At 57.5% G+C, this 134,729-nt stretch overlaps 9 protein-coding genes across 13 annotated transcripts in view; 4 read left to right on the top strand and 5 right to left on the bottom strand.

Moving 5' to 3' along the window:
• DCTN4 (dynactin subunit 4) overlaps positions 1–8,582 on the bottom strand; it is a 10,349-nt gene extending 1,767 nt beyond the window's left edge. Inside the window, exons 1-11 of one of the 2 annotated variants that reach the window (XM_032196777.1) lie at positions 8,423–8,582; positions 7,613–7,683; positions 7,064–7,242; positions 6,118–6,161; positions 5,244–5,351; positions 4,629–4,649; positions 3,633–3,706; positions 3,424–3,536; positions 2,004–2,113; positions 935–1,008; positions 468–522 (exon numbers count right to left, since the gene is read on the bottom strand). In XM_032196777.1, coding sequence (XP_032052668.1) covers positions 468–522; positions 935–1,008; positions 2,004–2,113; positions 3,424–3,536; positions 3,633–3,706; positions 4,629–4,649; positions 5,244–5,351; positions 6,118–6,161; positions 7,064–7,242; positions 7,613–7,683; positions 8,423–8,557 — 984 coding nt within the window. In that variant the 5' untranslated portion in view covers positions 8,558–8,582. The remainder of the gene's footprint in view (positions 1–467; positions 523–934; positions 1,009–2,003; positions 2,114–3,423; positions 3,537–3,632; positions 3,707–4,628; positions 4,650–5,243; positions 5,352–6,117; positions 6,162–7,063; positions 7,243–7,612; positions 7,684–8,422) is intronic. The other variant, XM_032196778.1, reaches the window with a different exon arrangement.
• Positions 8,583–10,382: 1,800 nt separating this feature from the next.
• Positions 10,383–12,287, top strand: SMIM3 (small integral membrane protein 3). Its single transcript, XM_032196950.1, has 2 exons — positions 10,383–10,437; positions 11,329–12,287. Exon 2 carries the CDS (start codon positions 11,477–11,479, stop codon positions 11,645–11,647), a length of 171 nt encoding a protein of 56 aa, XP_032052841.1. The 5' UTR covers positions 10,383–10,437; positions 11,329–11,476; the 3' UTR covers positions 11,648–12,287.
• Positions 12,288–16,824: 4,537 nt separating this feature from the next.
• On the top strand, positions 16,825–18,970 carry GPX3 (glutathione peroxidase 3). The gene is made up of 5 exons (XM_032196803.1): positions 16,825–17,034; positions 17,676–17,829; positions 17,944–18,061; positions 18,148–18,247; positions 18,346–18,970. Exons 1-5 carry the CDS (start codon positions 16,948–16,950, stop codon positions 18,550–18,552), a joined length of 666 nt encoding a protein of 221 aa, XP_032052694.1. The 5' UTR covers positions 16,825–16,947; the 3' UTR covers positions 18,553–18,970.
• A 149-nt stretch (positions 18,971–19,119) lies between these two features.
• Positions 19,120–29,503, bottom strand: TNIP1 (TNFAIP3 interacting protein 1). 2 transcript variants are annotated; one of them, XM_032196801.1, is made up of 18 exons: positions 29,387–29,503; positions 25,960–26,130; positions 25,395–25,517; positions 25,186–25,265; positions 25,012–25,080; positions 23,713–23,904; positions 23,377–23,471; positions 23,217–23,298; positions 22,935–23,027; positions 22,763–22,828; positions 22,487–22,618; positions 22,284–22,412; positions 21,839–21,961; positions 21,539–21,664; positions 21,056–21,136; positions 20,750–20,944; positions 20,501–20,591; positions 19,120–20,116 (listed from the first exon to the last, which is right to left on the bottom strand). In XM_032196801.1, exons 2-18 carry the CDS (start codon positions 26,090–26,092, stop codon positions 20,091–20,093), a joined length of 1,836 nt encoding a protein of 611 aa, XP_032052692.1. In that variant the 5' UTR covers positions 26,093–26,130; positions 29,387–29,503; the 3' UTR covers positions 19,120–20,090. The 2 variants fall into 2 exon arrangements, with proteins under 2 accessions (XP_032052692.1, XP_032052693.1); XM_032196802.1 differs by having other exon boundaries at positions 22,935–23,024.
• Positions 29,504–35,181: 5,678 nt separating this feature from the next.
• On the bottom strand, positions 35,182–47,244 carry ANXA6 (annexin A6). Of its 3 annotated transcripts, none has more exons than XM_032196898.1 (26): positions 47,093–47,244; positions 44,716–44,776; positions 42,907–42,991; positions 42,615–42,709; positions 42,332–42,445; positions 42,158–42,248; positions 41,978–42,057; positions 41,845–41,901; positions 41,609–41,702; positions 41,269–41,364; positions 41,109–41,167; positions 40,772–40,894; positions 40,509–40,567; positions 40,217–40,295; positions 39,471–39,552; positions 39,224–39,318; positions 38,720–38,833; positions 38,383–38,473; positions 38,184–38,263; positions 37,999–38,052; positions 37,199–37,216; positions 36,690–36,786; positions 36,330–36,425; positions 36,060–36,118; positions 35,653–35,775; positions 35,182–35,534 (listed from the first exon to the last, which is right to left on the bottom strand). In XM_032196898.1, exons 2-26 carry the CDS (start codon positions 44,731–44,733, stop codon positions 35,475–35,477), a joined length of 2,019 nt encoding a protein of 672 aa, XP_032052789.1. In that variant the 5' UTR covers positions 44,734–44,776; positions 47,093–47,244; the 3' UTR covers positions 35,182–35,474. The 3 variants fall into 3 exon arrangements, with proteins under 3 accessions (XP_032052789.1, XP_032052790.1, XP_032052791.1); XM_032196899.1 differs by having other exon boundaries at positions 47,124–47,244; XM_032196900.1 differs by lacking the exon at positions 37,199–37,216.
• A 3,522-nt stretch (positions 47,245–50,766) lies between these two features.
• Positions 50,767–56,799, bottom strand: CCDC69 (coiled-coil domain containing 69). Its single transcript, XM_032197193.1, has 9 exons — positions 56,752–56,799; positions 53,070–53,133; positions 52,583–52,746; positions 52,377–52,464; positions 52,168–52,241; positions 51,905–52,006; positions 51,419–51,538; positions 51,062–51,159; positions 50,767–50,935 (listed from the first exon to the last, which is right to left on the bottom strand). Exons 1-9 carry the CDS (start codon positions 56,797–56,799, stop codon positions 50,767–50,769), a joined length of 927 nt encoding a protein of 308 aa, XP_032053084.1.
• Positions 56,800–61,227: 4,428 nt separating this feature from the next.
• Positions 61,228–65,021, top strand: GM2A (GM2 ganglioside activator). The gene is made up of 4 exons (XM_032197178.1): positions 61,228–61,552; positions 63,565–63,717; positions 64,396–64,578; positions 64,670–65,021. The coding sequence occupies exons 1-4, from the start codon at positions 61,433–61,435 to the stop codon at positions 64,823–64,825; spliced, it is 612 nt and encodes a 203-aa protein (XP_032053069.1). The 5' UTR covers positions 61,228–61,432; the 3' UTR covers positions 64,826–65,021.
• Positions 65,022–66,704: 1,683 nt separating this feature from the next.
• Positions 66,705–83,468, top strand: LOC116494757 (proton-coupled amino acid transporter 1-like). Its single transcript, XM_032196820.1, has 11 exons — positions 66,705–66,739; positions 69,429–69,576; positions 70,028–70,118; positions 70,398–70,486; positions 70,700–70,795; positions 71,066–71,150; positions 72,182–72,400; positions 72,578–72,676; positions 73,962–74,128; positions 78,318–78,487; positions 82,324–83,468. The coding sequence occupies exons 2-11, from the start codon at positions 69,434–69,436 to the stop codon at positions 82,587–82,589; spliced, it is 1,425 nt and encodes a 474-aa protein (XP_032052711.1). The 5' UTR covers positions 66,705–66,739; positions 69,429–69,433; the 3' UTR covers positions 82,590–83,468.
• A 2,247-nt stretch (positions 83,469–85,715) lies between these two features.
• Positions 85,716–127,911, bottom strand: FAT2 (FAT atypical cadherin 2). The gene is made up of 23 exons (XM_032196984.1): positions 124,647–127,911; positions 123,930–124,244; positions 117,502–117,563; positions 116,338–116,649; positions 115,538–115,748; positions 113,048–113,187; positions 111,326–111,601; positions 110,693–110,903; positions 105,647–109,699; positions 103,621–103,817; positions 102,183–102,336; positions 101,525–101,758; positions 100,341–100,730; positions 98,423–98,637; positions 97,648–97,785; positions 96,877–97,020; positions 96,571–96,768; positions 94,694–95,501; positions 93,891–94,036; positions 91,177–91,618; positions 88,626–88,779; positions 87,080–87,672; positions 85,716–86,254 (listed from the first exon to the last, which is right to left on the bottom strand). Exons 1-23 carry the CDS (start codon positions 127,909–127,911, stop codon positions 85,716–85,718), a joined length of 13,197 nt encoding a protein of 4,398 aa, XP_032052875.1.
• Positions 127,912–134,729: the final 6,818 nt, after the last annotated feature.

Below are 134,729 nucleotides of genomic sequence, written 5' to 3'. Positions count from 1 at the left end.
ATCCCAGGTCAAGAAGTAATTATTCTAAAAGTCACCTTTACTGTGAGGACCTCCACGTCCTGTGACTGATTAACACCTTCAAAATTGTCTCAGGTACTCAAAGGAATGAAAGCAAAGAGCCCCGTTCTGTACGAAAGGTGGCAATGTCACACAGCACTCTTTTTAATAGCAGAAATGCATGTCTTTGGACTCTAGCCCAGATAGCAACCCCACACCTTTTATTCACCAGATATAATCATGTACTTGCAATGCCAGACATCACAGCACACTGTGATCTACTCATGCAGAGTGACAAGTACACGCAGCATTATTCTGACCACTCCCTTAAACCCTGTGCCCTCTCTGCAAGAAGCGGAGCCTTCAGGAAACATTCATCACACCGTGCAAGCTCCCAAAAAGATCCCCCGTGCACACCTCTCAGCTGTGACTCACCATAAAATGTTTCTGGAAAAAAAAAAAGCACTGACCTTCATGTAGCGCAGGTTGGGAATGGACATGATCCTCACTTCAGGGATATAGTTCCTGCAAGGAGAACAAAGGAAATGGGCACAAGGAACTGTGCAGCTGTCTGCAACCTAATACGTAGTCACAGGCATCCAGCAAGACATGTTCTACACTACAAGAGTTTAGCTTACATCAAACAGATAAATAAAGTGCCCTTTTGCTATATAAGGCTAATCCTTTTAACTCCTGCTGTGACATGGGGCTGGAACAGCTCACCACCCCTTCTTTCAAACTGAAGTTTTCAGCAGATTATGAAGCAATCTTACTGAAAATTTACCCATAAAATACAAAAGGCGATTACATCATTGTAAGAAATGACACAATCAATCATAAAGGAGGTCAAATCAAAAGCACAAAAGAAATGGAAATACAAGGCTTTAACTAAGCGTTGGTAGGCAGTTGTTACCCCCGGCCCCTGCATCTTACTTACACAGCAACCAGCTGGATCTTGAACTTGATAGATGTTGGATTGAACTCTGGTTTGCTCAGGTTATGCTCACATTTCTAGAAGCAAAGACATTTTAGTAAACACCAGAAAACAGCGTGCAGTCACAAACTGATGAATCAGAGCTGCAGGCACAGTGCCACCAGCCACAGCACTACCCCTCTAGCACAGCGCACGTAACAGCTAACGTGGGGTGCACGCAGTCAGACCGGTGTCAAGTTATTGATATTTTTGAAAACGTCATTCCAGCAAAGCTACTGCAATCTCAGAAACACAGGATTCAGAACCAGGATGAAAAATACTCAGACACTGAATGCAGCAGGAAGAAGGCACAAGTAACTGCAGCCCTTTGACTTATACTCCAACATCCATTGAATAGCCAACAGCTGCAACCCAAAACTGATCTGCTCACAGACTACTCTTCCAGTACAGGCCCAGCCTGACATTATTTCTGAGAAAATAATCTGCATTTGCAAAGCATTTTGCATCTTAAATACTTACAAGAATACTGCTCTATTAGCCTGGGAACTAGATCAATATCCCCGTTTCACTGAGAAAGCAAGCAGCTTTCTGAAGATGATGTAGCAAGCCAAAGGCAGAACTTGGATTTAATTCTTACTTGTCTTTACTTTGCAGCTCTCTGCTTTTCCACTCTTTCTGCCTTCATTCCAGGGGCAACTTCAGCACTCTATGGTGCCTATCACTAATATGTTGTTTACTGACTTGATTTTTGTCTTTAATAATAGCAGAATTTTGTAATGCCAACTGTACTGGCTGCTTTCTGTAAGTCCTCTGCTAGGCACAGTGCACAGACACTTCTGCAAATTCACCTTTGTGTGTCTTTGACAGTGTGGCTACCCCTTCACATTCGTAGTCACATCAGAGATGTGACAGTTTCCCTTGTAACTGATAACAGCACCGAGAGAACGTTCTAGAGAACTTACAACAACAAGAAGCATTTGAGCAGCTTCTTCTAAAGAGAAATACAGAGCCCATTTCCCCGCAGCCCAATTCCTGTGAGCCTACAAGTGCTGTTTTGTATTTAGCCACCTACCCGACAGCGCAGCGAGCGTTTGATCAGGAGATGCTTGTGACGTGGGTAGAGCTGGGAAGCACAGATCGGCTGGAAATCGGGCTGCAGCAAACGCTGATGCAGGGTTGTCACTGGGTGCACAACAGAAAACAAACCAAGTTTAAGTCTTACCCAGGCACTGGAACTCAAGCTAGACTGTAAATATGCGCTGTGCTAACTGCAAGCGTGCAGTGCGCTGTGCAGAATTTAATTTCACCTGCACCCACTAATTCAGAAGCCACTGGTAAGTGTCACTGTTCCTAGCAGTGAATGAACACAAGGGTAAGAGGGGTAAAAAGGGCTGCCCTGACTGGGCATGGTAACATTTGTACAATACAAGTGCCAAGCCAGGAGGAACAAGAAACTGTGATCTGTTTTTGAAGCTCAGCTGAGATGGCAAGAGTATTTTATTGACATCTAGAAAACAAACCATGCTTTTGCAAAGGGCAAATCAGATTTCATAGCTTTGTTACTGCCACAGCGGGGCACTGCACAAGTCGATCATCCAGCTTCTCCGTAAGGAGTTTGCATAATTCAGACTCACGCAGAGAATTAGTGACTGCATAATTCCTAAGGCAAGGAACCACAGTGGCCAAACTCCCCGTGGGTTTCTCCCCCAAAACAGGCTCCTGGTGAATACCCCAGTGCCTAACAGGCCGTGAGCCACCTGGCAGCCCCCCTGCCAGGGAACCACTGTGAGTTGTCTTCTCCACCAGCATCGTATTTTCACAACTCTGATGGAGTCTTACCACAAAGATGCTCTGCCCCGTTCCAAAAAGCCCTCATGAACTGATGTTGGTGGACTTTGTGGTCCCACAGAACTACTAAGGACATCTGACCTGCTTAAAGCCACCTCAGCAGGAAGTCCACATCGCTTCCTGTACCCGCTGTTTTATCCCATTTGCTCCCCAGTTTTCTGGGCCAATTTACAATATTTGCTGATTAAATCACGAGCCAGCTAAAGCGTCCGCAAGCTGTTCCAAGCTGATGTCAAAATAATGCACAATTGTTACTGAACAGGCCAATTAAAGTGCCAACTCCCCAGCAGCACAACCACTTCCTTATTTCCTGCTACTATTTGAAAAAGAATGTCAGCCCTTTCCTCCATCCAAATCTTGACATTTCGCATGCAGAGGAACCAAGACCAAAAAAAAAGAGGAAACAATAGTAAAGAGGCCTGCTGGTTTTGGCTCTGAGCTTTTCACATATAATACAAAGCTGAGCTGCAATCAAAATTACCATTTAAAAGGTCAAAAAAAAAAAAAATCAAAATCACACAATTTCAATAACAATGTAAAAATTACTAAAGCCTCAGAGCACTAGGAACTCTACTGGCACGTCTCCAAGCACTGCCCATGTCATAAAAGGGAACGGCAGAAGTGCCAGGACATTAAGGCATTACCCTCTGTCAGGTTGATTGGTCTGGTGTAGTAATCCTCAGGAAGAGGTTCCACTTCTTCCACTGCATCAGCTGGCTCAATCTTGATCTCCTTTTGGTCTTCGCCTTCTTTCAGACTGACGCAAAATAAGGGAAAATGTGGTCAGAGAGAACACCTCCTCCCCTACACCTCCTGTCCTTCCCCCAGAGATAACCCCAGCCCAGGAACTCACGAGAGTCCAGCGAGAGCACTGATCGGGGCGCCGGGCCTCTGGCGTTGAAGCCTGGTTCCCAGGCCGTATTTGTCCTACAGGGAAAAAGGTGCTGTCAGAAAAAAGCTTCTGTCCTGCTTCCTGGCAGGACAAAAAGACCTCCTGCAAACTCACCCTTTAAAACTGCATGACAAGCATAGGGAAACAAGCAAATTAAAGCAAAAAGGGAAAGGTATTCAAGGTCTCTCAAGATTATTTTTCCTGCTCAAGCTGTTAGTAAGGAGAAAACAATTACCACTACGCTGCAGACTGGAAGAGGCAGGTGTGTGTGTACTGCTTATAAAATTGTTTCTTCCCTTAACCACCAGCCTGCACTACTGACGTGTTCTCTGTACTGAACAAGTAGTGCAGAATGAGAGTTCAACTGCCTAAGAACTGGGTAAACACGATTATGTGTCCATCTGAGACGCTCTGCAGCACTCCTAGAAGCAGCTGGAGCGTTCAGCTTCCTCTGAGCCTTGCAGCTCTAACTTAGTTACTCTGACTCTCTCGCAAGGCACCACGGCTCGGCAGGAAAAGCTGAGCTACCCCCCAGCTTCCTACAGCTGAGAAACACACAAGACGTTAGGAAGCAATCTTCCTTCCGGGCAGAGCTGAAAATCCAATTCTCACCAAATGAGAAATGTGAGCGTCTGCCCTGGTGATTCTTCAAGGATCAGGAGACTGATGTCAGCGCCGTTTCCCCCCGGCAGTTAAGATGTCTGTGTCTTGGCCAGGCTTTGTGAAGGAATGCTTTTAAATCACATGCTACTTACCCAAAGGCACTGCCTGCTTCTAAGCTACTAAGCAGTACTTTTTGTACCACGTTCCCCTCTAACTAGCTAGCCCTTGGGTGCCTTTGTTCTAGGCACATCCAAGTCAGAGGCCCTGAGGACAGGTGACGAGCAGGACACGTTACTGCCCTTCAGTTGGTACCGGGAGAGCTTTAACACCAGCAGAAACCGGGAAGAGACTTACCACTACGTGTATAGTGTGTTGCTGTGGAGAGCCCCCAAAATAGCAGCAGGTAGCAACGGAGACAAAAAATGCAGCCATAAGACACAAGCAAGGGCACAGAGCAGGCACAGTTAATTGAGAAGTAGCAAGCGTACGCAGTCACCTAGCTGAACAAAGTAAGCATTTACCTGGCAGGTACAATAAACAAGTTATTCAGGCCACAATCGAGTGTTAAAGTTCAGTTCAGTTGAGATTTCACGCAGCAAAGCGCAGGATAATTCTGATCTGTTACCGAGCAGTGGTATGAAACTATCCTGAGAGCTACCACTGGTATCATGAGTGCAGTTGTGCTGCATTTCACTGCTGGATAACGTGTTCCTTCAGATGGCAGCTACAAACCCTTCTGGCGCTATCAGAGAGGACTATCAGAGAGTGAGGCAAGGCAATACACAACGCGTGCAAAACTGCTCGTCCCCAAGGAAACCCAAGTGCCCTAGCGCATTTTCTTCATGTTCTCAGTTAGGAACAAATAAAAAAGCAGAGCAGCCCTATCATGCTACCACTCGTCTAAGTTTCCAAGCTGCTGCTGCTGCACATCGCTTCTCCTGCACTGGCAGCACGGTGCTCACAGCTCACCGAGAAGGCCAGCGGCATGTAGTTTCGGCGTCGCACCAGCTTCTTGCGGTCCCGCTCGATCTTCTCCTTCTGAGCCAGCTGCTGGTAGTACTCCACCAGCTTGTTAATCTGCAGGGGCGAGGAGGAACAGATACACAGTGAAAGGAGAACAAACGCCAGACCAGCTGCAGGAGCCGGCGTCACAGTATTTGTGTCTTAATTCTGTGTCTTAGTAGATTGCGTTAGTGCTGCAATCAGCATCTCCCCACCCAGAGGCTGATTTATGTTCAGTGCAGAGCCCTGACTGGTGGCAAGGAAAGGTCACAGAGGTGCAGTTCTGTTTTCCAGATCCTGTAAGCACTGCTGATCAGAAAATAAGTTCTGTTCACATGAAGAAAGCCCACCAAGCACGCTGCATGGTAGTAACTGGACATAAGCCCCTTTTAGATTCAAGCCTTTTCTTCTTCCAGAGCAATGTGCAAGTTTTTAAACTTGATTGCAGTAAGAGTTTTAAATGGAGACCAGTACAGCAAAATCTGATGTGCTCTGTCACAGGTTAGCAGCACTCTCCCTTAGCAGCCTTCCCCACGTTTCCCCAGTTCCCCAAGACATTCAGACACAACATGCCCACTAGTTTCATTTTATCAGTGCTGCTAGACGTGATCTTTGCAACCAAGTTTCTTCTGAACTTGGATTTCACACCGTGGCATCCAAGGAAGAGCCTCTCAGAGGCCTCCCTTCCACTGAGTTCAGTCAAGATAGAGATCATGAGCTGGACCTGGCAGCTGAAGAATTATACAGGTGCAGAAAAAGCGATCGAGAGGGCTCAGCACCTCTAACAGCTCTTTCTACCTGATGCCACCTCAGCCTAAGCACGGCCTTCTCCTTCACTCACCCTCTGCGTGTGTGGATTCTCTGGTTCCTGCCAGCCGCCACTAGCTGCATGAGAAAGAGAAAGAACAAACTCCTCAGGAGAAGGTTTCTCGATTCTACACAGAAATCACCAACACTCGAACTGCATTGGTCCTAGTCATGAAACATGGCTTGCCCTATGCTCACTACGCTTATCATTACAAATCTTCAAGCTCATACCTGCATAACTATCTACCTCTGAAAGCTTTTCCCAGGCAGGTTTGGGTGGAAGTCACTTGCCCAGCTTTTATACTGTGTTTTTAAGCAACTGCTGTTTGACAGATGCTCAGCACAGCACCCAGCAGCATGCAATTAAGTTTACAAGAACACTCTCATTTCTAGCTGCCTGTGTCCCCGCATCTTCAGCTTCAAGTCTACAGTCACAGAACACCAGAAATCAAAGAGGACCTGCTTGGTCTACTCAGCCTCGCTCCTGGAGCCAGACAGACGCTTTCTGCATGCCTTACACATCAAGAAATAGATAAAAGCTTTGTTCCAGTACTGTCATTAATAGAAAAAAAACAAGTGCAAAGACTAGCACCTCTGAAATAAGCCTGAGTAAACAAAAAGTGACAGAAAATAAACTAGGTTTCTATGCTGTTAGACTGAGCAACTTCAAAGACTCTGAAGGCGAACGAGCAAGCTCTCCAGAAGGGGCAGAGCCCACCGACTGTCAGAGCCCTGTGTTTTACAGCTTCCTCATGAGGCAGGTAACACGAGCCTGGCAGCAGGCCAGATGTTACACGCACTCAGCTCTGCAGCCAAGACTTCAGAGACAAATCATTTTCCTGTGAATTCCCCAACTGTGACTCAAAACCTAGGCAAACATTACACCCACCATCCAGCCAGAAACCACCTTTGATTATCTTTTAACTTCCGAAAGACGCCGGACTCCTGCTGTTAGCCTCGTGCCTTTGCCTGTCACTTACCAACAGACTTATCTGCCATGCCCACATCCCGGGAAGTCCAGCGGCAAAACCCGCAGGCCAGGTAATAGGCTTTCTTCATCGTAGTTTTGGCCGGGTCATCGGGGAGCGGAGCAGGAATACTGGTGGCCCGGGTAGAAAGGGTGTGCATGCAGCAGGGGCAGTCAAAGCAGTTGGCACACCTGGAAAAGAGGAAAGCCTACGTGTGAGAGTGAGCTGACAAGGCCCAAACGCAGCCCACAGGCACAGGAGAATGCTTTCAACGAGCAAATCATGATTAAAATAATAAATGTTCCTATCTAATGCAGCAGCACTAGAGGAATGGAGGAGTTTAGGGTCAATGGCAGCAATGAGAAATGTTTGGGTGATAGAAAGAACGCTTCTCTTTGTGGTTTGAGAGCAGGTCACCAAAAAAAGGATGACACCAAGGGTACGTGGCACATCGTGGGAAGGCACTTTGTCCCCTAACGGATTAAGATGTAGTGAGTGATGTGATTTCTGAGGAGAGCTTCAGGTACACGTGGCCGAGGGAAGCGGAGGACCCACCCTTACCTGTTCTTCTTCAGCTTGGCTTCGGCCGAGGGCATGTTTTCCAGGCAGCTGGGGCAGTAGTGCGAGTCCACCTGCGGAACAGCACAGGGACGGGCCCAGGTGCCCCGTGAGGCTCCGGGTTCGGGGATATTTGTGGGGTTTGGCTCAGATCAGCCCCTCCCAGCCCAAACTGACCCCACTGCCCTCAGCCCAAGGTGCTGTTTAATTAATCCCTATGTGCGGAGGCTCCTCAAAGCGAGGGGCTCAAACCAGACGTGCAGGGCCTGCTGCGGGCCCTCCTCAGCCCCCGGGGCTGCCCGTGGGGGCTCCGTGAGGCGCTTCCCGCTTATTTGTGCCGTTATTGTGTCAGGAGGCTGCAGTAAACCACTTTTTTCTTTATTTTTCACAATTGTCGGGTCCTTGGTCACCCACCAGGCCAAACCGTACACACTCCCCAAGCGCCTCACCCCTGCCCCAGGGTCATTTAATTATAATTAATTAACACTGTGGCAATTAGCCAAGAGCAGGCGACGAGGCCGCCCCCCCTCTCGCCCTCCCCCCGCCCTGTCACCCCCCGCCTCCCCTCACACACTAACCCCTCACAACTCCCGCCCCCCCCGCCCGCCTCCACCAATCCCAGCCCTCCCCGCGCAGACTGACACCAGCGCTCAGCCAATCCACCGCCGGCTCCCTCCCACTCCCACACCCACCGCTCCCCGCTCTGCGCCCGCCCCCCGAGCCGCTCCGCCAGCCAATAGCGGGGCGCGATGAGAAAGAGCGACGGGCGAGGCGGCCAATGGGAGGGCAGCGGCGCGGCCGGGCCGGCGTTACCTCGTGCGAGACGCACTCGAGGGAGCGGAGCTCGCTGCAGTAGCGGCAGAAGTACAGCTGCGGCAGCGGCGCCCGCAGCTCCTTCTCGCCGCGCACCAGGTACAGCACCCGCTCCGACTGCAGCAGCGACGCCATCTTGCCGGGGGAGGTGCGGCCGCCGCCGCCGCCGCGCGCGCGCCGCGCCGCCGCGCTGACGTCACCGCGCGCGCGCGCGGGAGGGAGGGGACACGTCATCGCCCCGCCTCCGCCCATGCCCCGCCCCTGCTGGGGGGGTGGAGGCCACGTGACCAGAGGGGTTAACCCCTGCGGTGCCGCGGGGGAGCGGGGGGGGTGTGTGCAAGGCTGTGCGGTGTGCAAGGGGCTGTGCGCGGGGTTATGCAGTGTGCAGGGGTTTGTGCAAGGGGCTGTGCAATGCACAATGATTTATGCAAGAGTCTGTGCAGCGTGCAAGGGGCTGTGCACGGAGTTATGCAGCGTGCAAGGGTTTGTGCAAGGGGCTGTGCAGTGTGCAAGGGGCTGTGCACGCGTTTATGCAGTGTGCAAGGGTTTATGCAAGGCTCTGTGCAATGCACAATGAGTTAGGCAAGGGTTTGTGCAGTGTCCAATGGTTTATGCAAGAGTTCGTGCAGTGTGCAAGGGTCTGCACAGATTTATGCAATATGCAAGGGTTTATGCAAGGCTCTGTGCAGCGTGCAAGGGTCTGTGCAAGGGTATATGCAGTGTGCAATGGTCTGTGCATGGATTTATGCAATGTGCAAGGGTTTATGCATGGCTCTGTGCAGCGTGCAGTGGCCGTGCATCACCTGCGTGCCCCCTGCAGCGTTGCAGTGGCCGTGCAGTGCTGTCAGGCATGCGCCTGCCCATGCAGGACGTGGTGGCACAGGGCACACCCTGGTAGCAGGGTCCCCACCTGCCCTGTGGGTGCTGTGGGGCGCAGCAGTGTCCAAACCAAACCAAACCAAACCAAGCGACCCAGCAGCAGCCCCATGCTGTGGGATCCACCAAAAACCCCTCAGCTCTCGGTGCTGTGCCCCGCAGAGCGCTCAGAGGGCACGAGGTGCATCAGGACTCGGATCCGGGAAATGCCACCGAGGCTTCCCGTGGGTGTCCTGCAGCGTGTGCCCCCCCCAGCCCCGTCCCCAGCCCCTGTCTCTGCGTGCAGCTCCGGAGGGAAGCCGCGAGGCTTCCTCTGCGTGCTGATAACCCCCGGCAGCGTCATCTGACGGCAGCAGCCAGCCCCGGGCCAGGCTCCGTGCCCTCCTGCCCCACTGCCGAGCGCTCTCGTGGGCCTCTCCTGCTGCTGGTACTGTGTCTGGCCCCACAACTGTCCCCGTGTCTGTCCCTACGTCTGTCCTTGTGTCTAGCCTTGTGTTTGTCGCCACACCTGTCCCCATACCTGTCCCTACGTCTGTCCCCATATCTGTTCTTGTGTCTGTCCCTCTGTCTAGCCTTGTGTTTGTCCCCATATCTGTCCCCGTGTGTCTCCCCATACCTGTCCCCACATCTGTCCCTGTGTCTGTCCTCACACCTGTCCCTACATCTGTCCCCATATCTATCCTGTCTGTCCCCATACCTGTCCCCACGTCTGTTCCTGTGTCCCCACATCTATCCCTGTGTCTGTCCCTGTGTCTGTCCCTGTGTCTGTCCCTATATCTGTCCCTCTGTCTATCCTTGTGTCTGTCCCCGTATCTGTCCCCGTGTCTCTCCCCACACCCGTCCCCATACCTGTCCCCACGTCTGTCCCCGTCTCTGTCCCCCTATCCATCCCCACACCCCCCGTGCCCGTTCCCGACCCCAGCCCCTTGTTCCCCCCCCGGTGTCCCGGTTTCCCCCGGCCCCCCCCGGTCTCCCCGTGCTCCCCCTTCCCCTCCTCTCCTCGCAGCCCTGCCCTCCCTCGCCCGGCCCCATCCCTTCCCCTTCCCTTCCCCTCCCCGCCCCGTCCCTCCCCCTGCAGCCTCCCCGGGACCGGGTTTTGGGATCGGGGCAGGACGGGACGCGATCGCTCCCCGCCGCCGGTGAGGGTCGGGCACCGGGGGGGGGGCTTCGGGGATCGGCCCCACGGGGTCTCGGGGCTGCCCGGGGCTGCTGGCCCCAGCCCCAAAACGCGTGGCCCCCCGGGCACCCCCGGCACGGAGAGGGAGGGTCCGGGGGGTTTCTCCCTGTCTGTGGAGGGGGGAAGCACCCCAAGGGGGTCGGGGTGGGATGGGATGGGATGGATGGTGCTGGGGCTGGGATGGGATGGATGGGGCTGGGATGGGTGCTGGGACTGGGATGGGTGCTGGGATGGTGCTGGGATGGGGTGGATGGGGCTGAGATGGATGGTACTGGGATAGGATGGATGGGTGCTGGGGCTGGGATGGGTATTGGGATGGGTGCTGGGGCTGAGATGGATGGGTGCTGGCATGGGGTGGATGGGGTCTGTTGCTTGGATGGGTGCTGGGGAGGGTGCTGGGGCTGGGCTGGGTGATGATGGTACTGGGATGGGTGCTGGTGGTGGTACTGGTGGTACTGGTGGTGCTGGGGCTGTGATGGCCGGGTGCTGGTGCTGGGAGCACAGCCCCACGTGTGCTTTGCACCCTGAGACCACCCCGATGCCCTCTGTGCCCTTATTCCATTAACGAGCCCTGCTAATTAAGCCACGGGCTGTGTGACTCAGCGGGGAGCTGCGGGAGGGGCCGGGAGGTGTGGGGGCGCCGTGCTGGGGGGGTTGGGACCTCTTGGGGTGCCCAAAGCAGCCGCTGCCCCCCGGGAACCTGCACTCCCCCCCCAGAGCCTGGGCACCCCGCTGTGGGGCTGGGGCAGTGCCTGGGGGGAGCGGTGGGACGCCGCCTGCCTTCATCAGCTCCTCTAATTACAGCAGCAATTAGCAGGGAACTTTTTTTTCTTTCTTTTTGGCTTTCATCCAGCCGCATCGGAGCGCGCCATAAATCCTCCCTCAGCCTTCCCAGAGGAGCTTTGGCCGAGGCTTTGCGCTCTCCGAGGAGCCCAGGCTGGAGGCGATCTCCCCGGGGTGCTGAGCGCCCTGCGGCTCGGGGAGCCCCCCCTTCTTGCAGGATGGACCTCCCGGACCCCACCGCCCTCCCCAAGCACATCCTGGACATCTGGGTCATCGTCCTGATCATCCTGGCCACCGTCCTCGTCATGACGGCCCTGGTGCTCTGCCCGGCCACCGCCGTCATCATCTATCGGGTGCGGACTCACCCCACGCGCAACAGCATCGTGTGAGCCCGGGCTGGGCACGAGGAGATGGGGCAGGAGCCGGGCTGAAGGCACCGAGCCCCCCGGGAGCAGCAGGGAGCCCGTGGCCCCGGAGCTGGGGGGCTGTGGGGACGGGGAGGTGACGCCTGGATGGACGCAGCTTGGTCCCGCGGTGCCGAGCTCGCCTTTGCTGGTGACCCCGGCCCCTCGCAGCTGTGTTATTTCCCCATCGGGACCCTCCCAGGCATCAGCAGCTGGGCAGCAACGGCCCTAAATGCCCGGTAAAGCTGCTCCCTCCTGGGTGACCCCACTCTGGGGGTGCTTGGAAAAGAAGCGTGGAAGCAGGAGGAGGGATGCGGCTTCTGGTTGCGCATCCAGAAACTCTGCTAAAGAGTCGGTGAAGGAGCCCGTCCCTGCTGCAGGGCAGAGCAGCAGCTGGCAGCAGCTTTTCCACGTCCCAGCTATCGGCTGAAACCACAGGAGAACTCCATGGGGCGCATGGGTCCTGCGCATCTCGCGGGGTTGAGGAGCGTGGGCAGCCCGTGCCCGTGTGCCCCTCACCTGCCCCGCTCCCTGTGGCGCAGACAGCAAAGGGGGCTCCTGCCCAGGCACTGAGAAGGGCTGAAAATCTCTTGGACTGCCAGAAAATAAACAGGACTTCGCTCTGCACGTGCGTCCTGCAGCTCCGTGCAGGCTGCGCTTGGTGTCAGGGCGCACGGCGGGGCCCCCTGCCTCCTGCAGCACGAATCCTCAGCAGGGGCTGCCGGTGCCCGGGGGCTTCCTGGCGGTGCTGAGCACATTGTGGGGCCGGGGCCACGTTTCTCAGGCGTGGGCGAGCTGCGTCACTGCCCCCACAGCCACCCCGGCTCGCCCGGAGCCCTGCACGTGGCAGGAGCCCCGCGGCACCCGGCGTCCCGGTGACTCAACGCCAGAGGGGCCGTGAGCAATGGGGTGAATCAGGCTGGGATGTGGGAAAGGCGGCGGTGGGAAGCGGGTTAAACCCTGTTCGCACCGCTGAGGAGTCGGCCCCTTGGGTGCTGAAGGCTGGAAATGGGGCTGGGGGGCGGGGGGAAGGAGCCCGGTGTGGGGATGGGGACCCTGGGGAGCGAGGACGGCCACCCTGGAGCTGTGGGATGTGGCTGTGCCGGGTAGGGACACCCCCATATTCCTCACCCAGCCTGGAAATGCGTTTTTACTCAGCTCTCCCCTCCGGAGCCGCAGCCCTGGAGGTTCCACCCGGAGTTATTTGTCCTCCACCCGGCTCTGTCTGTCCTTTGTTCCTCCCTTCGCCCTCCCTCGCTGGCACACGCGGTGCCGGCAGCTGGAGGCGATTACACCGGGTCCGAGCAGCCCCTGCTCTGCTCCCCCCCTTGCTCCCCGTCCCCCCCGGGCTGCCGGCAGCCTCGGCAGCCCCCAGGGAAATCCGCAGCGGCGGTGGCACCGGCGCAGCTTCCAGGAATCGGCGCCGCGAGAGGAAGAGGCAAAACCACGCGCCAGGCTGTGGGCGGCGAGGGAAGCCTGGCCGGGGGCGAAACACTGCCGAGGAAAAGCCTGAGCTGCTCCCCCAGCCCTTCCCGGGGCCGTTTCCAGCTCCCCGAACCTCGTTTTCTCCTGGGGTGTGTGCGTGAGGTCGCCTGTTGTGGTGGGAGTTTTCTGGGAAGCACGGCAGAGGTTTCCAGGAAAGGCAGTGAAAAGGAGGCTTTGTTAGGGGCAAGGAGGCAAGAAGCCACTCGGAACAAAACAAGAGGCAACGGAGGGGAGGGCGAGGGGGAGCCGAGACATTTTTAAGGCATGACAAGTGGGGGGATTGGACTGGGGCTGCTGCACGCTTGGAAATTCCTCCTCCCGAGAGCCAGCAAGAGAAGCAAATCCTCGCGGGGCCCTCGCTTGGAGCAGCGCCCGAGGTGTTGGGCAGCCTTTGCCCAGCGTTTTGCAGGAGAAAAAAGCCTCCTGCTGCCCAAAGGGAGCCGGGGGCTCACGATGTGTGCACCCGGGGGGGGTCAGGGCAGGTGCTGGAGCGTGCCGGGGGGAGGCAGCCGGCCCCAGGGACGCGGAGGCTGCTTGCGGCGAGGCGCTGACGCAGGATGTTATTTTTCAGCTCGCTTCCGAGCGGTGACGAGAGCCGCCAGGAGCACAGCGGCAGCCGCATCGCCTGCACGGCTCCTGCGTAACGCTGCCCAGCCGCGCCGAGGAGGTGGGGGCTCCTCGGGAGGGTCGCGGGGGGCTCCGGCGGCAGCCCCCCTGTGCTAGCTCCGGCTTCTGAGCCTGTCCCCGCAGGTCCCAGGGAAGGGGACGGGGTTTGTGCAGCCCTAAGAGGTTTGGTCATGTGTTTCCAGAGGAGAGCAGGAGCTGACCCCAAACATCTTGGCCATGGGGGCAGAGGTGGTGTTGCCTGCAGCAGCTGCTGGCACAGGGCCCACACCAAAGCCCTAAAGGGAGGCTCACGGGCTCCCAAACCACCCTCTGAGCTCCTGGCTGCAGTGGAATAAACAGCGGAGTCCTCGCAGCCCGTGGGCTCCTCCTTTCTCCACTTTGGGAAAGAACAAATCCCAGCCGGGGGCATGGCCGGGGACTCCTCTGGCCGGAGGGAGATGGGGAGCACCCAGTGGCCACCCTCATCCCCTCCCCTGCCTGGCCGGGCCTCTCTCCCATCAGAGCTTGTTTTGCTTTTCCTTCCCGTTGCACACCTAGAACAAAAGTTCAGAGGTTGCCCCGGGCCTGACGCTGTGCCAGTGCCACGCGCCGGCTCCCGGGCTGTGGCCAGGGCGCACGGGGGGACCCCTGGTGCTATGGAGAAGGGACAAGCACCGCCAGGGGACACGGGTTTGGATGTGATCGGCTGAAAAGCACCTGGTGCTGTGCTGCGCACCCGAGCGATGAGGGGCAGGATGCTGCTGGCCCCCGGGGAGGCGGTGACGGGGGCTGGAAGTGCTGCTGGCCCCCAGCCTCAGCCCCCTGCCAAACAGCTGCAGCAGGCGGGGGCTGGCTCCAGCCCGGCTCCGGAGGAAAAACATCCGAGGAGGGAGGTTCACGCGTGGTCAGCCCCTTATTTTAGTTTGGTTTTGGAAAAAAAAAAAAAGCAGTTCAGGAGCGGGTCAGCCCTCCCGTGCGCGTGGAGGCGATTGGGGATGTGTGGAGGGGCTGTGGCTGGGTGCAGCCCTCCTCCCGGCCCCAAATCCCTGGGAACGACAGAAAGCTACCAAAGCCCCACAGGGGCAATTAGGGCAAGGAACAGGAGTGGGAGGCTCTTCCCATGATGGGAAATAGCGGGGAGCCCCGAGCAGCTCCGTGTGCCCAGGGTGTGCAGCCCCGCCGGCTGCGGGACGTGAGCGACGTGCCGGCCCCGAGCTGCAGCCCCTCCGTCCCAAACACCCCCCAAGCCCAGGAGGTGGGAGGGGAGGGTCGAGCCTGCTTGCTCTGGCTCTTGCAGCCTCTCCGGTTTTGGCAAGGAGCCGCCTCACACCGCCCACGGCCACGTCTGCGAGGGGTGAGCGGCGCATCCCGAGCACCCCCTGCCACAGGAGCACGGCGCTCGGGGCTCTGAGCTCCCCATGCGGGGGCTGAGCGCTGTGGAGGATTTCATCTCCCACCCTGCAGCCCGCTGCCCGAGCCAGGAATCTCCAGCCGGGGGTGGAGAGGTCAAAAAGGCACTTTTATTTTTTGCTGTTGTTTGTGTGGAGTTGAAGGACCGCCCCGCAGCGCTCCGGGACAGGCTCTAGGGAAGGGCTGAGCCACTAAGCCTTGGGGAAATGCCACCCAAATGACAGAGGGACCCGCAGCAACTGCCCCACGGCCCGGCTGTGGGGTCCCCTCCACCCAGAGGCACCGCTCCTTAGTGCAGGGAGGAGACCCTGCCCTGGCTGTCCCCACCACGGGCATGCCCCGTCCCTTCTGTCCCTAGAAAAGACCGGAGGTTCAGTGCTCTGCAGCCCCATTTCCCCGATTTATTGAGCAATCCCAGCTGCTTCCCAGCAGCAGCGTGTCCCTGCCTGCCGCATTTCCCCCTGCTGGCCCCGAGCAGCCCCCAGGGCCGCTCACCCCAGCACGGTGAGCGTCCCCGCTGCTCCCTCCTGCACCAGCATCGGCCCCCAAACCCCAAACCGCTGCCGGTGGGTGCCAAGCGCAGCCCCCCAGGGTGCCCCTTCCCACATCCCAGCTCCTCCGTGCACCCACCCCCTGCCCAGCTCTGTGGGTTTGCAGCCAGCCTGTCCCAGCACGTCCCGTTCCTGCCCTCCCCGTGGGACGGGGATCGCTCCCAGCCTCCCCCAAAGCTGTGGCCTTGCTGCCCTTCCCGGGAGGCTGCTCTTGACAAAGCCTTGGCAGGGCTGGCCCTGCTTTCTAGCAAAGACAAACTCCCACGCCGGTGCTGGCAGCGGGGTGTTTGGGGTCCCCCGGGGCTCCCCCACTGCCACCCTTTGCCCCGGGCTGGTCACCCCCTGACCGCAGCCTCCCCCCAGCTCCTCTCTGACTGGTCAATCCTCCCATTAAATTATTTTAAAGGGCTTAAGGGAATTTACACCTCACCGCGGATATTTCCTTGGAGCCGGCCCAGGATAAATGTTTGCATTCCCCGGTTAGGCAAGCAGGGCCCTGGAAATTCCTGTCCCTGGGGACAATGAGGGCTAAGGGACCGCCGTGCCCTGCCCCCGGCTGCTGAGCACAGCATCGCTCGGGGGGCAAAGCCCCCCCAAACCCGGGGTGGCTTTGGGGAAGAGCAGGAAAGCCCCATTTGCTCTGGCTGCAGGCGTGAAGCTCGATGGATGCTTCTGCACCCCTGAGCAGCACGGCCACGGGGGGAGAGGGCACTGGAGCTGGGGGGGACCCCACAGACCCCTGCCCAGGCTCCCGAGGGATGCTGACAGAGGGATGTGATGGGGTTGGTGGTGCTCAGCTCCCAGCTCCCAGCCCAGTGACCCCAGACCCCGTCCCCAGCCCGGTGCCCACTCCGCACGGTGCCCCCCACCCAGCACCCCCTCCCTTTCCACCCCGCAGCGCGTTGCCCCCACAAAACCCAAACCCCACGCCCCACAAATACCACCTTGGCCCCGCCACCTCCCCCATACCAAAAAAAATAAACCCCAAACTCCTTAAAAAATCGCCCCCCCCGAGGGCGGGGGCGCTTTGCGCAGCGGCCGCCCCAGGGCGCACACGGTTAACGCGCGGCCCCGTCCCTCCCGGCGGCGATTGGCTCCGCGGGGCGGCCCCGCCGCTATTTCCCCGTCGCCACCGGGCTGGGAACGGGCAGAAGGCGACGAGGCTGAGCCCCTCCGTGCCGTTTTATCGGGGGGTGCCCGCCACCACCCCCCCCCCCGCAGCCGCCCCCAGCCATGGGGAGCTGGTGCCGGGGAGCTTGGATTTTGTCCCTCGTCTTGGCCGGGTTCGTCCAGCCGGGGCAGAGCCAGGAGAAGGAGAAGGTATGGGGTGGGGGGCGGCCCCCCCCGGCACGGGGGACCGCGGGGATGGTGGTGTGGGGTCGCGGGAAGCAGCGGGGGGGAAGCCTCGTGTGCGCCCGGGGTGCGGAGCGGAGCAGGATCCGGCCGCACGGAGGCTGAGCCCCCCCCAGCAGAGCCCCCCCCTCCCCGTGACTCTGCGTCCTGCCAGCTCCCAAAATAGCCCCCGGGTGCCACTTTGGGTGCCCTGGGATCGCGAGGTGCCCCCCCCCGGTTTAACCCCTGCTGCTCCACCCTTGCACTTCTCCTTGGGGACCCCATCCTGCCCCGCTCCGCCCGGTGCCCAGTGCCCGGTGCCAGCCCTTTTGGGGCTGTTTTCCTCCAGGCGCTGGCACAATGGGGCTGCTGGCTGGCCTCTCGCCTGGCTGAGAGATCCCGGCTGGAAAAAAAAAAAACAAAAAACCATCCCTGCCGAGCCCTGACCCCGCTGCGTGAGCGTGCACCTCTTTGCACACGCGTGTGTGCGTAAAGCTGCCCGGCTCACTGCCGCCACCTGGGCGCACCGCAGCCAGGGGTGGCAGGAGAGGTGAGGGTGACAGCCACCGGCCCCGTCCCGTGGGTTCGGGTGGCTCTGGGACACCCCCACCCCGCTCCCTGTCCCGCAGGTGAAATGCTATGACTCGGTGCGGGGCACCATCTACGACTACGGGGCCCTGACCATCGACGGGGACGAGTACGTCCCCTTCAGGAAGTACGCGGGGAAGATGGTGCTCTTCGTCAACGTGGCCACCTACTGAGGGCTCACCCTGCAGTACCTGGGTAAGGAGGGGACAGCTCGGGGCCTTGGGGACCTGGGGAAGGGGGGACGCTGCCCCCCCAGCTGCAGGATCCTGGCTCCCGGCCCCACTAACCCAGCCCTGTCTGTGCGCGCAGAACTGAATGCACTACAAAATGAGCTGGGGCCCTACGGGCTCGTGGTCCTGGGCTTCCCCTCCAACCAATTCGGGAAGCAGGAGCCTGGCCAGAACTCCGAGATCCTCCCGGCGCTGAAGTGAGTACCGCGGGGGTTGCTGAGGAGGTTTTTGGGAGCCCCCCCTGCGGGTGAGGTGTGGGTCACCCCCTGCTGTCCCCCTGCAGGTACGTCCGGCCAGGAGGCGGCTTCGTCCCCAACTTCCAGCTCTTCCAGAAAGGGGATGTGAACGGGGCCAAGGAGCAGAAGGTCTACAGCTTCCTGAAGGTGGGTGCCGTGCCAAAGGGGGAGGCCAGCACCCAGCGTGCTTTGTTTTTTGGGGAGGGGGACACACGAGGCACTGACCTGTCGCCCCAACCTTGCAGAACTCCTGCCCACCGGTGGCGGAGGAGTTCGGGAACCCCAAGAACCTCTTCTGGGAGCCCCTGCGGAACCACGACATCAAGTGGAACTTCGAGAAGTTCCTGGTGGGCCCCGACGGCGTGCCCGTCATGCGCTGGTACCACCGCGCCAACATCGCCACCGTGAAGAACGACATCATCGCCTACATGCGGCAGCAGCGGGGGCAGTAGGGCCGGGGAGGAGGGGGTCACCCCAAAATGCCCTCTCTCCCCCCCCAAAGACCCAACCCCACGCTGCATCCCCGTCCCTCTCCCCGAGGACCAGTCCCCACCGCCTCCTTCCCACCTCCACCCCTGCTGGTGACCCCCCCCCAAGCCAGCAGCTCGGCCACCAGCTCACCCCAAAGCTCAGCGGGCGCTGGGGTCACCCCCCCGGGGGCAGAAGTCCGCATCTCCATGAAGGCCTGGCCCTAAAGCCCTTGCTGTGGGGCGGGCCGGGCCTGATCCTGCCCGGGCGCGGAGCAGCTCTTCAGTGCATTCAGGCTGCCCGCGGTGCCGCGCAGGGACGCGCTCCTCTCCCAGCCCGGGGGGCCGGACCCCGTGTTCCCCCCCTCTTAGAAATGCCAAATAAAGGCTCTGCAAACGCGCAGCCCTGCTTCTGCGACAGGATTGGGGGGCACCGAGGTGGGGACAGAGAGGGGACACAGGCGTCACCTACCTCGGCTATGGGGCAGGGGACAAGCCGAGGATAGGGGACAGCATTTCCAGGCAGGGATGACAACTGCAGCCACCCCCGGCTGGAAAACCTCCCGGTGTTTATTCCGCCTTACAGCAATCACGGATTTATCAGCCTGGCTCCAGAGCCCCTGGCTGTGCCAGGCTGGGGCCAGGGCAGAGCGAGGGGAGCACTGATCAGGTTTCAGTCCAGAGCAAAGAAGGGAAAAACCACGGGCAAAAACAGGCAGGAGGAGCGCTGCTGCGAGCTGTAAGCAGCACCCAGGTCCTGGAGCAAAGCATGCCCCGGCTGCACGGCTCCTGCTGGCTCGCACGTGACAGTGACGCTTGCAGGCTGGGTTTTATTTTTTCCCCCCTCCAGACTTGTTTTCCTGGAGCGAGCTCGAGTTGGAGCAGCTGGCCCCGGCCGCAGAGCCGCAGGGAGCGGGGGGACGCAGGGGACAGGGGGCTGAGCAGGCAGAGCAGGCGCTCAGATAAATAAATACGGGGTTGCTTGTGCAGCGATTCGGTTCCTGTTTTGCTCTGGCCACGTGGCTACATGGGAACAAATCTGGAAAAACAGTCTAGACAACTCCCACCTCGAGCATTTACACCGAGGCTCTTCCGGAGAAAGCTTTTCTTTCAGGAAGAAAACAAAAGAGATTCAGCTTAGCTTCGGTCCTTAAATAAATACGACGACACCAACCACCCTCGGCCCGGCTGTTCGCCTGCGGGTGCGGGCTCTCCCTGCGCCGGGAGGGGACCCGCTGGGGGAGATGCTCCTCATGGGGAGGAGGCGAAGCTCCTGGACCATGGGAAGCCCCTGGGCAGCGCCAGCTCCTCTTCCCGAAGACGTGGCCCCGCTCGCCCAGCTGGGCACACGGCCGTGCCACCCGCGGGCCCTCCGGCGGCGCCGTGCTCTCCTCGCGGGGCTCTCCAGCTCCGCGCAGGGCGAAGGGCCGGAGGAAGGTCCTAGCTCTATGTACACGGGCACACACACACATCCTACTTCCTTCTGCTGCTAGCCTGTGGCACGGCGACGGCGCTCCTGGGCGTTACGGCAATCCGGGGCCTGCCTGTTCTGAGAAAGGAGAGACACCAGCACGGCCTCAGCACTGCTCCTCGTCCCAGAGCGAGACGCGGTGGCCGAGGGGCAGGAGTGCAGGGCCCCAGCCCACAGCCGTTCCCACCCAGTGCCATAAACCCCAAGGATGCTCGGGGTGCAGCACCCGCAGACATTTCCAGCACTGCTACCAGCCCCTCGTGGCTGGGGGGCTTTAGGGAAGGGGATGAGCAGGGGGACGGAACGGGGACTGACCCCGCTGCCAGGCTGGGCGCTGCACGCAGCAGCTTCGCTGCCCATCTCCTCAAATCAGTGGGGGCTGAGGGGAAAGCACTGCCTGGAAACCCATCCCATGCCTCCCCAGCAGGTGTGCTGCCCCTGGGGCTGCAGAAGGAGCCTTACCCAAATCCTTGGGGACCGGTTTCACCCCAGGCACGGCCGGGGCGTTCTGGCTCCGGGACATGGCGCAGGGCGGGCGCCAGGGGTATTCTGGCTGCAAGAGCAGATGGAAACAGAACCGGTGAGTGACCAGGCACCTACAGCACGAGGCTGCACTCCACGCAGCCCAAAAAACCCCAAACCCTGAACCCTAAACCCGCTCGCCCAGGGGACTTTGTGCTCCCCGTTGTGCCACCGCGGGTAGGTGCTCACCGGGGGGAAATGGTGGAAGTTCTGTCCCGGCGCGTGCTCGCCCGGCATTGCCGGCGGGTATCGGATCTGCTGCCACTCGTCGAAGCCGTGGTAGACGGGGTGAGGCACGGGGGGGCTGTACTGGTACTGGTACATGGGGCAGGCGGGGCCCAGCGGCCCCGGCAGCGGCTCGGGGTGCAGCCGCTCTCCAGAAGCCTGCGAGGAGCCGGGGGAGATGCTGAGAGCCCGAGGGCAGCCCACCCACGCCAAGCACCGTCCTCCAGCCCCCCCTGCCCGAGGCTAGGAGGGGTTCTTCCCTCGACCCACCTGTTTGTGCTGCTTCAGCATCTTCTTCAGCTTCTCCTTCTCCTCCTTCTCCCTCTGGCAGTCGTCCTTGGAGGCCCGAAGCTGGGGGCAAGGGGACAGCTTAGTGCAGAGCCCACCTGGATGCTTGGTGCCCCACAGGACTGCCTGCATCAGTGTCCCCAAACCAGACCTCCAGGAGAAGAGCAGGAGGGAGATATTTGGGAGGAGACAGCCCCAGAGCCCTCCCCATGGGCACAACCACGTCAGGCTGACTGGATAGCTGCTGACACCTTTCAGAGACACCTTCCTGCGCCAGGCTCAACGGGTGCATTGTGTCACCCGTCCAAGCAAACTTCAGCCTGCCCAATCCAGCTCTGGCAAGGACAAGTGGCAGCAAAACCACCTCTCTGCCCCCTCCGTCCCTCCTCAGCTCCTGCTCTGAGGTGGGCACGGTGACCTCCGTGCTGACGGGGACTTGCCCCCGCAGGACCCGGTGCTGCTCACCTGGTTGTTGGAGACCACCAGCTGCTTCTGCAGCTTCTCCAGCTGCTGCTTCAGCTCCTCCTTCTCCTCGTTCATCCTCTCCCTGTCGCTCCGCTCCCTCTGAAAGTCCTCCTCAAAAATCTTCACCTGGTGGAAAGCAGGGCTGGGTGGGTGCCTGGCTCTCCCTGAGGTGGGCACCGCTGCTGCGTTATCATTCCCTGAGCTCATCAGCTGCACCAAGCCCCTGGCACGCGTGTCCAGCAAAGGACTGGAGGATGCTGAGCTCCCCAGCACCACCGTGCCCCCTTGTTCCTGTCCTACCTGCTGCTTGAGCAGCTCGTTCTGGGTCAGCAGCTCCTGCTGCGGCACCTTCCCGGCCGGCTCCAGGGTGGCAGCGAAGATGGGCGGTGGGGAGGCTTGGACGTTCAGGGCCTCCTCTAGTGCCTGGCGAGGAAGAGGAGGGACACGGAGGGTGTCAGAGTGGGTGACATCTCTGGGGGGCTGTGGGAAGGGGGTAGAGCTGGGAAAGGGCGTGAAGGACCACAGATATCCCCACTCTGGGGAGCCCAGAGGGATGGGGTGGGCATCGCCTGATGCTGCCACCCCCCAGGAAGAGGGTGAGCACGGGGCAGGGGGCTTCTTCCATGGCTCCTGGGCAAGGAGCTGGGCTGGAAGGGGCTGAACACGATCAGCTTTGGATGTGAGGGAGGAGAAGAGGCTGGGCAGCACAGAAGCCATTTTGCAGGGGCCGTGCCCCGTCCCTCACCTTGTTCAGCCTCTGGATCTCCTTCTCCTGGTACTCCCTCTGCCTGGTGACCGGCGCCAGCTGCTCCTGCAGGAACCGCATCCTCTGCTGCAGGTCCCGCACCTCCATGGCCAGCCTGTCCTTCTCCGCCTGCAGGGGTTGGGGTCAGTCAGGGGAGGGGGACGGGGCCAGCAGCCTCGCAGCACCTGACCCCGTGGACTCGCCTCCTCCGTTTCAATGCGGGATTTGGCCAGGAGCAGCTTGCGGTCGAAATCTCTCTGCTTCTGCTCGCGCTCTGCCTCCATCTCGGTCAGCGCCCGCCGAGCCTCGGCCAGCTCCTGGTGCACGTCTGTCATCTGCCAGCAGGGAACGGGGACATTGGGGCCACCTGGAGCTCAGCAAGGCACAGCCCCGAGCCCCTTCCCCACGCGGGGTCTCCTCCGAGCACCCTCTGTGCCCAGCAGAGGGGTGCGCCCTGAGGACACAGCCCCAAGCCCTACCTTCTGCTCGTATTTCTGCTTCATGGCTCGGAAGTGCTGGTCCCACTGCTTGTTCACCTCCAGCAGCTGCGGGCAGAGAGTCCCGGCTGAGCAGGGGCCCAGCACGCAATCCCACAGCCCAAAGCCACCCCGATCCTCCGTGCTGCTGCCTCCCTCCCAGCCCCATCCTCACCTCCCTGCGCTGGTGCTCCAGGATCTTCACCTTCTTCTCCTTGGCCTCGAGATCTCCTCTGCCCAGCGTCTTCTCCGCTCCTGCCCCGCTCTGCTGTGGGTGCACACACGGGGTTTTTGCAAGCCTTTTTCCTTCCCACAGCCACCCCTTCCCTAAAGACCCTGAGAAGGTGCTCCAGTCGTACTGGGAGAGAACCCAGATGAGGTGGGGGATATCTGCCTGGGTGTCAGCTGGCTCCCTGCTCCCTCCCCAGCCCCTCCGAGGACAACGCTGCCCCCGTACCTGCTGCTGCTCGGCAGCTTCCCTCTTGGCACTTTCCTGGTTGCTCAGCGTCACCATCCTCCGCAGCTCCTGGTTCTCACACCTGCAGGCGGAGACCCCCGGGTCAGCGGGGAGAAACCCCCCGGGGCGACCCCATCCTCTCGCTGCCGGCCACCCTCACCTGAGCTTCTCCAGGGCCTGGTTCCTCTGCTCCAGGTCCCTCTCCAGCTTGGTTCGCAGCTCCTTGTTCTCAGTGTGCAGCGTCTCACACAGCGTCTGCGGGGCGAACACCAGCAGCGTGAGGACCCCCCCGGCACCATTGCACACAAACACCCTCCTTTTACCAAAGCTGACGGCCCCAAGACCCTCCCTGGGTGTGCACCAAACCCCTGCCACAAGAACCTCCTTCATTCCCAGCTGTAGGGGGGTGCCCACCTCACAGAGCTGCTACAAAACGAGTCTGGTTAAATAAAAAGGGAAAAAAAAACAAAACCCCAAATGGGCAGGGTTGACTCACCTGCAGGAACGACGTCCTCTGCTCGTTCTTGTGCACCTTGGAGGCCAGGCGCTTGAGCTCGGAGGCCATGTAGCCCATGCGCACGAAGACCTGGTCCTTGCTGGCCTCCTGGGTGCAGCCGCTCAGCGTGCTCTCCAGCTGCTGCAGCTGGGGCAGCAGGTTGGCGTCCTCGGTGGGCAGCGGCTCCAGGTCCTGGGCAGGGAAGGGGATGAATTGGGGTCAGAGGGGTTCAGGGAGCAGCGCGGAGCCCCCCTGTTGGGCACTTCTGTCTCTGGTTGTGTCTCTGCCCCGCTCCTGGCTGCTTGCTCACACATCCCCTCCCTCTGATGGCATCCGTGCCTGCGGGCAGTGCTGCCCTCGCTGCGCCCCAAAGACACCTGCCCTAAACCTACAGGCTGTGCTCCTCTGACCCCACACTTCTTCACCACCCACGAAGGAAGCGAGGAGCAGAGGGCAGCACTGCAAGCGTTCAGGCCGTGGCAACACCCAGGTTCCTGCCAAGGACAGAGGCACTGCAGCAGCCCTCAGCGCACTAATAAAATTGCGTTGGCTTCATAAAGGTTTGATGCCCAACCCCTGCAGCCCCACACAGTGTGCGGGACATTTATCAGAGGCTGGGGGAGCTCGGGTCAGGCACACCCTCAAGCGTCACGGCACACCCCTCCCTACGCACAAACCTTTAGGGTGTCCCTAAAGGGCTCGTCCTCCTTGCCCGAGGCTGCTGAACTCCTGCATGCCTGGGAGAGCTGTGGCAGCACTGGCACAACACGGCCCAGCCCTGGCTGCCTCCCAGCCGGGGACACGCTGGCACACCTTTGCCCGCAGCGCTCCCAGCCCTGCTGACTCACCGGCCGCCCTCGGGAACTCCCTGGGCATCCCCAGCGGCCCCTCCTGCCCCAGTGCCCCATACCTGGGGTAACAGCCCCGAAACTGCCACGGGAGGGGGTGCAGCACAGCGGGGACACCACCCACTTGGTCCTTTATCACCCCACGGGTGTGTGCCGGGTGTCCAACGAGCCCCCAGCCTGGCACAGGGTGTCCCCTAATATTTGTCCCCTTGGTGCTGCCATGGGGGCTGCGATGGCTGGAGTCAGGGCACCCCCAGCAGCTCACCAGGCCATCACGGCCCTTCCCGTCCCTGCCACACCATTTTCCCCAGATGGCAGGGGCATGGATGCCTTTCCCCCAGCCCCCTGCACATGGTGGGACGGAGCGAGGTGTGGGGAGCACAGCCCCGGGGCTGTGCAGCTCCCCCTGCCCACGACCGGCCTGGTCCCAGCCCCAGCCCCACTCACTCACCGCTCTCCCGCTGTCCTGGGGGAATCCCTGCGCTTCCACAGCCACGATCTCAAACTCCGATGAGGAGCCCTGCAACAGGAGGCAGCCAGGTCAGGTCTGACACGGAGCGGCAGCCCCCGGACAGAGCATCTCCCCGCCGTGCATCCCCCAGCAGCTCTGGCTTTCAGCACTCACACTCGGAGATTTCCGCGCTTCTGCCTCCGGCTGGGCGCTGCCTGGGGCGGCCAGGGTGGAGCTGGGCTTGGGGCCGGCGGCTGTGAGAGGGGAGAAGAGAAATCCGTGAGTGCTTTGGGATGCAGAGAGCAGGGACTGTGAGCTCAGGCATGGATGCAGCTTCCCCTTTTCTGTCCCGTCCCTGCTGCCATCTCCCAAATTCCCCCTACCTCCGCTTCCCACCAGCTCCTCCAAGGCGGACGAGCCCATCAGCATTTGGTTGTCCTTCACGAGCTCCTCTGCCTTCTGCCGCAGCTTGGACGCCTCCACCTGGGACTCCTCCAGCAGCTCTCCTGGGGGGGCAGCAGTAGGACGCTCACCCGCTGCTCACCCCCCTTCCCCAGGGACCCGCGCTGCCGCAGCCCCGGCCATGAGCCCCAAGGGCTCACGAGGGAGGTGGAAATTCGGCTGCAGAAGCAGGACTCGAAAGCGGAAGCTGGGTCATGACACCGAAAGCAAAACCCGGGGTGGGGGAAGGCGGCCGAGGAGGAGAAAGGGGGTGGCACCGCTGGGCTGGGGCGTTCCAGCACCGGCACGTCCCGGCTGTTGGAGCCCCGCATCCCGCTGCAAAGCGCCCCAGGAGCTCAGCAAAGGTCCCAGCCCCTCTGCAAGCTCTGGTGTTAAAGCCCTGGCTCTGGGCACCCTTTTTAAACAGCCAGGGAAGGGGCGCAGGCTGCGAGGCTGGGGCTGCCCGGCAGCCAAACCTTGCCCGCCAGCAGTTCCCGACAGAGTTACCGATGCACTTTATCCCCTGCATCTTCTCCTTCAGCCGGGCGTTCTCCTCCATCAGCCGCTCGAAAGCCGCGGATCCATTCTCCTCCGTGCCCCCGCCGGGGTCGTAGATGCGGTAGGGGCCTCTCCCTTCCATGCCTGCCAGTCAGCCGCCCACCTCCCGGCCGGGCATCCCTGCGGGGACGAGCACGGCGTCACCTCTCCGCACCCCACGGGTCCCTGGTCCCCACCACGGCGAGCACGGAGGGCACCAGGTGAAGGAATTTCGCCCCGAGGGCTCTGCTCATTCTGACCCCATGTAGGTGAACGTGCCGGGCTGAGTCACGGCCACGAGAGCCGTCACGAGAGTGGGCATCACCAGCGGTCCCCGGGGAGGTGGCAGCCACCCGCATCCCCCTGGGGACGGAGGCCCTGAGGTTTTGGGGCATCCCCACGGCCGGGAGGACTCTCCTTTTCATTCAGGAGGCTCTGGGAAGGATCTGGGGCCAGGCTTGTGTTTTCTTGCTGAATGCTTTTTCCTCCCGAGTGTGAAAGGGACGGAGTCTTAAACCGAAGTCACAATTTCCTCCTGCGCAGCAGGGCAAACAAACACTGCGCCGAACCAACACACCCAGCCTGCCAACATCCTACTGGAAAGCCCCTCAGACCAAGAGTTCTGCAAATATTTCTCACCAAAAACAGAGCGGAGAGGGAAAAAAGAGGAAAATAACAACAAACCACCAGACGCTTCCACTCTGCTCCCCAGCACTGCACGCGTTGCAAATGAAAACAACAGAGGGCACGGGGCGAGGAGCAGCCTGCGAGCTCCGTGGGCTGAGCCTCCAGCAGCCAGGACACGCCGTGCCCTCGGCTTTAGACAAAGAAACCAGGTCCCCACGGAACAGGTTCCTGAAACTGGGTGCCCAGAGATGACCAGGTCAGTGCCGGGAGCACGGCACGAGGGAGGGGAACCCCCGCAGGCAGCGCGCTGTTTGCTGGTGTGGGTGTCCCAGTTAAACTCCTTGCTTCGTGGGAGCAGGTTCCCACTCCCGGGGGTGGTGAAGCTGCTGCTGATCACAGCCCCGCTTGCCAAAACAGTTCCCTGGTGCCCGTTTGTGCCAGTGCCAGGGGTGGCTCGGCACCCAGGAGGGCGATGGGGACACGGGGCAGACCCCACAGAGCTCCCCGAGTGCCCGTCCCAAAGCTTGGGAATGGGAAGGGCTCCAGGGGGGCTGTTTTGGAAGGGAAAGCCCAGCCCCGAAACCGTCTCGACCTCAGGCTCGTGCCCGTGCCAGGCGCAATCTGGGCCGATGGCCCAGGCGGGCTGGCAAACCTGGGGACTTCCCGGCTGACAGCCGCCACCTGGCAGCACCTACAGCAATTAACACCCGCCTCCTCGGGAGGTAATTAAGCACAGCATCAGCAGGAGCCTGCCCTGGGAACGGCACCTCCTGGCCTCGGCAGAGGCACGGTTGCTCGCCGGCAGGACTGTGCTGGGGGCCGCAGCTCACACGGGGGGCTCGTCACCCCCAAAAGGGGGGCGCGTGGCAGCGGGGGGACAGTGGCTTCTCGGCTGCAGCCCCCGGCAGGCCGAGGGAGGGCTATTTCTGGAGGAGGAGAGCAGCTGGCAGGAAGCTGAGGAAGAAGCAGGGCAGTTTCTGTGCCGCCAGCTCCCGGGGCCAGCGGGCAGCTGAAGTGGCACCGCAGTGGCACCGCGGTGACACCGCAGCCTTGTGAAACGTCCCCGTCCCCTGCCCAGGGATGCACACGGGTGAGGAGGGGGTCATGGAATGTGACAGCGGGACACACGGGGTGCTCAGGGAGGTGGCAGCACGTCCACCGCAGGGTGGACCACGACCAGACTGGATGAAACCAAAAAAAAGGCTCCAGGCTCTGCTAATTCCCAATTCTTGTGGTTTTATCACTTCCCTCGGGGAGAGAAATCTGCGAATTATCCCCCCATGAGACAGAATTCAGCAGCGAGCAAGGCGCAGGCAGCACGGAGCACTGTGGCAGCACGAGCTTGGCTGGGGGGCACAGGGTCGAGGGGCAGCCCAATTTCTGCACGGAAGCCCTAGGACAGAGCTGTCACCTCAGGGACAGGCACACGGACCAGGTCACAGCTCCCAGGCCTGCTCTCAGAGTTCCCTTTTTCTCTTAAAGGGCTGGGAGTGCCGAAATGTGCGACTTGCAACAAAAACCTCCCATTTCACCAAAAACGGGGGAGGAGAGAGAACAACAGAGAGGCGTGCCGGCACTCCCCAGCCCCACGCCTGCCGGGTTTCGGGTGGGCTGGCTGGGTTTTTTCTTCTGATTAAAACCACTCGGGTCCTCCCGGTGACTCCTCGCCGGTCACGAGATGCTCCCGGAGGAGGGAGGCAGAAAACCCTTCGGTGGCAGCACCGGGAGAGGCTGCGAGACGCCGCGGTCACCGCCGGCAGCTCGGTGTTTGCTGCCCGTGGGCGGGTGCCGGGTGGAAGACGCGGGGCCGCCGGCCCTTTAGGTAGTAAATTTTCACGACAGCTCAGCAGGAGGAGAGAATGACAGAGCGAGTGGGCAGCGGAGACTCCCAGGAGGAGCTGAAAACAGCCTGGCATTTAAATAGCCGGGGAGCAGAGCCGTGGGACGCTGCGAGGTCCCCACCTGACACAGAACCTGTCCCCTCTGCCATGTCCCTGTGCTCGGGAGGGGGCACGAGGCTGGCGGAGCTCCCCCCGTGATGCAGAGCGGGGTTTTCCTCGCCCCGGCGCACCCTGTTCCTGGGAAGCCTCCTCCCCAGCAGGAATGCTTGGGAGGAAAGTAAACCCTGCACGCTTACAGCATCACCCCGCACGGCACGGCCACCCGTCCTCAGCATCCCTCAGAGCCCAGCTGCACGCCGTGGGGGTGTTTTTATCTGCATATTTTGCTGGAAAGCAGCAAAACGCCGCGGCTCCAAGCCTCTTATCCCCTCCAGCTCCACGGCCAGACATCCCTTGGGTTAAAACCCTCTGGTGCCGTGCTCAGGAGGGCTGGCAGGGGACACAGGAGCCCCTCTGCTTCTCTTATCGCCTGCTTGGCCGTGCCACGGTGCCTCACCGGAGCCTCTGGAGTTTGCCCCCGGTGCTCCACGTCCTTCCTCACCGCCCGGGAGGTGGCAAATAAAAACCTGGCCTTGGGGACAGGCAGCAGCACCCTGACAGCCCGGCCAAGGGGATGGAGGCGCCGCAGAGCCTCCCGAGCCACACCGAGCCCCCGGGGCCACACCGAGCCCTCGGTAGGGACCCCAAACGGTGACCCCAAGCCCGGGAGCAGCCCTCAGGGCTCGGGGAAGGCCGGGCTATGGGACCCCAAGGGAAGGGAGGAGCGGGCCCCGTGCCCCGGGGGGGGGGCGGCGGGCAGAGCCCTCGGGCCTAGTGGCCGGGAGGGCCCTACGGGGGGCAACGGCGGCACGGCCGCGGGGCGAGCCCACCTGCTGCCGGTTCTGGACCCGCTCCCGGTGCCGTTCCCGGTCCCGGTCCCTATTCTGGACCCGCTCCCGGCGCTGCTCCCGGTCCTGGTCCTGCTCCCGGTCCCGGTCCTGCTCCCGGTCCCGTCCCGGTGCCGGTCCCGGTCCCCTCAGCCCAGCCGGAAGCGGGGCGGAAGCGCTATCCCCGCCCCCCCGGGAATTTCCCAGCTTGACCGACAGGCGCCGCAGCCAATCGGAGAGGGGTACGAGCTATAAAAGGGGGCGGGTTGTGGCGGCGCAGGGCAGTGCGCGCTGTAATGGCGGCCGGGGCGGTGCTGGGGGGCGGGGGGCTGTGTGAACCCTCGCTCTTTTTTTTTAAAATAAAATTATTATTATTATTTTCGTGAGGTGGGCAGTAGGCTCGCGGCTGTCGGTTTCCTCCCCCGGCTTACAGCCACACAAAATGGCCGGGCCCCTCCTGGTGGGAAGCCCCCTCTGAGTCCCCGCTGTGGTGGGTTGGGGTCCTGAGGGGGGAGAGCTGATGTGAGGGGAAAAATGGGAAAAAAAGGGTAAAAAAAAAAAAGGGGGTTCTGTGGAAACCCTGGGCTGTCTGGTCAGAGTGTGTGCTGGAGGACCAACAGAGCTTTCCTCATAAGCAGCTGGGGCAGGGAGAATTCCCCGCTGGCTCTAATTACAGGTGGCTCTAATTACAGGGGAGCAATTACCACCTCCAGCTGCAGTGCCCGTGCCCAGCAATCCTCTCTCGGTGCCGGTGATCGCGGCTTTGTGGGCAGCAGGAATGGGCCAGAGGAGCAGGAGCCATGGGGAATGCCTTCAGGCTCCTGCAGGGCTCTGGAGCTCGCTCCGATGCTAGCTGCCTGCCTCACCTGCCCCTATTTTACCACAAGGGTATTCAAAAATAAAAATAATAAAGTGGAGAAGCCCCATACTAAGCATACTAAGCCAGTACCCTCACATTGCTTCCTTTCTGTATACAGTTGTGCTCTCCGAGGTGGCCTTCGTGGGGCTCGTGCTGTCTCCAGCTGTCCCAGCCCTATTCTTTGCTCGCTTCCATTGTTACTCACTAATTTGAGGTCTTGGGCTGCTGTCTGGGTTATAAAGCTTTTTAAAACACAAATTCCTTTCCCTGTGTGTTTTTCCATCTGAGCAGGACGTCGCCCTTGAAGCCCTGCTGGGGTTTGAGGCAGCTGGGCAGGTGCTGGCACCCCGAGGTGCTGGTCGGGGTGCTGGTGCCGTGGGGACGGGGCTGCGCTCCTCAGCCAGGCACCCCTGAACAGGCAACATCTCCCCAATTCTTCCCCAAATCACATATTTTACCTCAGAGGCCCAATCTTGTTCTGCAAACCCTCAGAAAACCCGCCTTCAGAGCTAAACGCAACCCCACGCGCCCAGAAAGCATCCCGTTGATACCACATTTCCCTCGAGCAAAAAAAAAGAGCCGAACCCAGTCCTGTTCCTCCAGGGGCAGGAGGGGTGACCTGGAGAGCTGATCTGCAGAGCTTTGGGGCTGGGGGCCGAAAAACTTCTTGCGATCCCCCCTTCCCCATCCCGTTGCCCACCGAACGAAGCTGCGTGCTACTCACCCGGCCGGGCACAGAAGGGCTCGGGGAAGGGGACAGGAGCCCACGAGCCCTTTGGTGCAGGCACCCTCCGGCTGCGATCCCCGACTGCAGGAGCCCGGCCCAGCTGAGTTTACTTTTAGGCATGGAGAAGGGGAATTCCCCATGATGGAGGCCCCAGACAGCCTCTGCGTGGTTTTGATAGGCAGCCAGGCAGCGCTTAAAGGGCTCTCCCGTGCCATTCCTCCCAATCCGAGGGGTGCGAGGGCTTAGTCAGCCAGCGCAGGCAGGGAGGGGGCTGCCGGGGAGGCTGTGATTCACCAAGGGACTGCTGGAGGAGCGGCTTGCATCACTCGGGTTGCCTTTGAGCAGCTGCAGGTTTGCAAACGCTGGGTGCTTATCCCCAGGGAACCTGCTGCAGCTTGCAAGAGGCGCTGTCGTTGTCCCCCATGTGTTTCTGTCCCCTTTTTGGCCATCTGAAATAGGAGGATGCTCCGTGGGGCAGCAGGGAGGAGCTGTGCCTGCTGGTGAAGGCAGGCTGGTGTGCCAGACACAAGGACTGTGCACTGAGGTGCTCACAACTAAAGCTGGAGCTGGAATAAACACCCCAGGCTGAAATGTTTGTCTGAGAGAGGCTGAACCCAGCTGCTGAGCTCCTCACCCGTGGTCCCGAGTTACTCCTGAAAGCCCAGGGGAGCTGACATCTCCACCGGGGATGTGCCAGACACACTCCTCCTGCAATAGGGCCAGGAGGACGGGGGACCCTGCTCTGCCCCCTCAAACAGCTCTCCACTTTACCCAGCTGCTCTGCGTTCCTGGGTCACCCCCAGGCTGGCTGGGACAAATTTCCCCATGAGCGGGGCCGGCTGACAGCAGAGCTTTCTCGTCCCATCGCTTCTTCCTCATTCCCCCGGTCCCTCGGTGCTCACGGGGCTCACCTGATGCCGGCCGTGATTCACGGGCGAGCAGGAGCAGCTCTGGGGATGAGCTCACAGCTGCTGCTTTTACACACCAGGGTTTTTTTTGGGGGCAGCCTCAGCCTGGTGCACGTGAGGGCACCGTCATTGCTGCTGGTTCCTGCGGGGCCAGCCCGTGCTGCGGCGGGGTGAGAGCACGGGCAGCCTGTGGGAGCAATCCTCCTGCCCTCTGCTCGTTTTAGGGTTACGTTCCCTTTGGGTTCGCCCTCCTCAGCGAGCAGCAGCCCGCAGCACCCAAGAAATCCTGCCCTAAATGCCACCAGGCGAGCTGAGTGCATTCACCCCGTGGAGACGATGGGATCGGGCATCCCGGGTGGCCGTGCCGGGGGCTGCCGGATCTCTGTGGGGCCCCGGGACCCCTTCTGGGTTAGATCTGCCTGGGACCCTTATGGGTTTAGGTCCTCACGAGGGTGCCCGTGGGCAGCAGCGGTGGGGTTTTGCTGGGGGCTGCTGCTGACACCGCACTGACCCGCCGCATCCCGGTACCCTGCCGGGGGAAGGAAAGCAGAAGGACGACGATGACGCTGCAAGAGCCCGGGGAGGAAGCTCCGGCCGCAGCAGGGGATTTCCAGAAGGCTGTGATCTGCTGCCTATGCAAATCAGCAACTCCAATTAAGCTGGGGGGACTGGGAGGGCGAGGGGGAGAGGTGCTGGGGCGGTGGGCTGCCGGGAGGGCGAGGGGTGGGCGAGAGGTTGGTGGAGGGATGGCACAGGGAGATGTCAGGGAGGGATCCTGCTCCTCCGGGCCTCCTGCAGCCCCCTGCCTTCTTCAGGGCTGCCCTGTGGCTTCTCGTGGATGTGGGGATGTCCCAAGGCTGCTGTCACCTGCCTCGTTTCGCCCTCTTTTTGGATGCAGCAGCTTGTGGACACCCCCAGAGCTTCCAGGAGCCAGGCCCCAGGAGCGCTCCAAGATCATTTGGCGTGCTTTAAGCTTCCGATGATTCGGAATCCCAACGTCGTGCTTCAACAGAGGGGATTTTCCCCTCTCCCTCTCTGCCCAGGCCGTGTCTCATCCCCTTGCAATCGCTCGGCCGCTTCCCAGCCTCAGCTCGCCGTGGGGAGCACCCACCGCCGAGCAGCACGCAGATGTGCAGGCAGCACCGCTTCCTCCTCCTCCGTCCCGGGAAGAAAAAAAGCTGGAGGAATAACTCTCAGGACTCGAGGGGTTTCCCCCTTGCGGTACACGGGGAGCACGGTGGGTGAAAATCGGGAGCATCTCGCTGGGATGGCAGCGTCCGTGTGCCTGCCCCTCGCAGGTACGGTACCAAAGAGGATCTGGAGCTGACTCAGAGGCGAGGATCTGACCCTCTGCACACACAACGAGGGCTCGTGGGGTTTTTCGGATGTCGCAACCGGTGCAACCTAGCCTTGGCCGTGCCTGGAAGCCAGCCCCTGCCCGCAGCAATGCTGGGCAGTGCAGGGCTGCAGGCCCCTGGCCCTGACATTTTGTCCTCTTGTTCCCGTTTTGCCATTCGCCATGGGCTGGATCCCACGGGTGGAAAGATGTTCCTGCAGTGCAACACGGGTCTTTTTCTTTTTTTCCTGCAGAGCTGGGGTGCTGCAGGGCTGAAGCTGCCTCGTCTGAAGGCTCTGTGACCTGCCCCGTGTGGAGGCTTGTCGTGGGCAAAACAGTCCCAGATTGGGAAATTTGTACTCGATTAAAGATTTTGCCAGTTAGTACACATTTCTAGTCAGCAGTCTGTGCATGAAACAACACACAAGCATTGAGCATTCTGCCCTCCCTCGTCGCAGTTCCCCTTGCTCCAGGTTCCACTCGATCCATCCCAAACGCTGTTTCTGGGCACTTGCAGCAATTAAAACCTCGCTGGCTGTCCTCTGCCCCAGCTGCAACAGCAGCTGCTGGAGGGCGCAGGAAGCGAGACGGAGGGGTTTGGGCAGCAGGGCTTGCCAGGAGAGCTCTTCCAGGGCAGGGAGTTCCTCGGAGGAGGAAATCCCATCTCGCTCTCCCTCCCTGTCCCCAAACACGCCGTGACTCTGCTATCTCGCTGGCCTTGCGGTGAGCGGCAGCGGGTGCCAGGGGAATTCCTGGTGTGGAGGGAGTGGGGTGCCCGGGTCAGCCGGGCTTCTGGGGAGGGGGCTGGCGGGGATATGGCCCTCAGGGGGGTGCTGGGGCTTCAAGAGGCTGTGAGCGATGGAATCACCCATCACGGGTTTATGGCATGGCCAGGAAGGGGCTTTAGGGGCTGCCCAGGGCCAGCACAGCTCCCAGTGCGCAGCCTGGATGGGACCAGCTCTGCTCCCCCTGGTTCTTCTCCATCAGGATTGCACCGTTACGGTGCTGTGCCTCAGGAAGAGCTGGGCAGATGAGGATCAGGGTCATATCCTCCCTTCAAAGCACCCTCGTGCTCTGCTCGCAGCCCTTGCGGCAGCTCCCCACCAAAACATGAGCTGCTGAGGGGTGGGTAACCTCCACCCACAGCGAACATCGAGGAGCCCAAACCCCTACCAGAGGGCGAAAAAGCCTCTTTGGGGTTATTCACCCCCGAGAAAAGCGTGTTTGTGGCACGATGTTTTACAGGAAGGCACCAAGGGCAGGCTGAGCGCAGCCACCCCACGCCGAGGCCTTTTGGCTGCTGTGGTTTGTGCACGCTGCTGCCTCCCGACCCCAGCGGGGTTTGAGGTGCTGGAGCAGCGCTGTTCCTATTCCCCGTGCCCCTTTGCTATTTTGGAAGGCGAACCTCTACTCAGCGGGCTGTTTTTTTTTTTTTTGAGGAAAACGCGGGTATTGAAGGCTTTTTGTTCGGGCTTGGAAACAATTGAAAGCGCTGGAATTTCCCGCTTTTGGAAATTCCAGTTCTTTCCTCCGGGAGCCGGGGGAAGCGCAAACACAAACTGGCTGGGGGTGTAGCCTCTGTGGCATGTGTGTGCGCTCCGGCTGCCTCCGTGGCAACTTGAAAGCACAGGAAACCGTCTGCGAGGGCGAGTGGGTGCCATCGAGTCTGATTTCTATCTCTGGTTTATAACAAGCCTCATCCGCACGAGAGCCCAGCCCCTGACCGCAGCCTGCAGGGGAGCAGCACGAAACCTGCCAGGGGCTTTCAGAGGCACGGCCTGGAGCTCTCGGGGACAGCCCTAGGCACGTTTCCAACCCCTGTGCCTGGCCTGGTGCTGCTCGGGGGGTCTCAGGGGGTTTTGGGGAGCCTGGACCCCCTCCCCAGCTCTGCCTGCAGCAGCACGGAGCCGCAGGGACCCCGCACCGGCCGCATCCCAACCAACCATAGGGGCTGCTCTCACCCCCCGCTCAGCGACAGTAAGGTTTTATTCACCAGACCGAAAACCGTCTTGCCCCCGCGGGTAAATATTCCTGGGTTAAGTGGCACGTTTGGGTACGAATTACTCTGCACCGAGACAGACAGACGGTGACCCCCCCTCCCCGAGGCTCCCCTCCCTCCCTGCGATATGGTGCTGCTCCAAGTGAGGGGGGCTCACAGGGGTCCCCAGCGACCCCCCCAAGCCCCCGAAGCTGCAGTGAGGCCCAGGCGGTGGCTGTGTGCGTGCTGCTGGCTCAGAAGAAGTCGGGGCTGGCGCGGCCCCCTAGTCCTCCCCGCCGCACAGGGCCAGCAGAGCCATGCGGTAGTCGCCGGAGGTGTCCTTCTGCGGGGGGCAGAGAGGGCTCAGCACCACCACCTCTGGTCCTGGAGCCCCTGCCCAGGGCTCGGGGTCCAGGCTGGAGATGGTGCCGAGCCCGAGAGGGGTGTCCCTGTGCCCTCACCTCGATCATATGGTGCAGGGATTTGTCGAACAGGTCCACGAACTCGGCGCGGATGTTGAGCAGGTCGATCTCGCTCCGGGAGATCATGATGCGGGTCAGGGTCCTCTCATCCGTGCCGGCACCCTGCGGAGAGGAGCTCGAGAAAATAACCCCAAAAAACACAGTCCAGGACCCTCGTGGCTCCTCCAGCACAGCCCAAGCCAGAGCTGTCCCCTTGGAGACGTGCTGCTGGCACAGCACGAGCTGCCCCGTCCCACATTTATCCAGAAAAATGATGTGGAATCGCTCTGAGCTCAGCCCTGCTCCCCGGGGACAGCGAGAGGCCAAGCCCTATTGCTGCTGGGGGGTTAACCCAGAGCCCCAGGGGCCCTACAGCCCCCTCCCTCTGCATGAGAGCCCCCACACACCTTCATGGACTTGTAGAGCTTGTCGGCGAAGAAGGCCGGCTTGTTCTTCACGCTGCGCACTGCAACACACAGCGGGGACAGGATGGGCTCGGGGCACCCATGGGACACGTCCCAGCTGGGAGCTGCGCCCCTGCTTGGTACAGGGGCATGGGCACGGCCCCAATAAACGCCCCAACCCCATTCCATGCTGGTCCCAAAGAAGCAGGAACGTGTGGGGATGTGCTTGGCAGGGGCAGGCGAGGGGGCTGCTGCCCCGTGCCCGTCACTGACCGATGGCCACGAAGGCGTCCCTCACGTCCCCTGACATCTGCTTCTTGATGGCGTGCTCCACGTCGTGGTTGGTCATTTTGATGAACTCCTGAAACACTACGGGGGAAAAAAGAGGGGGGGATAAAAGGGGGGGTCACCGCCGAGCCGCTCGTCCCAGCCCCAACGCTCCCAGGGCACCCGAGCCCCAGCCGTGGAGGTTTTTGGACCACGCGGGTGTGGGTGACCTCAACCAGCCTCCCCAAACGTAGGGTTGTGCCTTGTCCTCCTGCCACCTTGCCCCCATCATCCAGGGGGACACGGGGTGTCACCTGTGGGGACACCCAGCCCAGGACCCGGGGGTGCTGAGCGCGGTGACCCTACCTCTGCGGAGCTGGGGGTAGCTGCGGGTGCAGAGGATGCTGAGGAAGCGGGTCTCCAGGGAGTCACTGGAGTCGTTGCTGGAGACGTCGGCGAGTTTCTGGGAGAGGAATTGACAGTGAGGAGGGGGGACAAGGGGATGGGTGTAGGGGACAGGGGAAGGGACGCCAGGCGGCTCCTCCCGGGACAGCGAGTCCTGAATGGGGTGGGTGGCCTCCTACGGGCAGGGAAAGTGCTTTTTGGGGGAGCTAAATGGCATTTTCTGTGCATGGATGTGAAGGTGTGAAGCTGCACCACCACGCTATCTGGGAGAAGAGACAGTGTGCTCCGGGTTTTATGGGAGAAAAAATCAAAATCCTTTTTTATTTTCCCCATCCTCATGCACAGACCCTGCAGCCCCGAGCGTGGCCGGAGGAGCTGGGTGTTGGGGCTGCTCCCCAGCCCCAGCCCCGCACCCAGGGACCGCAGCATCCCCCCCCCAGCCATGCGCAAGGCAAAGGGCAGGCACTCACCAGGGTCTCAGCAACAACCTGGTGGAGAGAGAGAGAGAGACAGGAAGACAACAGGGTCAGAAGGTGCTGCACAACCCTTATCCTCCCCTGACAAAGTGGGGGAATTCTAGCCAAAACCTCTAAAATGACCTCTCCCAGGGGTCAGCCTGATCTGTCCCAGCACCGCTGGCTGTCGGGAGGGGGGTTTGGCCATGCAAAGCGAGCCCCACACCCTTGGGGCTTGGGTACCAGCCCGATGCTCCTCGGGGAGCATCCTTGTGTGACCCCAGCACCGCGGCCAACGGGGCCCTATGGGAACGCTGCCCGGGGCAGGGCTGGCTGAAAACAACCCCCAGCTGCTTCCCACCAGCCTGCCCGGAGTGGCTTTGCCAGGAAAAGACCAGCTGGGGCTGGGACAGCTCGCTGCCCGCCTGGCTCGTCCCCGTGTGCGTGTCGTTCCTGGCTCTCTCTTTCTCTGCAGCGCGCGGGCAGCCAAGCACCGCTCCCTCTGCCGGCAGCCGAAACCAAAGCTGAGCCAGGCAATGGGCCCAGCACTCCTGGTGCCTCAGTGCCTTCCAGTCCTGGCCCACTCAGCCCAGGATGTGAGTTTTTTTTTGGGTTGAAGTGCAAAGCAGCCGGAGCTGCGGGGTTATCCCATGCACCGCACGGACATGGGTGCCTCCTGCAGGCCAGCCCAGGGCTGCCTCCGGAGCTGAAGTCCCAGATTTTAGCACCGTGTGCTGCCCCGGGGATGCAATACGCTCGGGGTTCGGGGCGCAAAATATAATAATAAATAATAAGTAATTAAAAAAGCTCCTTACCTTGGCATCTTCGTGTGCCTGGGTGAGGTTCTCCGGCCCCTCATCGCGGTTGCCCTGTGGTTGGATACAGAAATCACGGAGAGGACATTTGGGAGGTGCCCCCCACCAAGTGCCCCCATGCTCTGCCTTCTCCAAACCGTGTCTCCCAAGCCCCCTTCGCAGCATGCAGGGGCCCATCCCCGTACCAGAGCCAGGGAGACAAGAATCCTCTTGAAATGGCCCGAGGTGTCGGAGCTCAGGTCGTCCTCCAGGCGCTTGTGGTAGGCTGTGGACAGGGGGGGAAAGCTGAGAACTGCACCCCGGCTGCGGATCCACCGCCCACCAGACCACGGGATGGGTTTGAGGATGCCCCTCGGTGCCCCCCGTGCTCCCCCCGTGCCGTACCCTGCTGGTACGCCTCGTTGATAGCCGCGATCTCCTGGTTGTTCCTCGTGGCCATGATCTCGATGAGGACGCTCTCATCCGTGCCGGCCCCCTGCAAGAGAGCGGGGTGGGATGGAGAGGTGGGATGTGGGATGTGGGGTGCCAGGGCTGTGTGGGACACCACGGCATCACCCCGCTGGTGCCCCCCCAAGGATGAGCTGCTCCAACCCCAGTGCCACAGCGTGCCAAAAGCCTGCAGCATCCAGCCAACATCGCCCCTACCCCGCTTTTGCCATGGATGGTGTAAAACCGCTCAATTTGGGCAGGCTGGAGCCGCCCGCATCGCTCCCGCGGTTACCTCCACAGCCTTCCTGAGCTGCTTGGCGTCGTACTGCGCCGGCGTCAGCATGAGCCCCAGGATCAGCTTGGCCAAGCTGCCCGACAGCTCCGATTTCAGGTCCGCCATCAGGTCCTGCAAAGGCATTTGGGTGTTTCACAGCCCCGATCCTTCGCAGGGACGGAGCGAGGTGACAGCAGGGAGAACAGCATGGATAAAGCAGGGAGGGGGGAGGCTTCTGGGGAGACCTCGGGGCTGCTTAAGGTCACATTCGGGGGGGTTTGGGGACATGCTGGCTCTGGAGGCCTCCAGGATGGGGAAAACAAAGGGGAAGGGATGTTCCCTGGGGCTGCTGGTGCACCCCGAGTGGGAGGCAGCTCGGAAAACCTCATTCTGCCACGGGGGAGTCATTATGGGGCACAGCAGGGCCGCCCACCACGTCCCCAGCAGGATTTCTTTCAGCAAGGGAAGGAAGTTGGAGGAGGAAGGACGCGGACGGTGGGGTGGGAGCGGGGCCAGCAGTACCCTGCCGTAGTGAGCCTTGTAAGCCTTAATGATCTGCTGCCTCTGGGCGTTGCTCCTCTTCGTCACCACGTCGATGATGGCCCCTTCATCCGTGCCTGCAAGGACAGCAGCGAGAGCTGCAGCCCCGAGGCCACAACCGGGCACACCGCCACCCACCCACAGCTCCTCATCCCCCTGCGTGAATTTTCTGCCCCAATCCGTCGGGGAGCATCTCCCCGTGGTGCCAGCAGAAGGGGCTGCTGCTTACCCAGACCCTTCATCGCCTTCCTCAGCACCTGCGCGTCGCCGTCGTCGTTGAAGCTGGCGGCGGGCTGCACGGTGCCTTGGAGCTGCGGGGCACAGAGGGGTCGGGGGCTGCCCCGAGACAGCGGGGTGGCAGCAGGGGGGGGGGGACGCATGCGGGGACGGTGCCGCCCGGGGAGGCGATGCGCAAGCGGGTGGTGAGGTTAGTGCGAGCACCTGGGGCTGGGGGAGGACGTCCCCGCCACCCGGGCGGCCCCTCCATCCGAGGGCACGCCGCAGCCAGGCGGGCAGAGGGTGGGGAGGAGGCTGCAGGCGGTCCCCGGAGTCCCGCAGCGCTGCTCGGTGCCGTGCCCGTGCTGAGGCACCTCGGGGAGAGCTGGGTGCAGCAGCTGAGAGCCAGGAGAGGGCGCGGAAAGGGTTCCAGCTTTGTGTCTGCGCCCTCCTGCGCTACCCTGCCGTGGGGTGGGTGCCCGGGGCGCATGCGGGACCCGCTGCCACAGCGAGAGAGGCTTCAGAAAGAGGAGTTAGTGGAGCCCGCAGTGGTGCAGAGGCCGGGCAGCCTCCGAGGCTTACGCCACGCCGACCTCATGCCCGAGGAACCGAAGAGCCAGAAGTGCGGAGAGAGAAGGCGCAGAGCGAGAGGCAGGGAGCGGGGTGGCCGTGCCCCGCGGCGCAGAGGAGCGGCCGGGTCCCAAAAGCTGGCAGCAGCGAGAGGAGGGGGGGGCTCAGGGGTGGTCTGGGGGTGCTGACCTTGACTTTGGCCAACGCGCTGAGCTCCCACATCTGGTAGGCCACCTGCGCCGCCTCGGGGAAGAACTCACCCGCGGCACTGCAAGGGGAGGGCAAGGGGGGACGGGCGGTGAGCTGAGCCCCGCGGAGAGGTCGCCCCATCCCCCAGAAAGCCTGGCCAAAAAGGGTTTTGCACCCGCTGGGTGCTGGGCACGGGGGGACCGACCACGGCACCAGCTCTGCCAGGATCCGGCCCGGAGGTTTGTGCCGTGGGGACAAGGAGGGGTGCACAGGGGGTGACAGGAGGTCTTACTCATCGTCCCCTCCGCACAGCTTCAGCAGCGCCTTCTTGTACTCCCCGGAGGTGTCCTCCTGGAAAGGAGCAAGAGTGAGAAGGGTGCGTGGCAGGGACGTGCCATGGGCATGGGATGGTGCCATGGGTACGGGATGGTGCTGTGGGGAGGGCACGGGGAGAAAGGGGCTCCCCCAGATGCCTCCTCCCAGCTGGACCCCCAGCACCGGGGTTGGGGAGGGGGCTCAGTGTGGGGAGGGAGGCCGGGAAGCCCCAGGCCTCACCTTGATCATGTTGTAGAGAGACTTCTCGTACTTGGTCCTGAACACCTCCCGGATGTCCAGCATGTCGATCTCGCTGCGGGACACCATGATGCGGATCAGCGTGTTGTCCCTCGTGCCCAGCCCCTGCACGGGAGGAGCCCCCACGTCAAGCCCCAGAACAGCAAACCCATGGTCCTGCCTGCAAGGGGGCTTGGGGAGGGTGCTCGGATTTGGGGTGCTATCGGATCTGCCCCTCAGCCCTGGGTCTGAATGAGGAAGAGCAGAGAGCCCAGGACACGCAGGTCCCGTGCACAGCGTGGCGAGGGGAGCTCTCCTGGGGCTGGGACGAGGCACCCACCTTCATGGCCTTGTAGAGCCTCTCGGCAAAGTACTCCGCCGTGCTCCTGATGCACTTCACTGCAGGGGAAACGGGCAAAGTGAGGGGAGGGACCCCAGCACCCCTGCCCACTGCCCAGCACAGCCCAACGACAGCACATCTGCCCCCTGTGCCAACGTACCCACTGCCAGCATCAGCTTTTCGAAGTCTCCAGAGAGCTCTCCCTTGATGCTCCTCTCGATGGGCTTCCCCGAAATCTTCAGGTACTCGTTAAAGACTGCGGGAGGGGAGCAGACAAAGCCTCTGAGCCCTTTGGGGATGGCCAGCAGCGGGGCCAGCATCCCCTTGGGGCACACGGGCAGGGTGTCCCGGTGGCTTGGGTGTCCCCACCTCTCAGCCCAGCCCCACGAGCCCTCGTGGGGCACTCAGGGCACCCCAGCAGTTGGCAGAGGAGCCCAGGGGACCAGGCGGGTGGCCTTGGCAGGGGAAGGTGCCCGAGCCCTGCAGGAGGAGGCGCTCACCCATGCGGAGGTGCTGCTTGCTCCGCCGGCCCAGGATGTAGATGAACTGCGCCTCGTCCGTGCCCCACTTCAGCTCGCCGGCCTCCAGCAGGTCCTGGTGGGATGGAGAGGGATGGAGAGGGGTGTAGAGGACCCAAATCAGGGCTCTGCTCGCACAGGGCTCTGCCCCACTGCCCGCCAAAGCTCCGGGTCCATCCAGCCCCATCCCAGCCCGGATGGCACCCGCGAAGCCTCACCTTGGCATCCTGCTCCACCAGGTCCTCGCTCACCACGTCGTCCTCCTCCCTGGCGCCCTGCGGGACAGCCACGGGCTCAGCCCTGCTGGACTCGGTCCCCCATCACCAGCAGGGTCCGGACAGACGGACATACCTGCAGCAGAACCACCAGCATCTTCTTGAAGTGCCCCGACGTGTCTCCGACGATGTCGGCCTCCAGGTCTCTCTCGTAGGCTGGTGGAAGAGGAAAAAGGTCAGGGCTCGGGGAGCTGGATCCCATTAACTCTGCCCCCCAGGGGACACGGGGCAGCCCCTGCCCTTCCCCAGCCCTCACCGTCCTTGTAGGCGGCCACCAGGTCGTGGATCTCCTGGTTGGTGCGGGAGGCGAGGATCTCGATCAGGCACTTCTCGTCCGTGCCGAGGCCCTGCGGGCAGAGACGCAGCCCGGTGAGCTGCGGGATGGGACGGGGATCCCCAGAAGGGTCCCGGGGGGCCGCCCTGCCCTTACCCCGATGGCATCTTTAATCTCCTTGGCATCACTGTAGGCTGGGGGCCGCATCAGGCTGACGATCAGCCGCTCGAACTTGCCCGTCAGCTCGTACTTGAGGTCGGCGATGAGGTCCTGGAGGAGGAGGAGGAGGATGAAGAGGAGGATGAGGATGAGGATGAAGGGGCTGGGACCCCTTTAGCTCCGCAGCAGGGGAGCATCTCCCAGCGGGGCCACGGCTCGTGGGTGGCAGCCCCTGCAGCTCGCTTTTGGGGCATGGATTTGGGACGGTCCCTGCCGTTACCTTCCCGTAGAGGGACTTGTAGGCCTGGCAGATCTCCACGCGCTGCTTGTTGCTCCGGGACGTGATGAGGTCGAGGATGGCCTCCTTGTCACTGCCTGCGGGAGACAGACGGCTGGGTGCTGCCTTCGGCCCCACAGCTGGCTCTCACCCCCCTCTGGGCTCAGCATCACGGTCCTGCCGTGCCCAAAACCGCTCCCGGCTGGGGCAGGAGGAGAAGCAGAGCCAAGGGGCAGCACAGGGAGGAAGAGGAGGGGGAGCCAGGGGGCCTGGCACGCTGCTAAGCCATCCGTACCCAATCCCTTCATGGCATTGTACAGCGCCTCTGCGTCCTGGCTGGCATCAAAACCCGGGAACTCCTTCACCGAGCCCCTGTAGACCTGGGGAGAGGAGGCGAGGAGATGCAGGGGGACGGAGCAGAAGGGTTGGAGGAGGCAGAGCTCAGCCTCGGGCACAAGAGGGGGACCCCAGGGAGAGGCCCTGAAGGCAGGGACTGGGGCCAGCCCCCTGCAATGCAGCCACGAGGAATTAGAGGCGTCGGATTCAAAGCAAAGGAGGGGAAGTCGTTCCTCCGCCACCCGCGGCGAGCAAGGAAACCCTCAGGACGATGAGGAGGAGCAGGCTCCACATGGGGTCTGGGCAGTGAGACAAATCTACAAATCCTCAAGAGCTGCTAAACAGAAAGCCCCGAGAAGCAGCAGAGCTGCAAACAGCCCGCCTGAGCGCCGGGTGAGCACAGCACCAGACCCCGCACGAGACCAGCACCGTCCCTGGCTGGAAGCAGATGTGAAACCACCCGCGGGGGCTCAGCAGAAGGAACCAGACACGGCCCTGCTGGACCTCGGCGTGGGGACAGCCGAGCAGAAACCCCCCCACTGGGAATTCCCGCAGGGGGACAGGACAGGGGCCGGCGTCCCCGACCCAGGGGGTGCCTCCGGGAATGAACCCGAGGGAGCCCCAGCACATCACATCGCAGGCAGGGCCTGGAGGAAAACAGGAGCAGCCCGCCTGTGTTTTTCTGGCTCTATTTTCCAGGCTCCTTGCCCTCCCGGGAGGTGCTGCCAGCGCTGCTGTCCCCCGTGGCGGGTGCCAGGCCAGCTGTCCTTGGGGAGGAGGCGTGCAGGCCCGGGGACGGATTGTGTTGCAGGTTTACTGGAGGGCTGCATTTAGCCCCGCTTCCTGTCAGCCCTTCCCACACCTCCCCTGCTCAGCCTGAGCCGGGCGTTGATAAGGATTTGCAAGGCAAGTGATAAAGATTTGCAAGGCAAAGGAGGCGCCCGGAGGCAATAAGGAAGGGACGAGGGTGGCCGGGGGGTGCTGGGGTCTCCCGGGGGGAGCAGGGCTGCAGCCCTGCCCGGTGAGCAGCCGGGGGTGAGGGAAACTGAGGCAGGAGCTGAGCGCTGAGCATCACCCCCTGCACCCGTGGGAACGGGTCCAGGAGGTGCAGAAGCATTACGCAGCAGGGCAGCAGCACCCCGAGGTTGCGCCCTCCCCACGCCTCCGTCCCTTCCACCCCTTCCATCCCCCTGCTGCAGCGGCTCGGGGGCCCCCCACGTCCCCTCCTCCAGCCTCTGACTCATCCCAGCCTGTCTGGGACCTCGCAGCTAAAAATAATCCCGGCTGGGGCCGAGCAGGCGGAGGCAAAATTCCCGGCGTGGCTCCGCTCCCACCCCGCAGCACGGCTCCGAGGGCTCGGGACCCCCCCGGGGGTCCTCGGTTTCCCCACCTAGAGGCCTCCGTCCCCTCATCAGCCGGGGGGGAGCCGTGGTTAATTGCACCCGGGGTGATAACCGTGGGTTTTCTCAAGGGAACGGGGAGCTGGTGACAGCTGCCCAGCCGCGGCTTCCCTCCCACGGCGGGATGGGGACACCTGCTTGGGCAGCTGCTGCCTCGCTCAGCCCCAAACCTGGAGGGGGGAGAAACCCCCCAGGCTGGAGGGCTTGCAGCAGGCTGGGACACGAACGGGGTTTGTCCCCAGCTGAAGCCCAAATCCCAGCGCAATGTCCGTCCTCCTCCCCGTCCCACAGCCCCGTTTCTCTCTCCCATCCCGCCGTGGCCCCAAAGGGATTTTTTTGCTGCCCCCACCGGCCTTCCCCGTCCGTACCTTTCCTTTGGGTGCCATGGCTTGTGGGGCCGGGGATCACAGGGCCGAGGGCACGGAGGAGCTGCAGGAGGGAGGAGAAAAGCAGATGTGAGCAAAACGACCCCTCAGCACCCTGGGCACCTCCACCCCTGGGATGGGGCTCCCCAAATGTGAGCTGCATTGAGACCCGAGCTGCTTCTGGCACCAGGCAGCGAGTCAGGGACCCCACGGGCTGGGCACAGCAGAGACGTGCCCCCACACAGCTTCCTGCCAGCTGGGGGATGACAAACCGGGAGGGGAAGAAAGCGCTGAATAAGTGGAAATGGGCCGAGCATCCTCCGCAGGGACCGTGCTGCAGCGCTGACCTCGCTGCACGCCACCGCGCTCCCCTGGCTCCTGGGGTCCCACCCCGCAGCCCCCCAAATCCTGGGGTCATCCTGGCTCCAGATACCACTGGGGAAAGCCCTCCGGGGCTGGGTAGCACCCGCTGGCGTTGCCTGGGTTTCCACACACCAAATGAAGGCTGCCGGCAGCCCAACGAGCAGAGCCGAGCCCAGGAAACGCAGCTCGGTTTCTCGGGTAACCCGCGGCTTGTTTTCTACAAGCGGTGCCGTTTATAGCCGCCGGCCACCTCCGTGCGTCCCCACCCCCGGGGAGAAAGTCCCCAGGCAGCAGGGTTTGCTCGGAGAAAGCCGACGGAAAGAGAGAAACAGCTGGAAAATGGAGGGTGGCTGGGAACCAGTCCCCGAACGTCATCCGAGCCGCTCAGCGCCTCCGGCCTCGAGTGCCGTCCCCCTTCCAGCTCCAGCCAGCGCCCGGCCTCCCTCCTCGACACGTTGCAAGGAAGCACCAGGCGCAGCAAGGCCTCTCCGGGAGGATTTTCGGCTGGGGAGCAAGCAGGGGAAAGCACCAGAGCTTCCCCAGCTTCACCCCGTGCGAGAGCCGGGACCGGGGGGCACCCGAGGCGGGCGAGCCGGTGCCGCGGGGCACCCCCTGCCCCGCACGTTTCTGCGGGCGTCTGGCTGAGCGCAGGAAGTTTTGCAGAAGACCAGAGCTGCCCCCACCTCCCCGCTGTCCTTCCCTTTTCGGCTGGGGAAGCCGTGCACCTCGGCTGTCCTTCCGTGGTGGTTGGGGCTCGGCGAGCCCCCCGCGTGCCCAGCAGGGCTGCAGTGCGCCGTGCGGCTGGGGGGGTGCCAGGGGGCTCAGCCCCACCCTTTCGTGCCCCTGTGCTGCTGCAGCCACGAGAACCAGAGATCCTAATCTGCAAACGATGCAGATTCTCGTGAGCTTTACCCCTCTGCATCACGGAGAAAGCCCTGCAGTGCAGCCCCCCTGCCTTTTTTCCCCTTGATGCTGCATGCAGCAGTGGGGCTGAGCCCTCCCGGCTCATCTCAGCAGCGGTGGAGGATCCCCTGCCACACCCAGCCCCTGCAGCGCCCCTGTCCCCTGCTCCTGACGCTGCTGCGGGGGCTCCCCCTGTGGCTGGCACCCACAGGGACCCAGGGAGTGGCCCTGGTTGCATCTGTGTCCCCCTGAACAAAAAGCCCTGAAGGATGCACGCCCCACCCGCGGCACTCCCCGCTTCCCAGCTGCTCTCAGCCCTTTGCAGAGCGAGCAGCCTTTACCCCAAACCTCTTTTTTTTTTTTTTTTCCCCCAAACCCTGTTTTCTCCCCCCAACAGCTTGCAGCCCGCTGCAGCTGGCCGGATCCTGCCGTACCCCCCACCCCAGTGGCCCCACTAGGGCTTGGGGTTGGGGGATCCCATCCCGGGAGCCCGGCACCAATTTGGCACGGCCGCACCGCTAGCGCAATGGAGGCCGTGGCACGCCCAGCACCCCCCTCGGCCAGCCCGTGGGGCAGAAACGGGGCTCTGCAGGGCCAAAAGCAGCTGCCCCCATCCTCCCCCCGAGGCAAGGCAGCTCCCCGACATCCCCTGCCCCACCCCAGCGCCAAAAAGTCCCCTGTGCTTTTAGCACCTTGGTGGCGGTGCACGGTGCCTTTCCCCGAGCAGAACTTCAGTGGGGACAGAAATTGGGCTGCTTCACCTCAGGGAGGGCAGCTCCAGCTCGGTGACGGGCACTGCTGCGAGTGCTGCAGCTCTGGGAGCAGACAAAGCCGCATCCCCGGCCGGCCGGGACACACCCATGGGCCCCAAACCCGCAGCAGCGCCCCCAAATCCTCTTTCCGCAGCACAGCCCCAGGCTTTGATTAAAAATAAATGATTTTTTAAATAATAAAAATATTATAAAAGGTGGTTGGGTGCCCACCCGCTCCACATCCACCTCTCGGAGGGACCCTCCGCTGGCGTTGCGCGCCCCCACCCAAGGCTGCCCCCCTTCCTGCCTCCCCTCTCCCCCAAATGCGGTCGCTTTGCCCCCCAGCCGAGCCCCTTGCACACCTCAGCCCCTTGCACACCGCTGCACACTCACGAGTGCTTCCAAGGCCTGCGGGGTGGGGCAGGGGGACCAGCCGCCCGCTGCACGCTCCTGGCGCTCCCGTGGCCGTGCGCTCGCCCTTGCCGTGCGGCTGCTTCCTCCCCTCGGCACAACGTCACCGAGAAGCCTCCAGTCCCCGCCTGCCGCGGGCCCCCGGGGTCAGAGCCGTGCTCCCACCCTCGCCGAGCCAACCGCCAGGCCAACCCCGTCCCCCTGATTTTGGGTGCCCAGGGTGCGGGGGGATGGGGGGACGAGACCCCCGCCGGTGCGCACCGGGGGCTGCGTGCCAAGCGCGGGGACACGCAGGGCGCAGGGTGACACCGGGATTGCATTTCAGCTGCGGAAATGTCATCGCCCCCATTTTCCTGGCTAATGCTGGGGGATGGGGGCACCGCTACCTGGTCCCGCTGCCAGACAGCTCCAGCACTCACCCCCTTTCCCTGGGGGAGCATCCGTCCCCGCCGCCCCCTGAAAACGCCGAGGGAGGCTTTGCCCCCCTCCAGGACCCTCTCAGGGGGCAGGTGCTGAGCAAGGAGCACCCACGGGGCTGGAGCTGGATGCTGCAGGGAGCTGGGGAGAGGTGCTCAGTGCACCCCAGCTCCGGGGGTGCCAATTTCTCCAAATTTCCCTCCCGTGCCGCAGACACAGAGATCAGACCTTGCAGCAGAGCTGCGGGTGCGGATGCAGGGCAAGCAGCTCCGCGCTGCTCCTGGCAGCCCCGGCTCCCTCCCACCTTCCCCAGCCAGCACCGAGGCTGCAGCAGGACCAGGGGAGCTGGCGGGGCACCTCCAGGCTCTGATGTCCCTGCAGTGACCCCAGCAGGAGCATTGTAAAGCTGGGATCCCCCCAAAACGCATGGGGCAGCAGCTGCTGGCTCTCAGCCCAGCCCCTTTGGCTCCTGCTGCCTGCAGCAACATCGCAGGGGGCTGCAGGGCAGCTGCACTGCTCAGCCCGGCTTGGGAGGGGGATCCTGGGCTGCAGGGCCCCCCGGTGCAGCGTGACACCCCCCAGGGCTGTGCTGGACCCTGCTGGAGGCACCCAGCCCGGGCTGGGGTGGCGTTGGTGGCCGGAGACCTCGCTCATGTGAGGCTGCGTGGGTGACAGGCACGGCTTTGTGCGCCCTGCCACGCAGGACAACAGCCCCGCTCTGCTCCTGGCGCTGCTGCCCACAGGGCGTGCTGGGGACGTGTTGCAGACAACACCCAAAATAAACCTAAATTGCTTTTATTTTTCACCCCCAAAACGCAATCTTTTAACCTCTTTTCTGTGCCCAGGCTTGGTACCCCTCTCCCCAAACACCAGGGCACAGCCAGGTCGTGCCATACCACCCCATAGCAGCCCCCATTAGCACATCCCTGCCTAGGGGCTGTGCTGGGGCCCGAGGGCACTGATATAACTTACTGATCCTGAACAGCCTCATCTGAGCCCCCACCCACAGATTTAAGCCCAGCCCCAGGCCTCCTCCTGTTTTTTGGGGGGCTGTGCCCTACCTGATGAGGTTGGGGTCACCTCTGGTGACCCTATCAAGGAGCTGCCAGCTCTTGCTGTGCTGTGCTACGCCCTGGCTGTGTTTCTGCTTCTTTTTGCTTGCTTTTCCCCCAAATCTGCTCCACAAATTGGGCTGGGGGCTCCTGGTGCAGGGAAAGGAGGCTGTAGGGAGGGTGTTCCTCCTTCCACCTGCGCCAGCAGCCTGGGAGCATTAATTAACCCCCTTCTAATGATGCCCTGAGGCTATTAGCGGTGGGTGCGTGTGTGCACGATCTGGAAGGTGCTGTGGGAAAGATATTTCTGCGTAAATTCCCTTTGTGCTGTGCAGGGGTGGTCAGCAGAGGGCAGGGGAGGGCCAGGAGGCTCCAAAGGGGGTTAAGCAGGAGGGCCAGCAGGGATGCTGCTGGGGCTGGTGCTCCTTCCCCTCTGGTGTGCAGCTGGAGAGGTTTGCCTAAAGCACCGCCAGGGTAAGCAGCCTGTCTTGCCAGGAAAATCCTAATAATTTAGGTGATTTTGATATGTTTTGGGTTATTTTTTATCATGGTAAAATGTTCCTGGTGGGATTTGTGGTGTGCTGCGGAGCTGTCCCCGTCCCCTGGGGATCCCTAACACAGTGGGGACTGCACGGGTGCTGCTGGGTTTCCAGCTGGGTTCCTGGCCCTGTAAAATCCCACACGATGGGGCTTGAAGGGGCTGAGGGCTCCTGCTCCCCGTGCTGGCTAGAATGAAAAGCCAAACCTCGGGGATGGAGAGGGGGCGAGCTGCATGGGGAAGGGGCTGTGTGGGGTCAGGCTGTGCTGTCAGCTTCGGGTCAGCCAGACCCCTGCTGCATCCCATTTAATAAAGCATGGCTGGAGGCGTCTGACAGCTCAGGGGGTTTTCCATGGGGGCTGTGAGGGTTTGGTTTCTTCCCCCTGCATCCCGCAGGCTGGATAACGGGCTCCTATCTACGCCCAAACCAGAGCAGGTCCTGAGACAAGAGCTCTCCTTACCCTTGGGCAGCCTTTATGGGGGTTTGCCGCCCCCCTCCCAGCACCTCCTGCCCAGGTGTACCCAAAACCAAACCCCCCAGGGCTGAGTGGAGCAGCGGGGACGCAGGGCGGGCACACGGGGGTTGGTTCTGCCTTCCTGGCTGCCTCCTTCCCCTGATAAGATCGGCACAAAGGACGGAAACGCCTGCTGAGATGCTGAGGTGCCTGCTGGGGGTGGGGGCACCCAACCCAAAGAAATGGGGGAAGGAGACAGAAAAGGGGGCCCAGCAGTGGGGGGGCTTCCTATGGGGCCGCAGCTCCCACCCTACCCATGGAACACGGGGTCCTGCCGCGCGATGCTGCCCGAAACACCAAAACCTCCCCAAAAAACCACCACCAACGCTGGATTCTTGAGGCTGCTGCTTCTCGTAGACTTGTAATCCTTCCAGCCCGTAGCACGTGGGCCCCGTGCGTGCACACACACACACACACACACACAAACACGCACAGACACACGCACCTCGGCTACGCAGCCCCCCGGGAAGGGCCCCTCTTCCCAGGGGAAAGTGCTCGCGTGCATCCAGCCCGGGTCCCTCCCGCGTGCCGCGACCCCGCAGAGGGGTTTTCCCCCATGGGGGAGGACGGGGAGGGCTCGGCTTTGGCGTGGCGGTGAGCGGGGACGTGCCCGAGCCGTGGGAGCCACCCCCGGGGGGCTGTGGGATGGAGCTGGAGGGGGCGGCGGGGAGAGGAGGGCGAGGTGGGAGCCCTGCCCCGTGGATGGGGGCAGCTCTGGGTGCCCTGGGCACGGCACCCCCTGTGCCTGCCCCACCTCCAGCACCGATGCTGGGTGTGCTCAGAGCCAAGCGTGGGGTTGGATCCAGCCCAGTGTTTGTCCATGTGCCCTGGGCGGCCCCTTTTGTCCCCAAAAAGCTCCACGGCCTTACACCGGAGGAAGGGCTGCCGGCACGGCACGGTGCGGGGCCCCCCCCGCAGCACAGGGAGGGCGCAGGCTGGGGAAAGGCAGGTGGGGGCATCCCATGAAGCGCTCCGTCGCCCCGTGCAGGGGGACACCGCGGGGACACGGCCACCCCGAGGGCCAGCCCCGGGGGCGCAGGGGCTCGTGACAGCATCTCCGGGCTCCAAACCCAGCGGAGAGCCCGGCCAGCCCGTCCTGGGTGCTACGTGGCGATGAGGGGCACGTCTCCGGCGGCGATGGGGAAGGGGGAGCCGTCCCCCCCGTTGAGCACTCGGTACAGCAGCTCCTCCTTCTCGCGGCGAGCCTGCTCCCGCAGCTGCGCCTCCTTCTCCAGCGCCCCGCGGGCGGCCAGCAGCTCCTCTGAGAGCTGCCTGCGGGCAAACAGCGGCGCTGCCGCACGCACGGCCCCGCTGCCGCCGGCTCTGCCCGGGCTCTGGGCACCGGGCTCGGCCGAGGAGCCGCTGGGCACGCGGGGTGAGCCCTTGGGGAGCACCTACCTCGTCATCACCAGGTGGTTCTGCGTGCGCGCCTGCAGGTCCTCGTTCTCCTGCTGCAGGGTTTTCAGCTTCTCCTCCAGCAGCAGGTTCCTCTCCGCCTGCAAGGGGAGCGCGGGGGTGAGGAGGGGGCTGGAAGTGCCCCCGGCCAGCTCCTCGTTGCCTCCGAGCCCCCCAATGCCCCATCCATTGGGGAACCATCTCGATGGCAGCGTGCTGGCTTTGCCTGCTGCGCCCACGTCCCCTCCACACTGCAAGGGAGGAACCAGGCTCCACCTCAGCTGCAATTTCGGGATGATATTCAGGTGTGGAGGGGAGACGGAGAGAGCAAAACCTGTCCGCACCCCTCTGTGAACCCACCACGGTCTCCAGGTTCAGCAGCTTCTTGTCCAGGCCGTGGATGTGCTCGTTCTTCATCTCGATGACGAAGTGCAGGCTCTCCAGCTCCTGCTCCCAGAACGGGCTGGGGCTCCCATGCTCCTGGGGGGGATGAAGAGGGGTCAGCAGCCACAGCAGGGCGGGCACACGGGGCCACCACATCCCCGCCTTGGCTCAGCTGGCCATGGCCCGGGATGGGTTTGGACCCCCGGTGCACCAGGCTTTGCCCATGGTTGTGCTCAGGAGACCCAAACAGCCCCCACACCTCCCAGGGATGGGGTTTTACTCATCCTTTTGGCTATCCCATGCCCCCTCCCCTGGCTCCAGCCCATGCACCCCCTGTCTGGGTCCATCAGAGAAGCTCAGGGCCGACCCCTGGGCCAGGACGCTTCCCAAACACTAAGATCTGTGCCCTCTGCTGTGACCCCAGGCAGCCCGCAGAGCCACCGGTCCCACGCTTCCCCGCACCTCGATGTGCTTCTTGTAGTCTCTGCTCAGCAGCGATTCCTCCACCCGCTTCATCCTCTCCTGGAAGGACTTCAGCTGCGCCCTCAGCGCCTCCACCGTCTCCTGGCAGCCGGGGGAAGAAGCGGGACAGGGGGTGTCCGGGTTTCCTGCCCGAGCAGGGGCACCCCGATAGCCCCAAGGTTGTGTGAGGCTGGGCACGGTCTCTGTGGCACTCCGAGGACCTTGCAGTGATCCTAAAACCATGGGGATTCCTCCCTGGGTACCTGTAAGGCCTCCTGGGACCTGTGGTGCGTCTCCGCCAGCAGCAGCTTCTCCTGCTCGTGCGCTCTCCGGAGCTCTGCGGGGGGACACGTGCCGAGTGTCACCGCCACGAGGACACGCACAGCGAGCCCGGCCCGAGCCCCGTGGTGCCGTGGTGCCGGTGGTGGCCCCCCCGTGTGTGTCCCACGGCCCCCCAGGGGCCGGCACGCACCTTGCAGGGTCTCCTCGTGCTCTCTCCGCAGGGCGTCGAACCGCTCCGAGAGCTGCTCCTTCAGCTCCACGGCTTTTCCCTTTTCCACCTGGCGGATGACAGACCCCGAGTGTCCCACGGGGCAGGAGGGACGCCAGGTACGTGCCCTGCATGTCCCCGCTGGCTGAGCGTTCCCCGCCCCGCCGGCAGCCCTATTCCTGACCCACCTGGGTGCCGACACCTCGAGGTCCCTCGGCCTCCGTGCCTGGGGCTCCTCGCAGCCTCTCCTCCTCCTCCTCACGCCCCTGCAGCAGTCGTGCAGCCTCCGTGCCCTGCCCGTCCCGCAGCGCTGCCTTCTCCTGCCCAGCTCCATGCCGTGGGCCAGCACTGGCTGCAACGCAAACGGGGCTGAAACGGGGCCGGCCGCGTCCTGCTCACCACTGCGCTGCTTCGGGGTCCTCTCTGCTCTTCCACCAGACAAAATCCTCCCTCCCACCCTGTCGGTGCAAATTAGTGCTAATTGGGGTGGTGTTGGCAGGCTGTGAGTGCGCCCCGTGGTGACCCAGCTGCCCCCGATGACGGGTGCCATCGGGGTGCCGTCAGCTCTTCCCTCCCTTATCTGTGCCCAAGCTGGAGCCATCGCCCCTGGGCACAGGATTGCTTTTGGGCATCGTGTGGAGCCCGGGCACTGGGGGACACACGTTTCCTTCTCACCGTTCTCAGTCTTCAAGGCTGTGAGCTCCTGGGAAGCCGGTTCCTGCTGGGCTTTCAGCTGTCTCTGGCAGAGAAAGACAAGGTGCCGATGCAAAATGTGAGCACCTTTGGGCAGGAGAGAGCAGGCTGCTGCCTTTCTGCCCTCCTCCTGCCCCATCCCTGCTGTCCTGGGACGCTCGGAGGAGCAGAGCCAGGAGATTGATGTGCTTTTATCTGCTGCTGACAGGGAGAAGCACAGCTCGCCGGCTCTCTGCCTCCCCACGTGGGGTGAACCCAGCCCCGGTGCCATCCCCGCGGATTTGGGCAGGGGTGCGGGCTGCTCCCCGGCCCCTGGGGCAGCAACCCTTAAACACACTGACCCTAACCACCCCCCCATCCCAGCGGGCAGCCCGTGGAGCCCAGGATCCCAGATACAAACCAGATCAGGGCGCCGGGCTCGGGCGCAAAGAGAGGCGCAGCGGCGAGGCGCGCTGCCTCTCCTCCCCCTCGCGAAGCCGCGGGGAAGCGCGGCTGCCAGACAGAGCAGGGGAACTCCGAGCCTGTGCGAAGCTGCAGCTCTGTCTGCCCTTCTATGGAGCTGGTGGACGCGGCGCCGAGCCCGGCCCAGGCGGCGGGGCGAGGAGGTGCGGGGAGGTCGGGGTGCGCGGCGCTCCTGCTCCGGTAATAGCGGTGCGGTGGTGCGGTGGTGCACCATTTACACATGTGGTTAGGGTGCAAATGTCACGGCCGTGTGCGTGGTGTCCCGGTGGCTGCGGGGCCTCTGAGGTGCTGATGTGCATCCCTCTATGATTTAATGCACCCTGTGTCCCGTGCCGGGGTTTGGGGTTTGGCAGGGGGTGGAGGGATGAGAGCATGGGGACACCGCAGGGACCTCAGAAGCCCCCTCAGGAACCTCAGAAGCCCCCTCAGGGCCTTCACCAAGCAAAGGCTGTGCAGGAGGACTGTCCTCCCACACCCCCTGAAGGGTTTTTGGATGACCTGGGAGCAGGATGCAGGTGCCTCCTGCAGGAGCAGCCCCCAAAGACCCGCGCCTGCCCAAACCGCCACAGAGGTGATGCGCAGGAACAGGGAGCCCTGGGCACCCCCAGCTCTGCACAGACAACGTCCCCAGCATGGATCTGGGGCATTTTTCCCCTTTTCCCATGCCCTACATCCAGCAGGATGGAGCCTCGGAGCCCTCCACAGCTCAAGAGGTTTGATTTCAGGCAACTGCATCAAGCTCAGAAACTGAGCGAGAGGTGTGCCAGCACCGAGAGGTGGATCTGAATGCTTTCTGGAGGGCTACAGGTCACGGCACCCTTCCTACCTCTAGGAACACACTGTTTTGGGGTCGGTTCACCAGGATTTCTACCCGAACCCCGGTCACCTCGAGGCGTGGGGACTGCACCACGGGGCTGTGGAGGCTCCGGGCAGCTGCGGGTCAGCCGCGGCCTCTGCTTCAGCTTTTCGTGCGAGGTGGCTCCCTGCACTGTATTTTTCTTCCCCTTTTCCTGTTATACACGCACGTTAGGCAATCAGACTCTGCAACCTTACCGACAACAAATGAAATCACAAAGAGGCAGGAAACGGGCATTTAAATCCCGAACAGGGCCCTGGGGTGGAGGTTTGGCTTTGTGGCCGTGGTGCAGAGCGGGGGCAGGATTTGGGCGACGTCCCCACAGCCTCCTGGGGACCCCGCAGATGCCTGGAGCTGCCCAGCTCTGTGGGATCTGCCTTCCTCTCCTTGCTTCTGCCCCGTGCCCTGCCAGGGCTGTGTGACAGGCTGGCTGTCACCTCCGCACACAACCCCTTGCGCCGCCGACAGCCCCGAGCTCTGCGTTCGGGCTTTCTCTCCCTGTCTCCAAAACAACCACCCCCCGGCCCTGGAAAGCGCCCAAACCCCAACCCCAAACTTTCTCCAGGCCGAAATGCAAGCGGCGACCGTGCCCGGAGAGAGCCAGGAGGGGAAGGGGCCCCTGAGAACAGGCCCTGGCCGCAGCACCTGTGCCCACGCCGCCTTATCGCTGCCGGCGATGCCGGTGCCGGGGAGGACGCGGCTGCCAAGCTGCCTCCCCCGGGGCTCCTGCTCTGCCGGCCGCCCACCGCAGCCGGCCCCGCACCCACTCCTCAAGGTCACCTCCACCGTGTGATGTCTGCGCCCCCACCACGTCCCCACGGTCCTCCAGGACCCTCCTGGGCTTTTTGGGGTCCCCGCTCCCCAAGCAGCCCCGAGGGACGTGCTCCACGGGCAGGGGGAGGTCGCGCACCCCGCGTGTCGGGCACCAAAGCACGGGCAGCGGCGGCTCCGTGCCCTTCTTTACCCTTTTTGGCCACAAAGGGGGTTTTTGGTGCTGCTTTCGGAATGAATTGCAGCTCAGTCACAGCAGCAGGGCCGTTGTGCGGGGTGCGAAGGGCGGCAAAGAGCACGGCGGGGCCCAGCAGAGAGCTGAGAGCGGGGGAGCGCAGGAAGGGAGGCGCCTGCAGATTGCCTTCAAATTTCCGCATTTCGGTCAACGTGCGGCTCGCAGCACCTGGGGCCTCCGGGCTGTTATTCCTCCCTGCCCCGTGCCCCCTTCTTGCAAGCTCTCCGAGTCTCAAAGCGGCCCAGAAGCGTCTGATCTCATGACACAGAGGAGGAGGGCGGATTTTTTTCCATGATACAGAGAAGCAGCCGAGCTGGCTGTAAATAAAGACACTTGCTGCTGGCTGCGGGTGTGTGTAAGCTCCGAGCCCGCTCCCCCAGCAGCGGGTCGGGTTTGGGCCCCGTGTTCCTGCTGCCCCCCGAGCAGGGGGCTCCCCGTGCAGGGGGCACGCCAGCACCATGGGGCTCCTCTGACTTTCTTCCTTCCCCTCCATCCTCCCGCCACCACAGCCCATGAGAGTGGTGTGTGCAGCACATCCGACCTCACAAACAACCCTGAGGCCAACGGGGTCACGGCAAAAAATAATAGTAATTAGGTGTGGGTAATTCCTGGGGTTTAACCTGCAGGAGCCCTCTGTGGTGCAGAGCGATGCCGGGCACTCCAGGGGTTCCCCTGGCACACGGGGGGGGGCATGGCAAAGGGGGAGAGCCAGCTTTTGGGGTGGGGGGGATGCTGTGGGGACAGCAGAGGTCTGTCTGGGGGGACCCATCCCCATCCTACACGGGACAAGCCTTTCCAAGGGGCACTGCCACCCCGCGTGCCTCACCGCCTTCAGGACGGCTTCCACGTGCCACAGGGGCTCTCCCGGAGGGGTGCAGCAGGGCAGGTGGCTGCTCCCCCCGCCGTGCCCGGTGCCCCCGCACCACACCGGGGGGCTCCCACACAGCGGGGGGACAGCTCTGCTGCTCGGCTCCGCTCTGCTCCACTTTGGGCAGGGGGCAGGACCCGAAGTGGGGAGCCCCCTGCGAAACACCGGTGCCAAAGAAGCGCAAGCGGGGCTCCACGCGCACCCCGACCCCACGCAAAACCCCGACCCCATGAAAAACCCGGACCCCACGCTACACCCTGACCCCACGTCAAGATGCAGCTCCACCAAAACCCCGACCCCACGCGAAATCGGGACCCCACTCAAAACCCCGACCCCACTCAAAACCCGGACCCCAAGCAAAGCCGGGACCCCAAGCAAAGCCAGCCCCCAAGCAAACCCTAACCCCACGCCCCCCCTGTCCCACCCCAGCCCGTCCCCACGCCGGACACCCCCCGGCTCCCCACATCCCTACCTTGCCACCAGCAGGACAGCAGCGCAGGGCGCTGCCGGTGCAGCCCATGGAGCCCCCGGCCGGAGCCGCTCAGCCTCGGGGCGCGGGGCGCTGCATCCCCACCCCCCTCCCGACCCCCCCCCAGCCAACGGCTTCCTCCGGGGCTGTCCCAGCAGAGAAAGAAAAGAAAAAAAAATAATAAAAAAGAACAAAAATCCCCGAGGCTGCTCGCAGGCAGCGCCGGGAGAGGGTGCTCTGCGCTCCCCCCGCCCCGCTCCGCTGCCTGCCCGCCCCCGGGGCTGGCCCTGGGGGCGCATCTCTGGGATGCTCCGAGAGGAGAGGGGGGCCCCGCAGCGGGGGGGGGTGTCCCTGTGAGCCCCCCACCCTGGAATAAAGGGCTGAGGGGTGAAGGCAGCGCCCGCGCCGGGTTTTGGTGTCATCCCGTCAAGTTTTGGGTCGTGGGAGGGGGGGTTTGGGGAGGTGCTGGGTTTTTGGGGAGGTGGCTGGTGGTGGATGTGCTGGAGAGAAGGGGGTTTGGGGTTGTACGTGTGGAATGGGGGAGCCCCTCCTGAGCACCCCGAAGTGCTCCAAATGCTGGGTCTGGAGCCAGGGTGCCCTTTTCTGGGTGGAAATCCTGTGATTTGGAGAAGGGTCCTGAGCAGGGAGGGAAGCACATGAGAGCGTCCTGCCTAAAAACTGGGGGCAAAGAAGGCAGGTTCCTCCACGTGCTTGGGTTGTGATGATTTTTTTTAATTTTTTTTAAACGCTATAAAATAACAAACATTTCTAAAAGAAAACACATCCTGACCTTAAAAAAAAAAAAAAAAAAAAAAAAAAAAAGAACACAACTTTGCCACCCAGCACTGCCGTAAAAAGTGTTTCAACCTGGTCACAAGGCTGTGCCCCTATGGAAACACCGCCAGAATTTGTCAACAAGTTTCTATTCTGACATTTTCCAAATTTCCCCTGGGAGAAGTCCAAGCAGCCCGCGGCTGGGCGGGTGGCAGGGTGCCACCGGGGAGGTGCCGAGGTGTCACCCGCGGCTCGGAGGTGGTGCTGCTGCCCCGAGCTGCTGGGGTGACACCGGGCTGGGGCCGGGGACACCCCCACTTCCCAGGGGACTTGTGCAATGCTTTTGGGATGGGAGGGTGGGGACTGGTGGGACCGGCTGGCTGCGTCCTCTCGGGTAGGTGCTGCGGAACCTGGGAGCAGTGCCGTGAGTCACGGCGGCTTCCTGGCACCGGTCGGAACCACGGCGAGCATCGCTGCTCTTATCTCCCCAAAGCCTCCTTCCACAGCTTGCCAGGCTGAGCAGATCCTTTACGGGATAAAAAGGGCTGCAGGGAGCTGCTCTCCACCTCGCCGGGGTTAATTCAAAACCCGGAGCCAGATTTCGGAGGCTGAAGGCACAGAGCGCGGGCAAGCGCAGCAGCGCACGCATATTTTGGGGCTGAACTCACGCTGCTGGTGCCGTGGCTGCAGCGAAACAACTGCGTGCACAGCTGAGGAGAGCCCGGCTGCCAGCACGTCTGGCTGGGGTGCAGATCTCCAGCGGTGCGCACGCGTGCCCGTGGTGATTCGGGGTCACAGTGGGGTGCAGATATGGGGTGCACCGAGACGCCCCGCAAAGCCTGGCTCCGGATTCCTCTGGTTCACCCCCAGCACTGCCTGCTGCCTGTGCTGCCCCCCAAATCTCCTGTTTTAGCTTGATTTTACCCATTTCTCCAGGCTTTCCTGTGTGGGCTGCGCAGGATGCGCCCCGCTGGAGAGATTTCCCCTACCGGCCCGCTGATGTGCTTCTCTCTGCCCCAGTGCATCGATAATCTGCTCCCTTTGCAGGGTGGTGGTTAAACAGACGGAAACTTGACTGCCCAGCTGCTTCCCAGCAGAGCAGGGGCTCTCCATGGGGTGAGGACCAGGACGTGACCATGTGGCTTCTCCCCCTGTCCCTAGAAAGTGCTGCCGGGCAGCGTGGGGTGCTGGGCACACACGGGCTGGTGTCTGCAAACCACACTGGAGATGCAGGGGAGCGTGGCAGAGGGGATTTCTGCCTGTGCAGACAGGAAAGCAGAAGCAGCGCATGGCCAACCCATCCGGGGTGGCTTCGGCTTGTTTTGAAGTTTGCCTCGATGCCTTCTTGCTGAGAAATGTTTGGGACTCCCATTAAGCGCCCCCCAGGCTGTGCCACCAGTGTCCCCCTGCCCCTGCCTGGGGGGTGATGTGCCAGCTCCCCCAAACCCTGTGGTGTGGGGAAAGAGCAGGGTGCAAATCGGAGCCGTTCTCAGCCTGGATGGCAGTGCCGGGGGGTGAGAGCTGCTGCCAGGTGGGAAGGACGCAGAGGATTTTGCAGGGGGAATTGGGGTTGTGCTGGCCCCACCAGCTTTGCCCCATCCCAGGGGTGGCCGGGGACCTCTGCCAGGATTTTGGAGGTGGCAGGGACGCTGCGATGTCCCTGGGTTCCCAGGAATGGCAGCGACTGGAGACACCCCAAGGGTTTTGCCTGGAAAAGCGATCCCGGGAGGGAAGGTTTATCTCGTGCTCTGCTGAATTGCTGTTGGTAGGGTGGCAGCTGACCCAATACAGAGTTAATTTGTACCGATGGTGCTTCAAAGTGTTTGCCCAAGCTGATGGATAAGAGAAGCATTTGTGCGAGCTGTTCGAGTGTCTCTCTCCCTCCAGCTGCAGCTGGTGAGGACTGGGCAGGACGGGGTGGTAGCAGGGGGGGTTGGTGCCAGCATGGGGGGGTCCCTCATGGGGCTGGACCCCTGAACCTTCTGGGTGTCCCATGCGCACGGGTACCTGCTGTGATCATTTAATGTCTTTTTCCCCTCTCCTGCCCATTTTTTTTTTCTCCAGAAACCAACACTTCTGGAAAAAAATGAAGGAAAAGGAGGAAGGAAAGAAGGGAAAAAACAGATTTAGCGGCCAGGAGCAGGCACAGGGGGATGGAGCGAGGGGCTCGGTGGTTGCAGCCTTTGGCCCCCTTTTTATTTGCTCTTGGATTGCTTTTGTAAAGGAGAGGCGAAGTCGCTAGCCTTGCCACTTATCTCCACGGCTGCTTTCCTTCTATGCAAATCAAAGGCGTTGAGCCAGAGCCGCCGAGACCTCGTGACTTGGGCGCAGCTCGGGTGGGGGAGCTCGGGGAGCTGTGTGAGACGGGAAGGATCTCGTGGGTGCTGGGGCCAAAAAAGCCTCCTGGGCTCCTTCGGTGTCCTCCATACGTGGAGGACGAGTGGTGATTCCCAGGCAGTCCTGTCTCTGCGATCTTCCAGACAGAAAGAGATGGTTCCCTGCCACCACAGCGCGTTCCAGACCCGTACACTCAATTCTCAGTTTTATTTTAAAATTTAAATTTAAATGCAAATTTTAAATTTAAATTTTAATCTTTATTTTTTATTTAATTTTATTTTTTACACTGAAAAAAGCCATGCGGACAGGACGGGGATGGAGGAGGGAAGCCCTCACCCACGCTGGTGGCGAAGGGCACGGTGCCGGGTGCCTGCGCCTCTCCCCACGCATCTCCATCGCCGTTCTCCAGGCCCCCACCACGAAACAAATCCCGGGGAAAACTTTCCTCCCTGCTCCCGGGGAGGAGGAGGGCCTGCAGGAATGGGGGCTATTTATTCCTCGCCCTTAAGCCCCGGCAGGGGGATCAGGGGTGCAGTTGTCGCCGGGGGCAGTGCCCGTCCCATCCCCTGCCCGCTGCCGCGTCCTTCTGCGTGCTCCCGGCCGGCCGTGCTGCTAAATAAGGATGAAAAGCTAAAAATAGAGCTCCGGCAGGGCTGGAGGAGCTAGGACACCCTTCCCAGGGCTGGGAACCATACGGGGAGCTTGGCCAGCATCTGCACGCGAGGGGAGGAAAGTCTGAGTCCAGCCCCATTTGTGTTCCCCCTGGGGACTGGTGGGGAACGACCCCAAACTGGGGCTGGGCAGGGGTGCCCAAATGGGGGAGGACAGGACCGGGGGGGTGTTAAATGGTGAAATGGGGGTGGGTGGTGGGCAGCGGGGTGCTGGAGCAAACTGGGATCCCCCACCCTGCTGCAGCACGCGCGGCATGGAGCTGGGTCTCAGGTTGCTCCAGCTGCTGGGTGTCCTTGTGCCGAGCGAGGGGGGGCACGGGGCTGCTTGTGCCTGGCCGGGGGGGGCACGTGCAGCCCCTGTGCGTGCTTGTAGATGTCTCAGCCAGCCCGAGCGGGGCTGGAGATGAGGGGTGGGAGATGGGGAGATGTTCTGGCCGACGCTGGGTGCTGTGGGTGCCCAGGGTACGGTGTGGGCACCTCGGTGTCCCTGCTCTGGCAGCGCCCCCCCCCCGTGCTGGTGCAGGGCGAGCCGTGGGTGCTTGGGAAGGCAGCGCTTCCCGTCCTGCAACCCTGCAGCTCCAGTCCCGTGCTTTGAGAGAGAGAAAAAAAAATCAAAGAAAGAAAAAAAAAAAAAAAAAAAAGGAGGATGGGAAAGCCTGCGAGCATGCACAAGTGGAGGGAGGGGAATCGGGAGCTGGGCTGGGCGTGCAGCTAGCAGGGTGCAGCCCCGGCGCACAGCGCGTCCTGGTTTCCCCGGCCTCCCCGCTGCCAGCCCAGGCCCTGCGAGCTGCAGCAAAGCTCCCGGCGCCCTGTGGCCAGCCCTCGCCTCTCGCATCTCCCTCCCGGGCTCGTGTCCCCGATTTCGGAGCAGCTGCCTTGAGGCGAGCGGAGCCGCCGTGGCCATGCCGGCAGCGGGGCTGGTGCTGGCGCTCTGCGCCCTGCTGCAGCTGTGCCCGGCCGCGCTGGGGGGCTTGCGGCCGCAGCTCCTGGTGGAGAGGAGCGGCTCCAGGAGGCTGAGCAAGGTGAGAGAACTCCCCAGCCTTCCTCCCCGCTCCCCCGGCTGCAGGGAAGGGGGGTCCAGGGGGTTTGGGGGGGCTTTGTGGGGGGCGGTGCGGTCGGTCAGGAGGGCTCTCAGCACGCCGCGGGGTTTTGCAAGAGAGCAAATATGTTTTCTGCTCCTGCCCGAACGCCCCGTGCAATGCCCGGGGTCACCGAGCAGGGCTGGGGGTGAGGAGGGACCCCACGATCCTCACCGCAGCTTTTTGGGCATGGCTGCGGACTGGAGGTCAGGATCTCCCCATCTCTGAGCAGCCAGGGATTTGGGTTTGGACAAATCCCTCGGGAAGGAGAAGCCTGGTGGCCTCTTTTCAGCCGGCTGGGTGCTCGGCGCAGCCTCCCGGCAGCCCGGGCGTTATTCCTGCCCTCCGTGCGCTCTCCCACGCAGCGCCAGGCAGCAGGATCCACCCTCGCCGATTGAAACACAGAGAGAAGACTCCCTGGCAGCTCTGGGGGACCTCCGCATGACTTTCACGTGCTGTGGAAGGAAATCTTTTATTTTTTTGTTTGTTTGTTTCCAATGAATCCGATGTTGCCTGGGGAGGGGGCAGCCGGGCATGACGGCCGGACAGGGCTCCGCGAAGGGGCAGGGGGCGCACGGCCGCACGCACCCACGCTCCAGCTTCCCCTCCTCCTCACCTCTGTGCCCTCAGCCCCACGGGCACGGGGCTGCAGGGGCTCCGAGCTCTTGCAAAAGCCCAGGACGTGCTGCCCGTGCCCTGGCTTGCCCTGCGCCCAGCTGGGGCTGTTCCCCGCGTGGGCAGCGCCGCCGCCGGGGCGGGCACCGGGGCGCGCAGCCGCCGCCGCTCGCAGGGCAGCTCCAGCCAAACCTGCTCGTGCTGCACGGCCCCGGCATCCTCCCGCCTGAGATTTCGGGTTTTCTCTCTGTGGTTTGAAGCACCCCGCCTGCTCTGGCTGCTTCCACCTGCTCGCCCGGTCCCGGAGGCAGAGGCTGCCCGAGGGCTGGTGGATGCGAGGTGGCGCCGAGGGATCGTTCTGCTCCACGCTGTGGTTTGGGAGCAAAATGTGCTGCCAGCCCTCGCTGCTGGCTTTGCCAACTGGTGGAACATGAGGGAAACATCAGAGGGCTGAGCCTGGCCGTCCCCGTGAGCCCAGGGTGCTGAGCAGGGCGAGGAGGAGCAGCCCCAGAGCATTGAGGTTTCCCGGTGGGCACGACCCCATTCCCCTCTCCCAAACCCACAGCAAACGGTGCAGGACACACAGAGGATGTCCCCCCATCCGTGTGACATCCCCTGCGTGCGCCTGGCATCCCCCACACGTGGGTTTCCCTCATCCCACCAGAGCAAACTGCTTGCCAGGCTCCTCCAGACTCTTCCCCAGCCCAGGTCCCCCAGCTGGCTCGGCGCCCACCCCGCGAGGTGTCTGGAGGAGTGGAAAGGAGCAGGGAGGCTGATGAGTCAGGCTCGCCTGCCTCTCCCGAGCACCAGGGACTGGGGAAATATTCCACCTCGTTTGAAGTGCAAAGCGAGAGCCGATTTCCCAGGGCAAGGCTGGGAGCTGCCCCAGCCCCAGCGCCGTCTGTGCACCGAGCGGCTCCGGCCACCGCCAGCCCACACGGCCAGCCCGCTTCCTCTCACCTTCCCTTTCCCAACCTTTGCTCTGCGGTGCTGAAACCGGTGTGAAAAATGATTTTCAGCTCGTTTGCAGGCCAGGCATTTCGAGGCTGAGCTGGCTGGCGTGGAGACGGCAGCCTGGGAACAGGGGTTTGGGGAAAATGCACAGGGAATGGGGGGTTGGAATTGCTTTCTGATGGGGAGATCCTGAAATGCCCCGAGGCTCGTGGGGTTGGGGGTCTGAGAGAGGAGGAGGAGGGAGGGTTTGGCTTTACGGGGGGGCTGAAGGTCATTTTCTGCCTGTCTGTGAGCAGGCGTGTTGGGGGACCAGCCCTGGGGAAGCCCCCTGCAGACCCAGGGCAAGGCAGAGCCGGGATCTGACTCTTCTCCCCCCGGTGCCACAGGTCGGAGGCTTCTCCTGGGAGAACTGCGGTGAGGGGAAGGATCCCGTCGTGCTCCAGAGCCTCTCCGTGGCGCCCGACCCCATCAGCATCCCGGGGAACCTGCGCATCAGCGCGGCCGTGAACGGCAACAAGGCCTTGGCCTCCCCTCTGAAGGTGGGTGCTGGCACGAGGGCGGACAGGGAGCCTCATGAAACCACCAGGAGCCAGAAAATGCCCCAAAATGAGCCGTCCTTTTTGGGGACCGGGCACGGAGCGGTGCTGGGCTGAACATCCCCAGGTGGATGAGCAGCCTGGGCTGCGTCCCATGTCCTGGGGATGTACCAACGGGGGAGAAAACAAAGCGCAAAGTGCCCTGGGTGTTCCCAGCCTTGCAGCGCTTATTTCACAGCAGCCAGACCCGGCTGCTCCATCCTGGGACGTGCCCCGGCCAGCCTGGCCGAGCTGCAGCACTTTTTGGGGATTTTGGGGGATGAGACCCAACAGATCCGTGGTGGCTTGCTGCCCAAGGTGACCACGGTGCCTGCCGGGGCAGGGGGCCAGCAGGGTGCTGTGTCCTCGCCCAGCCAGGTGGGTCGGGGCAGCAGGGTTTGGGGAAGCAGCGGGCGCACGCAGAGCTCGGTGCCGAGGGGTGAGGTTGAGCCTGGAGGAAGGGAAACCTGTGGGGGGAGAGGAACCGAAAGCAGAAGGGGGAAGGAGGGAGGAAGCCAAGGAGGTGAGGGCTTGTGCTGGACACGTAGACGTCCCAAAGGGTTTCTGGAGTGAGAGGTGGCTGGGGAGGGGGCGCTGGGTGCCCGTGCTGGTCGCACCGGTGCCAAACACCTCTTCTTCCAGACGGTGCTGGTGGTGGAGAAGGCTCTGGGCGACCTCTGGATCCAGCTGCCCTGCATCGACCAGCTGGGCAGCTGCACCTACGACGACATCTGCACCATCCTCGACACCCTCATCCCGCCCGGCACCCCCTGCCCGGAGCCGCTGCTCACCTACGGCATCCCCTGCCACTGCCCCTTCAAAGCGGTACGGCCCCCAGCCTGCCCATGGGTGGTCTCAGGGAGGGTGACGGGGGGCTCGGGGGGGGGCCGTGCTGACACATCTTCCCTCTCTGCAGGGCTCCTACTCCCTGCCAGCCAGCGATTTCGCCCTGCCCGACGTCGAGCTGCCCTCCTTCATGACCAACGGCAACTACCGCGTGCGGGCGGTCGTCAGCAGCAAGGGAGAGGAGCTGGCCTGCGTCAAGCTGGGCTTCTCCCTGCAGTCCCAGTGAGGGGCTGGGGGTCCCAGTGAGGGCCGTCCCTCCTCCCCCCGTCGCCTTTTTCCCCTCGTCTCATCTCATCCCGTCCAGTTGCATCTCATTCAGCTCACCCCGTCCGACCTCTCCCACCCCACCCCACCTCCGTCCCTGCCTCTGTCTGCACCCCCCCCCAGCGCCGTGTCCCTCCCGGTGGTCCCAAACTAACATCTGAAGCAGGAGAAGAGATTTGGGCGAGCTCAGGGGCTTTCCCCAGCCCTGTCCCTGCAGGGGGAGTGACACCGCTGCCAGGAGGAGACCCCCCCCCTCACCCCTGCCCCATTTCCCCCTCTCATGCTAAGCACAGGAGGTCCCCTCGTGGCTGTCCCTCTGTCCCCAACCCCACCACCCGTGTCCCCAGCCCAGAACAGGGTGGCTTTGGAGCCTCCCCCCAGCCTGTTGGTGGGGCTTGGGGGTAGCTACTTTTTTACCTGCTTGCCCCCTTTTTTTAAACTTTTCTTAATCTCACCAGGGGAATTTTAGAGAAAACAAAACAAAAGAAAACAAAACCAACGAACAAGCAAACAAACAAACATTCCAGGGAAAAGCAATATTTCTTGAAGCAGCCCAAGGAAAGGAGGGAGCACGTGGGGAGCGCCGGGGGCAGGCTGGAGGGATGCAGGGCGAGCTGTGGTGGCTGTCCCCACCTCTGGCCGGAGCACAGACGGGGCAATTTCACAGAAGTGTCCCCAGAGCAGCTGCAGGAGACCTGTCCCCAGCACGGCAGCTCAGGTCTGCCCTTGGAGCATCCCCATGGTGTGCGTGGGACCAGCTCGGGGACATGAGGTCCTTGTAGGGACACCTCCCCATGCGCCTGCAATGATCACAAAAGGGGGGAGAGCCCCCAAACCTCAGCCAGACACAAGGCACCAGGCGGCTCGTGCTGCTCCCAGCAGCCAGGGGAGGTGGCCGGCCACGGGCCACAATTGCTCAGGGTGGGACGTGGCTGTGACACGGCCAAGGCCAAGGCCAAGTCCCGGTCATCTCATTTCGCCCCTGGGACCAAGCCGAGGCAGGATGCTGCACCCAGTGTGGGATGAACTGGGGCCACACCGCCAAGCCCAGCAGCCTGGTCACATCTGGGGGCCCTTCAGCTGCAGCCTGGGGGTTGGCTAGTGGTGTAGGCACTGGGCTTAGCGGGCAGCATCCATCCTGCTGCAACTGCACTGCCCTACAAACACCTCCTGACCCCGTTCTGACACCGGCCACATCCCCACAGCCCAGAGGTGCCGGTGACCCCCTCACCCCCATCTGTGACCCCCCACCTCGCTGACATTCCGTGCCTGCTGCCGGTCCCCCACGCACTTTAACGCCTTAACCCCGGTACGGCTGCCTGGGCAGAGCCTGCAGGAGGTGCCTCAGCACCCCGCCGTGCTCCCACCTCCTCCCGGTGCCCTGACCTCGCCCCGCAGCACCACTAACACCCCCCCTCCGCTCCCTGCTCCCTGCTCCCCCCCCGCCGGGCGGGTGCCGGGCCCTTAATAAACGTTTGTAGGAGGACGCGGGGCTGCAGCCTGGTGGCGCTGGGGGGGGCTGGGGGCGGGCCGGGAGCTGCTGCCCCCTCCGGGCTGCGATCGGCGCTGCGGGGCCGCCGCCACCGCGTGGCCCCGGTTCCCGCCAGGTTTTCCCGCGGTTCCGCCGCCAGGGCGCGCCACCGCGCCAGGCCACGCCCACCGCCACGCCCACCGCCACGCCCACCCCGCCGTCCCGCGGCCACGCCCGCTTGCCCTCACTTCGTGGCCACGCCCCTCGGCTTCGCTGCCTCCCCGTGCGCAGGCGCCGGCGGAGGGCTCGGCCGGGCGGCGCGGTCAGCTGAGCGGGGTGTCACGTGACCGCGCGGCCCAGGGAGCGCGCCCGGCCGGGGCCGCTGCGGCGGGGGGCGGCGGCGAGGTGCGGGGTATGGGGGGTGTATGGGGTATAGGGGGGGTGTGGGCGGTATGGGGGGGTATAGGGGGTGTGTGGGGTATAGGGGATGTGTGGGGTGCATGGGGTATATAGGATATACGGGGTATATGAGGGGTATGGGGTATATAGGATATATGGGGTATAGGGGGTATAGGGGGTGTATAGGGTATTGGGGGGTGTATAGAGGGTGTGTGGGGTATAGCGGGTGTGTGGGGGTTGTGGGGTACATGGGGGATGGAGTACATAGGGTATACGTGGGGTATAGGGGGTGTATGGGATGTGTGGGGTGTATGGGGTATAGGGGATGTATAGGGGGTGTATAGGGTGTGTGTGTGGGGTACAGGGGGTATATAGGGTGTGTGGGGTATAGGGGGTGTATAGGGTATATGGGGTGTGTGGGGTACGTGGAGGACAGGGGGTACGTGGGGTATATGGGGTGTAAAGGGGTATATAGGGGGTGTATATATGGGATGCGTGGGGTGTATGGGGTACGTGATATTCCTGTGGTATGTGGGGTGTGGGGGGGCACCCTGCGGGGCAGTTCTAGGGGACAGGGGTGCTGGCAGCCTGTGGGGTGCTCGGTGGTGTGGTGTGGGGGGTGTATGGGGTGCATGGGGTGTGTGGGCTGCATGGGATGCCGTGCATAGGGTGCGTGAAGTTTGTGGGGCACATGGGTTGTGATGTATGGGGTGCAAGTCCAGAACCCCATTGTGTCCCGTCGCGATGTGCTGCAGGCAGCAGCGCGCCAAACACCTTGGCTGGGACGTGCTGAGCTCCGTTTCATCCCATTTAGCCAAGGCTTTTCCCGGTGGCTGCGTGTCCTGCATGGGGCGGGGGCCAGCGGGGACCAGGAGCAGGGCTGCTCATGTAGGGGAACACGCGTGAAGGCGGCTGGGATTTGGGGTTGTGGTGGTGCCCCGCTCCCTGTAGGGGCTGCGTTTGGCTGCCTCGTGCCCGGCGGTGTCCGGGGCTGCTCGGCGGAGCCCTGCCCGATGACAAACGGGTTCCTCGCTTGTGTAAACTTCGCCGTGGCTCCGGGCACCGTGACGTGGCCGGGCGGGGGTGATTTATGGGTTTTGTGTCCTGCCCTCGGCTTGGGAGCATGGCTGGCCCCGGCTCCGCGGCTGCCCTCACACCGCTGCCGGTGCTGCAGGAGGGGAACCTCTCCGGGGCAGCGTGGCCGGCTGGGATGTGGAGCAAAACGTGGGGATGGCGTTGGGTAAATGCCCTCGGTCCCCGTTTCCCCGCTGTCGGGGCTGCCTGCGGCTCCGGGCTCCTTCCCTCGCGTGACCCCGGGGGTGCGTGCGGAGCCGCCCCGCAGGAAGCAGAGCCCGGCTGCGGAGCCTCTGCCGCTTCCGCTGGGGGGGGGACGGGGCAGGCAGGGCTCGTCCCGTTTGGGGACCCTTTGGGTGGCCCCGGTGGCACCCTGCGGAGGTGCTGAGTCTGCAGGGCAGGAGGCTGGCCCTGCTGCGGCACGTGCTCACCCGTCGCAGTCACCTTCTGCCTGGGGACGAGCGGTGCCCGAGCATCCCCGGAGCATCCTCCTGAGCCCCGGGAGGGGAAGGAAGAAGAAAAATCCTACAGGAGGAGGCAGGAGCAGAGGCAGGAGGGAGGTCGGGAGGCCTCGGGGAAGCTGGGCTGGCTGTGGGAGGTGGCAGGGAGCGGTGGCTCTGCGGGGACAGCGCTCGGTGTCTGCGTCGGGTGAGCTGCAGCGACGGCCAGCAGCTGTGGGATTGTTTCTTTTAGGAGATTTTTGTCTTTGCCCTGCCTGAAGGATGAGGTGGGGGCTGCGCTCAGGGCTCTCCTGCAGCCCCGTCCTCCTCTGACTCCGTGGGTTACTGCGGGGGGGAGCGGAGCCGGGTTCCCCGGTGGCGCTCGGTTTCCTGGCGGGCATTGTGCAAACGCAGGAGGAGGTTTCAGCCGAAAGCGGGTGCTGCCCTGGGGCTCCCGCTGTCCTCTCCGGGCTCGCCGCTGGCTTTGCTCTTCCCTCGGACGTTTTCTGGTGCCTTAAGAGGAAGCGAGCGCTGGGTTTGGAGCGGGCTGTGCAAGGTCAGCAGGAGCTCCTTGGGGTGCGTGCCGGAGTTGAAGCAACCCGTGGCTCGTCAGCTGAAGCCGAGGGGCAGGAGCTTTGTCAGGGGGGTTTGAAGGAGTTTGTGGGGCTTGAAGGACTTTGTGGGGCTTGTAGGGGCTGGCTTTGGGCTGGAGTGAGCGTGCTGGGCTGCACTGGGCAGCCCCCTGGTCCCGTGGGCACTTCCATGGCTCTGAAACCTTTGGGGGGAGCGCCGTGCTGCCTGCATGGGGACTGTGCCCCAGCCTGATGGGGCACAATCAAATTTTCAACCTTTAACTATCAAAAAACCTAAAAAAGCATGTTAGGAAACCTCTTTTCCTGGCCGGAGCGAGGGACACCCACACGGGTGTGCCCGAAACGGGGACACCAGCCTGGAGGAAGAGCCGTGGAGGAGGGGGGGGAACGTGCCCTGGGTCCTTGACCTCGGGGCACGGCGGCTGGCTGATTGCTGGGGCGGGCAGCCTGCCCTATAAAAGCCCTGCGGGAGCGCTGCCTCCAGCAGAAGCAGCTTGTCCCTCCCTACCATGGCCGATGCCAAGGAGCCCGGGCTGGGGGCGGTGGAGCTGGGCTCCCCCGGTGTCCCTGACACGTCTCCGTCCCCAGGGACCATGTCCACGCGGCGCCTGCGCAGCGAGGACTACAACGACTACAGCTCCACGGACGTCACGCCCGAGGGGAGCCCCCCCGGGGGCATCAATGGCTTCGCGCACCCCGAGTCCTACCAGCGCTTCGGGGAGACCAACGGCACCACGTGAGGGACCCCTCCTGCCCCGCCGGGGCTTTGTTTGGCACTGGGGGGTGGAGGGGGACAAGCGGTGGCTCCGTGCTGCGGTGCCGGGGGGTGGTGGCGTGGGGGGGATCCTTCGGGGTGGCGGGGGCTGCTGGCATGGGGCAGGCAGCTGCCTGGTGTGGTTTGGTTCCCTGGTGATGCCGGGCTTGCTGCTGGTGGGATTTCATGCGTTGGGTTTTGCCTGGGAGCTGGTTCTGTAGATATCCACCCAAAAGCTGTTGGTGAGCTAAAAGAGTGAAGTCTTCACCTCCAGTCCGTCCCAGTTCCTGCTGGGTTTGGTCTATAGGGTCTGGACCTCGTGCGTGTTTGCCCCAGCATCACGGAGCAGCATTTGGCCCCGGGGCAGCACCGAGGGCTGCGTCTGGGTGCGTGCTTCTGCCCCGGGGTGACCTCAGCATCTCCCCTCCCTCAGGTGGTACCAGACCCTGATCCACCTCCTGAAGGGGAACATCGGCACGGGGCTGCTGGGGCTGCCCCTGGCTCTGAAGAATGCCGGCATCCTGGTAAGGCAGCTCGCAGCCTCTGAGCCCTCTTGGTGCGCTCCCGGGGCCCTGGGAGCACAGCACACACCTCACAATCCCCCTCAGCCGTTGCTCTGTGCTGTGGGGCCATGGGATTTTACCCTCTGTGGGGTTTCTCCTGGTGGTTCTGCCCGTGGGGAGATCAGGGGGTGCTCTGGTTCCTCCTGCCTGGGTGCCAGGCGCTGTCTGCACCCCAAACCCCGTCCTGCAGCTCTGTCCCCGGCCGTCAGAGTGCAGCCTTCCCCCTCTGTTCCCCCGCAGCTGGGTCCTCTCAGCCTGCTGGTGATGGGCATCGTGGCCGTGCACTGCATGAGCATCCTGGTGAAATGCGCCCATCACTTCTGCTACAGGTAAGGAGCGGCTCCTGCGGCTCTCCCATCCCTCCCCCCGGCCCCTGTCACGTTTCTGAAGCTTCCCAGCACCACGTTCCCCGTGGTGAAGCCTCAGCCAGGCACCTCCTGGGGCTTTTTCACCACCGATTTCCCCGTTAGTGCCACTGTTCGCCACGGGAGCCAGCAGATGGGGCTGAAGTGATGCCTCTCCTCTCTCTCTGTGCCGGGCAGGTTCCAGAAGCAGTTTGTGGACTACGGAGGAGCCGTGATGTACGGGCTGGAGTCCACCCCCAGCGCCTGGCTGCGGACACACGCCGTCTGGGGAAGGTACCTGAGCCCCCGGGCAGGGTGCTGAGCTGCTGGGGTGGAGCTGGCTGGTCCTGGAGCTGTGCTGGCAGCCCAGCAGCAGGGATGCAAAATGGTTTTTGGCTCACCAAATGGTGTTTGGTCACCTGGCCCCAGTGCTCAGTGTCCCCCCCAGGAAGGTAACGCTGAGGGTATTTAATTTAGCTCTGCCCCCAGTCAGGGGAGTCCCAGGGGATGTGCACTCCTGTTCCCAGGTTACATTTCTAACAAGCAGTTTTTTCTCTTTGCTAGGCGCTTGGTGGGGCTCTTCCTGATCCTCACCCAGCTGGGTTTCTGCTGCGTGTACTTCGTCTTCCTGGCGGACAACCTGAGGCAGGTGAGGCTTCGCTCCTGCTCCGTGAGCAGGCAGGGAGAGCCCCCCGACCTGGCTGGGAGGTGTGGAGGAGCCTGGGCTGTGCTCTACCTCCCGTGTCCCAGCCCTGCCCTTCACAAAAGGTCTGATTTTTGGGGCTGCTGCTGCTCAGGAAAGTACAAGTCCTGCATTGGGGTGTTTTTGGAGGGCACGGTCTGCCTGAGGGTCCTTGTTTGCTCCCCATAAAGAGGTGTCGGAGCTGCCTGTGTTGGCCGGGAGAAGCAGAGGCTCGTTCCTGGGGAGGGAAGGCAGGAATGGGGTGAAAGAGGAGGAATTGTGCCTTTGATGTCCTGCCTAGCTTGGCTAATTGGTTTATTGATACCCTGTGAGCGAGCAGTGTGTGATGGCCACCGGGACCTGGCGTGAACCTCTCCACTCCCTGGCTTGGTCCGGTTTGCATTCCAGTTTTTTGCCTCATCCCACGGCTCTGGAGGTTAATTACACGGTGAAGAGTTTCCTTCTGCTTGGCGTCGGGAGGAAAATAAACAGAAACCCTGAACCTGCCTGGCTGCCAGGCTGTAAGGAGCTGGCAGCAGGTCCGTGCTCACAGCTCCGTGCCATGCGGATGCTGCTGAGCACCGTTCCCCCGGCGTGCTCCAATCCTGCTCTTGCAGTAGCAGTCTGGTCCCTAGCACCGTGGCAGTGCCTCTTGTTAACCCTTCTCTGTTGGTTGCTTTGGGTTCATTTTTTTGCATTTTTTTGGGTGGAGAGAGGGGAATGTTGCTTGTTTCTGTCTGAGGTGCGGAGCGAGGGTGCGGGTGGTAGCTCAGGCAAGGTGGCACCGTGCTGGGCAGAGCTTTGGTTTGGAAAATAGCTTTGGAGCACCGGGGATCTGCTCCAAAACCACCTGAAGAGCTGCTTGGCTTTGATTTGAATCAGTCAGCTGCCTCTGAAAATGAAGTGAGGTGGTCATCCCAGCCACCTGGGGTGGGCTGCTGAGATCCGTGGCTGTCAGACCTCGATGGGCTTCCTGGAGCATCCCTCTGCTTCCCCAGGTCGTGGCCGCTGCCAACGACACCAACAATGACTGCAACTCGACCCGCACGGTGACTCTGACCCCCACCATGGACTCCCGGCTCTACATGCTGTCCCTGCTGCCTTTCGTGGTGCTGCTGTCGTTCATCCAGAACCTCAAGGTCCTGTCCATCTTCTCCATGCTGGCCAACGTGGCCATGCTGGTCAGCCTTGTGGTCATCTACCAGTACATCGTCAGGGTACGTGCTGATGCTGTCGCTGCGGCTCCCTGTGCTTTACGGGGTGCTGGGGTTGTGCTGGTGTGTGGGGTGGGTGGAGAGGGGCTGTATGGTGCTCGCCCTCTGCTCTGTGGGGAGCTGCGGGACCAGGCTGCGTCCTCCCTGCTGCTCCATTCAGTATGGGCTTTTTTTTTCCAGGACATTCCCGATCCCAGCGACCTGCCCCTGGTAGCAGCCTGGAAGACCTACCCTCTGTTTTTCGGCACGGCTATCTTTGCTTTTGAAGGCATCGGGGTGGTAAGTCTCGGCGTGTGGCACGAGAGGCTCAGCCTGCGCTCGGGCTTGCCGTGGGACCCGCTGTGCATTGCAGCTGAATTTGCAGAGCAGCCTCCCTGAGAGCAGCCCAGGCTCTGGATGATGCTGTTCGCTCCAGGCTACCTCCAGGGTCAGCCTTTGGTGCTTCCACCCGAGGCTGGAGGAGCAGGAGCTTTGAAGGGGGCCGTGCCTGGCACTAGGTTGGGCTCCCCTGGGGGTGTCACTTAGCACAGGGCAGCCAGCAGAGCTGCAGGAGGCATCCTGGCTCTTGCTTCAGGCTGAATCCTGAAATGGGAGGCCGAAAAGCACGGCATGGTAAAACGTCACCCGCTCCTCCCCACCCTGCTGGGAGGCAGCGTGACTTCCCCCCCCAGCAGCCATGCGGCACGAGCCTGCTGCGGAGCTGGATTTCTGTGTGCCTCCCGGACCAGGTGCTGCAAACAGAGCAGCTGCGGAGAAGGCCGGGTGGGTGGAAGGCTTAATGGCTCGCTGAGATGCTGTGGGTTGTTTCCGGGAGCTCCCTTCAAAGGAGAAAAAAAAATAAAATGTTTTCATCTCTTAATATAAGCTGGCTATGTAAACACGGGGCTGCAGTGTGCCAAATCCATTCCAGGAGGAGTATTTACAGAATGCTCTGCCCAGGACAGAGATCTCTCGCTGGCAGCGAGGTGCATGCTCTTTCTTCCTTGCGCAGCTTGGAGGTGGGGAAGCAAATAAAAGCTATTCTGGTCTTGCCACTGTCTCTCCTTGAAATCACCACCACCCAAGGACAGCTATAAAAATGTTTGCTGAAATTCTTTGAAGCGAGTGCTGGTAGTGTCAAGATGGGGCATTGTCCCTGCTCCTTTTTTTTTTTTTTTTCCTCGTGTGTTCTTTTTTTTATTGTCCTGCCTGTTTGAAACCTGTCCGTACAAACTTGCAGCGAGAGGAAAAAGTGCCTCAGCCATTGCTGGGAAAAATAAGATAAGGAATTGGGATGGGCACCGCCGTGCTGCTTTGGGATGCGGGGTGGGCAGCATCGCCCTGAGGTGCTGGGCTCCCATGGGCACAGCCCCTGGCAAGGCACACGGTCCCTTTGCGAGGGCACAAATGACCCTGTTGGGGGCTCGCCGTGCTAAGCCCAGAGGTCTCAAATTTGAGCATCTCCAGTGCAGCAGGTCCTGCTGGGGTCTCCAGGCTCGGTGCAGAGGGCTGTGCTCAGCTATGGGGCTGGGGGTGCGGAGGAACAGGGGAGAAAACTGCTGCTCCATCCTCCTCCTCCTTCCAGGTGCTGCCTCTGGAAAACAAGATGAAGAACCCGCGGCAGTTCCCGGTGATTCTCTACGTGGGGATGACGATCGTCACCATCCTGTACATCAGCCTGAGCGTGCTGGGCTACCTGCGCTTCGGGGCGAACATCCAGGCCAGCATCACGCTCAACCTGCCCAACTGCTGGTGAGTCCCTGCAGGGGGTCACCCCTTAGGTCACCTCACCTGGGGGAGGGCCAAAACTGGCCAGAGGAGCTTGGTGAGACGTTGAATACAGCCCTTGGCACACCAGGTGATCTGTGAACAGCACCAAACCGCTTCTTTTCCCCAAATGAAGCACGTGGGAAACCTAAACCCAAAGCTGGGAGCTCCCGGTGTGGGGGAGACGTGGTGGTTTTGCCCATGGGCTGTGTTTCCCTGTTTGCAGCCCTGGAGCTCGAACTCCCACTCCAAGCTCTGCACCCAGGCACCTCGCAGCTCATGGCGAGCTGGGGCTTTGTGCGTGGATGCTGTGGCCATGGGGGTGCTCCATCCCTTAGGGGCTGAATTCTGCAGCTCCTCCAACCTGCCTGTCCTGCACGGCCTCCCGTATGGCTCTGGCAGCTCCCACCAGCCACCAAGATGGGTTAGAAAATGGGGGGTAAAGATGTGGGACTTGTGGGAACTGCACACGAGTGTCAGGGCAAACTCCTTTGCTTCACTTTCTGTGGTTCCCCGTGCTGGCTTTCACCTCTGGCATTTCACTAACACCCCCGGGGGTAGGTGGTGCTCAGTGTAGTGGCTCCGTATCCACCCTGGAGGAGAAATGCCAGCAGCTCCCCTTGCCTTTGTGACGAGAAGCGTGGAGGCTCTTCGGCATGCAGATGTTGGGAATAAAAGCCTTTCCCAGCTTGCTCCTCTTGGGAGTATTTGAGGAGGCCTTGCACAACCCCGTTGCTGTCCCTTCTCACCACTCGCTGCTCTGGGGCACCTGCCTGGCAGGCAGGGAGGAGGCTGCAGAGAAGCTCGTGTCCTCCGTGTGCTGCTTGCCCCAAAGCATCTCTGTGTGTCGGTGCGGAGCCGGGGCTGAGGTCTGGTCTGGATGCCACGAGGCTTCTTGGAAAGCTGTCCCGTGGCAAAACAGTTTCTCAGGATGCTACCAGGCTGGTTAGGAGTTTAAAAAATTTCTCTTTGAAGCCTTCACTGGCTTGAAATCCAGCAAGAGACCGAAGTGAGAGTTTGAGCTGAAGTGGCTGTGCTCTTCCCCAGCCCTGTCCTCTGCTCGGTCAGCAGCTGCTTGGTGCTGCGCCCTGTGACTTGCTGCCTCCTCCCCACAGCCGGGGCAGATTTGGGCAGGACTCGGGTTTTTGAGTCACTGCTGGACTTCCACATCCTGGCCTTCTGCAGCTGCCCAGGCGTGGCTCTGGGGAAAGCAAGATCCTCTGTCAAATGCGTGTTTCTAGGAGTCTCTCTCTTTCTGTCCAAGTGATTTTTCTGGGGGGGGAGACACGTAGGATTTCTCAGATATGGCCCTTTGGAAGCAGGGCCCAGGGAAGCCCCAGAACATGGCAGGGCTGCCCCTGGGCAAGGAGTGCTGTGGTCCCTTGTGACTCAGAGCATGAAACTCTTCAGTCATCGTGCCTGCTTCTTTCTGGCAAAACGTTTGATGGAGGCTGTAAACACTGCACTTGGAAATACGTTATCTGTCTTGTTAAAATAAGGGCTGGGAAACTCAGGCTAAAGCCTTGAAGGTTGTTTTCCCCTGCATGCCTTACCCCCTGGGTGATGGGTGAAGGCCTGCTCCTGACACGGGTGTTTTACCAGTTCTGCTTTGCCAGCAGGTTTTCTCCCCAGCAGTAAAAAAGGCGCCGGGCTGCAGCAGCTGGCCAGAAGGGCTGCGGGTGAGAAATCACGGGGCTTGCCTGCAGCGTGGGAGACAGGGCAGGGATGGTGGAGGAGATGCTGCAGCCTTGCTCAGCCGTATCCATCGCCTGGAGGTCTCTAGGAACACGTCTGCCGAGCCTGCTGGCAGTCGTTGAGATAGAGGATGACTAAGGACTTTTCCAGCCTCGTTTCTCTGCCACCGCAGCTTCCTCGAGCGAGGAGCGTGGCGGTTCCCGGTGCCCGGGTCTAACCACAGCCTCCCCGAAACGCTGTGCTGCTCTGCAGAAATCCTTCCTCGCAGCCTGGCAAGGTTGCCTCACCTCACCAGCTAAAAGGGAAGAAGCCCTGCGGCGAGGGGGGAGATGCCTGGTTGCGTACGGCCCGTTGGAGGTGTGTAATGCCAGAGCTTACCGTCAGAGGAGGGTTTCCCATTTCTTGCTGAAATATCTCGGGGCACAGCTTGTCAGGATGAGCTGGTGTGGCTCTCCTGGAGAAGCAGTGCCTCTCCAGACCCCACTTGCCCCTGAGTTTTCTCTGGGTCAAGGCTAACCCTGGAGCTCTTCCCCTTCTTGGTATTTAAACTGCCCTTTGAGCTTGGTGTCCTGGCTCCTGACCTGTGCAGAATCAGGACCCAGCCTTACTTGGTGCCTTTTTTTAATAACATCTCTTAAAAAATGGATTGCCTTAAGAGCGCTTTATTGCTTTACAGCGTTCACTTCCTGAGAACACAGCTATGGGATGTGCAGAGTGTGGGATGCGTGGCTCAAGGCTACCGTGCGCTCAAGTCGTGTGCGGTGCATGCTTGGCCGAGTGGGTGCCCTCTGCACTCTTCTGATAGCTTTGCTTTGTTTGCCTATCGAATCGCAGGATCATTTGGTTTGTGGAGGGTATCCTGAGGTCATCGGCTCCAACCACCTACTCAAAGCACAGCCAACTTCAGTGTTGAAGTTGAAGGGATGGAGAGTCCCCACCTCCCTGGGGCCATGTTCTGGTGTTGAGCCACCCTGCTGGGCTGCAGCTCTGTCCTGCTGCCTCTGGCACCCCTGCTGTGCTGCTCAGAGCCTGGCTGTGCCTTCTCCGTGCTCTCCCATTAGGTGGCTGAAGCCAGTAACAATATCCTCCTTGACCTCTTCGTGCTGAACGAACGCAGGTCTCAGCCTCTCCTTACACATCGTGTCCTCCAGCAACCTCAGTAGCTTCTCCTCAGCTTGCTCTGGTAGCTTCGTGTCTGTTTTGTCCTGGGAGGCTGGACACGGTGCTCCAGCTGCAGCTTTACAAGCCCTGATTCCTGCTTGGTCAGCATGCCTCGATTCAGGGAACAGGTAGGGCTGTAGCTGATGGTTACATGATATGGTTACAGATATCGCTCCTCTGTCACAGAGCCTGGTTCTGGCTGCCGGGAAGCTCAGGGCAGAGACAGGAGGGAGGTGGCTCTCTGGCTCTCCTGCAGCCACGCTTGCCCACTGCTGCAGTATGAAAACAGCTGCTCCGTAGTTCTGTGGAGGAGGCTGAGTTGCAGGTGGAAGTGGTGATGTGTGCATTGCGTTTGCTTTGTAAGCCCAGACTTCTGCTGGCAGCACAGTCCTCCCCCCACAATCAGCAGTAAGTGAAATCAGTGAAATATTCATGGCTGGAGCTGATAAGCCTCGTAGAAGGTGTTCTTTATCTCCTGTCTTAAGGCAGAGAATAAATTCCACCTGGCTGTAAACAGGGAAGAGAGCTTTTTCCCCTTTCTTCAGCTCAGAAGCAGGTTTTCTGCAGGTGAAGTTCAAGGGGACCATCGCCTCTGGGGACAGGTGGTAGAAGGAACTTCATTCTGGGTCACCGACCGAGAGTCGGGGTTGCAGACTGCAGGCAGTATCAGTGCTGTTTGCTGTGTCTCTGGTGAGGGCTGTTTCCTAACACTTGAGTATCTGTGTTAGGAAATATTTGTCCATGCTTGGCAATCAGGAAGAAGGCCACCCCGTGGCACTGTGTCATCCTGGACACATGGAGGGGGCAGCACGGAGCCCGTATCCCTCCGTTAAGTGGTGACAAACCTGGAAGATGTGTTGCCTGGAGTGGGCAATGGCAGTGCTGCACAGGGACATTGACAAAATAGATGGGTGCCATGATGTGTCAAGGGGCAAATTAGGCTCCTGTCCCGTGGGCAGAGGCATATTGGCCATCCCCGTGCCTTTTTTTATTTTTTGAAGTGGCCCTTCACATCCGTGCCCAGGAGGTTTCTCAAGGGGAAGCAACACTCGAGGCTGCTGGCCTGCTGCTTCCTTACGCAAAGCCAGGGCTGAAACCTCTAATTAGGTGTGGGCTCGGAGGTTCTGCTATCCCTTGCACAAGAAGTGTCTCGGTGAAGTGAATGCATCACCCTTAATTTGTCAAGAGCACGTTTAGAGGAGTAGATGGCTGGGATACAAAAGTCCTTCTTGGCAGAGTGCTCCTCCTTTTTACTGTTGATGCCATAGGGGTTTGTAACAAGAGCGAGTCTCACTGGTCCCCTCCTTCTCGTTTGCAGGTTATACCAAGCTGTCAAGCTGCTCTTCTCCTTCGGGATTTTCTTCACGTACGCCGTGCAGTTCTACGTGCCCGCCGAGATCATCATCCCTCCCCTCGTCGCCCGCGTGTCGGAGCGCTGGGGCTGGGTGGTCAACCTGCTCCTCAGGGTGGCCCTGGTTAGCGTGACCTGTGAGTAGAAAGCAGCCTGTCCCACAGCCTTCATCCCTCCGCCTGGGAGCGGTCTTCTCTGCAGAGGGGTGGCAAATGTCCAAATTAATTTAGAGGAGCTATACAGTCCCATCGAGCTTTATATGACACGTCCCAGCAGCTGGTCTGGTGTGTGGGCAGCTCAGACCGGAGCCTGCTGGACCTTTGGAAGGGTGTGGAGCTGGCAGGAGACTTACCCAAGCCTCACGTGCTGGCTGAAACAGCACGGCTTGGAAGTGCCTTCTGCTCCTCTGGCTTTGAGTTGAGATCTTGGAAGGTTTTTCCAGGTGTTCTGGCCAGATATAGAGATGTCATTCCTTCTGGGATGCCTCTTTGAGTCTTCTGGCTTTTCTGGGGACTGCTGGCTTCTCCCTGCAGAAGGATGCACAGCTTTTGGGGCAGTGCCAATGTACAGTCCGACACCGCTTATTGCTCTGCCACAGTTCTGGGAGGGCAGCTGCCCCTGTGCTTTTAAAGTTCAGCCCAACACATGATTTTAGCAGGTTGGGAAGGAGGTTTGACCTATCTGCCTTCTTAAGGGGAAAAATATGAGCTGGGAAAGGTAGGTGTGTGGAAACCTAAGGGCCACCAGGTCACCAAAGTACAGGATTATCTGATTTTTGTCTGGCTTTGATTCCTGCAGGCTAAACGCTTGCTGTTCTCAGCACAGCTGAGATGCTTGACTGAGCTTCCAGGCGTCATCCACCAAAAAAAAAGAGCATTTCTGCACGGTGTGACGCTGCTGATGCACCGCAGCTGAGCATCAGAGGCCTGGCCCTGCATTCCAGTGGCTCTGGTTTGGGCTTGAGCAGAGCGTGGTGCTGGCTGAGAGCAGGGTGCTGCTGCTTGCTGAGGTCTTAAGAGAATATCCCAAGCTGGAAGGGACCCACAAGGATCAAAGTCCAAATCCTGTCTCCACACAGGACCACCTGATAATCAGACCGCGTGTCTGAGAGCATTGTCCAAATGTTTCTTGAACATGGGCAGGCTTGGGGCTGTGTCCACGTCCCTGGGGAGCCTGAACCAGTGCCCAAACACCCTCTGGGTGCAGAACCTTTCCCTAACCCCCAGCCTGACCCTCCCCTGTCCCAGCTCCATGCCATTCCCTCGGGTCCTGTCGCTGTCCCCAGAGAGCAGAGCTCAGCGCCTGCCCCTCTGCTCCTTGTGAGGGAGCTGCAGGCCGCCATGAGGCCTCCCCTCGGCCTGCTCTGCCCTGGGCTGAGCAAACCCAGGGACCTCAGCCACTCCTCACGCATCTTCCCCTCCAGACCCTTCCCTATCTTCGTAGCCTTCCTTTGGAAGCTCTTTAACAGCTTTTTGTCCTTTTCATACTGTGGTGCCCAAAGCAGCACACAGTGCTGGCGGTGAGGCCGCAGCAGGATGGGTCAACCCCTTCCCACGGCCAGCCAGCAGGGCCCTGCCTGATGCACCCCTTTGGGCTGCCAGGGCATGCTGCTGACTTGTATCCAACTTGCCATCACCCAAAACCCCCAGATTCTCCAGCCTCTCGTCCCCCACACTATGTACAGCCAGGGTTGCCCCAGGCCGAGCCGTGCTGGTGGCGGCTGGAGCGGGGTTGGGGCCCAGAAAGCAGCAGGGTGAGGGGCAGGCGCCTCCCCCGGTCCCTTAATTGCTCAGAGCTCATTTTGAGAAGAGCCCCCTTTGATCTTTCTGCCTTTCATTTCCTCGAGAAAGGCAGGAGGAAAGCCTCTTCATGTCCAGCCTGAGAGCGAGACCAGAGGCTATTGGAGGAGCTGGAGCCGGCACAAAGCGGGGCCAAAGTGCCCGCAGCGAGCGTTTGATCTCGTGTCCTGTCCCTGCAGCATGGTGAGGGATGAAATCCCGCTGTGCTCCAGCTCCCCAGTGCCAGTGGTCGATCTCAGGGCTCGCTGCGGGTCTTGGGGTGTGCTTGGCCAGGGGAACAGGGGGTTTGGTGGGTTTAGGCAACAGCAGCAGCGGTGCCCCCCCATTTGGGGTGGGGAGGCAGCTGGGCGTTGGTAGGGGGGTGCTGGTTGCTTTGTACCTCCTCCCCTTATCTTTCCCCGTAAGAAATCGCCGTGGCTGTTGGCGAGGATAAAAGCAATTAGGGGGGGGCTGCATAAATATTCATCGTGTGAGCGCGTGGCCGCAGAACAAGCCCGCATCGTGGCTTTTGGCTCGCAAAGAGAGGATGCAGTTTGGTGTAGGGGTGTCTTTCAAGCTTCGACTTCAAAACCAGCACGCTTCAGAACCCTTTGAATGAATATCTGTGGAAAGCACGACCGTTGCCCCGGAGGCTGAGGGCTGCAGCTGGTACTTCAGCTCTGCCTGCTGCGGAGGGGCGTTAATTGTGTTTGCTTTGAGCCCAGAGAGCGGGGTGGGGTGGGCTGAGGAAGCTGTTAGTAGCCAGCTGCTGGAGCAGGGATGCTCCTGGTGGCAGGGACCCTCCTGTCCCGTGTCCCCTCAGAGCTCTGTCCATCCAGCTCCCCCCTGAACTCCTTTTGGGACAACTCGGGAGGGCCCAACGCAGTGAGACCACAAATCCACCAGCTAGGCTCTTGGGGAGCTTTTTGGGGCAGGCACAAAAGGTTCGAAATGCCCAGCAGAGGGCATTGCCCAGACATTCCCCTATCTCTGCCTCCAGTCTTGGTGGTGCTGGCATCGAGCTGTTGTGTTTGAAGCGCTGCTGTGCCTGGCACAGGGCTGGAGGAGCTGGGTTTCCCTGGAGCTGGGTGTGCTGGTGGGAGCTGCCACTTGCCTGCTGACCCCCCTGAAAGTGCAGCGTGCTCCAGTGATACAGTCAGAGACCAGCTGGCTGCTTTGTTTCCCTGTCCTGTGTGTGAGGAGCCCCAAGAGAGCTTATCTCCACTGCAGCTGTAGCTGCCACAGGTCTGGGGTCTCCTAAGTCTATGCAGTGAACCAACCTATTTCTTTTTGGCATTCTGATTAAGTGCTGAAGCCTGCCTTTCTTGCAGAGGATGCTCTTCTGTCATGCAAAGCTCTGGCTGCCTTTTCCCAAGGACTTGATTTCACCGGAAAGCAGTAGCAATGCACTCAAGCACAGAGCTTCACCGCAAGTGTTGCTCCCAGCTGCAAAACGGGACCTTGCCCACCCTTTATTTTATATGATCCACCCAAAGCATAGTGCTGCGGTACCCGGCTGCTCTGCCAAGTCCTTTTGCACTTTTCCCAGTGAGGCAAACTGCAAACGCCGTTGGTGGCTCTGGGTTTTGTGGGCCACGGCACCAGGAGGAGAGCCCGGAGCTGCTGTGGTGGCGGTGGTTGGAAGGAGAAGGCACCGTCCCCGTTCCTCCACCTGCCCTGAGCAGGAGGAGAGGGAGCACGAACGTGCGGGGGTTTGCAGCCACTAATTGGAAGCTGGAAGGAGTCTCCCAGGGGGATTTTCCTTGGCTGCAGTTTTTACGGGACAAATGTTGCCCCTCCAGGCTGTGCTGGAAGTGCTCCGGGGGTGGGGAGGTTCTAAACGCTCGCAAACCACATGGATTTATTCAGGGGTGGGGGGGGGGATGCGGCTTTTTCCTGCCGCCTTCTGCTTTCGTGGGTTTTCTGAGGCTCCCCAGGTGTGAGGCAGAGACCTGGGAGGTGCGGGGGAGCGAGTGCTGGCTCTCGTGATGGGGCCGGGGATTGTTCCACGAGCAGCATCCATTTGCTGGGGTCTCTCTGCAAAGTTCAGTGTGTGAAAAGGGCAGAGGCATCACGCAAGTAACAGCATCCCCGCGACGGCTTTGCCTGCTCTAATTGGGGTGAAAGGGGGGCGGTTTGGAGCTGGCCGTGCTCCCTTCACGCCTCGCTCACCTTCCTGTCCTCTGCTTCCCCAGGCGTGCTGGCCATCCTCATCCCGCGCCTGGACATTGTCATCTCCCTGGTGGGCTCCGTCAGCAGCAGCGCCCTGGCTCTCATCTTCCCCCCGCTGCTGGAGATCGCCACGTACTACGTGGAGGGCATGCACCCCCTGGTCATCGCCAAGGACGTGGCCATCAGCCTCATCGGCTTCGTGGGCTTCGTGGTGGGGACGTACGAGGCGCTGGTGGAGCTGGCTACGCCTGCGGCCGTTATCAATGCCACCAGCATCTCGGCGCAGTGACGGTCCCCCCGGCCCCTCTGAGTGCTTTGCTGGGGGCACAGGGGCCAGGTTGTCCCTGGGGATGCTCTCCCTTCTCCTCCTGCAAGTCCCGGTGGGTTTGGGATGGGGCTGCCTGGCTGGGGAGGAGGGATCTGGCCCTGGCCGGGGCAGTGCCTGCCTAGGGGGAAGGTGACACAGCAAAGCAGCCCCCTCGGCACTCCTGTAAATAGGTATTTTGGGAGGGGGAGGAATCCTGGGGATGTAGATCTTATTTTTATTTTTTTTTAAATCCCTACCTTTCCGTATTTCCCCCATCCTTCCAGTCAGGGTGGGGAACAGGGACTGCTCTTCTTCGTGCCAGTTTTCTTTTTTCTCCCTTTCCCCACCCCCTCAGCACTTTATTTTGTGGCAACAGAGAGACCTCAGCTCAGCTTGGAGAGCGTGGAGCTGCCTCCTTGCCCCGGCCCCGTGGGGATGGAGAGCAGCACCGAGGTGCAGAGCATCCCAGGGCCAGTGTGGGAGCCCCCAGCTCTCCCACGATGGCACCCCTGGGTGCGAGCACCACCGGTGGGCGCAGGCTCCTGCTGTGCCCCCGCTCTGTTCCCAGCCCTCTCTGGCACCGAACAGAGAGGGCTGGCGTGGAAGGGTTTCATTCAGTTTCCTAACGCACATGTCCCACGCACGTTTTTTTGGAAGCATTAGGATTTCAGGTGTGTGGAGCCCTCTCTGCTCTGCCAGGGGGCCGTGGTGTCCCTGGGGCTCCACGTGCTGTCACATCACAGAACCCAGCGCCTTGTTTACAGTGCCCGAGCTGGCCCCGTGCGCTCTGGCTGCATCTGCAGTCCCTCACTGAATGTCAAATCCCCAAAAAGTTTTTTTTTTTTTTCTTCCCTCCTGGTCCTCCTCCCTCCCTGGCGGCATCCATCCTCTGCTGCAGCTCCGGTGCCCTGGAGGAGGCTGCTCGCTGGTGCTTCTCCCTCTGCTCCTCTTGCTGCTTGCGTTGTGGCCGGCGCACGCCCAGGGGCACCTGGCTCTGCCCTGCCACGCTGCTGCTTTCCTTCCTCTCGGGGAGCACAGCCTCTTCCCTGGAGCATTGCCTTGCCTTTCTGCTGCTTTTTATTTTTTTTTTGGGGGGGGGGGCAGATAAGAGCAAATGCATTCTCCACGGGGTGTCTCTTCCTAGTGGTGCGAAGTGGTGTTGGCTGAGCTGTCCCTCTGGGGTCCCTTGTCTGGGAACCTTCAGCGCCGTGTGCCCTGCAGCCAAAATGCAGTGCCAGCAGGCTGTGTTTGTGCATCCTCCGTGGCTGGTGAGCAGGACATGGGCTTACTTCTGGCATTTAAGCCACTTCCAGGAGGGGAAGGCTGTGCAGAGCAGTGTGTGTGCAGCTTGTAGGAGCTCCAGGGCACCCCGCGGGTGGGAAAAGTGCAATATCCGTGTCCTGTTCTGCATGGGGACCCCAGCTCTGCCTCTTCCCAGGCTGGTACCAGCGCTGGTGCTGTGCAGGGAGGGTTGGGCAGGGCTCACCCATGAGGCTACTGCACCTGGGCTGGGTTTGGGTGCAGAAATGTCACCTCCCTGGCAGGGGACATCTACATGCTCCCAGGGCGCTGGGGTACTTCTGCAGCATTAACCATTTTTTGGTGATTTTTTTCCGGTGTTTTATTGGGCTGAGGCACAGCGGGGGTTGAGCAGGAGTGGTGGGACACCAAGGGGACCTGGCAGGGGCCAGATGGACATGAAAACTTGACACTTGTTTGTTGTAGGCTGCTTTGTAACCAGGGGAATCATGTACGTATGGAAGTGATTCACGTCCGTGTCGCGTGCCTATGGATATTGTCAGCGTGGGTGGCTGCCCAGTGGGGGAACTGGTGCGGCACCCGAATCATGTATCTCACTGTAATCAATAAATTGGATTTATTTTTTACCTGAAAAAAGCGATGGGAGGGGGTTTCTCTCGCCTGTGCAGGCGAGCAGGAGCTGTGGGAGGATGCGAGGGGACTCATCTGGGCTGCAGGGGGTAGGTGTGGGGCAGCCGTGTGCCAGGAGCACCAGGGACTTGCTGCAGCTTTTGGGATCCGTTTCTGGATCAGTTTTTCTCTACAAATACCACCCAAGCACAGGGCTGAGGGGTGCCAGTGTGCAAAACAAGCTGGGATCTCCTAGTTACAGGAGAATCAGTTATCCTATGAAATCAGACTAGTAAAAAAAAAAATCATCTTTAATACTTTCCAAAAAAAATCAATGGAACAAAAATTACATCAAACGACCAACCGAAGAAAACCTTTCACAAGAAACAGCACATTCCCGAGCACAGGGACGTACAACAAGCCCTCAGCTGGTGCCCATCCCGCGCTGGGGATGCCGCGGGTGCAGTCCATGGCACAGGGGCTGGCCCTGCAGTCTTTTTGGGATACACCAGCCCCAGGGGTGTGAGGGCTGGGTACCGCTGCAGCCTCGGGGCAGGTTCCCCTGCTCCCCGCAGCACAGCCCAGCTGGGAAGGGTCCACGGGCTGGTTTTAGTCCATGCCGGTGCCATGTGCCTTGTTGCATTTTTTTATTTTTTTTTTCCCCTGTAGAAATGGACGTTTGTTTTATTTTCTTGGACTTCTTTTTGCCAAGTTGAGGGCGTGCTGGCAGGCCTGGCTGCACCCCCTCATCTCTCAGCCAGCCTCGTGGGGAGCAGACGCAGAAGAGGGTTTGCACCAACCGAACCATCCCACCGGGCAAACCATCGCCCTGATGCGAGTCCTCGGCACCAGAGCTGGCTGCGGGGTGCCACCGGGGGCTGGGCAGTGCTAGTCCTTCCCTGCCTTCTCCTCCAGGGCTGCTGCAGTGCCTGCTCTGCTCCTCCCCGGGACCGGGCAGCCCAGGCTGCAAGGAGATGCACGGCGTCGTCGGGGGGAATGCTCCGTGGCAAGGAGGCCGGTTAGTCACTGGCATCCCACGAGCATCCTCCGTGTCCTGGCGATGGCCGGAGCATTTCCCCTCCGTCCACAGCAGGAACAAAAAGATCCAGCCAAATCCCACCCCAGCGCGGGGGGCGAGATGCTGCAAACCGGGGCGGGGGGGAACGCCAGCCTCCCTCGGGGTGGGGACACACACACACGTGTGCGCTTCCCTTCTCAGCTCCGGGACGAGTCCCTCGGTTAAAACATCACCTCCTCGCAGCTGCCGTAGTCGCTCTCCACCATGTCGGAGCCCTCGTAGTTGGGGGGCGGCAGGGGCTGGGGGCGGAGGCCGGGCTGGTGGTGGCCCACCACCTCGCAGTCGGCGTAGGACGGCTGCGCCACGCTCAGCCTCATGCTCACCCGCTTGTAGCCGGGCTCGGGCTGGTAGGGGACCCCTTCGCCCTGCACCAGCTGGGCCGGGTAGTAGCTGATGGCCGTGTACTCGTTCTGGCACTGGGAGGCTCCCATCTCCACCGGCCCCAGCGGCAAGAAGTCCTCCAGGTTCTGGTTGCTGTAGCGGGGAGGGATGGGGGCCCGCTTGTTGCTCTGGTCCAGCGGGAAGGGGAAGCCCCCGTACAGAGCCACCGGCTCGGCGTCGGCCGGAGGAGGGGGCGGCGGGGGGAGAGGAGGGTGGGAGGAGGAGGCGGGGGGGGCTTGGATGATCTCGTAGTGGGAATACTCCTGGACGTCCGAGGAGAGGTAGCGGGGCGGCCAGTAGGTTGTTTCTGCTGGGTAGACTGGAAGAGAAGAGAGCTGTGTTAGCTGTGGTGCGTGCCCCGGGTTGGGGTTTTCCCTCTCCTGCCCTCCCGTTGATTCTCACTGTGTAGGCCTGAGCCTGCAGGAGATGTGGCAGGGGGAGCGAGGAGCCATGGGGACTGGGGAGCTGCAGTGTCTGCCCTGGGAGAAGATGGGATTTTGGGGCACCCCTACCTGTGCCGGGGCAGTGCTCCCACCAGGCTTCTGACACTTCCCACCCTAGCACCCAAACGACACACTTCAGCACGCCACATGGATACAAAAAGCTTCCACAAAGAAGGGATGGTGCAGAGCAAGTGATCCACCGGATCCCTTTCCCTCTACTTCACTCTTGTGAGCTCTCTTTGGCAGCTCTCCTGGCTGCTGAGCTCCTGGGCAGGAACAGAGCAGGGACCTGGCTGCCTGGAGCCGCATTTCCCTCCGGGCATGATCCCTCTGGCTGTGGGCATTTGGTGTGAAAGACTCCACTAAAACTCACGCTGACTTTTAGGATCTTAAATATTCCTCACTGGCTTCAACATCCCCTTTTACAGGGACTTTTGACCCTGGGCATGTGGGAATTCAGGCCGTCCATTAATGGATCCCCTGCTGCTTGTGTAGGGAGCTAAGTGAATTAAAGCTGAAAATGGGGGTGTAGAGGTGACACCTGGGGAAGGGAAGAGCCAGTGGAAGGACTAGGGCATCATTCACCCACATTTTACTTTGCTCTGCCCGACACCATTGCTCTCCCATGTTTGCAAACGCGTGATCCACCTCACAGGGGTAAAGGGACCTGGCGAGAGCAAGCCAAAACTGCAGCTACTGACCCATCTCCTCCCTGGCCCAGGTGCACTTGACGAAGGACTCGTTGTCGGAGTTGGAGGGGGGCGCGGCGGGGGGCAGGTTGGGCGCCACGCTGCACACGATGGTGCCCCGGTGCTTGGGGGCGTTGGCCGAGTTGAAGGTGACGAACTCGGGGGTGCCGCTGGCTTTGCGCTGCTCCGGCGTGGCCCGGTCCAGGTTGTTGTGCGCCGTGTCGCCGAGGATGTTGAGCTCGATGGGGGGCACGGCTTGGGTGCCCACGCCCACGCTCTTGGAGAACTCGCTCTTGGAGAGCAGGTCGGGGTCCTCCCGGGCCACCGGCTTGTGCGCCTTGGCGCGGTGGCGGTAGCGCTTGCGGATGAGCACGAAGGCCACGGCCAGGATGGCCACCCCCAGCACGCCGGCCACGATCTCGGCGATCTCCTCCGGGCCCACCGCCCACTGCGTGGGCACGATGGCGGGGGTGATGATGGGCTGCGTGCAGTAGTCCCCCTGGTAATCCGACGGGCAGATGCAGTGGATGGAGCCCTGGGCGCTCACGCAGCGCCCCGCGTTGCGGCACGGGTTGTCTTGGCACTCCTCGGCCAGCTTCTCGCACCTGGGAAGGGATGGAGACAACATCAGCCTGGGGAAGAGGCTAAAGCTGCACCGTCCTGCTCAGAGCTCTGGTTTATCCCACCTGGGGTGCCTCCTCTGGGCTTCTACCTCCCTTGCCAGCCGCCGTGCTACCTGCCTCTCCTGGCAGAGGGCGGGGATCCTGGCATTTACAATAGTGCTTTTCATAAGAAGGCTGCAAGGTTTACAGGATGGTCATTTTTTGGCATTTTATGGAGCATATGCAGAGCTGAGACTGAATTCTCTGTCCTGTTCTGCCCCGTAGAACCTAAATATTCTCCTTTCTCACTTGCCTGCAGGACAGGGACTTTCCCTTCCAGCAGTAATGCTCTCCCCGTGCTAGGGGGAATATGCACTGGTTGATTTTCCTTCCTTCCCCCCCTTTTTTTTTTTTTTTTCCCTATTACTCTTACTGCAGAGACACCATGAAGTGTTCACTTCTCTTATTTCTTAGCCATTGCATTACAATGCGTGAGCCGGCGTGTGTGCCATTCCAGGTATCACACTGCCACCTAATGCCCAGATACATTCCTTTATCCAAGAGTTGCAGTAATGATTTCTGCCTTCACATTTGTTAAAAACACCACTTTTCACCCCAGCTAAGTGACTCGGGGCCCCACGCGGGGCACCTCTGGTGGCGCTGGGCTGGAGGCAGGGCAGGAAGCTTGGGGAGGGTGCATGGCTGCGGCGGGTGACACCAAGCAGCAGAGCAGCCTCTGGGCTTGGTGAGTTCTCCAGCTGTGGATATTTGGCAAGCACTCGCTGACATTTAGTGTAGGGGAAACATATCCAGGCTGTAACATTGCTGGTGAGAACTCCAAAGTGGTATTAACCATAGGGTTTGGGGCCAAAGCCAAACACTGTGATGCCTGGTGATAACAGGGACCAGTAGCACATCATGATCCCAGCCCACCACAGGACACCTCCTGGCCTTACCTTTCGCCCAGGTACCAGTCGGGGCAGTGGCAGGAGTAGCTGGTGGCGGAGAGGACGCAGGTGCCCCCATGCAAACAGGGCTTGGAGTCGCAGGGGCTGTCTCCGAGCTCACAGCGCTCCCCAGAAAACAGCCCAGAGCAGATGCAGGTGTAACCTGGAGGGGTGAGAGGGAGCTGTAAGGAAACCACATCCACACGGAGGAACTGGTGAGAGCGGTGTGGAGCAGTGCCCGGCACTGATAGCACAAATGGAGGGCTCAATCCAGCTGCCTGAGCACACGCACTTGGTGCTGCTGGATGTTTGTGGGGCACCCAAACCATCTTTGGAGGACTGGTACCCACATTACAGGACCTGGAGCAGTTGCTGGAGGCTTTGGGTGCTGCAGAGCTGTTTAGGGAAGAGAAGCCTGCCCTCTCCCGACACAGTGCCTCTCCAGACAGCACGTGGCTTTACCTCATGGAGAAACTGGGGGTCAAACTTAGATTAAAGGAAGGGGAGCCTGGTGGGCTGCATCAGCATTTCTGGCCCTGCTAAAAGCGATCCCGTGCAACCCATTGTTCTCTGCAGCCTCGGTCCTGCGAGTCCTGGCGGCGCGAGGCTCCTGTCTCGGCACGCCTGGCTTCTCCTGCCTGCAGGAGGTGACTGGTCGCAGCCAGAGGAACCCGGCACACCTGGGGACGTGGAGGGGCTGCTGCTGCCTGGGTTTGGGGCTGCTGCTTCACGTAACCCCAAAATGGGAACATCCCTGGCTCTGCTGAACTCCTGCCAGTCCCTCGGCTGGCGGTGCTGTGCGGGAAGGTCAGGCTTGCCACGCTGCAGCACGCTCCAAGCCTTGGCTGCTCAGCCACGAGCCAAACTTCCCCGCTTTAGAGCGCAGCGCGAGCAAGGGCAGACCTGTTCCCACACGCGTGCCAGGGGCTGTGCAGCCAGGACGTGCCGGCGCTCGCTCGGCAGGTGCTGGACATCGCCCGTGGGGCTGCGTGTGCGCACACACACGTGTTCCTGGGCGCGGGGCTTGCCTGCGTTCGCCCTGTGCTCCCGGTTGATGTGGTGCCTGGTCTGGCTTTGACCCTTTCGGCACAGACGCGTTCTCACGTGGCTCGTGGCCCACCCGGGCTCGTTTGCCCAGACGTGCCTTAGCCTGTGCGGGTAATCCCGTGCCTGCGGTCCCCGGGCAGAGCTCTGCACAAACTCGCGCTGCGTGCCCGCGGTGTCCGGCAGTGAGCCCGCGGGGCTGCAGGAAGCCACACGCCCCGGCTAACCTCACAGCTACGCCTCCCTCCAGCAACCCCTGCCCTGCAGAAATGCCCTGTGCAATCCTGCTGGGGCTGCATCCCACAAGAACCCTGCTGGGCAGCTGGCCGTTTGCAGGGGAGGCTGTTCACGCTGGGAGGAAGCTATGGGAAGGGCGCTGGGTGATTATTAACAAGGGAGGGATTTTCTTTCCCCTTTGTATCCTCTCTGCAAAGCTTGCAGATGCTGCCCTGACCCACTGCAGAAGTGAGTTTTCACCTGTAGGGCTTTGAGCCCCTTCCAGGCCAGCCAGAGGGGATTTCCAGGCAGAGGGGTGCAGGGCTAAGGCTGAGGCACTAGGGCCAGGCTAACTGGTGTGGACAGCTTGCGTCAAATGAGTTCACCTGAGACAGGCAGCTGCTGAGTCGGCAGGGCTGGGGATCTCGTTCCCAGCAGCTGCAGGCAGGGCAGGAGGAGCTCTGCTCCCTCCTCCGGTCCTTGCTTGCTCGCTGGGCAGGGTTTGGGCTTTGGCAGCTGACCCAAGGAGCACAGAGCTCCTGCCCCACTCCACAGCCTGCAGAGCACGCCGTGCCCTGAGGGTGCCCGTCTCGGGCAATGGGGTGCTGTGGGGTGCAGCCCTGCAGCTGTGCTGGCAGCTGGGATGTGGGTGCACGGCAGTGGCATGAGGGGGGAGCTGGGAGGGGTCCTCACCCTGGAATGAGCACTTTTTGTGATGCAGCTGGTAGAAAAAGCCCTTTGATGGGAGCTGGGGCAGTGGGGAGCCTGTCTGGGGCAGAGCCTGGTGCCAAACCTCTGCTGAGCACCCGCACCCCGCATTAACCTGCCGCTCTCGGCTGTCAGCTTGCTGTTTTCCCATATCCTTTCCCATAGCCCCGGGGAGTCACCGAGTGCAGCGGGGATAGATGAAGATCTTGGCTTGTTTCTGCCCAGATACCATCGCTGCATGATCCCATCTCGCCCAATTCCGACCTCACTAATGGCTCCTTAAGCAAAGGGGATGTAGCGGGGAGGGTGGAATTTCTATTTGCGTCTGAATTTTTGGCAAAGGTGCTCTCTCCTAGGTCATGCACGCTCCTTAGAAATGTGTTCCTTCCCTCTGGGCCACGGCCCTCTGCTGAGAGCCAGGAGGATGATCTCATGGCCCCGGCTGCTCCTGCACTGAGCCAGCTATCCCTTGAGTTCCCCTGGGACTGGGGACCTCTCACTCAAGAAGCCCCTTGATAGGGACAAATGAAGAAGTTGTGACTTTCCCTTCCCTCGCTGCTCCCCCGTTGCTCTGCGTAGGATATCCACGTACCTCCTCCGTGTGTTTCGGAGCACATCCCGTTGTTCAGGCACGGATTGCTGCTGCAGGCACCGGTCGGGGAGCAGCACTGCTTTATCCCCACCTCCTCCACCACTTCCTTGGATTGCCCTTTCCCGGGCAGGAGGACCACTTCCCTGCCGTTGATCGCAAGCACATCCAGGCAGCCCCTGAACCCTCGTGTGACTCTCTGGGACTGGAGGGGTTGCCGGAGGCCCCCAAAAAGCAGGTCTCGTCTGCCCCGGGAGATGCCACAGGTCCCTGGCAGCTGGAGAGAGGCGTTCCCCAGCCCATCGATGAGCAGGCGGACAGACGTGTTCTTCACCTCCAGGAAGACCGAGTGCCACTCGCCGTCGCTCACGAGGCGCGAGGAGGAGAGGTTCCCGGTGTAGCTGCCCCGACAGCTGTACCCGAGGTGAGGCACCCCGTTCACCACCTGCAAAACACATCCCAGGGGGCCCGGTTAGCTGTGGTGCATGTGGGTGGTGTTTGTGGGGGCTCTCCACATTCCTCTTGCTACTTATTCCCCTCTCTCCCTGCCTGAGCATTGTGAGTCAAGAGGGATCCCAGTTTTTGGGCCCCAAGAATTACCAGCTAGGCAAATACAGCCCCTGAAATCTCTTTTATTTTACAAACCACCTTCATCTTGCTGGCACAACTTCGCCTATGGCCCTTTCCTGCAAGCACTGACCACTAGGAGGGAGGGGAGCTCACCTTTCCCTCTAACAGGGTGCAGAGCCATGCGATAATGCTGCTGCAGCTGCTCACCCTTTCTTCCCCCTTCCCGAGCCTAATCAGAGCCCTGGTATTCAGGCTGTCCTAACTCCATCACCGGGCACAGATGGGCTCTTGTTCTGGGCCACGTGGCCTTTATTCTTTTCTCACTGTCTCGCTAGCGGTGGGGAAGGTGCTGGAGTGGTTCCCGTTTTGGCATAGGTGAGGGATGCTGAAAGGACCTCGACCAGGAGCAGCACCTGGCAGCTTTCTCTGGGGGAGGCAAGGAGAAGGCAGGAGGCAGAGAAAGGGATTCCTGTTGTACCTCACCAGCCTGCCAGAAACCCAGGCCAAAGCTGCTAATAGGGGTTGCAATCCAGTCCTTGCTCTCCAGCAGATGGGAGGGAGACAATCAAGTTACTGAGCTTCCAAAAACAAGCCATGGTCTTCTGCACTGAACTGGGCCATCAGGAATTCCTGTCTGCAACCCAAGATTCCTCTTTAAAACTCATGGAAGAAGGAGGAAGGAAAGGTTGGCTGTGTTGTTTTGGGATGAACTCAGGGATAAATCCCTTTTTCACCTTTTTTTTCCCCAGGGCTCTGTTGATAAAAGCTCTCCTTCATAGAAGCCAAGAGCCAATGGAGAAGGAGAAATGACAGAACAAGACATTCACAGAAAACCTGCAGAGCTTGCTGCTGGGAATCCCAAGCAGATGAGATCTCCACTGGGGGACATTAGAGACAAGGAGTGGCGATGCTTGGAAGAGGCTAGAGCAAGAGGAGTGATTATGGGCCACACCAAACTTTAGAGGAACCTACATCTGGTGTGGTCGGGCTGCTCTGGAGGGGCCAAATGCAGAGTGGGACATCAGTTCACTCTTAGAGAAGTCTGTGGCACAAACAAAGCTCAGTGAGAGGAGAGTGCACCCGCCGAAAGAAGCAGGGATGACAAAGGGAAGGGAGAACTGGATGCAGCCGGCACGCGCCATGGAAGGGCCTCAGGGCAACGTGTGTGTAAATCCCTTTGCACGATTGGCAGGCACACCAGAGAGCTTTGTCACTTTGCTTTATCTGGAGGAAGGTGATTTCACTTCAGATGGGTCTGTAGATTGGGCTTATCGATTTCTGGGGCTGGGAGACAGCTGAGAACTCGATTCCCTGGAGCAAGAGCTGATGGACTGCCAAGTCCTTCCCAGCGTGCCTGGCTTGCCATCCTGTCACTGCGTCCTGCTTCTGAATATCGGTAGAGCTTAGCAACTGGAAGAGCAATGATATGTCTACCCCTGGGAGAAGCTGTCCTCTTTACCAAATCTACAAACTGTCAGCTAAAATTCTTTCACAGCTTTGTCTCATACCTAGAAAGCTTAAAAGCACACCACAAAGCTTAAAATCCTGAGGGCTTCCTTCAGTCATTCAGGCCAGACAGACCTTTCTTGAGAAGCTATATTTCTCTCATCAGCCCTTTGCAGCATGGCTTAAAGTCACAGCTGGAGGTGGGCACAGGACATAGAGATGATGTTTCTCTGCTTTTGTCCTTAATGGCTAGGGCTGTGACAGCAAGGAGCAACACATACTTTGGGTTGGTCTCTGGGTGTTGGCCACTGCACAGCTTCCTGTCTGTGTCGGTCTTTTGTAGCAGTGGGAAGAAAAATGTTTCAAAATAGGAAGATGGGATTGCGAAACCATGAGAAGGGATGAGGGAGCTCGGGGACAGGATGAACACTTGCAGGTAGATTTGCAGTGTGTAGATCACAATGTGATTAGTCTCGGGGATAAGTCTCAGTAAGCTGATAAGTACATCCCGTGATCTTGGTCTCCAGTTAGACCAATTTTAATTGGTGGGGAATATACAAACCCCTTATTCTTTATTCATCTGCTTTTCTAGATCAATTACTAGAGATGATAACTACTGCATCTTCTTTCTCTGGTTCCCTTCCCTGAAACAATAAGTGCTTTTTACACTGGAAAGAAGCCCTGCACGTTGTGATCCGTACCTCCAACACGGCCTGGTCGGTCCCGTTGGCGGAGAACACCACGGCGTGCTGCTGGTGGGTCTTCAGACGAAAGTGCATGTGCCAGGACCCCGCCTGAGAGTGCTGGTACCAAATGTAGCTGTGGCCCCCGAACCTCACAGCCGTTCCTGGAAGTAGAGTGAGCGAAAGGTCTCATCTTTGTCACATTTTGAGGCTGTTTTCAGCCTTGCCTCTTTTCCCAGCCAGACACCATAACTGCCCAGCAACAATCCTGCCCACAGCAACCCACGTGCAGCTGCACTGCAGCTCCCACAGCTCCCATTTGGTGTTCCCAGTATTTCTTTTGGGTACACAACTGTAAGCCAGTCCTGCGATAGCAGCCCTGCAAGTTCTGTCCCACAGCAGCTTCTGGGTGCCCTCAGAATGGTCTACAACACCCTTGGATTTCCTCTTCATTTAATATGTCTTTATCTTAGCCTACAGTATCTCCCTACCTTTCCTGCCCAAGTGATGTGTTAACCTCTGTTGTCTCATTACTTGAAGCACTCTAGAGTACACATAACAAATATGCTCTACTTGCCTTCCCTGGAATTTATCAGTTAGTCTCTATTTTTATGAGCCCAGAATAAACACAGGAGCTCAAAGATTGAAAATCTAATCACTGAGCTTTGTTACTTGCTAGGTATGAGTGACTTTTGCCAATATTACTGTTGCTTAATTAAATGCTACAGGAGATTCATAGAAAAAAAAAAAAAAAAAAAGAGTGAATTATTTAAGTTCTAAGAGGTTTATATTGTGGCGTGCTACCAAGAAGGATTGCTCACCATTGCAAGAACAGATTTGCTCCAGGCTGTGCCGCGGGGTGAGGACGCTGAGCCGGGCAGTGCTGTAAGTAGACATCATGCCTGGATCCAGCTGAATGGTCTCCTTGCAGACACGGTGGGCACAGTCTGACCCATGGCATGGCACGTGAATTGCCTTCTTCATCCGCAGTCCCACAAGCTGGTCCATCTCCCCCGCTGAGACGGTGATCTTGTTTGCCAGCACCCAAGGCTCATACAGGGAGCCATGGGGCTCTCCGACGGCCAAGAGCAGGTCCACCCCATCAGAGGCAGCCGCGGGCTGTAGGCTGGCCATGTGGATGTTCTGGCGCCGGGTGACAAGGACGTTTCCTAGAAACCTCTGCAAGTTGCGCCAGTGATCCCCCACGAACTCCTCCGGGGAGAGGTGTCGGAAATGCAGCACCACCGCCTTGTCCAGCGCCTCCTGCGTGAAGCACCACACATGGACATTGACGGTGGTGCTGGCGGTGAAGGTGCCATCGCTCACCGTCACGTTCAGGAGGTAATGGCCATGGGGAAGCTTGTCCCCAGCGATGATCTTTCCGTCTGTGGCCCCAACGGAGAAGCGTCCCTCCCGGGGCACTTCTGCCACCAACGTGTACACCAGCGTGTCGTGGGGGTCTCGGTCCGTGGCGTGGATCTTGCCCAGCACACCTCCTCGGAAGGCTGCCTCGTTGGTGGTGATGAATATCTCCAGGGGAAGGGCAGAGGGGGCGTACTGGCTCTGCTCAGTCACTTGGATGTTTATGAATGCCGATGAGGACAGGGGAGGGATGCCGCTGTCGGAGACCTGACAAAGAAAAGAGAAGGACCTGTTACAGCCGTGTGCTGCTTGCCGTCCCCTGAGGGGCTGAGGTTTTGCCAAAGGACCGTGTCCTTTGCACAGGCGGCAATGGGTGGGAGCTCTCAGGCAGCAGGAATGGAGAAGGAGCAGGAAAAATTGGCAGCAGCGTTGGACCTCTGCCTGGGGCTGGCTTCCCGAGGGAAGCGGCAGCGTGCCTTCCAGCCTGGAGACTGATTGAGTCCTTCTGTTCGTGGTGGGGTCGCGCTCATTTCCGTGTGCTCATCAGCAGCTGAGGCACACCTGAGTGGCTCTGATTTCCTGAGGATTAATCATCTTTAGAGCTGCTGCCAATCTCTGGTGTTCCATACGTAACCGGGTGTACAGAGATAGATAAAAGCAGTTACGCATGTTGACACATTTGCTCACCTTCCGGACTATTTAAGCCCATATCCCACCTCTGACAATGTCTGCCTAGCATGAGCCAAGGAAGCTCAGAATAGAAAAATGTGAATAATCAGATTACAGGATAAGTCTCTCCCTCATCTTAGGCAGTTAGTGGTTGAGGTTTGTAATAATAATAGTACCTAGCTTTTAGAATGACTGCTAGTACTGGAGAAGTATGTACTTTACATGTTATTATGCTATTGTTTGTAAAACACTATCCTTAGTGATAACATTGAAAATTAATTCATTTACACTGCCACAGTAGAAACCCTCAAAAAGAGGAGCTTAAATCACTTCTAGGATACTTGGAGAAAATTTGCATGATCACTTTAAACTGAAGTTGCTAGAATTATGCTGGGAAAAGCATCTGCCTAAGGACACTGCTGACAGAGCACTTCTCATGATCATGTTAACTGATTTTATCAATGCCAAGGCTGGTTCCCAGCTTCTTGTGGGCAGACTTTGCAGAGCAATGAGCTCTGAATCTGACTCCAAACTGCAGAATTTTTTCCTGGATTGGATTTCTCCAATACCAGGTAATTTCCCATCCGGCTGTGCCATCCTAATCTCATTGTGTTGCTCTTAAACCCCGCTGGGAGTCCAGCTACCAGGACAGAAAGGCAGGCTTTACCTGGACTTGTAAAAGGTACTGCTCTTTCACTCTTCTGTTCAGGACGGATGATGTTACCAGCAGACCATTTTGGGTGACATCAAAAGCCTTCCCATCATTGCCCTGTGTAATCTGGAATGAATACGGTGGCCCATTTTCTGGGGAGTCTCTGTCACTCATGACCAGCTCCAGGACACTTGTTCCCACGGGGGCATTCTCCTGAAATGTAGAAAGATGCTAGGGAAGAAAGAGAAGCAAAGAGACAAGGCCCAGGGGAACTCATATTGCTCCTAGGGCTGCTGGATAAGGAACAGCACCCCAGCTTACCTGCACCACCACACTGTAGTTGAGCTGGAAGAACCGAGGAGGGTTGTCATTGACATCAGACACATGGACACGCACGGCGACATCACTGGACTGAGCAGGGTGGCCGTTATCCGTGGCTCGAACTGTCAGGGAGTAGCTGGAGATCTGGAGGATTTATAGCTCATGGTCACTTGGAGAAGTGCAAGAGTGGAGGCTTTTTCATGTTCATCTTTTACTACTACAGCTTGTTAAATAGCTTTGCCCTCAGCTAGTGGTCTCCCTCTGTAAATCAGCACCTTGCTGCAAAAAATCAGCCTCACAGTAGCTGCAGAGCAGGGAAACAACTTGCCAAAGATGGATGAGGCCCAAGCTGAGCAAACATCTGTCAGCAGTGGTTTGAGCTGCTACTGCTTTATGGAAGAGATTGTCCAGATGGCCTTTCCAGCTCCTGCCCATATCCATTTTCTGTAATGCTCTGATGAATATGGGCATAAACCAGCCACATTGGTTTCCATTTTGGGGCTGATGCTCACCCAGACAGCTTGAAGTACTGGTAGAGCAGATCACAGCACAGAGCTGTGACCACTGAAGTCTGTATTGCCTTCTCCAAAGCCCACTGTTTCTACACCTATGGGTCTAGGAAATGATTGAATGAATGAAAGAGTTGCTCTCTGCTTATGGCATTATCAGGAGATCATTCAGAAAACAGCAGGCAGCTGAATATACTGTGCTCCCTTGGGCTTCTGTGACACATCAGTTTTAATTTTCCTGTTTCCATTTTCTTGAACTCACCTCTTCCCTGTCCAGATGCTTGGCAATACTTATCTGCCCGCTTTTGGGCTGAATGGCAAAATGTCCCAGTGGGTTCCCTTCCACAATTGAATACGTGATCTGGTTGTTCATTGCTCCATCCAAGTCATCAGCTGACACCTGTCAGAAGAAAAAACGACTAGGACTCCTGGCCCCAAAGGGCCTGGCCATGGGGGAATCTCCAGGGACGTGACCTCTTTGTAATTGAAGGGTATTGGTTTGAGCTTGCTTTAAATGAGGAGGAAAGAAGGTGTTTTATATCAGTGTCATTCATGAGTTTCTCTGGGAAAAAAAAAAAAAAAGATAAGCAAAGCTACAGAATTGGCTTTCTCCTTGTTTCTTTCCTGACCTCACCATCCTTGTTATAGTAACGCAGGCTGGGCAGTGGATTCCACATGGCAATACCCTGACTCCTCTATTCTGCACTAGGGAATCCCCTGCCTTCCTCAGGCCTCAATGGTGTGGGCTATGGGCAGGCATTTTAGCTCTTTTGGGAGGTCCTCAAAGCTCCTGAGCCCTCCTTAGGTTTTCCAAGCTTTCATTCAAAGGTGCCTTCTGAAGCAAAGTGTCAGCCCTGTCTGTGGGCTGCTGGGAGTCCTTGCGATCACCCGTTTTAAAGTCATGCCTAAATTTTAGGTGCTGAATATCACAAACCCACTGAACTGGCTGTGTCCAAAGCTGAGTAAAGTGCAAAGAAAGAACAAATAATGCATAGTGCAGAGGCAAAGACAGTGGCTTTTTTTTTTTATAATCATACCGTGAGGATGATTTCTCCAACTGCAGCATCCTCCCGGATATCAGCGAAGTAGGGGTCTTGGATGAACTCTGGTGCATGGTCGTTAATGTCAGTAATGTTGATCACCACCATGGTGACATCACTTAGAGAAGCTGAGCCCTTCCTTGTGCCCTCAATGGATAAGTAATACTCATGACTCGCTTCGAAGTCCAAGCTCCCATTTATGTATAAGGCACCTGCATGGGCAGATGGGCAGAAAAGGACAGAAGATACTTTAAATGAATGGTACATGAGGGTTTTTTGAAATACTTCAGGACTACCAAGATGCTTGCCAAGACTGCCAGCTGGTAAGGTGCTGTTGATCTGTTTTTGACCTTTTCTGGTTAAAGCAGGATATTGAAAGTCATGGCATCACATAAAACAAGCTGTAATTGAAGTGATTCTGCCGTAACCTGCCTGTGTTTGGTATCAGGTGTCTGAAGAGGTGAAACAACCTCTCGTTCTGGAAGGTCTCCAGGAGTCTTGATTGGAAGAGATCTGGGACAAAATAGGATGAGAATCCAACAATGCTATCAAAGGCTGTGACCAAGGCAGTAGCAGAGCACCACACACTGATGTCATAGGCAGGGTGAAAAGGTGTGAGATGTAGATGCAGAACTGTACAGGAGAAAAAGGTGTATGGCAAGGTGTTGTGATTTGTAACCAAGGTTTGGGATGTAGTATAGAAGGAAAAGGGAGGCTGATGAACTCAGAAAATGATTGAGGAACAAGGAATAAAGACGTACATTGAAAGAAAATAAAAAATTAAAGGAAAAAAAAGGAAAGGGACACAAGAACACAATGGGACATTGTACTTCAATGTTTTCCTGGGTTCTGCACTGCAAATGCCACAGAATTATTCCCTGGAAATTACACTGCTCTGCTGTCTTTTAAGGGGTACATGCTAATGAGAAGATCATTTTGGAAAAAGTAGCAGGAGCCTTGAGGACACAGAAGCTGAGGAAGGCGCTGTGGGTGAGGGTGTTACAGCCAAGAGCAGAAGGCCACTGAGGATGCAGCCGGTGCTTGTTCCAGGGATCTAACACTGGCCTCGCGATAACAGCTCTTATCAGATCACTGTGCAAATAGAGCAGTGCTTTATTTGGCTGGTAAACCTGTCTCAACACCTGCTTGTGGTTAATGGATTGGTAATAGCCACATTCACTGAGTGCTGCCTAATAAAACTGCCTGTTAGCTTGGGCTGCAGGTACCTTGTAAGATCACAGTGGAGAGGCTTTCTAAATGAAATCACCTTGCCTAGCATTTTGAAGTGGAAAAATTTCCCCATCCTAATCTCCACGTAATCCTCTTTCTCACAGACCCATCTCAGATCCCAGACATGTAGCAGGAATCTTTCTGTTAATTTCAGGAAGATTGAGGTCGCACTTAAAGTGGCTTAGCTTACAAATTTAGTGTAGAAGACTGCACTCCCTACCCCCATGCTGTACTCTCTATACGGGCAGAAAAGATCTGTGGCCAAGACTCACTGCTTGGAGACATCAGGGGAAGCTCTTTTAGAAAATGGAGTACTCTAACACCCTCCTTTTCCCCCAGCCCTTTCCTCTGACATACATGTACACACATGTGAAGAGAATAATGGGGAGTGTTAAACAGAGGCTGGGAAGATCAGAGGTGAAGGAGAGACAGATGTGAGAACAGGGAGAGAGAGGGGTAGAAGTGAAAGGTGGTAAGAAAAGACCTTCAGAGAAACAGAAGGGGAAAAGAGGGGGATGAAAGCCTGAGAAATGTTTAAGAATCAGCAAAGTGGGTGAGGGTGAAAGAGGAAAGGCATAAAAAGAGCAAGTGCAATACATTACAGTGATTAAAGTCAGAGGAGAGAAGAGCAGAAGTGCAAACCAAAAGGAAAAGAACCAGAGAAGGAGGCATCAGACTGTCTTACCTGTATTTGAGTTGAGCTGAAATTTCCCATGGTCATTGCCATTCACAATTTCATACTTGATTTCTGTGTTTTCTGTGTTGTCCCTTGTCAACGCTGACAAATTGAGGACCTCCGTACCCACAGCCACATCCTCCTGTACCATAGCCACGTATTCAGGGGCCAGGAAAACAGGCAGATATTCATTTAGATCCACGACGGAGACGGTGACAGTGCCGAGAGCAGAGAGGGGCTCTGGGGAGCCCCGGTCGGTAGCACAGACTGTCAGCTCAAAGGCGGAGTGCTGTGAGTCCTTCAGGGGCTTTTCCAGCCGGATCACCCCCGTGGTTTCCTCAATTGAAAAGTGTCCATTGGCAGAGTCAGAGAGGGAATAGACCACCTCGGCGTTGGGACCTGGAAGGATAAGGGACAAGCTGTGTTAGTGCATGGGTAGGAATGCTGCTGGTTTAAAGGTTTTTATGCAGTAGGAATGTAGGTACCTAAGTGACCTAATATTTATAGGGAAAATGGAGGCTGTATGAACATCCCCTTCCAAGGTGTCTCTGTCCACCTGCAGGTTCAGACATCGAGCCACCTTCAGCCATCAGCATCACCTGTCTGCTTTACTTGTGCTTCTAAGTCTTAATCCCCATGTATTTAAACGTTATTTTCCTTCATCTCTGCTTCCAAAGCATAAAAATATCATCTTGCTTTTATATCACTGTAAGTTGAGTGTCTGCTGGATAGGTTTGTTGAAAGATCCTTTCTTAGGAGCCTTACATACATACATGAAAATCTTTTGTTTTCAGACAAAAGGACCTCTCCATCCATATCATCAACCCTCTCCAGACACAAAGCTCCTTTTCTCCTTATTACGCTCATTATTTTTCTCCATCTTTGGTACAATTTCTGTCCAGTTTAGAGCCCAGACAAACTGCACGTCACAATTTGTGCTGTGTATCATAGTTACAGTTCCTGAGCTTTTCCTCAAAGTCTTCAATTTTCTACAGATATTGCACTTCCTACAGCATCACAAGAGTGATGATGCCAGCTTGCTATCCAAGGACATGCCAGTGATGAGATCCAGGCATGTCTTGCCAAGGTTCAATCATCTGTGCCCAGTGCTGCTGCCCTCCCCTAAGTTTTAAAGGTTTCTATTCAGGATGGAGGATGGACTCTGCTAAGAAGTAAATCCCATCCCGACTCACCTTCATCAAGGTCCCTGGCAGCAACCACAGCGATGGGTGTCTTTGTCGTGGTGTTGTCAAAAACGGCCACGGCGCAGTGGCTGGGGAAGAACCTGGGCGCGTTGTCGTTCGTGTCCTCCACGCTCAGCATGATGTCTGCCTGGCAGGAACGGCCTCCGCCGTCAGTCGCTTTGGCGACGAGGTGGTAGGTAGGCTTCTGCTCCCGGTCGAGAGGCGCAGAGGTGGTGAGTTCCCCTGTGGGAAGGAACAGGAGGTGGTCTTGGCTCCTGCAACCGCAGCCGCAGCCCAGGAGGGCTCGGAGAGGCTCAAGCAGGCTGCGCCCTGAGCAAACCGTGGGAGGAACGGACTGAGTTTGAACGCTGGCTGTAATCAGGTTAATAGTGGTGATGTGTCCACACCAACAGCTCAGGGCTGTTCTCAGATCTCTGCCAGCCATTGCCCTGGCAGGGCTTGGCACGGGGAGTCCTGCAACTCAGGCTGAACCTCATGCAAGGGAGGCCAACACGGGATAAAAGTGCTCATAAATCTTTTATTTCAACTCCCCTTTATAAACCTCACTGCATCAAGCCTCCTGCTATGTGACAAACCCCACGTAATCCCTGGAAGGATCACTGTGTCTGCCTGGACAGGAGGACACCTTCGCAGATCCAGGTCTCACCTGTGTGGGGGCCCAGCCGAAATTCCTCTGCACCGGGGCCGTGGAGGCTGTAGGTGATCTGGGCATTGCTACCAACATCAGGGTCAGTCGCTGATATTTTCAAAATGAAGAGACCTGGCTGAGCATCTTCAGAGACTCTCCCAGTGTAGAATATCTGGCAAAGACAGCAAGTGTGATTGGTATCTAAACCATCTCCAAAATACCTCACTCTGTACGGGGAGGAATGGGCTAGCAGAAGGTTCAAAGAGAAGGGCAAAACAGAGGAGAGCACAACGTGCCTAATGTCTAGCTGTTGTGAAAGATGACCACAACGTCAGGATATGCGAGCACAGACTAGAAGACAGGCCTGTTATGTTTGGCACTTTTATGGCCCTAGCCAGAACAGCAGCCAACTGTGAAAACCACAGCCTGGGAAGGATACAGAACACTTGGAGAGAGGCTTGAAGATGAAGAAAATACGACCCATGGTTAACCTAATCAGTGCCATTTAGCTTTATAAAAATACAAATAAATATCAGAGCAATCATTTTAATTATGACTATCTGGAAGAGACTGTTGCATCCCTGTTTCCAGTATGATTCAATTTCAACACGTGGGCTGACAGATGATGCTGTGAAGCTCGGGAGCAGACAATTAAGAGTGGCTGCAAACCTCCACCTCTGCCTCTAGGAATGGGCCAGGTAGTTTTAGTAAAGTGGATCTTGTTTGTGAACAGGTGGTCTCAATGACAGCTTGAAACTCTTTTAAAGCCTGGATTTCTTCATTAGAATGTGGTAAATAATAGATTTAATTTTTCTTATCCTCCCTCTTACACCAGGCAGAGAACTGTTGAGGTTGCTATAGGGACATTTCAGCACCCAGTCCTTGTCTCTGCTGGGAGAACGTGAAGGTCAGTAATTTGCATTATGCCACTGGGAAGAGGGTAGCCAGCTGCTGGGTTGTGGACTGGGACCAGTGGGAGGTGAGGACTGGGACCAGTAAGCTCATTTCACACAAGCCTTTGAATCTCCTTTGGGAAACAACTGCTTCTGTCCTTTCTCACCACAAGTAAATCCATACCAGCGATCAGCTCTCTGCAGTAACAACACTCCTGATGGGAATCTTTCAGCTTAGCAGGATATAAACTTGGTAATTTACATGCCCCTACCCAGGAGGCTTCCTGGCATTGTTTATCTCCAAGAATTATCCTTCATAATGCTTAGGTGCTCACTTACTGCTGGCAAACATGCTTGGAGGCTAGATTTAATGTTCTTGTTTGACGTGCACCTTAATTAAATTTGCTAAGTATAATCAAAGCAACAGGATTGTGTGAGAAGAATAATGACAAGCCAAACCCTCTCAACATGTGCTCTTTTTGCCTTTTCTTCCTTGCTCTTGTGTTCTCTCCTTCCCAGCCATTCCCCCCATGCCCCCAGATGTACCGGGACAGATGTCTTACCTGGCCGCATTCGGGGCTGTTGTCATTGATATCCAGAACAAAAATTTCCACTTCTGTGGTAGCCTGAAATTTCCCATCAGAAGCCATAACCTTGAGGAGATATTTCTCTGTATCTTCCCTGTCCAGAGGCTTCTTGGAAGAAATTGTCCATTCTCCTTCGATTTGGTTAACTTGGAACTGTCCTAGCGTGTCTCCTTCTAGAAGGGGCAAGAAGAGGCAAGAAGAAAAAAAAAAGAAAAAAGGCATTTACTGAGCGTTGAAAATCAGAAGTGGTAAGGAATGGGGGTATTCCATGCCAGTCCTATAGGAGAGTTGAAGGACTGGCAGTGGTGACACGGAAAAGGCACTGCTATCACAACAGTCAGGAGGGGAGTGGTCGGTCCACCTCGCTGCACAGCTGCAAAATACCCTGCACATTTCTGTTATGCACTGAGTATTACACAGTGGAGATGAATGGGATGGAAAGAGGAAACAGCTCTCAACTGCAAAAATGTCTTTGTAATGTTCTGCAGACATGCATATTCATTGCTGCAAAACCACATCTTCTCACTTTCCTAAAACATGTCAGCCTTTTCGGTGTATGTTCCTAAAGGGATCTGAGAATTGCAGATACCCTGGAGACACTGGTTGGATTTTATTGTTACATACCATGTATAGTTTTATTTCCTTTTAATATTTAGATGCATTTAATATGTAGCTCTGCTTCCTGGAGCTACTTTTCATCCTATAAGACCAAAATGATGAGAGACATAGGTAAAATCGAGACCAGGCAGACTCGCCAGTCCACCGGATTCGTGTCTCTCCCACTGGTGCTATACAAGGTGGATATAAAAGGGGCAGATGCTGCCCCTGGAGAATCCCTCTCTTCTGGCAAGGAGCTCACGTCCTCTGCTGCACGCAAGCCATTAGAGAGAAGGAGAGAGCACACGGGGTAACGGGAGGCAATGAAGAGAGCTGGCTGCAGGGCTTGTTCATGCCAGGCTCTGAAGGGCCTCGTGCAGCCAGGTAAATTAAATTCACTCTCTTTCTGCTTTATGTGTGCAGTGGTGCTGTGGTCGTGAATCTGGAGGCCACTGAGACATCTTCTGGCCACTCTTCTGATGCTGGGAGACCCCAGCCCCCCCTCAGATTTTGCTCCAGTGTGCTTGAAATCAATGCGCAGGTGAACACGGGAAGTCAGGCTCTGCGTTCACCTCCTGCTATAGCACTACACTGCAGTTGTATTTATGTATTTTTGTGTAAAGTTTGACCTGCACTTTTAAGTACAAAGCAGCAAGAGTATATGGTATTCGCCACTAACACAAATGTGCATTCTCTCAGGCTTAAAGTAATTGGAAGTTACTGCTTCCTTTAAAACGGCAGAAACGCTAATACAGAAATGAATTGCCTCTTTCCTCCCAAAGGCTTGCAAATTCCTAGGCATGCCATAAACCAACTGAAAGTACCAGCATTCCTCCCCTGTTTTGAATGGTTCCTATAACAGATAACAGGCTGCAGCATGATTTGGTTAAATGTTTTGACCCTGAAGGGTCTTCATTTGAGTTTGAGCAAACATTTTAATTTGAAGTATCTGTTCCAGGACCCCTTTGGGGTCAAACAGTACTGTAAAATCAAGCTTCTACTTGTGTAGATGCACAACAAACATTCCAGTATAACTTTTTGTTGTTTTACTGCAGTGGTTAATGTTAGTTGGCACAACTGATGCTGCAGGGATGCAAGAGTCATCTTTGGTGTTTCTTGTTAGTCAAAACACTCACAAAGACTGACGTGAACAGGAAAGTGTAAATAAATGAAATTACAGTACTGTGAATTAGTTTCTAAAGATTTTTGGATACCCTAGACTCTGTTAACCAAAGAGTCTTGCTCCTGGCAGAGCTCAGGCTTCCTCTACTATTTCTGATAGGACTGTCAGTGTAATGCTATTTCTGTATCAGTATTTTACAAGACAAGGTATCAAAGCCTCACTTGGAGATGAAATTCTAATTATTCTTGCCCATTTAGAAGATACAAAGTCAGGCAAACTCACCGGTAATGTAGCAGGTGACCCGCCGGTTCTGCTCAGAGATGTCTGCATCGATGGTGCTCAGTGTGACAACCACCTGCCCGGGCTCTGCGTTCTCAATTACCGATCCTTTATAGAAGTCTGATGTGAACTGTGGGGCGTTATCATTTTCATCAGAGACAGTCACCTCCACCAGGGTTTGGGAAGAGAGTTGGACTTTCCTGCCATGGTCAGTGGCGACCACATAAAAACGATAAGTCTCCTGAGTTTCACAGTCCAGCTCTTTCAGTGTGGTGATCCATCCACTCTCTCCATCAATGGTGAAGAGTCCTCGGAGGTTGCCAGACTCTGCTTCCAAGCTGTAGGTCACCTGCCCATCGCTTCCAGTGTCCTGGTCGTTAGCTGTCACTTGAATGACTGTGGTTCCTGATGGCATGTTCTCCATGACAAAAGCTTTGTAGGGATCTGCCTCAAAAACAGGTTTGTTGTCATTGATGTCTTGCACTTGGATATTCACGGAGACCAGGGAGACCAGCTCAGTCTCCTGATGCGAGCAGTGTGCCATAACATCAATCTGGTACCACTTGGTGGTCTCATGATCCACTGCCTTTTTGATTTTCAAAGCCCCTGTTTGTTCATCCATTGTGAACACCTCGTCCTTGTTACTTTCTGTGGTGGTTCCCTTCACCAGGCTGTATATGATGGGATCCTCTGCAAAAGCTTTGACCGACCCTATTTCTGAACCTTCTGGAAGGTCCTCAGAGGCTGAGAATGTGTAAAGGGGCTCAGAAAACCTTGGCAATGTCACCTCCCTGGGGACAATTTGAAGGTTCACTGGGACAAGGGAGTTCCAGTGAGGGGGCCTGCCATCTTCAGCTTTCACCTTGAAGTTAAAGGCTCTGTTTTCTAAACCAACAAGGCTCTCTTTCACCTTAACCACCCCAGTGGCAGCATTGATCTCAACAAGGTCTTCTGCCACATCTTCTACGGAGTCAACGGAGTAAATGACATCTGCATTTGCACCTTCATCGGCATCATAAGCCAGTACCTGAATGACGGGGGAGCCCTTGCTTACGTTGGACTGGATGGACAGCGTGTATTCAGATGCTTTGAACTGAGGTGGGTTGTCATTCTCATCTGTAAGGATTATTTTGACAGTGCAGAATGCCACCTTCCCACCCCCATCCTTGGCCATGACTTTAATGGCAATGACTCTCTCGGTGGAGTTTTCCCTGTCCAGTTTTTGCAGCGTGGTAATATGGCCTTTGTTATCTATGGAGAACTTCTCATCAGCAAGTTTATTTATGATGGTGTAGTCTATAGTGCCATACGGGCCACCGTCTGGGTCGATAGCCAGCAACTCAATCACTTTGGTACCTATCTCAGCATTTTCTGCCAGCTCTGCCTCGTACACATTCTGCCGAAAAGAGGGGCTGTATTTGTTGGCATTGGTGGTGTTGATATACACTGGCACCGTGCTCTTGAAAACTCCATCTGAAGCAGAAACTCTGAGATTGTAAGATGACTCCAAGTCCTTTTTGCAGCGGTTGAACATGGATATTATTCCAGAAGTGCTGTTGATGGTGAAATGCCTGTTGTCGTTGCCTGAGAGTATCACATATTCCAGTCGGGTGGTGTCTCCGCTGTCGGGGTCCAGGGCCTGGACTTTTATCACAATGTGCCCACACGTAGCCATTTCGCTTACCTTGGCTTCATACTGAAGCTGGCTGAACTCGGGAGGATTGTCATTGATGTCCATCACATCCACAATTACCAGGGCATCGCTGCTAAGTGGAGGCATCCCATGATCTGCAGCTCTCACTTTCATGCGAAACTGCTGATTTTTTTCATAATCAAGCGCTTGAGCTGTTGTTATTTGCCCTGTGCTGGCATCTATATTAAAGAACTTGGTAGCATCTGAACCATCATCCAATATCTGATAGGAGACAACTTTGTTTCTGCCTGAATCTTTATCAGAAGCAAAGATCTGGATAACAGGGGTATGCGCGGGCATACTCTCTGAGACAGACGCTGTGTAGATCATCTGAGAAAACACCGGCGGGTTGTCGTTAATGTCCTCTACCTCCACCTCTACCCTGGCTTCTGAAAAGGACCCTAGTGCTGTGTCTGTGGCTCTAACAGTGAACGTGTGTTTTGTCTCCAGCTCATAGTCCAGCTGGCCTGTGACAGTAAGGACACCGGTTTTGAAGTCGGTGCTGAACAGCTTCAGGGAGTCTTCTTCCACAATGTTGTAGATGAGGCGCAAGCCCTCAGGGCTGCGGGCCTGTATGTGGAGGATAGAGGTGTACAGGGGGATGTTTTCTGGCACCTTCACTCGGTAATACAGACTTTGGAACAGAGGGTTGGATTTATTCCTCACGCTGATCACAACCTCCTCTTCAGCGAGGAGCGGAGGCTCGCCTTTGTCCTTAGCAATGACTCGGAGGCTGTATTTATTCAATGCTTGGTAGTCAAGGGGCATCTTTAGTGAGATGTCTCCTAGGTAGGGGTCGATCCAAAAATACTTGTAGTCCTCTGCGAATGAGTAGGTAATGGCCGCGTTATTGCCTATGTCTTTATCTGTTGCTGATACCTGAAAGAGTACATCACCTGGCTCCGTGCCATCCTGCACCGAGGTGTAGTACGGCACGTTCTCAAACTGGGGTGGATTGTCATTGACATCCTCTACATAAACTTTGACCGTGGCTTGGGACACTCTCGGTGGTTTCCTGTTGTCCTTCACCTCCACCGCTACCTCGTGCATGTCTTGGGTTTCACGGTCAAATTTCACACCCTTGGTCTGGAGTACTCCAGATGCCTGGATCATTTTGAATCTTTCCTTCCCGTTCAAAAGTGAGTAGAAGAGCGGTTCATTTAGCTGATAGCCCTTGACCCCAAGAACAGTGAGAGTCTTTTCATCTGTAGAGTTCTCCATCACACTTGCTGTGTATATATCCTGATCAAATTTTAAGCTAGAACCTTGTACTTGAGTTAAATTTAGTTTAACCAGAGCAGTGCTCTTATATAAGCCATCACCAGCTCTGACTGTGAGTTCACGGTGGCTTCCCAAGCCGGTAGCATTGAGAATGGAGATGAGACCAGTGAGTGGATGAATATAGAAAGCATTATCAAGGTTTCCTTCCACGATGCTGTAGGTTACCTCTGAATCTGCGTCTTTTGCCTGCACTGACAAAAGCTCCATCCCTGGATGGACAGGTAACAGGACAGAAAGCTCGTAAGTGTCTTTGACAAAGACTGGAGGTGAGTCATTCACATCTTTAACATGGATTGTCACCTTGGCTGGCTTGGATGCAAATAAACTGGGACTTCCACTGTCATGTGCGTGTACACTGAAGTGGAAAACTGGGGTAAGCTCATAGTCTATATCAGCACGACTGGTAAGGGTCCCTGTGCTGGGATCTACTGTAAAATATTTCAGTGCTTCTGGTTCCAAAATCTCATAGACCAGCAAAGCATTGGAGTCTTGGTCAGCATCTGTTGCGTGCGTCACCAGGGGAGCATTGCTCTCATCCAGAACCATGGTTTGTGACGGAGCGTTCTCCATGATCCAGCCAGTGAAGGCAGGCTTAACGAAGATGGGCACATTGTCATTCTCATCGATGACATAGATAAGCACCATTGTGTCCATAAAAGCTCCAGCCATGTTGGTGCCACGGACTTTCAACTGGTAAAAAGACACCTGCTCGAAATCTAAGCTCTTCTGGGTGGAAATAAGGCCTGACTGATAGTTCATGGAAAACACTCCATCTCCATTTCCATCTTTTATTTCATAGCTGACTGGTGACAAGCTTGTGGCTGAAACCTGGATCAGAGGAGAGCCAACAGAAGTGGATTCACTGATTTCTGTGATGTATTCGGGCTCTGGAAATTTTGGAGGGGTCCGATCAGAGGGTCTAATGCGGACATGCACCGTAGCAGAATCTTTAAGCTGGGGGAATCCTTGGTCTTCTGCCTTTACAATGAGTGTAAATCTCTCTTGCTTGGATGGGTCCAGTTTCTGGGCAACTGTAATAATTCCGGAATGTGGGTCAATGCTGAAGAAACCTTCCCCATTACCTGCAAGAAGAAAAATGACAAAGTAAAGAATGAAAACACCCTCTTGCTCCAGGCTTTCTGTGCCTCTTTTCTACAGATGCTCCTAATTTCAGACCTAATTAACATCTGTTTCTTTAATTGAGAGACAACAATCTTCTTCATTAATTTCTAAATAATTTTCATTCTAAGAACAATGAACTCATTGAGATCTATGGGCTAACATTTAAATCAATCAAAATGTAAATTAGAGAATAAATGCTCTTCTGATTTGAGCTTATTTAGTGGTGTCAGAGCTTGTGCTTGAGACTTCTGCCTTGTGTGCAGAACACGGCAGCACAGACGGTACTAGTTGCTTCAAGCCCTGTCATGCTTATAATTACCAATACTTCAGGAGCAATTAAATTCCCCAGTCCTTGATCTCAATTGCAGTGAGAAAGATGGAGTGGCGGATGGTTTATCTTCTGCAAAGAATTTGCCTGCTAAATAGGCAGTGTGGCACAACCACAAGTATTTAAGTCTTAATCTTTAGAGTAAATGATAAAATACCTGCCCACTGAGCTTGTATGACCCTAAAAGACAATCAATTAATGCTGAGAGGCTGTTCCCCTTTTCTGAGGATGTATTTCTTGGTAGAACTGTTGGAATTGATGACAGAAGTTGTGCAAAGTGAGTAGTTTTGCCTAAATACTGGACAGTGATCCCTCACTCCATTCTGATGGATGGGAAGATCAGATTTTACGTTGTTCTGACTTGCCTGGTCATATTTTACCATAGATCGGTGACACAACACTGAACTGTCTTCTTAAGGAAGGATGCTAACATTCCATAACATGGAAATTACATTCTTGCTCTAGATTTTCTCTGGATAGGAAGGGAATGACAGCTCAGAAATGCGCAGTTTGCTGGTTTTTTTTGCAACAACCAGAGAAAGCTGGACAGCTGGCTGCCCACCAGCTACAGCACAGAAGCAGAGGCATGCTCATAGCCCAAACTGCCTTGCTGCATGGCTCTCACCTGCCTGAAGAGAGTAGTGGATTTCGGCATTGGCTCCTTGGTCCTGATCGAGCGCTCTGACTTGTATAACCTCTGTGCCCACCGCTGCCGAGTCCAGCACTTCTGCTTCGTAATGGATGGTGCTGAACTGCGGGGGGTGAAGGTTGCAGTTCTCCACGTGGATGATGACCCGAACAAAGTTCCTCTTGATGGGCACCTCCTGGTCCCGTACCTGCATGACAGGGAGGAAGAGCAGGTACGGTCACACTTAGGGAGCAGGCAGTCTTCTGTGCACTGGGCTCCCACTATTTTGTCAGGACCCTTACAGAGGCTGATGGGTTTCATCGATACCAGCCCCTCCTGCAAGTTTCAGAGCCAAAGCACAACCATGGAGTTGAAAACAAAAGTTAACAATTATCTGTGTTCCTGTTACAAGAAGCCAGTGGCTGTCTGATGAAAGTAGCTGGGTGAAGGGTGCATTTCACGGTTATGTTGTTAATTAGATTTATATAGTAAAATTTAACACCCTGCTTTCCTCTTCCCTGTCACTCTAGGCAAATTCTCCTTCAAAGACTTGAACCAGTCTGAATTTTTTCACCAACCCGTATATCCTGGTGAAGCTGAGGGATTTGGCAGGGTTTGGCTAGGACTCACCATCACTGTCAGGGTGTGTTGTGGCATGGGCTGGGAACTGAAGCCTTCTGCTGTTGTGAGGACCCCGCTGCTAGGATCCAGCTGGAAAAGTCTTGTGCTTTTGGGGTCCACGCTGCCATGAATGGTGTAGATGAGCCCCTTGCCTTTGTCCTTGTCTGTTGCGCTGACTTGAAGGATTTCCCTCCCCGAGGGGGTATCTTCAGGTATCCTCACCTCGTAATGGCTCTCCAGGAACTGGGGACGGTGCTGGTTGATGTCAATCACGTGGATAAAGGCCTGTTGGGGAGACAGCACAGTGAAGGCAGCAGAGCCTTGAGAGCCATGATTTATGGAGCCATGCAAAATCTCATCTCCTATTCCCTCTTGGGTGGGACAGTGTTCTGAGCCCTGTAACCATCACAGCCTCTCCAACACTTGGACCATGGTGACTGGGAACCCCTGCTGTGCCTTCTTCATGTGCGTGGAGAAGCAATGCAAAATAAAAGTTCACAATCTGCACTTTTTAGACAAATCTTCCCCTTTGAGAGCAAAGCTCTGAGAATGGCCTGTCTGGGCCCTAGTTGCAAAGTCACCTAGTTTCTTCTGTTTGGTCTCACACCCTGACTGTCCCTCACCCCCATACTGACTTGTTGACTGCATCTGAGGAAGTCCCAGGCAAGGGTAGTAATTTGTTTCCTTTAACAAACCTGAACATGCCATGGGTGTTTTGCACCAGCAGGTTTCCTGACATCTGCCAGGGGCCTTGAGTGCCAAAATAAACTTGGGGATGAGATGCAAGGTGGCAGGGAATGCACACCAGGCAAGGCAGGGCTTTGTTTGTTTATTTGGAGCAATACCTGAAGATAATTGAGATAGCTCTCCATTAGCAGTGCGTTTCACAGGAACAGAAGCGCTCCTCATTCATCATCCCCCACAAACCTCCCCAGCCAATTTCCCACGATAAGCGTCACTGGTGGGTGACTCATGATCTAGGCCTTCCTCGGTAGGGAGGGCTGCATTTCTGGCTGCATCTTAGTTATGGAGAGAACGGTTGGTGAAAGATCAAGCCCTGAACACCCCTCCTGAGGGTAGCTAAAGATACGTGAACCTCAGCAGCCACAGGAACGGGGGCTCAGGGACATGCCTGAGAGCAATGTGCCTCCTTTCACCTGCTCTTGTTTTCATGTGGCAGCTCCGAGGACACAGCACCTCTGCGTTTGCCCCGCTCAGCCCCAGGCAGCTCCGAGCTGTTATGCTGTTAGTGCTCCATGTGCTGGAGCAGCACAGGGCAGGACCTGACCTCACCTCCTGAAGTTGTGTCTGCGCTGGGTTTACAAGGCAGCGAGTCCCAGGCTGTGGTCCCACAGACCCAAGCATGACCTAGCTGCACACACATTTACCTTACATCTTAGTATGTTGTTCCAGCCATGCTGTAATTTGGTCTGAGCAGCTGAGAGCGAGCTGAGGGCTGAGTGTGTGCTGCCATCCCAGCTTGGCCAGTGGTGTAGCTGTGTCCCTATATATCAGCAGGAAAGGACACGGCTTTCCTAGACTGTTTGTGTTTCCAACAACATAAAAAAAATCTTAGTCTGGGACTTGTGCAAGACTTGTGTCACTGTGTAATGATAGATCATGGTGTAATGAGATTCTTGTACCTGGCACCTTATCAGTGGAATCAGAAGGAAGATTCCCTTTGGCATACACTCATTCTTGATGGGTTTCTACTAAAGCAGAAAGGATTACCTGAGTTTTGATGGTAGTGGACCCGTCGGTGACTTCTACTGTCAGGTTATAGCTTGACTTTTTCCTTGCATCAAGGGCTCTTGCAATAACCATACTACCTGTACTCTTCTCAATATCAAAATCCATGTCATCATCACCACCTGAAATAAGAGAGAAATGAAAAATAAAAAAGGAAATGGTGGGAGAGTTACAGCTACATTTCTGTCTGGAGCTAGCTACAAGCACCTGCATGGCAAAGGGATTTCAGGAGCTGCCAGGAGATCTGAAGGATGAGGATCTCCCCTCCAGACACTGTACACAAACCACACACCAAGCTCACGCCCAGCCACAGAGATACGTGGCATGCTAGGCAGTACACCTGGAATGGGGGTGTGTAGGCATTTACCCCTGGAACTCAGCTAGTTGGAGGCAGTGCCATAGGCAAGGTTTCCCCCAGATCTGGAAAATCAATACAAAATGTGGACGCAAGAGACATGGAGAAGCTGGACAAGGAGGTAGTATCGGATAAGGACAAAGGAGTACGAGAGGAAAGATGAGGGAAATCAGAGAAAATGAGGGGGAGGAGAGGAGAATGGATGCACATATGCATGTGATGTCCTGGCTAGATTTGCAACAGACACACCTGAGCATTGATTTATTTGCACAAGGCCTCCAGCTGCACTGCATCACATGGAGCAGGTGCCTGCAGGGCTGAACAATGCTCCTGCTGGCCTCCACTTCAAGGTGACACCATGGGCATGCCAGCAGTGATCTTCATTGCCACGGCTGGGAGCCTGCGAGCTCCTGAAGCAGCCCAGATCTGGAACAGTTGGGGAAGCAGACGGTGCTTGCAGGGTGAGCAGAGCCCACTGCCTCCATGCAGATGGCTCCATAGTGCCGGGAACCATGGCCCAAGCAGCTCAGCACCAGCAGGCTGCCCCTCACGCTGTCCATTCGCACACCTCGCTTGCTGGTGGCTCCCTAGTTCTCTGTCACATATGAAGCACCACTATGTCATTCTGAGATTTGGCTAGATAGAAGCAGCTTTCTGCCACTGTATCCCAGCTCTCAGCTCCTCCATTCTTGGCTACCAGGTGCTCTGGATTCTGTTTTATGCTCTTACCAGCTGGGAAAATGTTGGCTGGCTGTTAATTGACACACCTTCCCTTGCGGGAGAAATGCAGGGGTTGCCAGCCATCTGGAGCAGCACCTTCCTGCTGGGAAGGAGACAGAAGGAAGCAGAGACAGAGGAAAAGGGAGGGACCCATGGATGCCTTTCCCTGACAGAAGACAAGGGTTCCCTCTGCGTGGTGCCAAAGGGAAAGAGGAAGCCCAGGAAAGGAGAGCCATTAAAATGCTGCTTTGTGAGAGTTTTTGCCAGCACCACCAGCCCAGTGACAGAGCCCTTGTGGACTGGGAAAGGCAAGATTTTGAGCATGGAGCTGAGGGCTCCTGGATCTCTGCCTCAGCTGCCTGACTGCCTGCTGCTGGGACGCCGAGCTGGTGAAATGAGGGCCTGTCCTCTTCCTCTGCTACACAAACCAACAGCACCCTGACTAGCATGTCGGGCACCAGGGACCACCAAAGACGAGACCGAGCACACAGGCAAGTGCTCAGCAGGTTCAGGATGGGATAAGGTTCAGAGGAAGGTGTCGTTAATGCTGCAAACCCACGCAGGCACTGCTGCTGCCAGATAAGCCTCGCGCTGATACTGCCTGCTCCTTGCAGCCTTGTATCTCCCATTGCTTAATTGTATTTACGCACCATTATCCCTGCCCTGACATTCTAACGGAGAAAGCTATTCACTCGCCCAATTAAGGCTTTGTTTGACGAGGGCTAGCCCTGCAGGCAATGTCAGGAAGAGGCTGTGCGAGGCAGATTGGGGCAACACTTCAAAACACCAAATTACCTGAGCACAATTGGCCCTCGTTTGTAGGACCAGTTCTGCACGCCCACTGCCTGATGAGAGTCCCTGGGGGGTGACAGCCCACGTCCCCTCTGCCCTGGCATCCCGTGTCTCAGAGGAGGCCCTAGAGCCACTTTGGTTTCATGTCTACATCACCCCCAGGACGCTGCGAGGTGGAAGCGATGGCCCCACCAGGCAGGTCCAACCAGCTCCATGAGGAGTCCTTCCTTCTCAGCTCCTTGGTGGGACCGTGGGCTCTGCAGGCAGGCAGAGACAGAGCTGTCTGCAGGACCCAGACACACCGTGGATCCTCACAGGGTGCTTTACCGTAACCCAAATGTCCCTCAGCTCCCAGGAGGAGCCGGGTCTGGTGTGCCCTGCCTTTCGGGAGACATCAGAGAATGCCTCGAACACTGGCAAGTGGCAGAATGTTGTTAAAAAAAGTGTGTTAGATAGTTGCACTTTGAAGCAGAGCCCTTGGACAGTTGGCTTTGTCTAGTGTAGCTAAAACCTCTCGGTGTCTGTGAGAAAGCTTTCCTGGAAGCCGAGGGAGTCGGGGCGAGCGCTCCGGACACCCTTGTGCGGGTGCAGTCTCTGTGCCTCACCTGTGATATTGAACCACACTTGGCTGGGGCCCATCTCGATGCTGATCACTCCCACCATGTGGTTCACGGGATCCGTCTCCATGACGGCGAAGTTAAAGTGGGGCTCGTCGAAAGCCAGCGGCTCCGAGGAAGGGCCGGGCCGGGCGACCCAGCTGATGTGAAGCCGCACGTGGGAGGAGAGCGGGGGGCTGCCGCCGTCCGTTGCCTTGACCTGCCGGGAGAGGCAGGGTGAGGGCTGGTTTGGCAATCTGCTGCAAGAACCGGGGCTGACTGGAGTGGTTAAAGCCCCCTAGGAAGCTGCTTCTCCCACCCACCGGGAATTTTAGGCACCCAAAGTCCCACAGAATACATCTGGTCCCGGTAGGCCATGCTCTGGCCTTGGTGGAGCCGTGCGACCCGAATGCCTCTTGGCCATCAAGCAAGCCTGCCGAGCTGAATGCACAGCGGGGGCCTGGGTCACAAAGCTCGTGAAGACCCACAGAAGAGGGTGAGCCCTAATCCTGAAACTCAAGGGCTGTTCATGTTTGGGTCCACATCCAGATGGGATTGTGGATCACCATGTCCATCTCTGATGGCGCATGGGATGGTCCATTTCAATCTTCTCCTCAATTGTCTATAGCTTCTTCCCTTCTGCATCACCTCTCATGCCCTCCCTCCCACTTTCTCTCTCTGTAGCCCACCCTTATCTCATACAAGATCTCCTCCCACCCCTGTATTTCATCCACCTCTTTCCTTCTTTTATCTTTTCTGTTTCTGCTCCCTTCCCTCTCCACCCACTCCCTGTTTCCCTCTCCTCTCACCGTCAGTATGTTGTATTCGGAGGCAGGAAAAGCCTTCCTGGAGAACACCATGCCAGTTGTGGGGTTGATGGTGAATATCCCCTCCTCCTCCTCCTCGATGGTGTAGGTGACCTGGCTGTTCTGGCCCTGGTCGCGGTCAGAAGCGATCAGCCTGTAGACCGGCAGTGGTGTCTCCGAGGCTTCTCTCTCGGGGAGCTGCACCATGAAGAGCTTGTGGGGGAAAGTGGGGGGACTGTCGTTGGCATCCAGGACTTGTATCACGACTCTGCTGGTGGACTTCAGGGCTGGGTCCCCATTGTCAGAAACAGCCACCTGCCAGCAAGCCAAAGGAGAAGGTGATAGAGCTGCTCGTTGTCTCCTGGGCTGTGAGCTGCCAGCCTTCAGGCTGAAGGTAATGAACATTACCTATTTCCCTCATCCTGAAGGATGATAGGGTTTTCACATGGATCTACGTTTGTACCTCAATGTTTTCAGACATTGCTCCTTTCCACAGAGCAAAACCTGGTGGCTGTACCTTGCAAGGCTTGTGCAAGTAGATGGCACGTGCCGTGAACAGGGCAAGGAGTGGGTCAGATCCCACTGCGAGGTCAGGCCATTGTCATTAGGGGCCACACAACCAAAAATCTCAGCCTGTATTGCAACGGCTGAGCAAGTTATTGCCCACCCTTGCTTTGCTGTGCCTGTGCATGCTCCCAGCTTGTTGCGCTGCAGACAGAAATGTTTTATCCTCAATCACCCTGACAGCCTGAAACACCCTGAGATCCCTATAATGTAAATACCTATAGCTTGGAGCGGCTAGGGATAGGGGCAGGCAGTGCAAAGCTACAGAATGATGTTCGGTACAGCGAGATAAATGACGGTGGATTCCTCTTTCTTTGGCAATTTATTATCCATCCTGCTAGAGGACAATTCCAGCCCTCTTCCTACCTTCCCACAGCTTCCAAAACAGGCCTTTTGCTCCAGTCTTCAGCAAGGAAATAATAAACCCTGCAGTCCTGCTGCAGCTGTCTCTTACGGCAACGCACACCATTTAATTAAGTTTCCCAGCAGTTGGGAGCTGATGGGATGAGATTCTTTCTCTGTGCTCCAACTTGCAAGGAAAGTTCTTTGAGGACTTAATACACTTGTAAGTAAATAAAGCTAATTACAATCATCATTACCCACCTCTAGGATATGTTCAGCCTTGTATTCTCGATCCAGCTGCCGCGAAGTTGTAGAAATCAGACCTGCCAAGGAAAAAAAAAACCACCTTTGAGCTTCAAGACTCAGCGTCCAAGGAGAACAAGGGCTGATCAAATCCCCATGTGCCCAGTGTGAGCATGCCTAGCAGGGCTGTTCCTTGCTCCTGTTGGGGTCAGAGGAGACAACAGGTACCCACAGAGAGCATCTGTCACTGCGGCTCGCTGGGTGGAAGGGCTGCTCTCCCTCCTCTGCCTGCAGGGACCCCGAGGGATGTGTCACCCACCCAATGCCCACCTCAGCTGAGGGGTGTGAAGACCTTGCGGTGAGGCACTTGGTGAGAAAGGCTGCAGGACGGTGAAAACAAAGCCTTTCTTATGCCTCTAAGTCAGAAACGTTCTGTGTGCACTGGCACAAGTTCGGCCTCTTAACATGTCTCAACTCCTATTTTCCCCGTGTTGAACCTTGCTCTTTGTAATTTACAGTGTTTTGACAAAACTTTGCCGTCTGTCTTGGGAAATACCCTCTCTTCTACCGCTAGAACAAATGCATTGAGGCTAAAAATAAGGTACATTGTTGATAGTAATGTCGGTGCATTATTTAACCCTTGCTGAGAGATGGGGTCAGTCCCCTAACACCTGCAAGATTTGAGGGTTTTCTAAAAAATAAATATTGTTTAACTGCAGGGAATAGGCTGTATGCAGGAGGGAAAATATGGCTTTTATAAAGTAGAGTTTAAATGAAAATCATCATAATTGCCTCTTTTTGGCCTAAGCTGAGTAGACGAAAGTGTGGAAAGGATGGAGCTGAGGTTTGAGTTTCCATGTCTTGTCTGATAATAGTCCTTACCACATGCCTTGACTCTTTACCATTGTTGAAAAGCGGCTCTAGACCATTTGCACAATTATTTTACAGACGATGGAAATTATGCATGTAACACATGATTTTCTGATGGCCCTCAAGTCTGACACCCATGAATTCTTTTGTCCGTTCCCTGCACCTCCTGCTGTTCCATGGCATTTGTTCCTCACTCAGGGAAGCCCTGCTTCCTCACACAAATAAAAATCAGGGTGAATTCTCCTGCCAAGCAACAGCAGTGATGCAGACCTTTGCTGCTGGGAAATGCTTTGCATGGGAGGCACTTGCAGTGGTGTGAGCACGTGCGCTTGTGCATCCTGAAGGGCTTACAGATCAGAGTGGCGTGAACCCCTCTCAACTTTCATGTCTGGTCCAAAGCCAAAAAGTTTTAATTAACAATATTGTTTTCAGTTGTATCATAACTCTTTGGTGTGTTGCTGTTTAAGCATGATGGGCAGGAGAACATTCCAAACGGCTGCAGGAAACATCGGGCAGCTGAAGGAGGGAGTGAGGAGCAGCTGCTTGGAACAAGGCTATCATTAACCGTTTCCACTTTTTCTCTCAAATTATTCGTGTTTGGCACCAGGCACTGCACTAAACATTTATTTGATGCCTTTACAATCATAAATCAACACTCCTTAATGTGCTACGACAAGAAGATTTGAAAGGCTCTTTTTGCACGTATGTCACGGATTTTTTTTCTCTCTACTCTTCCTTCTGACATTTTGGCAGGTGACGAGAACTCGGCAGTGGCCTGGGAGCACATTGGCTGGGGAGCTCCTGAATTCTTCCCAGGCTTGTGAGAGGCGGAAGGGCTCCAACAGGAGCAAAAAATCTTGATGTGCATGGAAATATTCTCTTAGTGGGGGCCTAAATAGGGAATCACAGCAGCGGTTTGCTGAGATCTGTGATGCTCCCGTCCACATTGCCAATAGGCTGGAGAGGGCAGGGAGCGAAGTCTGAAACTCAGCAACTTCAGGGAATGATTCATGATTTTGGCCTGACAAGTCCATAGGGCATGTAGCTGGATATCGCCAATGGAGCCACCCAGTACCTGTGGGGATACTGCGGACACTTCCAGTTTATCCGATTGCAAAATTCAGTTGCAACAGACTAATACCAAGTGTGCACTTGGTTACTGCATGCCAGCTGATGGAAGGAACTTAAACCACTCTAAAGAGATTATTTGGATCTGCCTGGCCACACCCTGAAATTCTTCTGCGACCTAACAATAAAAATGAAAGAAACAGGATCATAGCTGAGATTCTTACAGCTGGAGAAGGACTGTGATGGCAGGTGGACTGGGGCTTAATGGTTATCCTGAGCGTCTACGTAGGATGCTCAGATCTGCTGGGAAGCAAAAGCTGTCTCTGCTCTCCATCACGTACCTGTACCATAACCCTGTCAGCATTTTGGGGTTTAGCTTCCTATCTGGTGACCACAAGTCAAAGGGTTGGCTTCTCCGCCAGACCCCAGCCAAAATCCCTCTGTCCCTCACCCCAAGCCCAACTGCAGCTCCCAGTTGCTCCCCAGAGGTGGATACAGCTCTGCCATGAGGTCAGAAACCCCTCGTGGTTAAGGGTTCATCGCTCCCATTCCCACACAGGGCTGCCACCATGCACAACCTGCCCGCGGTGCTCCCGTGGCGGCTGAGCGCCCAGAGACAGGGAGACGGGGATCAGACGAGGTGCTCGAGAGAAGCCAGCTGGAATTCATGCTTACTTCTATTTGTTGCTGCTTGGTTATACATCCTGTGAGGCCGGAGGGCTCAAATGGAAGCAGAAACCATTATTTAAGGAAAACTGCTGACAGCTTTTGTGGCCTGGGGAAAAAGTTCCTCCCTTCCTCCTGCTGCCCCTTGCAAGGACCTGGGAAGTGCCCTTCAGTTTTTAATGAGAGTGTTCTGGTGTGTGCACGTGTGTGTTGTCAGCACAATCCCTGCCTCTCTAGAGAGCAGCAGCCAGAGTGGGTGTCCTGTCTGTGCTCACATAGATGGCCCTGAAGGTTTCTGATGGGACTTCTGGTGGCTTAACAAAACTGCTGAGGGTCCTGACTGCACTTGGCCGACTCCCTGAGCTCAGTGCTCACCTGGAGGTCCAGAAACAATCCTTTCTCCTGCTTACATGCAGCCAGGCTCAAGCCCTGCCCTAGCACCTACCTACATGCAGCAATGGGAAAGATTGTCTGCGATTCTCCCGCTCGCTGCCTGGAAAGGGGAGAGAGGAAAGCTGGTCGTGTTGGAACAGGAGCAGCAAAATTAACAGTGCGTTGTTGTCAGGGAACAAAAAAGAGTAATAACTTCTGCTGGCAAGAGCAGAGCTGGGGTGGAGGTTGCTGGCCCCCCGCCCTGGCTGCAGGGAGGAAAATCTCAAATAGTTAAAATAGCCAGAATCAGGTTTTTAAGCAACAAGGCTTTCACAGGAGCTGGGGAAGGGAAGAGGCTGTTCCCTTTAAATCCTCTTTTTCTTGTCCCACTCCTGTTTCCATTCCACACTCTCTGCTCTCTCCTATCACCTCCCTTTTTGTTCTGAGCTGGCTTTGCACTGGAGCTGTGGTACATGGCTCTGGCAGCAGCAGTGCAGCCAGCCCTCACATTCAGGGCTGTGTTGGGGTGATCTTCCACGGAGAGCAATGCAGGCAACAACAGGCAGCCTTGGGAAGCCTGTGGACATGGACACTGCAGGAGAAGCACCAGGACAAGCAATAGGTAGGAGCTGGAGGTGAATAGTCCAAGGCAAAAGGATTCTCCAGACAGACTTTCAGCAGGAGAAATGGCTTCATCCTGACTCTTCCTGCCACAGTCTCCTCATTCCTCCCAATCCTGTTTGGACTGGAACTTGCTGCTTCGCATCAGGGACTCAAACCCAGCACAAAACAAGCTGAAAACTTTTCCAGCAAAATACCCCGAACCCAACTCTCTCTCCATCTCTCCATCTATCTCTCTATCTCTCTATCTGTCTCCCATAAAAGCTGCTCTGCACCATCTGCCAGGCTGGGCTGGAGAGATTCCATCGCCCATGGCAGAAAGCTTTCATCTCGCTGCGCAGTTTTATTCCCTCTTCTCATTAGCCTTTCATTTATTTTCCCTCTTTTTCTCCACCCTCTTGAGGGAACTGAGAGCTGGAAGAGCTTAGAGCCCTTCTGTGGTGGTTCAGGGCTGCTGGAGGAGCCCAGCCCTGCTGGGGACAGTTGTCGTGGCTGTTCTTGTGTCCTGCCAAGGCCCCAGGAGGAGAAGGGTCCCTGCTGGGTCTGTCTCCGCTGGTCGGCCCACCCTCCTCTTGGGATCCTGGATCAAATGCAGAACGAGCTGGCTCCAGGAGCAGAAAGAGGTTACTTGCAGCAGTGTGGCACCATGCCCTCAATAATTATCCCGGGCTATTCTGCAGGGTTATTCTGGGTGTAGACATGCTTGTTGCAGGAGTCGGTCGGGTCCTGAATTCCCTCAGTGCGCACGATGAGAACAACTTTCCTCTCCTATCTCTCTGCCAAGGGGCTCCTAGGGGGAGCTCCCAGGGGAGCTGGGTCATACAGACCTCTGGCATCTCAGGAACTGAGCTGCTAACGAGTCTCTTCATGATGGTTTCCTCTAGCTAATAAGGCAAGAGATACATTTATTGCATTTGAACAACAAAAGATATGTCCTAACTAAAAATCCAGAATAAACCCCAGTGCTCTAGCAGCACTGCAGTGCTCAGATACTTGCAGTGCTTCCTCTCTTTTCCTGTTTAAAGATAATTCCTTTCATTAGCACTTCACTAGGACAACTGTTTTTTGAATGCAGCCCTGCACTGATATGAATGACCAGAAACAGAAACACCAGCGGTTCATCTGCCAACACCAGGCCGAGACCAAAGATTATATTTTTATTCTACTTAATGGAGCAACTAGCATGTCCTTATCTGCAAAACAAAAATATCACAGGGGTTCCAATAAGCTGCCTGCAGCTCAGAACTTTAGACAAGCTGTGATATTTTTTCTGGCAGGAGTAGTAGATGACTTCTCTGTAAGCACGAGGATATAAACTGCTCAGTTTATGCCAACGTTTGCAGGTAATCATTTGTTCTTTTGGATAACACATGCAAAGAAAAGGAAAAATGAATCCTCATCAGGCTTGGAAGCAGGTCCTTAAACAACCTCCAAGCTCAGGGTTTAAAGAAGAGACCTCCAGCAACTGGCCAAGAGATAAGATCAGCTCCTGAGTTTCTTAAGGACTGACAAACGTATCACTCTTCACATGCAAATTACCTGACTGTAGAGAGAAATGGATGGGAGGTGACTCACACCCGACAGAGCTTTTTTTGTCTAAGATGGGAATTAAAGGGTTGGCTTAGAGGTGAGGCGTCTCATTCCCAGATGTTCGAATTTTGCCAGTGCCGCTCGTCTTTTCATGGCTTTGTGGGGCTGCGCTCACACCAGGGTGAAAGTTTTCGTTGTTGAGAGCATGGAGAAGGCTGGATGTCCTGCAGGGTGATGGGTGCAAGCAGGAACCCAGCACTTGTGCAAGCTGTCCACAGGGCTGAGCTGTCCACATTTATTTGGGCTTTGTGGGAAGGTCAGATACAGAGCAATGCCCTGACCTGGCTAAAAGACTTCTGACTGGGGGTGGCAGAGGTGCAGCTGACATCTCCATCTGTATCCACATGGTGCCACGTACAGACACCCTACAAATCTCTTGCAACCAGAAGGATCTCAGCATTTCAGCATAACAATTACTTTCTTAACATCCTCCTCCCATCCAGCTGTAGAGGACTGCCAGAGAGCCACCAGGGAGCATGTAACCGAGAGCTGCACCAGCCTTTTTCTGTGTGCCCAGCTCCTTTCCCATCTGAGAGCAGGCTGCTCTCCCGCTGCAGTAGGTGAACTGCTTTTATCACCCGCAAGAGATCAAAGTCATGCAATTAATCCTCTCCCAAAGTGAGGCTCTGCGCCCTCCCTTCCCTCTCCTCGCAGGAGCTGATGGAGCGAAGGGCACGGCGCAGCTTTCCCTGCCAGACTGGCCCAATGTCAGCACTGCTGGGATAGTTTGAGGAAGCTGTTTACACCAAACATCAGTGGGTTTTTGATGGCTCTGAAAGATCTGGTAATTAATCCTCAGATGAAAGATACAGTCTAGGAAGATGGCAGAAGAGGCTTACTGTACTAACTACGCTAATTGTGCCGGAGGATGGGTGGAGCTTTTAAATGCAGTGGGATTCATTTTTATTAATCCTGCCCTGCTCTGTCCCAGGAGCAAATAGTCACCTCCAGAAGGGTGTTTGCTGGCTCAGGCTGTGCAGTAGGCCAGTTGTTTATAAGGGGGAATATTAAATGCAGCTCCTTCACTGTGTGCAGGACTTTGAAAACAGCACATCTGTGTCACTCTAAGAGCAAATATCAGCCTTCAGGTTGAGGGTTTTATTTGTGAGCCTCCCCACACTGTGTATCTGGAGACTGTGACTTCTGCTGCAGAAGGAAGGCATGACAATGCAGCTCTGTGGGCTCTTTATATTGAATATGAAACATCCTTTGGGCACCTGAAAGCCTCAAAAACCAATACCGAGTCGGGTCAGTCTTACCTGTAACGAGGTTAATGGTGAAGAGTCCCTGAGGATTTCCAGTTAGGATGTGAAAAGTCAGTTTTCCCTCTGAGCTGGAGTCAGGGTCTAAGGCATCGAGCTGAAGGACAGATGTGTTTGGTGGGGAATTCTCCATCACAGAGGCATAAAAGACAGGCCTGGACATCTGAGGTGGGTTGTCATTGGTATCGGTGACTTCAATATAGATTTCAGTCACAGAAGACAGAGGAACTGTTCCCAGGTCAAGAGCTAGCACTGTCAGCCAGTAGTGAGACGTCCCTTCTCGGTCGAGTGGTCCGATGGTCCGGATGGTGCCTAGAAGAATGACAGACAGGGCTTGTGAGGGATCGAGGGCACTCAGATCACTTTATCCTTAATGCCAGACCAGTCTGTGTCTCTGCTCTGCCTGCTGGCTTTTGCTGGAGATACGAACCTTGGCACCAGCCTTGCATGGATATGAGATTGTGTGGAAGGTGAGGGCTTGCTTGAGCTGAGGGTAATTTGGTACAAGAGTGAAAACGAAGGCCTGGGTATTCTGAGGGAGAGCAGACAAGCCATGCTCGTTCCTCCCCATACACAGGGAGGCACATTGTATATCCCTGCACAAAGTGGGAGGATTTGAATACATTGGATAAAATAAAAATAAATTAAAAAAAAAGCAAAACAAAACACATGGTTTAAGCCCTTGAGTTGCACCCTGAAACCAAGCTGCATTACCTGTGTCCTTTTCAATGCGGAAGATGGACAGGCCAGTGCCCTCTCGGAGGAAATACTGAACCTCTCCATCTTTCCCCTTGTCGATATCCTTTGCTGTGACCATCATCACTGATGTGCCCTCGGGGCTGTTCTCCTGCACCCAGCCTTTGAAGACAAAGGAGGCAAAGCGTGGTGGGTACAAGTTCTCGTTGACATCAAGGATGTTCACTTCCAGGTGGCAGAGGGAAGAGCGAGAGAAGGGCTTCCCACTGTCACTGACCTGCACGGTTAGATTGTAAGAGTCCTTCTTCTCATAGTCCAGCTCCTTCTCTAACCGGAGCGCCCCAGTCAGCTTATCCACATGGAACATCATCTCCTCGTCGTTAATGAGGCTGTACCTCACCTCTCCCCCAGAGCCAGCATCTGGGTCAAAAGCCTCCAGAAAGAGGAGAATGGTTCCTACAGGCAGGTCCTCTGGGACCTTCACACTGTTCAGGGCTGGCAGGCACTGCGGGGTGTTGTCATTCACATCCTCCAGAGTCACGGTGAGATCTGTAACGGAGAACAGCTGGTAGCCAGTTTTGGGCTGGTCCCTGGCTTCGATTTTCAGCACGTAGCAGGGCCACGATTCTCTATCCAGTGCACCCGTGACTGTCACTTCTCCAGTGACACTGTTAATGGCAAACTTGTCAGTGGGGGTTAGCAGAGAATATTTTACCCTCCCATTATCATCCGTATCAGCATCTTCTGCTTTCAGCTGAGCTATTGTTGTCCCTGTTGCTACGTTTTCAGGTACCACCACCCAGTAGGCACCCTGTGGGAATTTAGGAGTGTTATCATTGGTATCCAACACATTCACAGCCAGCAGTTTCCAAGAAGATTTTTGTGGTGTGCCAAGGTCGTACACAGTAATGTTAAGAATGTAAAAGCTGGTTCGTTCATGGTCTAAAGGAGTAAGGACTTGAAGGAGACCTGTTTCCAGGTCAATGGTAAAGCAGCTGTCATCATTTCCATCCGAGATCACATAGACCAGTTTCCCATTAAAACCAGTATCAGGATCAACAGCTGAAAGGTCTGCAATAGTTGAGTTGATGGGAACAGTCTCTATGATATCAATAGATCGTGGAAAGCTGTCATCAAATTTGGGAGCGTTATGGTTTATAAGGTGCAAGTTCAGAGAAGTTTCGTCATCCTGCCCATGGCCTTGGGACTGAGACTCAATGGAGTGTATGATAGTCTCTGTCAGTTGCTTCAGTACTCCTGTTTCCTCACACTGCATTTTGACTGGGAGACCTTGGCTGACCACAGTGATATTTACAGATGTCGGCAAAGCATAGTTCTCTCCGTCTGTTGCAGTTATTTTCAGAGAGTAGAAGAGTGGCTGTTCAGAGGGAAGATCTCTCAGAGATATTCTGAGGGATATTACTCCAGAGATGGGATTCAATTCAAAATGCCGTAGCTCATTGCCAGACTTGATTTCGTATTTGATATGCTGCAGCTCATCGCTGTCGATTGCAGAGACCGTGGCCACAGGGTTCCCGACAGGAAAATCCCGGGGGATGCTGCCACTGCAGCTTGCCTTCTCAAACACAGGGGCGTTGTCGTTGACATTGTTGAGCACGAGGGAGACGTACACCTCCGTTTCGTGACGGAAAGGTGAGCCCCAATCTGATGCCCACACTCGCAGATGGTACCATCTCTGCATCAACTCATAGTCCATCGACTTGGAGGTGGAAATGATGCCAGAATACGGGTCGATGACAAAGGGGACTGATTTCTGGTTGGCTATGGTGTAGGTTACAAAGCCGTTGTCTCCTTCATCTTCATCTGTAGCCATTACTGTTAAGACACTGGTACCAGGAGGAGTGTTCTCATCAAAGGCCCCCCGGTATGAAGACTGACTAAAACTTGGCGCATGATTGTTGCAGTCAATGATGTCAATGGAAACAGCTGTGGATGTATGGCTGTTAGTGGTTGTAACTTCAAGTTCAAAATGAGACTGTTCATGGAAGTCCATTGCTCTGACAGTAGTTATCAGCCCAGTGTGAGGATTGATTTTAAAATTTGTGCTGTTAGGAGTGGGTCTCAAAACATATTTAAGATTTGGGAAGACTGGTGTAATCTTCACCATTACAACTTGGCTTCCAGCTGGGGAAAATTCACTGAGCTGGACCCGGTACACTTCTTTCTCAAATCTGGCAGAGACATACTTGGCAGGAGGTATATGTATAACTCTAACAGGAGAGAAAAGTGGTGGCTTGCTCTTGTCCTTGGCTTGCAGACTGAGGTTGAAACCAAAGGGGTAGAGTAGCCAGTTGACTTCTTTGGTTGACACAATCATGAACTCTGTGCTCCCAAAGTAGGATGGGATAACTTTGAAATGCCTGCCTGGATCTCCATCCACAAGGTCAACTGAATCTATTCCTGCTTCCGAGTCACCACTTTCTACAGACAGGGTTGCATAGAGCAAGTCTTCAGCTGAGTCGGGAGGTGTCACCTTCACGGTGGAGATAGAGGGGGGTTTCCTGGCAGATGGCTCCACTTGGATAGTGAGACTAGCCAGGTTCCCAAAGCCGTTCCCCTCTGTGATCTTCCTCATTCTGTCCACAGCCAAAACTTGCAGGTGGTGCCTGCCTCGATGGGTGCTGTTCAGCCTGCCCATGGTCATAACTGCTCCCGTGGTGGGGTGTACGGTGAATAGGTCTGACTTGGTGTTGAGGGAGTAGTAGAACTCCGCATTCTGGCCAGCATCGGCATCCGTGGCACTGAGCGTGCTGACCACTGTTTTCAGAGGAGTGTCTTCTCTGATGGACACTTTGTAGGAGGGGGGTGAAAAGAGAGGTTTCAAGTCATTTCTGTCCAGAATATGGATCAAGACTTTGGCCCAGGCTTCGTAGGCAAAAGTGCTCTCTGTGGCTTTGATTATCAACATATAACTATCTTTGACCTCCCGATTTAAAAGTGCTGTGTTGCTGCTCCTGGTTCTTATCCTCAAGAAGCAGAAATCCCCAATTACGTGCTCCTCTGTTTTGAAGAGACCGGTGGTGTCCCCAGAAGCTATTCTGTATCTGATGTCCCACTCGGGGTCTGTCTTGTAAATCCCCATCTTGACGTAACTCTCCACGTAGGTCTTGGGAGCTGAATTCTCGTAGATGGTGGCATTGTAGAAGAAGTGGGTGAAGTGCAGAGGGGACGTGTTGCCTTTCTCACAGCTTGCCTCACGGACCGTGCAGTGCACCAGTAAAACAGCAAAACTCAGGAAGTGCCTCTTGGTAATGATTTCCATGGTGTGGTGTCTCTTCAGGTCCTGCAGAGGTTAAAAGAAAAGCATGGGTAATTCTGGCAAGTATAGAAGAGAGGTGTTTTTATTAAGGCCAGTGTGCTAGAGGAAAAGTCTCAGTCTTCACATCTGTACTGTCTCTACCCTGACCTTTGCCAGCATGGTTGGTAGCTCAGTTCTTTTTTTTTCCTTCTGTCCCAGTGAGAGGTCTGTCCCCCCCAGGACTTCTCACTTTTTTTCCTTAAAGTTTTGCCCTCATAGTAAAAATGTGACATGCCATGTGAAATGCTCTGTGAAATGTCATGATCAAGCTGATTTCCTATTCTGTATATCGTTTCTACCCCCCTTCAGTTCTGCCTTCTCCCTAGTCAAACAGCATATTTGAACTGCCCAGCCCCAACCCAAACCTCACCTCCAATCTGTTTCTCCATCTTCCCTTCTACATCTTAACTTCTCTCTCCACACAAGTTCTTGCAAAATATTTTCAAGAGCTTACACACCAACTGTGACTTGATGTCTCTCCCTGTGGCTTGTTTTTCCCTTTCTTCTCCTCCTACAGCAATCTTTCCTCTTTTTCCCAGTAGATATGCCCTGCTATGTTGTACAAATTCCTTCTTAACAGCCAGCCCTACAGCATGAGGCCTTTTTGCCCACTCTAGTTGAGCTCATAGTCAAGTTGTATCACAGTTACCAAAACCCTTTTCTAATTCTTAGATCTGTCTCTGGTTGGAACATCTGCGTTGCTTGAAAAAGCAGTTTTCTAGCAAGACACTTTCACCATGTCTCTGTCAGTTGCTGAGTAATTTCCCTGGTTCCTCCTTCTCATGGCAAAGCCCCAGGGTCAGGATTCCTGTCATCCATGACCACCCGCCATCAGCTTCCTTCCCTCTCTAACAACTCGTGAAAGTCTGTGGTTTTGTGATTTATCTCTGTGAATATGGAGTATCAAAGACGTGAGTCTGATGTCACAGAGGGAACAGGGGAGCACATCTATGAATAACAAGGTTGTAACTTTATTAGTGAGCTTTGCTGGGCTTGTTAAAGGATCAAGGCCTGTTCTTTTGAAAAGCTAAGTGCGTGCTGCTGTGTGTGCATTTAGGGGTTGAAGCCAGGGATGAGCTAAATATAGGTGCATATATTTCCCCTAGATATCCCTGAAGATCTTTATCTAGAACTGTTTCTTCCTCTTTTAAATTTAAATTATATATCAAGTACCTGCCAGTCATTTGGCACATTCCTAATTGAAACAGGGAAGACTTGTTTTTCCAGACACTTTTTCAAGACTCATCTCTTTAAAAGCCAGAACTAGTTTAGTTTAGAAGTCAAGTCGAATGTTAGGAACAAATTATTGGAGCCTAACTAGCAATCTGTGTCATATTCTCTCACTGAGATAGCTAATTACTGATAAATACAAAGCTGTAAATTTGATGCTCCCTTCCAATCACATTTTCCTTAGTAAGTAGGTGCCAATCATCCAGCAATCTCCCTGCCGTGGCCATTCATTTGCAACAAATGGTCTCAAGCTGAGTTGAAGCCTTTGTCTCTAGGAAACTATCAGAGCTCCAGACAAGTTAATGCAATTTGGATTTGCCATAAGTGAAAAATAAAACCTCGGACTCATTTTTGTGATGACGTCATTTCACTTATAGGAAATACAGCACAGTCACAAACGCACAGCATACAAAGAAAAACGTGGAGGACTGTGCAAGCTCATCCAGAAAGGCACGCTGTTCCTTCTGAGGAGTTGAAAACCATGTTCTTAAAAGATCTGCTCGTTACTTAACCGCGCTTAAGAGTTTTGCAGCGTGTAGGGACTTGCCTAGAGCTGCTCCCTTCCAACATTTTCAACTGCTGAACCTGGAAAGAAGGTGTATGCATGCTGCGTGCGCGCGTGTCTGCTAGGACTGGGGAGCAGGAAAAGTCACATAGAATTCAGAGTGGAATAAGACAGCAGGATAAAACAGCAACAAAAATACAGTGTTGTTCCATGAGCAGGCGAATTAATGAAGCCGATCGCTTTGTATCTGGGCTAATTGACTTTTTAATTCAATTGTACTGAAATGGCAGTGTGAACTCATCTCTTATAAGACATCAGAGAACCCACAAGGCAGAGACGTTATGAACTGCACAACCACAAGAAAAGCCAGAGCTGGAGCACATGCCTTCTTGGGCACCAGCAATTCAATATGGGAGGATAACCTTGAGCAAGGAGTGGGTTTTCTGGCATTTAACAAGATGCAAACTTTCTTCTTAATCTCTCCTGGAATGTCCTTAACCTGACTGTTGCCTGTAGATTTCCTGACATCTAAGAAGGGCTTCGCTCAGGTTGCTGTTTTTTTCCTCTGTGGGGTTTTTACTCCTCTGTCCAGCTAATTATTTTGCAAAACCTGTCGTGACCTCATATTTCTGAGAGCTTTGCTCTCAATTACAAGTTGGGCTGAAGGCAATCAATGGCTTCAGCAGTTATTATGAAGGATGGAGAGTTACTACACACACAGGGCACGAGGCAGAAGCCTCATTTCCTCTGGAAATAATCTGAAAAAGTGAAAGGCACAGCCAAAATTTAGGGAGAATTTTCCAGTAGACATCACTATCAGCTCTTGAAGTCTTACAGTTTCTCTTTGCAGCAGGCCCCGTTCCCAAAGCCCTAACGTTAGCACACAGAGACCTTCGTGCCCCCTGCCAGCACCTGCCTGTGCTCTGAGATGTCCAATTTCATCACCTCGACTACTGCATATGTATCTGCCTGGACAATTTCTGTACCAGAGGAAATCCTATCACTATTTGTGCAGCTCTGCACAAGCCCACGTTTGCAGATGGAGCAGCAGAATTTCGTAAAACGCATGCTGATATTTTTGCTCTCTTGATGTGCTCAAGGTCCCTCCAGCTTGTCCACATGTTAACTAGCACCTGGAATACAAGCTCAGCTATCAGACTGCCTCTTATTTGTCTCAAAAAGTGGTGTGGCCCATTAAATCAAGGTTTCTCCAGCACCTTGATTCTGCCCACTGCCTCATAACAGATGGAGATGGCCTTGCAGATCCCCTTCTCTTTTTCCACATACCAACCTTCAGCTCTAGCAGCTTCATTTTTGTTTGGATCTAGAGCTTACAAGGACAGCTTCTAACGATGACAGAATGATAGCTGTTAGTGTATAGATCATTTTGCTTATGGGCAGAAAGTGGAATCACTTACACCACATTCACAGTGCAGAACCATGCAGAAATGGGAGTGGGCCATTTCCAAAAGCTGTTGTGAAGCTCAGCAGGAAAATGGGGTGCATTGCTCTGAAATGGGGCAAACGCAATGAGCTCCAGCCTTGACTCAGGGAAAGCCCTGTTGGGATCTCCCCTGACAGATGTCCTTAACAAACTAACAGAAACACGGCAGCTTTCTGTGACTCTTGCAGCATGGGAAAAGCTGCATATAAAGTGGAAATGGAATAAAATCAATCTACTGGCACTTAAAATCCCAGAGGGAGGTGGGAGCTGGGCAGCCAGGCAGGAGCAGTGCGGACAGGCTCAGGGGTACTTGCAAAGATGTTCAAGGATTTCCATGTCAGAACCAGGTGAAAAGAACTGCACCTGTGACATATTTTTCTGGTAGATCAGGAGAAACATTTTGCCCATTCCTCTGAGCTGTGCTGTCCCATGTCCTTGTGCTGCCAGTGCACGATCTGTGGGACTCATGGGCAAGGGCCAGACCTGCTTCAGGGCTGCAAGCACTGGACACTTAAATACCCTCACCTAGCCCTGCTCCATCATCTCACGGGATCTGATACTTCTAATCCTGCTTCTTGCCCAAGTATGAAGGATCTTTGCACCTCTCTTGCATGGCCCCCCTGGGCACAGTGCCCTCCAGGAGCTGGGTGCACACGGGGGGCAGATGTGCTGGAGAAAGCCCCTCGCTGGGACTGAGCAAGGCAGGGAAGGCAAGCTCCCGACTGGGGGAAATACCAGAGCATCATTAGGTGGTGATTCAGCCTCCTCTCCTAATCACCAGGCGAGGATCAGAGAGCCTCGAGGGGCTTCGCCCTCAGCCCTGTAGATGCAAACTCCCCGCAGAGCCAGTAAACACTCGTGTATCTCTAATCACAGCCCGAGCGCGCGTCTAAATTTAACATCCAAATTGGGCTCCTCTGTCAGAGACATGCCCCAATCTGTTGGCTTGAAACGAGGGAACAAACACGGCGCCGAGGTTCAAAGCCTGTGCGTGGGGTGGCCGCGGGGACGGGCGCTGCGGGGGGCTCGGTGCAGGGCACGGCTCCGCCGGCCGGGGCGAGCGGCCGGGGTTGGGGCACGGACCCCGGGGGCCCCAGGGCATGGGGCTGCCGTGTTTTTTGGCTGTACCACAGCCCAACGCTGCAGCCTGCCAGGAAGCAGGTGTGGCCCCGGCCCCACCTTCTGATTCCCTTCAAGAGGAGCATTTAAAAGCAATCAAAACCCCAAACACAAAACAAGACGAATGCACGAAGAGCAGCATTCCCCTCGCTGGCTGCGGTGGGGGGTTGGCCTGAAGTTTTGGGATCAGAAGAGCAGAGAAAAGTCATAATTTTGATGGGAAAATAAGAACAACTCTTTCCCTTCAGCTCTTCTCTCAGCATGCATCCCAAACTCTTTCTCTCCTTATCTCTCTTTCTCTCTCTCTTTTTACTTTTTCTTTCCATTCCTTCCTTTGTTTCTCCATTACCAAAACAACCTCCCACCTGGCGTAAATACCAACCCAAACCATCCCTGAGCACACCAACACCTTGGAGGCTCCCAGCACTAGAGCTGGGGGAGAAGGGAGCTGTGTCTGGTTGTTCTAATAACCAGCAGTGGGGCAGCTCAGGGGTGGGTCTGAAATTTGGTGGTCATGGGGGAATAGAGGGAGAGTGCAGGAAGCAAGTCCTATAAGATTGTGGGGATGAGGATTTGGGAAAGTGAGTGGAAGTTTGGACTCTGTCTTCTCCTGCATTGGTGGTAACGGAGCAGAAGGGCCTCAGCCATGGTCAGGGCAATCTCCTCATGGCCACCTTTTGAGTAGGGTCGATCAGAAAGCAGTCCGTGGGGTTTTTCACGTTGGAAAGTCACCGACTGAAAACTCCGCTTGTTGTGCAGGTGCTGGGCTGTCTGTGAGACGTTCCGATTCCCAGCAGTAAAATAACCCGTGTACACATTGCTCAGGGGCTGGTGCTTGATAATGCTTGTCCTTTCCTCATTGCAGCAATGCTGTCGGGATCAGGTCCTCCTGTTCTTGGTGCCTCGCTCAGCTTCTGAGTTTCCCATTGGCATCTAACAAAGCCAGGCCTGTGGGGTTTGCATTCTGCGGGGAGCTGGGTATTTTCTGAACTGTTTCTCTTGGACTTCGCAAAACAAACAAACTGATCCCTTCCCAAGCCATGGCACGGAGCCGTTCCCATGTTCTCGGCAGCATTTCTCTCAGTGGGGTGCTGAGCCCAGGCTAGGCTCTGTCCTTAGGGCTCTGGATTTGGTTGCGCTGAGCTTGGTTTTGCAGCGAAGCAGAAGAAACACATCCTGGAGGTACGACACAGGGCCAGAAAACTAATGTGAATTGTCCCTGAAGTTATGGTGCTCCCTTCCTCAGTTTATCTCAGGGTTTTCCAGTGCCTGTGGATGGTTTTGGAAGAGCTGGCGTTGGCAGGACAGTTCTGCAGCAGCCTGCTCAAGGACTGCACTCGTGTGGGCACAGATTTTGCTGGACTTGCAGATTTCACTAGGGCACAGCCAAGCTGTTTCTTCCCCATCTCACCTTTCCAATCTCCAAATAGCTTGGATAGACCTTTGGAAATTGTTTCCAGTTTTCTAAACAGCCTGGAGTGAGGCAGCTGATCATTTAAAACCTGGTGCAGGTGCTTCCAACCCAGGGCTACATCACGATGGAGCAGCGGCTCTCGCTTGGACTGCCAGATTCACACAGGACTCCAGAGCAGGATGGATGCAGCCTTACAAGCACCACAGAGATGCTCACCCCATCACCTACCTGCTGGACCAGGCAAGCGCATTGACCCTGGGGAGCTCAGGTACCACGGGGAGCTTGGGCAAGCAGCCTCCCAGGGGTGTTGGAGGAATGGAAACTCTGGAGGGAGTTGTGGGGAAGCCAGTGAGTCACTGAGCTGGGTGGCGTGGTCCGGGCCCCAGGCTGGTGCTGGGACAGCCCTTTGTCTGGTCGGGCTGCTGGCTGCAGGGTGGGCACATGCTGCTTCACTCCGAGGTGCTGCGGCACTGCTGGGGGCTGCTCTGCCTTGGCCAGTGAAGGATCCCACCAGGACCACGATCGGTGCTGGCAGCAGAGCACAGCGGGGTGCTCGGTCCCAAGGTCTGTCTGTCCCCCCAGCTGGTGATCACCCTTGGTCGGATTCTGGGCTCCAGGCTGGCTGTAAGGGACCTTCCTCCACGGTGCCTCCCCCAACCAGCTCACCCCTTCCTCCTGGGGACCCATTGCCCCATCCTGGTGTCTTTGTACGTGTCCTGATGCTCTGCCGGCTGCCCTGGTTTGCTCCTTCATCAAAGCAAGCAGGTCCTACACATCTTCACCTCCAAGCCATCTTCTGTCACGTGCAAGGGAACACCTTGCACATAAAGCCAAAGGCTTTCTCCTGTCCCTTTTCCACCCACAGTGTGTGCTCTCCAGCCAGTTCTCTGTGAGGATGCCAGGGAGCCTGGCTTCGGCGTGTCACATAGCTGAGGTTTCTGTCACTGTTGTGAGCCTCCAGGAGCTCGTCTGCGAGGCGCAGGGAACTTGAACAGGCTTGAGCTTCCCACACAGCTATAAGGGTCAGCGATCTTTATCTGTCTTGGCGTTGCGACATCGCTCCAGAGCAA

Source organism: Aythya fuligula, chromosome 14, assembly GCF_009819795.1.
Source record: "Aythya fuligula isolate bAytFul2 chromosome 14, bAytFul2.pri, whole genome shotgun sequence".
In the NCBI taxonomy this organism is placed as follows: Eukaryota; Metazoa; Chordata; class Aves; order Anseriformes; family Anatidae; genus Aythya; species Aythya fuligula.
Note: the sequence above shows the minus strand (reverse complement) of the source record. Positions and strands in the feature narration are given on the sequence as shown.

Bases quoted from the DNA above. Each gene is read 5' to 3' on its own strand.
- SMIM3 (XM_032196950.1), top strand. From the start codon at position 11,477: ATGGACCTCCCGGACCCCACCGCCCTCCCCAAGCACATCCTGGACATC.
- TNIP1 (XM_032196801.1), bottom strand. From the start codon at position 26,092: ATGGAAGGGAGAGGCCCCTACCGCATCTACGACCCCGGCGGGGGCACG. The intron at 25,266-25,394 runs GTAGGGGGAATT...CCCCTCTCACAG, and splicing joins GGAGCTGGTGGGAAGCGGAG to CCGCCGGCCCCAAGCCCAGC. The intron at 22,413-22,486 runs GCGAGTCCACGG...CAACCCCTGCAG, and splicing joins CCCGCATTGAAACGGAGGAG to GCGGAGAAGGACAGGCTGGC.
- ANXA6 (XM_032196898.1), bottom strand. The intron at 39,553-40,216 runs GTCAGCACCCCC...TGTGCCCCGCAG, and splicing joins GCGCGTTGGCCAAAGTCAAG to CTCCAAGGCACCGTGCAGCC. The intron at 35,776-36,059 runs GTGTGTGGGGGC...TCCTCTCCGCAG, and splicing joins AGCTCTACAAGTCCATGAAG to GGTGCCGGCACGGATGAGAG.
- CCDC69 (XM_032197193.1), bottom strand. From the start codon at position 56,799: ATGGGCTGCACCGGCAGCGCCCTGCGCTGCTGTCCTGCTGGTGGCAAG. The intron at 51,539-51,904 runs GTGCGGGGAAGC...CATCCCCCCCAG, and splicing joins ACTACAAGAAGCACATCGAG to GAGCATGGGAGCCCCAGCCC. The intron at 51,160-51,418 runs GTGGGTTCACAG...CTCCCCTTGCAG, and splicing joins TGCTGAACCTGGAGACCGTG to GCGGAGAGGAACCTGCTGCT.
- GM2A (XM_032197178.1), top strand. From the start codon at position 61,433: ATGCCGGCAGCGGGGCTGGTGCTGGCGCTCTGCGCCCTGCTGCAGCTG. The intron at 63,718-64,395 runs GTGGGTGCTGGC...CTCTTCTTCCAG, and splicing joins CCTTGGCCTCCCCTCTGAAG to ACGGTGCTGGTGGTGGAGAA. The intron at 64,579-64,669 runs GTACGGCCCCCA...CCCTCTCTGCAG, and splicing joins GCCACTGCCCCTTCAAAGCG to GGCTCCTACTCCCTGCCAGC.
- LOC116494757 (XM_032196820.1), top strand. From the start codon at position 69,434: ATGTCCACGCGGCGCCTGCGCAGCGAGGACTACAACGACTACAGCTCC. The intron at 69,577-70,027 runs GTGAGGGACCCC...CCCCTCCCTCAG, and splicing joins GGGGAGACCAACGGCACCAC to GTGGTACCAGACCCTGATCC. The intron at 71,151-72,181 runs GTGAGGCTTCGC...CTGCTTCCCCAG, and splicing joins TGGCGGACAACCTGAGGCAG to GTCGTGGCCGCTGCCAACGA.
- FAT2 (XM_032196984.1), bottom strand. From the start codon at position 127,911: ATGGAAATCATTACCAAGAGGCACTTCCTGAGTTTTGCTGTTTTACTG. The intron at 103,818-105,646 runs GTGAGTTTGCCT...TGCCCCTTCTAG, and splicing joins GGTCACCTGCTACATTACCG to AAGGAGACACGCTAGGACAG. The intron at 98,638-100,340 runs GTAAGACAGTCT...CTGCCCATGCAG, and splicing joins TCAGCTCAACTCAAATACAG to GTGCCTTATACATAAATGGG.